The 144179-nt window shown below is 39.1% G+C and overlaps 1 protein-coding gene across 1 annotated transcript; it reads left to right on the forward strand.

Annotated features, from left to right (window-relative positions):
• Nucleotides 1-19355: 19355 nt before the first annotated feature.
• Nucleotides 19356-103756, forward strand: LOC136750842 (neuroligin-4, X-linked). The gene is made up of 6 exons (XM_066705958.1): nt 19356-19673; nt 32462-33187; nt 50422-50574; nt 85614-85799; nt 88341-89130; nt 101313-103756. Exons 2-6 carry the CDS (start codon nt 32716-32718, stop codon nt 102148-102150), a joined length of 2439 nt encoding a protein of 812 aa, XP_066562055.1. The 5' UTR covers nt 19356-19673; nt 32462-32715; the 3' UTR covers nt 102151-103756.
• The last annotated feature ends 40423 nt before the right edge of the window (nt 103757-144179 follow it).

Consider the following 144179-nt stretch of genomic DNA (forward strand, 5'->3'; position numbering starts at 1 on the left):
GTTTATTTAAACTTTTTAAGATTGCGGTTATTTGAAAGTCGCCTCGAGGTCCAGGTTGGAATTGCCTCCACAGATGGACCGATGATTAAGCAAGCAAGACTAATGCTGCGTCCTGAGGCGTACTTTACTGCAGATACGTCTGTCCTGGGTGAAGCATTAGTAACTTGGCTTCGGCACTTAATTAATATTTCCTTTTTTTACCAATGGAAAATTAATTATAAAAGCGTTATTAAAAAATAAATGTTGTCCGAGTTAGATAGGGCTTCATTGGTGGGGGGGGAACTTGGCATGAGGATGATATAACTTGAAATTTAAATGTCACTATACATAAGATATACATAACAAAGCATCCAATCGAGAGGAGGTCATTCGCCCCATCGTGCTCGTTTGGTGTCCATTAATAACTAAGTGATCCAAGGATCCTATCCGGTCTGTTTTTGAATGTTCCCAAATTGTCTCTTCAGCCACATCGCTGGGGAGTTTGTTCAGATTGTGACGCCTCTCTGTGTGAAGAAGTGTCTCCTGTTTTCTGTCTTGAATGCCTTGAAGCCCAATTTCCATTTGTGTCCCTGGGTGCGTGTGTCCCTGCTGATCTGGAAAAGCTCCTCTGGTTTGATGTGGTCGATGCCTTTCATGATTTTGAAGACTTGGATCAAGTCCCCACGTAGTCTCCTCTGTTCCAGGGTGAAAAGGTTCAGGTCCTCAGTCTCTCAGTAGGACATTCCCTTCAGACCTGGAAAATTAAAGATATATCTAAATTATAATTTGGCTTGCCATAATCGTTGCAATATCATGTTACCAGCAATAATTACAAACTATGCCAACTGTTAATCTTTTCCCATTCAGATCTAATGGAAAAAAAAACTATTTTATTCTTTCTATTACATCAAAAAATGATAAGAATATGAAAGATTTATACTCACGAACCTTTCAAATTGTTGCCATGATCCCAATTTCCATAGCTGTTTACTTGTTTGTTTGTTTGTTTTTTTCCTGAAGGGAGAGAAAAGCAAACTAATGTATGGTAATAATATTTATCAGTCGTGCAGCTGTTATAATATTCGAAAACTGAAAGAAATGTAACCAATGATTGTTAATGTATTCATTTCTGAAGATGTGGTTTGGGGGGTGGGATTTTATAGCAGGGAATATTATTTTTTTCTTGCCAGCACAGAAACCTATTCCATTATTGTGAGGTTCCTTGGATGTTCTTTGCTGCTGTTAAGAATTTAGGCGTCTGCTGTGCAGGAGCAATTTTCACTTTCATTTGATTGAAACCCAGGTAGTATTTCTCATTGTTTACAGCGCGGAAAGCCTCCCCTGGAAGCTGCCCCCTGGTTACATTCTCTGTGCAGAAATGTTTCATAGTTTTATTAATTAGTATTTCTTCAGCAGATTAAGATTCTCATTAAATCGGTTCAAATGCATTTGCCAGCTAAGGCGAACTATTCCCTTGCCGTAACAGTCAGCAGGATTCAGGAATAAATTCTTCTCACTTTTTTTGGCGTGAATTTCCCAGAGTCCCTCAGTGGGTCTCGGTGGGGTTTAAACAGTTAGGATTCACCCCTGGGAAGGGAAACGTTTGGATTTCTCAACAAATTGGTTAGATTTTGTTCTAGGGGCGATAGAACAAATCTATGTTGCTTAGAGACAAAGGTTTCCTAATGAATACAGGCCGGATACATCCACCGAAATAGACACACAAGACCTATTTTATTGCCTTTCACTGTTTCACTCAGGTAGCATCAAAGAGATTGGGCAGCATCACATGCACAGATCATTTGTGATGTTGCAGGAGAACCGCATGGGGAATAAACTAAATAAATTCATAAAATACTTTCCCTGGCTGACCTCTTTATTCTGCTCTGCGGAAAGGTTGGCATCCTATATATTTCATGCATTGTATGACCACAAATAATTAAAACATAATTGGGCAAACCAGCTAAGACATAGCACTTATTCAAACATCTAATTATTATTGTACATAGGTTATAAATACTGAATATGTAATGCTCCCTCTCTGTTCATATTTACTACATCACTCCAGTTTAATTTATTTTATTTAACTACAATTCAGTTGCATTATAATGTGTGCTGGTTTGGAGGAACTGCACATTTCCTATCTCAGCTTTTATGAAATCCAGTTTAGAACATGATTGATCACACAAGAAGTATTTATAATAAAGTGATTAATTAAAATGTCCTTTCAGTCATTTCCCAAAGTATCTGCTCCTCACATTTGGGACTGAACTAATTAACTTTTATATTTATAATTTATCTATTAAAACATAAAATCAGCTGTCTTCAGTTCTTGTTCCTGAATTTAACTCGCATCCATGGCAGACGCATTTTTAATAATCCTATATCAATGATGTCTTGGCTGAAAACCCACTTATTTTCCTATCATCGTTTCCAGCAGGGAAAAACCAAAACCACCTAAAACTAAATGCTAGAAACATTGTTAGCACTAGGGTTTTCCAGCAGTAAGAGGTTACATACTAATACAGTAATTGGAAGTGGGCTTCCACTGCCAAATTGGTCCCTGCTGTTCTTTGATTGGATTATTTGATATCACATATGTCTACTGCTTTGATCGACATTAGATCTGACCAGCAATCAGCTCCAGTCTGGGGACAGATGGGCAGTGTGTGGAGAAGACCATGATATATATATATATATATATATATATATATATATATATATATATATAGCATCATGGCTCTGTTAAAAAACAATAGATTATAGTAGAGGCTTCCTGCGAACAGGCTGACAAAAAACTGTCACCCAACAAGACCTTGTCTGCATCATTTGGGTTCTGTGCTGCTGTGCTTTGCTTCATATCTGGACATCAGCGCAGTGAGACAGCTGGACAGGACAGGTATATCTGCAGCGTGTTCCCTGTGCGGTGGGGCTCTCAGTGACCTGAAACGCTTTGGTTTGTTACAGCATACATTCACCGATAAGAAAGAGTAATATTATAGGCGCACATATTTAGAAATGTTTTACCTGTGATTGGAGAAAAGAGTGTACTGAACAGAGATACGAGTTACACTGTGAAACCACTGTATTAATACTTGCTATTACATTTCTTGCTGACAACATTTTTGGTATTGATAGATATTACCTTTACATTCTATTGAACTTTAATGATCAAGTAGATGAATGTTAATAGATTATCAATTGAATATCTATTTAATAACACATTGTGCCACGTGATCTAAAGCGTTACCCATGTATCTATAGCCTATATAATTGCTTGAAGGTTTTACGATATGGTCGAAGGTTTTGGCAGGGCAAGGGCAGTAATGTTCAGACTGTACAATGCACTAGTTAGAGCTCATCTGGATACTGTGGACAGTTCTGAGCTCCACACTTCAAGAAAGATATCGCTGCTCTAGAGGCAGTTCAGAGGAGAGCAACCAGACTTATTCCAGGTCTGAAGGGAAAGTCCTACTGAGAGACTGAGGAACTGAACCTTTTCACCCTGGAACAGAGGAGACTACGTGGAGACTTGATCCAAGTCTTCAAAATCATGAAAGACATCGACCACATCAAACCAGAGGAGCTTTTCCAGATCAGCAGGGACACACACGCACCCAGGGACACAAATGGAAATTGGGCTTCAAGGCATTCAAGACAGAAAACAGGAGACACGTCTTCACACAGAGAGGCATCACAATCTGAACAAACTCCCCAGCGATGTGGCTGAAGAGACAATTTGGGAACATTCAAAAACAGACTGGATAGGATCCTTGGATCACTTAGTTATTAATGGACACCAAACGAGCACGATGGGGCAAATGGCCTCCTCTCAACTGGACACTTTCTTATGTTCTTATGTTCTTATATTCAAATATTTCAAGATATCTCGACATCATTTAAAGATATCTGTCTTTGACTTCCTGTATGTAGCCCAAGATTATCACGTCCTGTTCATTTCTAAGTGATAATCTCAGCCAACATAGAGGAAATCATTTAAAGGTATCTTTAAAAAGCACCTTGATTAGATATCTGGAAATGGATTAAAGATATCTGAAATTCAATTCAATATATCCTGAAATGCATTTCGAGATATCTGTAAATGACAATCTGGCTTGCCATACACCAGTATATTTTATATTGTGTAGATTTATTGATATATATTTTGCAGGTGAGGAAGTATACATTTAAATCAGAAAGCCAAAATGGATGACCTGTCACATGCCTCCTTGCCATGAGCGACGCGCACGCTGATATACAACTGTTTCAGCAGTGCGTATTTCATGTAGTGTCTCAGGGTTGTTTTATTCTCTCATTTCTTTGTCATGGGTAATAATACAAAGCACTGCATTTGTAATGAAAGATCAATGCGCTGTTCAAGCCGGACTCACGGGAGAGGACGTGAAATGCACAGTCCTGGATCCATCCGCAGATGTCACATATCCCTGCGAGGAACACCAGGACCTATTTATTTCTAAAGCCATCTGATGTAATATTGAATTACACCTCCTACGCCACATTTTCGAGATTAGGGAGGTGTTGAGGAGCACAATAATGGTGATGAATGTGTGATGGCCAGTTGGGCTACCCTGCTGGTCTGTTTGTTTTGTATAGCAGGCGCACTGTAGTGGAGAAGAAGAGGAACACAGTCCTCTGTGACACATTTCAATGGCTTGTCATGGCATTGTGGTGCTCACGACAAACTAAAGCTCACTGCACAATCTGCACGTGTGCTAATTGAAGTGAATTGCTTAATTGATTAATAACTTGAATGTGGTCCCAGTCTGTTGAAATTTTGCAATTTAGGGTGGCTGCCAAAACCTACTGGATAAGGGCTTGGGCACCACTGTAGTACATCAACACCCGTATGGCTTAGAATGAAGGGCTGTCTTCTGTATTGAAGTATATGTTTTATTACATTAAAATACTGATATATTTTACTTAACTGCATTACATTTTTAAGGTTCATCCATCCCTGAATGTACTAAATACAACTGTGATCACTAATTAGTAAATCGGGAAACTTGGGTCCATCACATTCCTGTTAAGCCTATAATACAGAGATCAAGGAAATGCTACAATCTAAAAATATATTTAATGAGACGTGGTCAGGATTCCTGTGTGTAATATATGTAAAAAGTATGTATTTCGAAAGAGTAAATGATACAGAAGGTCACCGTTGCTGGGGTTTAAGTCTTCCATTTCTAATTTGGATAAACGCAAGGAGCAATTTAATGTGCTCACAAATACGGTTGCTAAGAGACAATGAAAACACCACATGTCTGGCTAAACACACTGAAAAATGCAGTTATGTCACCTTATGTACAATTTGGCATTGTTGTGTGTGTTTATTGCAATGCCTAGGTACATATAGGTATCCCAAACTGATCTTGTATATCTGGAGTCGAATACTTCTGTTGTAACCCGGATAAGGGCATCTGCCAGTAAATTAATAATTAATAAATCTAGCATAGAGACGAAAATATTGCAAAAGAACCACTGAGAGGCTAAGGGACTTCATTTGAGCTGCTTTATTCCATACAAAGAGCTCTGGAGCCGCAGCAGAAAGCAGCCTGACTCCAAAGGGGAAAGCTTCATCTTATATACTTTACAGTTCTTATGTAACGCACCGTATGCTGATGGTTTCCCCTCAGTGGTATTCCCCAAACACGGTCCTCCCTCAATCCATCCCCGGGTCACAAATGTTCGTATCCTCCGTAAGGTCATGTGCATCTCTTGTGCTTGTATATGTGAATGCCTACAAAATACAAGAGGGGTGATATATTCTGTTTGTGATGTCCCTGTTTCACGAGGTCAGCGTCACGTATTGATCCTGTCCTCCATTTATCCAATTTGTGAGGATTTTTCCTTCTGCTGCTTGAGAGAGAATTTATAAAACACGTTCATTGCAATCTTAATAATCTTTCCAAACCATTCACTAGAAAGATTAGAACACAGGACATCACTGAAAATTGTATTCATTCTAGAATCAAAAACATTGAATTGCTTATGCTGTGAAGAATTTTACTGAAAAATCATTCAGTATATTGATTTATTTTGGCTTGAACATTAACTAGTTGCTTGTTGCTCAATAGTGTATGTTATTGTCTAGGCAGCTACACTATTTAGTGCTATTTATACTGTCTATAACACATGTTAATGCACTAATGAAGGCAATAGCTGTCAGCAGTAAGTATTGCCATTAGATAAAGTTTTTCCTATTTTTACCTGAGTTTTGCTGAGTTTTTGTCTGCGATTGAAACTCAATGTTCTTTTGCTTCCTGCACCTCAGAGAGCTCTCAAAGCAGAACTATTTTAATATAATTTTAAGGGGGACAGAATATTTTAAGGGGGTTTCGGGGATTATTGAGGATTCAGTTTTAAGGACTTCTTTAAATTCAGCTGTTAAATCTCAGTGTGAACCAGACAGTACATTTGGTGATTTTTTCTTTGGACAGATTTATAGAAACTCAACCTTCAATGCAGTTTTATACCACGATTACAATTGGTCCATTCTACAATCCCCTTGATGTTGTAAGGAAGGTACATACGGACTGTTTTATTTAAATCACTTTCAATATTTCATGATGATCATCAGTCACATATCTGAGAACACATCCACATACATGTGTTTGAATAGCTCGGCTGTACGGAAATCAGAAGAACATCAAGTCTTGTTTGTAAGATAAAGCTTAATTTGATGTTTTAAACCCAAGTAAGCCAAATCAAGATGACAGGGTGTAAAATAAAGACTCAAGAGATTATGTGGATGATTTGCCGGTTATTTGGAAAAACAGTGGCTACAAATAATAAAATGAAACAAACTCTACAGAGACAAAAGCCGGTGCTTCTGATTTTTTTTTTTTCATTTTTAATACCCTATAATCTAAGCTTCCACTACAGAATGCTTTGTCTAGAAATAATACAAATAAGAGTGCTGTACCTCAGAAGACAGATTGAAAATGGTACACATTAATTTAATTAATACTCTATTACAGTAAAGTAACAAAGGGAAAGCATTACGGACTAAAAAATCCACGTTCCACGTCAAATAATCAGTAACCGGATAACCTTTTACCGCAGTTAAGCGTTTGAAAAAGACAACTGCGATGACAGAATTCTAGGCATGACTTTTTATTCTGTTTCCCTGCTCAATAAAATTCATTTATTTAACATTTAACCTTTCTAACAACCATTTTAGTTGCATAGAAACATCTTAAAATCCCTGAATTCCTGTATGGAACCGGAGCTGTTATCGCCGCGGGATCCGACCTCTGACACCGTCTACAGAAACATGGTAAGAAGCTTAAAGTGACTCTTGTAGGGACGGGATGTACAGAATAAACATCTTAAACTCCTTCACAATGTTTTCTGAGGAGAAAAAAAAGACTCCAACTCTAGAAAACCGAAGTTCCCTTTCAAATATCAAACCCTGGAAATTGCCGGCACTCTGCTCTCTCGTTGTGGCTTGAAACATATTCTTTTAACACACAAGATCAATACAATTTGCCCTTTCCAAACCTTTTATGTAATTTAATTAAAACTGTCTTCTGACATAGCAACATACATAATGATATTACTTTTGCGTATGTCTGCTGACCTTTGCTAAGGATGCCATGGTTATTTATAATGGATATTTCTCTCCCTGATTTCACCTATTTTAGCTTTTAGCTGGTTATTACAGGAGCAGTGTCTCCTGCTTTAGGTATATTGTCATATTGCACATCAAAAATGTATGTTCCCATTTTGTTTTTCACGTTCACCGTCCTGTGTGTGTGTGTTAACTTGATACAAGCCACAGATGCAGTATTTTCATTTGTTTGTATGTTTCTCGGTGGGATGTGTTTTGATTGTATGAGAAAAATATTCTTCTCATTGTACCAGTTGAAGAAAGGGATAATTAATTCGTGTTACATTCAATCGGATGCTTTCTTTTGTGTGTTGTTCCATTGATGAAGCTGGCATTAACTCTGTGAAATATGTCCTCCCCCCCCACTAGGTCAGCTGCAACTGTCACAGACAACACAAGGTCACCCACATCGCAGTAAACATGAGTGCAGAAAATTGATGTCAATGTTTGTTTGCTGCAAATTCCCAATGTATGAATCTCTCTCTCTCTCTCTCTCTCTCTCTCTCTCTCTCTCTCTCTCTCTCTCTCTCTCTCTGTGTCTATGAATATATATAATGTTTTAGTAATTGTTATTATAGAATGCAATAATATTATTGAATTAGCATGAAAGCCAGCATTGAGATTTGCTTGCAGTGAATCTTAAGCATCCAGAACGTGACTTTTTATATATACATTGGGGGAAAAAAGTATTTGATCCCCTGCTGATTTTGTGCATTTGCCCACTGACAAAGAAATGATCAGTCTATAATTTTAATGGTAGGTGTATTTTAACAGTGAGAGACAGAATAACAACAACAAAATCCATAAAAACGCATTTCAAAAAAGTTATAAATTGATTTGCATGTTAATGAGGGAAATAAGTATTTGATCCCCTATCAATCAGCAAGATTTCTGGCTCCCAGGTGTCTTTTATACAGGTAACGAGCTGAGATTAGGAGCACTCTCTTAAAGGGAGTACTCCTAATCTCAGCTCGTTACCTGTATAAAAGACACCTGTCCACAGAAGCAATCAATCAATCAGATTCCAAACTCTCCACCATGGCCAAGACCAAAGAGCTGTCCAAGGATGTCAGGGACAAGATTGTACACCTACACAAGGCTGGAATGGGCTACAAGACCATCGCCAAGCAGCTTGGTGAGAAGATGACAACAGTTGGTGCGATTATTCGCAAATGGAAGAAACACAAAATAACTGTCAGTCTCCCTCGGTCTGGGGCTCCATGCAAGATCTCACCTCGTGGAGTTTCAATGATCATGAGAATGGTGAGGAATCAGCCCAGAACTACACGGGAGGATCTTGTTAATGATCTCAAGGCAGCTGGGACCATAGTCACCAAGAAAACAATTGGTAACACACTACGCCGTGAAGGACTGAAATCCTGCAGCGCCCGCAAGGTCCCCCTGCTCAAGAAAGCACATGTACAGGCCCATCTGAAGTTTGCCAGTGAACATCTGAATGATTCAGAGGAGAACTGGGTGAAAGTGTTGTGGTCAGATGAGACCAAAATCAAGCCCTTTGGCAGCAACTCAACTCACCGTGTTTGGAGGAGGAGGAATGACCCCAAGAGCACCATCCCCACCATCAAACATGGAGGTGGAAACATTTTGCTTTGGGGGTGTTTTTCTGCTAAGGGGACAGGACAACTGCACCGCATCAAAGGGACGATGGACGGGGCCATGTACCGTCAAATCTTGGGTGAGAACCTCCTTCCCTCAGCCAGGGCATTGAAAATGGGTCGTGGATGGGTATTTCAGCATGACAATGACCCAAAACACACAGTCAAGGCAACAAAGGAGTGGCTCAAGAAGAAGCACATTAAGGTCCTGGAGTGGCCTAGCCAGTCTCCAGACTTTAATCCCATAGAAAATCTGTGGAGGGAGCTGAAGGTTCGAGTTGCCAAACGTCAGCCTCGAAACCTTAATGACTTGGAGAGGATCTGCAAAGAGGAGTGGGACAGAATCCCTCCTGAGATGTGTGCAAACCTGGTGGCCAACTACAAGAAACTGATCATTTCTTTGTCAGTGGGCAAACGTACAAAATCAGCAGGGGATCAAATACTTTTTCAATTTCTCATTAATGCAATTATCTAACCAACCAATCACATGGCAGTTGCTTCAATGCATTTAGGGGTGTGGTCCTGGTCAAGACAATCTCCTGAACTCCAAACTGAATGTCTGAATGGGAAAGAAAGGTGATTTAAGCAATTTTGAGCGTGGCATGGTTGTTGGTGCCAGACGGGCCGGTCTGAGTATTTCACAATCTGCTCAGTTACTGGGATTTTCACGCACAAGCATTTCTAGGGTTTACAAAGAATGGTGTGAAAAGGGAAAAACATCCAGCATGCGGCAGTCCTGTGGGCGAAAATGCCTTGTTGATGCTAGAGTTCAGAGGAGAATGGGCCGACTGATTCAAGCTGATAGAAGAGCAACTTTGACTGAAATAACCACTCGTTACAACCGAGGTATGCAGCAAAGCATTTGTGAAGCCACAACACGTACAACCTTGAGGCGGATGGGCTACAACAGCAGAAGACCCCACCGGGTACCACTCATCTCCACTACAAATAGGAAAAAGAGGCTACAATTTGCACAAGCTCACCAAAATTGGACAGTTGAAGACTGGAAAAATGTTGCCTGGTCTGATGAGTCTCGATTTCTGTTGAGACATTCAGATGGTAGAGTCAGAATTTGGCGTAAACAGAATGAGAACATGGATCCATCATGCCTTGTTACCACTGTGCAGGCTGCTGGTGGTGGTGTAATGGTGTGGGGGATGTTTTCTTGGCACACTTTAGGCCCCTCAGTGCCAATTGGGCATCGTTTAAATGCCACGGCCTACCTGAGCATTGTTTCTGACCATGTCCATCCCTTTATGACCACCATGTACCCATCCTCTGATGGCTACTTCCAGCAGGATAATGCACCATGTCACAAAGGTCGAATCATTTCAAATTGGTTTCTTGAACATGACAATGAGTTCACTGTACTAAACTGGCCCCCACAGTCACCAGATCTCAACCCAATAGAGCATCTTTGGGATGTGGTGGAACGGGAGCTTCGTGCCCTGGATGTGCATCCCACAAATCTCCATCAACTGCAAGATGCTATCCAATCAATATGGGCCAACATTTCTAAAGAATGCTTTCAGCACCTTGTTGAATCAATGCCACGTAGAATTAAGGCAGTTCTGAAGGCAAAAAGGGGGTCAAACACAGTATTAGTATGGTGTTCCTAATAATCCTTTAGGTGAGTGTATATATATATATATATATATCAGAGAGAAAACAATGAATCATAATAATGTGAGATCAAATGATACACTATTGATCTATAGTCTAGTTTTGTGCTGGCTTAGTTTTTATACATTTACACTATTGGTACAATTAAAACAATACAATTTTAAAGTAATTTCTACATATTTTCTACAACTGTTTCATTTTTCTTTCCATTATTAACATTTTTTTTGCTTTTTTTTATTACAGTAGATAGTATGAAAATGACGTTTGTTTGGAAGTTGTTATGTGTCTCTTTTGAGCTGGTATTAACTTGTATTCACTCTACATTGACTGTCGTATAACAATTGACACAGAGTGGCAGAATATATCCATCAGGTGTTGGTAGAAATGTTTCAGGAAATTAAAAACCTGAATTTGGGCTGAAAGCTGATTTTAGCCGGTGAATTGCCTGATCGTGGGCGTTGACTTGGCAGAGTGTGGTTATTACAGCTATAAACAAAGTCACATATGGACATGTTCAAGCCATATCAAATTCCGTTGGCTCTGACTAAAACGCTTTAATCTGTAAAACCATCTCGGTTCCTGAGCTTCCCATTCATTTGCTAACTAGCCTTCATTGACAAATGTGTATTCATTTACAAACAAACATCTATTCAAAATCCAGCATTCATTCATAAACAGCAAGTCATTCACACAATATCAGCTTAATTGCTTCAGTAATCAGCTACAGAATGGAAGCGTTTTGCACATCCCCCCTCAATGTCAAAGTCCAGGGAATCTAGATAATCATATTGAAAACTATGCTGGTCCAGGGAGTGAGTCTTTTCACCAGATAAAAGCATTGAATGTGTTTGTCCCTCATAGTTACAGTTCTGTCAAAAAAGCAGAAAGAACTCATTCATAGATTCATATGGGTCTCATCAGTGGCTAAACCAAATTAAAACTCGTGAGAAGCAAAGCACAAACCTGCATCCTACTGTATACTACTTAAAAATGTAAACACAATAAGATACAACTTTATGATTTGTAGTAGGTAGGCTACAGTTTTGATGTAGAGCTGACACAAAGCACAAAAATGTTCACGGTGCGAATTGCGTACAGAAGCGTATCAAATCTGAAAAGATGTGCCACGTCAAACGAGCTTCTCACACATCTTGTTTCGCACAACAATCCCACATTCTGTTGGTATTAAATAAAAAAAATACCTGTGAGAAAACAAATACCCTGGCAGCTCCTCTTGTTTTAGCTTCTCGCGGTTGTGCCAAACATGTAAACAAAGCACGTTTGGCAAATGTTAAAGATATAGAAGTGTTACATAGCCTCATATCTATCAATCTAATAAGACTTTTCCACGAGTTTCTGAGGTGACAGGTCATTTCCCAACAGCTTGTGGGGAACCATTTTGAACCTGAATGATAACGTCTTTCATGTTCGGGTCTGTAGTTTGATGTTATTGAACTGGTAAATGGCTGTGTTGTCTCTCACAGAGACCTCTTGCGCTCCCACCCTCTGTAGTAACTTGAATAACAACCGATGTGATTGGCTCTCAGTGGCTTTCTTGCTGCCCGTCCCTTTCGGAAGTCACACCGCCAGAGCACGTCTCCTTCCTATTCACAGCTCCTGATATATTTAATTTAATACAGAAGACTCTCCCGCAACTTTTCTTCACTTTAGTAGCATGTGAACATTTCTTATTTAATCGGGCCATTTGTCTAGGCCTGGTTTTCATGCATTCTGGTTTGTTGGTCTTTGATGGAATGTTAATTACATTCTCAGTGGTAATTGCTTGAGTAGGGTTTGTTGTTTTAATTAGCAGCGTATTGTTTTCTACATTCTTTCAGAACACGGTTTAAGACACTGGAATCCTGGGATTTCCCACTGAGGTTAGATCACATTTTCCACGACAGAAAATGCAAAGTACCCCTCAAAGATCTATTATCCCTTCTAGCCCCATAAAAGGCACAGCTTACACGTGTACTTCAGACACACTGTAGCTCTCATGTCTGTGCTATGTGCTGAGGTCATAGTAGGTCTGTTCATGCCCAAGCTTTGTGAAGTGAAGTGAAGACAGAGAGCTCTCTGTTTGTGTGTCTGATTGTTCTTCACCACGATCCGCAACAAGACGGGTGACGGGTCTCCAGAGGGCCTGTGTTTCAGACTGAAGTTTAAACACAAATTTAAATCCAGGGAAATAATATATACCTGTAAATGCATGTTTATATATACACACACGCACACACACCACTTTTTAATTATATGGGTTTCATGGCGCTGGGGTTTTAATAATCTAAATTGCATTTCTCTTTGTTTATTCCATCCAAGCATTGACTGATGACTGAGGCAACATTTGAATATTTAATGAGAATCTCAACGGTTTCACATTCGATTTGGTTCCATGTTAAGCAGTTTGAAATGCTCCAATGCCACCTGTAATAAACAAGGCTGTGTGAGAAACAGATAGTCACCATTTAATGATGTTAGTCAATAAAGCGGGAGATTCTAACTGACAGCAGAAAACATTTAATTTCACTACGATAGCATCAGCATTCAGAGTAGAAATATTTTATACACTTTTTGGTGGGTGGGGGATGGTACACTCAAGTTGTAACTTCTCGGGATGGTGGTCCTTTCTTTGGCTTGCTTTAAAGGCACCAGGTTTGAGGCACAAAGTTTGTCACGCACAGAGAGCAGAGAATGGCAGCTGTCAGGGACCATTTAATCAAACGCCAATTATTCATCAAGGATTAAACTCAGGGAGAGTAGAAGCTACCTGTGACCAACACAACCACATCCATAGGTGTATCCCTGCAGTATTAGTTTTTTTACATTTGTATACTTTTAAGATTTAAAAATGGAAATTGAACAATAGAAGTTCAGTAGAAAGTGAAAAGAAAGAACAGCACTTACAGCTGCCATGAAAAGGGGAAAAGCTTAATGTAAAACTCAAGGTACAAAACTTTACCAGTAGGGACTTTTTATTTTACCTGTGAACAAAATGAAAGGGTATTATATTTGTTATGTTAGTCTTGTATCTGATATTGAGGTCTGTCCTAACATTGTCGTAATGGGAACTTAGTGGAAACAGTTTTCACAGCACGTATTCAATTCAGGAATCTGTATATGTGTTAATTCTGCACAGACACACTGCAGTGCTTGGCTCCGGTCCAATGTAACATGTTTTGGTTTAATAGGCAGCATGAAACTAGAAAAGTATTTAACGAGGAAACCCTTCACATCAAGCTAAACCGTATTGTCAGCAGATCCTTTTATACGGCCACCTCCCCATTGTGCCACAGACACGGGACGCTCTGTACAATCCCCATCCAATGTGTAGTATTGTCTTTATGCAAATGATGCTGAGTAAATTAAATGACTATGCATTCAGACCCTGTGTTTTCTGTAAATGTGTTCACTTACAAGGTTTAATCTCTGCATTGAAAAGATTTGCCCCCCAAAAAAGATCTAAATCTGTTGTCGATGGTAATAGGAATCATCCAGGAATGGTTGGAGTCGGAGGAATCTGGACTGGATTGTCATATTTGTATTAATATTTAACTAACTCACTATTTAGTGTAACTACTTTAATTGATTAATTAAGTAAAGCAGATTTATTAGACCACTGTAAGTTTTGTTTTACAGGGTATTTCTTTCATCTGTGTACAGATGTGGGAATACAATAGGTCTTTGTTATTATTTCAGTTTCATTGAAAACAATTACTGGCACATATAATTGCTTATTAGAGCACAGCAAGAGCACCAAGAGAGAAAACTAGGCATTTGTTAAATGTTTAACTATCTATCCATAACCAGCTTTGTGTTCTATTCATCACATGCAGAGTAATAATGAAATTATTGCTTTTTATACAACATAAATAATTTAGAAAAAAGCGGAAAAGTCTACTAAATAAATAAAACATTTTCTGAATCAATTCCTTAATTAAATATCTACATGCAAATTCTCCAATAGTCGACTATAACAACTTCACAGATATTGAATTCCGACATCTTACTCCATGGCAGGTGAAACCAATGTGTTAAATGGATTAAGGGCTTTCAAAATTAATGAATCTCTGCAATGAAATTCTATTTGCCCCACAATGGCTAAGAAAATGAGGGACATTATACACCAAGGCTTGATTAATTTTAAACTTGGAAATGCAACCGCCAACAGCATTCACTGTGTCTAGGCAGATTCAAAAGGAGGGGACACCATCTTCTTTGCATATGTAAAGAAACATGCAAATATATAAAAATTAAATTACATTTATCGGTCAAATAAAAAATATTTGATTGGTTATCTGTTTTCAGAGTATATGTCTGATTTCTGTTTTTGTTTCAGGTCCCTCATCGATATCCAGTTTTATAAATGTACCTGTATTTTTCTTTATTTACTGTACATATAGCACAAACATGTACGACAAATACCATGTAACAATTCAGCAGACGGATACCGCGCCTCTCTGGGAAGTAAGTCTAAGTTCTCAGCTGGGACATTCAATTTAGAGTTCAGTTTGAGTTGAAATCCTGCTGGGAATTTCCAGATATCCAGGCTGCATCCAAACTTGTCAGCTCAGATTTCAGTTTTATTAGATAAGCAGGTTCAAGATTTTGTGTTTCTCAGAGACTATTAAGGAGATTTCCCACGTCGAATGGAGGAGCGCTGATCCTGGGAATCGGAAGTCTACAAAACAGGAGAGCGAGTGATTGAGAGGGAGAAAGACATTCGCAGCCCAGGAGAGAAGTTAAAAGTGAAGTCGGATATCTTTTAAATGAAATTAAGCTCAGAAAACAGTCATTTTCTTGCAGACCAAAGGACAGGAGTTACATAACAGATTTAGTTCTTCTTTTCTTATTATATGATGGCCTAGATATGTGAAAGTAATTATTTGTATAGCTCTTTTTGCCACAATGCTGGCCATTAGTAAACCACTGGGATATAATGAAAAATAAATTAAACTCTATACAATACTGAAATTATATATCGACAGCCATGAAAATGAAATATTTCTAAATAGTATTCAGAATGATGCCTCAATTAATGTTGACCCACCAGTCATAATTAATGGTGGTCAGGTGATATTTGAAAGTAAAGTGTTAACAGATGTATAGCTATGATTTGTCAAGGTCTTGGGGTTGGTTGTATAATTCGTGTTACACATGAAATAAAGGAGTATATCATATTGAATGAAAGATGAAGAATTAATGTAAGGGATTAAAACCGCTGCCTTGGCTGTCAGTCTTTATTTCGATGTGGTTTTGGCAAAGCATTCAGAATGAATTAAGATTTCAAGGAAACGAAGCCGGATGATCTTTTTTAATTTATTTTCATCACAGATTAGGTTGGTTTGCTAAAAAAAATCAATGGGGTTATTCTTTGCCACCTGCGGTTGTCAATTCTAGCACAATTATTTGTCCATAAACCCCCATCAGCCACAGTCACTCACCTGCTGTGAACACCCTTTCAAGATTGTGGCCGGAACTGACTGGGGTGATGTGATTCCTGTGCTCCTCTGATCAGGTCAGTCGGACACGTGGGCTGCTTCACGGGGTTTAAAGGCAGACCACTTCTGTGTAGGTATCTGTAAGCAATCCTGAGGGACGAACTGAAACTCCAGCTTTCACAATTCAACACATTTAAGCATCACAGTGCGCTGCTTGAAAAATTGCCTTTTCATGACTGACTTTTTCATTCTCACTTGACATTCTCCTACAGCTGATTCTCTTGCTTTCATCTTGCAGCCCTGACCCCGACCACCATGTCAGAAAGTCCTTAGGCCATGAGGCACTTCCAGTCAGGGGCGAGACCCAGAGCTGCAGGAGGTCTAGGTGCCACAGCCTGCCCTATGCTTGAGACAGGAGACCTGACTGCAGGGGAGGCTGCCAACGACTGCCGCACAACAGGGCAACGATGTCTGAGAACCAAGGCCTGCGCGACCTACAACACCGTCACTCCCCTGAACAAGCAGGAACTAAAGACAGCTGCAGTGTAGGCCTTGCAGAGCATCACCAGGGAAGAATCCCAGCATCTACTGATGTCTATGGGTTCCAGACTTCAGGCAGTCATTGACTGCAAAGGATTTGCAATCAAGTATTGAAACTCACAATTTAATTCATTATTATGTTAGTTTGTCCAAATACTTTTGAGCCCCTAAAATTGGGGGGAACACATATACAAATGGGTTTAATTCCTACACTGTTCACCCAGTTTGGATGTAACTACCCTCAAATTAAAGACGAAAGTCTACACTTAAAGCACATCTTGAATGTTTCCTTTCAAATTCATTGTGGTGGCGTACAGAGCCAAAATGATGACTGTCCAAATATTTATGGACCTAACTGTACGTATAAATGACAAGCTATTGACAGTCACAGGGCTTAAAACAAAGCTGCGTCCCCCTGCCCTCATAATTCGGTTGGTGAAAATCTCACGACTGGTCCCTCTGTCAATGACAACATAGTGCCCCGTTTGACTCGGGGGAGCAGCACAAATACACAACACACAACTTGGAAGGCACTGCGTGTAGTAAGTGAATGTATTGCTACTGTACCTGCATCCAACGAAATATTATTTGAGCTTGTTGAACATGCCAGGACAGGTGCATGACCAAGCTGTCTAGCTAGAAATGAGGTTTAAAAAATGTACTTATGCTTTTTTATATATAATTTTGAGCTTGAATTCATAACATTTTCTAATACACCGATCAGCCATAACATTATGACCACCTGCCTAATATTGTGTAGGTCCGCCTTTTGCCGCCAAAACAGCCCTGACCCATCATGTCATGGACTCCAATAGACCTCTGAAGGTGTGATGTGGTATCTGGCACCAAGACGTTAGCAGCAGATCCTTTAAGTTCTGTAAGTTGTGAGGTGGGGCCTCCATGGATCGGACTTGTTTGTCCAGCACATCCCACAGATGCTCGATTGGATTGAGATCTGGGGAATTTGGAGGCCAAGTCAACACCTTGAACTCGTGATTCATCAGACCAGGCCACCTTCTTCCATTGCTCCGTGGTCCAGTTCTGATGCTCACGTGCCCATTGTAGGCGCTTTCGGCAGTGGACAGGGGTCAACATGGGCACCCTGACTGGTCTGCGGCTATGCAGCCCCATACGCAACAAACTGCGATGCACTGTGTGTTCTGGCACCTTTCTATTAGAACCAGCATTCACTTTTTCAGCAATTTGAGCTACAGTAGCTCGTCTGTTGGATCGGACCACATGGGCCAGCCTTCGCTCCCCACGTGCATCAGTGAGCCTTGGCCGCCCATGACCCTGTCGCCGGTTCACCGCTTTTCCTTCCTTGGACCACTTTTGATAGGTACTGACCACTGCAGACCGGGAACACCCCATAAGAGCTGCAGTTTTGGAGATGCTCTGACCCAGTCGTCTAGCCATCACAATGTGGCCCTTGTCAAAGTCGCTCAGATCCTTACGCTGCCCATTTTTCCTGCTTCTAACACATCAACTTTGAGGACAAAATGTTCACTTGCTGCCTAATATATCCCACCCACTGAAACTTATTCACTTCACCTGTAAGTGGTCATAATGTTATGGCTGATTGGTGTATGTGTTCAATTAATTTACTTTTTTGAGTTTTGCCATGGATTTTGCTGGTTCAGGACTGATATTGATATTGACCGTAAACATTAATATGGTTTGAGGTTACGGTCACTGTATGTACTGTAATGCAATAATGAGATGAATGTTTGAACGTTGTATTCATTCGCCACAACCCGAAGTACTTGTTGCCCAGCAAAAGCAACTATTTGACCATCACTGGAGGACTTTTGAGTTGCTGTGCAGTGAAGGGAATTAAAATGGGGGCGGGGTTGTGAGGAATAATAGATTAAGAAAATGCATAATTACCATATTGGTCAGGGGGTAAATGCTGCTTTTCTTTTGTCAAATGAAAGTACCCACCTCTTCACTCACCACTACAGCACTGCCTAACAGTATTACCAGGTATATTAAATGTCTTTCAAAATAAGTATTTTTGTTTGCGCTGGTGAATTTTAAATCAAAAGCAGCATACAATTAATAATAACAAATGAAAAAAATAAACGCATACTGTTGTCAGTTGCCTTGGTGGAGAAAACGAATGGTTAACCTTAACGGATGAAGGAAATAAGTCATCTTTCGCTATGAACATACATCCCTCTCTGGAGCGCTTGGAGCACAAGCAGTCTGTGACCCGTGAACCCGCGTCGCGCACACCAATTAACACGCAAATCCAATTAACGCGCAGCATCCCGGCGTTTTGAAGTGGACGCACGCAAGCGGCGCCGGTAAACAGGTCTCTGTCCGTGCATACCTCTGCGAAGATGCATCTGGAGAGGTGTCCATGCCTCTGGTAAACAGTGATGGAGAGCATGCAGCAATCTATTGGCTGTGTGCTTTGTACATTTCATTCAGCTCAGTCCAATAGCAACTGCAGAGCGACTGGCACAGCCTTGGTCTCTCTCCCTCCTTAATCTCTCTGTGCAGACCAGTCTCTCTCTCTCCCCCCCCTCTCCCTCTCTCTCTCTCTCTCTCTCTCTCTCTCTCTCTATGAAGGCAATCAGAGTCCCTACAACTTGCAATTCCTCTGCAGTGAATCTGATGCATTTCCTTCACGAATGTAGGTCATTTAACACCGAAAAGCAGCTTTTCTTCTCCAAAGCAGAGTCTGGGGTCTAACTGCATGCACTGGGAATGGGAGATTGCGTTGGATTTTAGAGACCAGGACCCGGAGTTGTAGATTTCCCTGTGATATTCTTGTTTTTTGATCCCGTGAAGAAGTCCCGGGCTACGGAAAACGACTTTAGATGTTGCAGATCTAGCGCAGAGGTAAGTAGCCAGATCTGATTTTGGCTGGATTTCAATCCTTTGCCTGAATCTGCCTTTGGCTTGGCCACGGTGTCTTTCACTTGCTTGTGTTATATTATAGCGATCTAATCTTTAATTGTCGCTGGGATCAGACGTGCTTCTGCTGCAGACATTTTGCTGAGATCTTTTCTCAGATGAGGTTCAATTCGAGATGAAATGGAAAGTATGAACTGTTGTGCTACATGAGATGATAAGCAGGCGTGATGGAGTAAGACAATTCATATAAGGTTACTTAAAAAAAGACGGAATAAAAGGTATAGGCTATGATTATTGATGTATGCCTCCAGTACTTCTTCCCTGGACTGTGTGCGACTATAAGATGAACATCTGCAAATGCTTTAGTCAAATCCCATCTTGATCTCAACCAAAAGTGATCTTGTAGTATATTCCTGACCTACTTCATAGATCTGTGATTTTTTAAAATATGCATTTCAGACAGCTTAGATAGCTTTTGTGGAAAATGACGCTCCTGATCTTCGTATTGTCGGTCCCTGGGTAGTGAAACAGTGTAGCTCAAAGCTGTGCATTATAATAATATTGCGACATCATGTTTTCAACTTAGTCTTACTGTGCTGTTCACTGTCTGACAGATTCATTGACTTCTAACTTTATTTTAAACCACAAACACCATAGCTCGGCTTCAATTCCTCCCCAATACGACGGGACTAGTGCATATATATATCTGGCTCAATCCTGATATTAACGCACCCTGCATTTCACTGCCATTCCGGTGTCTTCTGCTGTGTACCGTTATCGATACCAGGCTATCAATACTACTGAAAAGACCAGTGTTGCATGTGCTTACCATGCAGATACCGTGATGACCTGTGCGGAACATGTGAAGGAAAATAAAGGACACCCGGACCTTGAGATACACGCATGTTGTACATCTATGACAAGGTCATAACTCATCTCCCCCCGACCCCCCCCCCCACCCCTTAAGTAAATACAAAATGAATACATGCAAGTTTAAATACAAAAACAAATACACAGAGAAAATGAGAAAATAACATCTATAATGAAAACAACTTCGTGTGTTTGAAAACGACTTAATACATTTTAATTTTATTCCCGATTGGATGAAGAACATTTGAGAAATTATTATCCCGGTATCCTGACATTATATTGAATAGTTAATTATGTACAGTGACACACCAGCATAACGCTGCATGTGTATCCTTCAAAAATCTTTCTTAATTCATATTTTCTTAATTCTGATCATGTATGTTTGCATTCACTGCGTGCTTAAAATGCACCTGTCCATTTGAGCACTGTTCAGTTAGCTGCATGTCAAGATCAGTGCATGTCCTTTAAACACACACACTGGGCACCAGTCCCAGCTGCATTGTGGATCATCGCATAACCCCACAAAAACCTTAATCATACCATCCACAAGTAAGGTGCAACACAACCTAACAAGTCGGGCACTGTGTATTCAACACTAGCCAGTTCAACGGGGAACCACAAGGTGGTAGTATGAACAACTATTACATACAAGAGCTTTACAAAGTGGTTAAATTGTTTGGTGGATCACTGGAAAATTCCTTCATTAAAGAGGTGGAGTGTCCTCGGTCAGTCCCACTTTTTAATGCGACATAAAGTAAAGTAAAGTAAAGTAAAGTAAATGCAACGATTCAGACCTTGAATATATACACAGGCAGTAAAGGTTGTAGTACAGGGTTAATTCTGGGGGAAACTAAAATCACGGGGGAGACACTAGAAATGCATGCACTTTTAAAAGTACCTTTTATTGTTATCTTATGCAGATTCGGTCATCCATGTTTAACAAAAGCTCTCATGCTATTTAAGGATAAAACTGCCCCTGATACCCTTATACACATCAGCGTGTTATGCATGATGTCCTTTGCAATTGTAATGGCAGCTGCTCACAGTATGGCTCTGTCCTTTACATACTACATATGCTGCTGCAGATACACATACGAGATCACACACAGATTATCTGTTAATTTAATGTGTTGTATGCGATTTGTAAAAGCGGAAAGTATGCATTGAGCAGATTGTGTATTATGTGTTATTGAGGATACCCTTATATGACGTCTTGAAACAGTTTTTGCAAAGACTGGTTTATGCAATAGTAAGGCACTTATGCTTCCTTGGCCTGTCCTTCTCTCCATATCAGGAATGTTATTTGATTGTTTTATCTATCTGTGAGATAGATATTTGTGAGACATCACAGGAACACAGCTTTGCATGTTACAGATCCACAGTGGGCTAAAGCATGTCATTCAGATGTTACACTGGACACAATACGCCTCTGTGGATTAAACCCATACATCCATAATGCCCTGTGACATAATGCACTGCCGTGGACACCCATTTAATTTGAGTTTTTTTAATTTAATATTAATTTTAAATGTTTTATACTGCATGATTTGCATGCTTAAGTTCCAACAAATGTAGTTTAAAACAGACCGTTGTTTAAAGTGTGCATCAGTCGGTTGCTATTTATGATAAAGCCACGCACTGCTTAGCGGCACACCTGGCAGAAATGCATTAAAGTTCCATTACAAAAATAAAAAAGCCCGTTTTTCAAAGTCAAGAGTCATTAGCTTCTTTTTAAATGGAACTGCTGATGGAAGACTAAATTGCACACTGAAGCTATAACAGACTGAATTAAAATGCTGCTGTTTTTCTGTTACCGTGGGTCCCTCAGATTGCTAACCATTACAAATGTTGCTCTTGATCAAAACAGAAAAGCAGGCTGAGGGAGGTTATTGTGACGTAGGAAGTTCACGTGGGTTTTCAGTGACTGCAAGATGATTTGTCTTCACTATAGAATTGATACAACAACCCCATAATAATAATAATTATAATTATAATTAAAAGGAAGATCCAGTTAGTTGCTCCCTGTACTAATGGTACATGAAAAGAGAGAAAAATGTTAATTGTTGCTATTATGATGGATGTATCTTTTGAGCAATGCTTATTCTGCTAGTAAAGAACATTAGATTATCTGGGATGTTTTGGTTTTGGCCATTAGGGATCTGAAATGAATGGCGCCTGCATTGCAGTAATGCTATCAGTGGAAAGGCTACTTGTAGGACAGACAAACATTTTCCAAACCACACAGGCTGCTAAAAAACAGCAGAGAGCAAAGTAAAGACAAACTGGCTATTGGCCACATGGATCAATATTATCCCCTCAATTCAAATTGCACCTTCTCCTGTGTCACAGTTCAGCTCAGGTGCACTCGAGCACTGTTTGTAAAGCATTTATGCTCTGAGCCATTTCAATCCCCACATCTGACAGGGTTATGTACTCAATCTTGTCACCTTTTAATAGATCCCCGAATGTTTGCTTTAAGTGCCCCAGACCACAACCAGCAATCCTCGCAGGGAATGAAAAATAATATTCACGCGGATCAAATACAAAAAAGGTGCATTTGCACAGCTTTGAGGCGAAGCATCCAAAGTTAAAAACAAATATTGTAAATACCCACAAACATACTACTCTTACTACTACTTCTAATAAGACAAAATGATACAGATTGTGCAAGAATGAGTTGTTTCATTAGCCTTCACCTGTATAGTCTGATGTGTGGTATAGAGTAATAAGAACGCTATGAACCAAATCTTATATTAATTAAAATGCAAATTATAAATCTTACCTTCATAAAAATGCACATGAATTATCAATTGCAATCACATATAACTGCTTAATATGTACTGGGTAGAATTTAACCCCTACCCACCAGTAGGCAGATTCTTAATTAGTGATTAAAGGTGTCCCAGATTGTGCAGAAGCAATGTTTCAGGTGGATTAAAAAGCCAGTCATGTAATGCAGAGGCCTTTATTATGGGACCCTCTTCTTTTATAGAGCAATTTGTGGTCTGGCTGTGCACAGTACAACTTAATATATCATTTGTTAAAACCCTGACATTTGGGTACTGAGATATAGTAAATAATATTTTAATACTAATTATATTTTAGATTAATTACACTGAAAACCACAAATCTTGGACTTGTTTTTCATCAGCCTCTCACGTGATCAGTGAAGCATTTCATACTGGCATCATAGTGGCCCTGTCCTGAGAGATTGTGTCACTTTTGTATTGCTTTCTAATGTTAGTCTGTGTCCCCTCCACCCAAAACAAATGTCTCTCTGAACATGTGGATATCGGATTCTCATCTCTGACACTGCCTGGCCCGTCTCTCAGTCACCTACATTGTTCATTTCCTGCTTTTTCACGTGAAAATAGATATGAGATTTCATACATGCTAAAAAACTAGATGCGAGTTACATAAGAGTTGTGTGTTTGCCATTGTTCAGCTCAGCTGGGATTGAGGGATTGTTTGAGCTTTATCTGCATGCTACAACATTTATGTATTTTCTAATACTTTACAGATGGGTTTACTGCACTGATTTGAGTGAATGTTAAAGTTAATATAGTGAAAACAACAGCAGGAGGTATATTGGCTTGGTGAAGCACTTTGAACTGGTGGCTGCTTTTGTGGGGTAGGCATGACACAGGGGGTATGATCAGATTAATATTAAAATGAATGTGAGAAGCCCAAAACTGTGACTGCACCTGTGCTGCCAAGGGGATAGAATAATATAGTCTTACATGAGTTCATTTTATCATCAGCTTTTTCACATCGGAGACATGCATGCAATCATCTTTTAAAATATGTTTGTTTTGTGTGTGTGTTTTGATTTTGTTTCCGGTAACTGATAGTTGAATCGGAAGTCATGTCTGATAAGCTGAAAAGAAAAACTTCTAACTGACATTCTTAGAGTCCTTGTGTTCGGATGAAATCCCAATTTTCATACGGTGGCCTGAACGCAACATTTTATATGAAACAAGACACGCGAAGCCAGTGGATGTAGGTGGTTTAATGTCCAACATGGTAATCTGGTGAGAGGTAGGAAGGTCAAACAACCACCACAAACCACAAGTATGACGTCGCAATTACGTTTTTTTCAAGATGGGCATCAAACAATCTGTGCCAGCTCTCAAATATCTACAGAAGGCGTTACTTCTTTATTAAAAATTAGGCCTGGTATGAACTGTCAACGTTTCTACTCGTCCCTGTAGACTCCAGTCAATAACACTGTTGTAAACCCAGTGGGCCACTGTTGTAGGTAATTACACACAGGGCTGGAATTTTGCTCAGGGCATCTGATGGGCCGACTAGCAACATAGAGTCACCGGATTCCTTTCTGTGTGGGATTCTCTGAGCTTTACCTTTTCATTGGCATATTCGATAAATGAACTGTGTCGTGGAAATAGATATAAATACTACTTCTGCTGCCTTCTGCATTGTGATAATTGTATGGACACATAATACAACATCTGCTGACCACTCAACCCTCAGCGTGAGAAAGCTTTTCATTTGGAAATTGAAGGGCCAACAGGCCTTGCGTTAGATATCAGCTATTGCAAAGCTGGTTTTCCACATCTCTGTGTAGAAAAACCTGCTCTGTGTCGTTGCCAAACATTGTATTCATATATTGTTTTGTGTAGAAGAATGAGATGCACTCTGTGCAGCGCTCAACGGAAAATCTACTGTCTTATCAAATGCGTATTTCAATAAACAACTCTTGAAAAGCAGCACAGAATGTGTTAATCTCTTATTGCAATTGATGCTGATTATAATTACACATAGTGAATACACAAAAATCCTTCTGTTGATTGAGTTTTTAAGCATCTCAGTCTCCAAAACAGCTATTTTAGGGAATCCAAGAGCCGTGGCATAGCTCGGTTGCCTTGAGATATGAGTCTTGCCGTGCTTCATTGGCAGTCCTGCCTCATGTGTATTTGTTGTGCGACCGGGGGCACTGCGAGGCGAGGCCGTATCGCAGCAATCAGAAGATCAGGACCTCACTGCGCTCGACAGGGGCTTCCATACTGTACCCTCCCTGCACACATCTACTTATTTATGTATGTGTTATTACAGACTACATGCAGAAGAGCTGCTCGGAGCTGTAACACCTCTGGAGACGACAATTCGAGTAAGGATTAATATCGCAAATGGAACCACAGAGTATACATGACACAAGCAATATCCACAAACAATAAATAAATAAATACATTAGCAAATAAACAATTTCTCAGATGGAATATACCTAGTAATCTTTACAATGCTCCGTACGATTTAGTAAAATATAATCCATCTTCTGTTTTTTCCCCTCTCTTTGGTGATAATGGGTTCATGTTTCTTCCAGACGTATCTTTTGTTTTTTCTCATTTTTGATTTGTGTGAGCATCCCAGGTCCCGGTGTTTGCCTTGTATCTTATCCCTCAGAGGGCATTCTTCGGTTGTTTGCTGTGTAGAAAGACAGAAGTAAAATACAAAGTTGACCATTTTATTGAGCCGTTCAGGCTATAACACAAGACAGATGTGTTATATTTCAGCTTTGAATAAACAGTATCAACCCTCAGATTTATATTAAACTAAAAACTTGATTTGAAAAAAAAACATTTTATTTGATCTTTTACTTGTGACTTTCTGTAGCAGACATACACCTACATTTTGGAGCAAGAACTGTGCATATTGTGGTTTTATTTGCTGTCACTGTATGTATTAACAGCAACCTTGCATTAATACGAAGATAAAACATTTCCATCCTCGTATAATCCCCAGTCAAGAAAATCCACCCGTGACTTAAGCGTAATTTCCCGTGTTCAGTTCTGTACATATCTGCTTAGTGGAGTGATTGATATGTTTTTGTTTGCTTTACAGTTATATTTCTGAGACTCACTCCACATGCCTCGAGGGAGCATGTGTGCAGAGCCAGAGAGACGAGTGCTGAATAGGGTAACTTCCACACAGGCTTGGATGAATTCAAAAGGTCCTCCAGCTGGCGGACAAGGCTTCTGTTTGTGATGTCAGGTCTTTTAAAATCCACCCCTGCCTTCGACGGTTGTGAATTTCTGTGAGGGTGGTTTGTTCTCTGTGAACACGTTGATGACATGAAAACAAACCTCAGACCGGCAGGATAGGCTGTGAATGTGTCGCATTGTGATCAAGTCGTTAATGCAGCTTCGTTAACACATTTCCGAGTGAAAAAGTCCTTGCGATCCGGGAGGAGACATTTTGCATTCAGCAGGGTGCTTCTGAAAATGACACTGTTCAGAGCTGACGTCTCTGCTGCTCCTTGAGGCATTTGAAGTGACTCATTGGCATAGTTTAAAACTATTAAAACAAATAAATAAATAAAGATATGTATGCATTGCTTTAAAATGCTGATAAATGTGAGATTTCTATGTAAACAAACTGGAATGGCATAAAATAAGTTTCAGTTAATTTATTTTAGTGTCAGAGCCAGTACATTGTGATTAATTTGCTTGTATTCATATTCAAATATATTATTACTGGGGGGGGGGGGCAGTGATGCATGCACATAGAAGAAAGTATGGTAGTGTCTGTATAGAGACACAGAGGGCCTATCTACTGAAAACTTGTCAGACGTTTCTCAGTTGCACGTAAAGTTCCCTCAACAGTGATGAAGATATAATACTGAGGAGTAGATGCATAAAAGCACAAAACAAGGAGATACAGGCTCATTCAAACTCTGACCTACTCACAAAGTACAAACCTGTATCCTATCACATTTAAACGTATTGAGAGAAACCACTTATAACTACTACTTAAACTACTACCACTACTAAACAATAGTAAACAATATGTATTGCATTTTTTATGTGTGAGGTAACACAGTGTCCATTATATATATATATTATTATTATTTTTTATTTATTTTTTGTCATTTAGCTGACGCTCTTATCCAGGGTGACTTACATTTGTACCCATTTATACAGCTGGGCATTTTACTGGAACAATCTAAGTGAAGTACCTTGCTCAAGGGTACAACAGCACTGCCCCACCCAGGATTTAAACCCACAACCTTCCAGTCACGAGTCCAGAGCCCTAACCACTACTCAAAAATGCTATTAATCTGAAACTTAATTTTAATCACAATGCACAAAACTTGCATGACATATTGTGACACTGACCTCATTTCAGGTGAGATGGTGATGTTTTAAAACGCTGATGCATGTGAAAGTCAACAAACTGAAATTGCACACAATCAATTATATATATATATATATATATATATATATATATATATATGACTCATCATCTATAGCCGCTCTCCATGCAGGGCTGGATGAAGGTCTGACACAGACTCTTCTCAAGTGGTCATTATTCACAACGATGGCCAGGTTGTGCTTCAGTGTGTTATTGTATATTAGACGTGGGAATTGTGTGTCATAGGAAGGCAACTGGCATGTGATTATGGAGCCCTGTTTGAATTTCGGAGTTATGGGCTATTGACAGCCCTTTCATTGGAGGCTGATGCAATGTTATAAATCTCCCAGATCACCTCAGACACTCCAGTTATGAGTAGATGAGTCTTTTCTTACCTCTTTAACAGTCCATAGAGCTGAGAACTTCAAAACATTGATGTAAAGGTTTAAAAATGCTGTAACTAATGATACTATAACTTTAAGTTACTATTGTAGCTATAACTATAATCCTTACAAAATAAGACATTACAGCCAAAGAGAGTAATATATATTGAGAGTAATATATTGCATATACTGGATATTAGATTAGGGGCTTGTTTACATTGTGGGACTGGTATTCCCTCCCAAGGAATAAATCTGGTCGGATCTTGTCAAGTCATTGAACTTTCTCACTTTAAACCTGTTTACTCTGGATGCACGATCATCTGAAAGGACTTAGACGGGATGTATTTATTTCATCCACAAAGCCGACGCATACACTCCCCAGAGAAGGTGTGCCTTTAAAGACAGCTGCCACGAAAATGCATGCTGAATCATACAGGACGAAACCGCATGTGCATTTGACTCTCACATGTAATTAGTCAGCACAAAAACTGCAATTTGTTTGCTATTGCCTGGCATGGATTATTTTCCCAGTATATATATATATATATATATATATATATATATATATATATATAATTACTTTGTTCTCTTTTCATTGTGTGCCAAGCTACTTTGTATCAAACCAATATGATCAACCTATTTGAACTTAACTGAGCTTATATGATAACTGAGCTGCCCCTAACTTCTGCACAGGACACAGCTACTGTGGTCACATGATAAAGACTGGCTTCACTGGACACTGGTGCCTAATTAAATCATACCATATGTTTTTTTTTTTTTTTCCTGAAGTTATACTCAACTGTAACGTTAATAGATGAGCAACTCTTGGGCAACACAACCTCTGCTTGCTATATTGTTCCCTTTATTCCCAAGCGGTATCTTTACACATCATCCAATTGAACAGCTAATCAAGATAAAAATAAGAGGGAGAAAAACCCAACAGCAACAATCTCTCTTCCAGAATATAATAGGACGCTGCTCAATGCAACACAAGCCTCCTATACCAGTGTAAACAACTCTGTTCCTGTCACATATTTTTCTGTAGCCTGAAGGCTTTTCTTTCGCCCAATATATTCTACAAAATCATATCATTCTGCATGTGAAATGCTGACCCAAACCGATACCAAAGTCAGCCATGCTGCAACTAGTTTCACAGACACACACACATACACACACCGAGTGATTTGATCAGATTTAGTATCCCTCCTGTTCGAGACAGCGCCGTGTTTGTGTCTCCCTTGCGTATTACGGACTATTGTACCACAGAGATGCGGTACAAAGGCTGCTGTTATATAAATCAATAGCAGAAGATGAGATCCAGTTAACAGCCCTCCTCTCCAGAACCGTTGTGACAGCTCTGTTAATGGAAGAGAGCATTAATAAATGACTACTGAACGATTCCTGTGATTTATACGGACCTCTTGTCTTTACGAGAGCCGTGCACACTGTAAGCAGATGCGGTTGTTTTAGAATTCATTATGTTAACGGCTGGAAAACAAAGGGCTCTTGCCACGGACAATGATACCCCTGACTACTTCCTTCTTCTTGCCATTAGACGTTAAATCTATAGCTTCAAACCATACAATACATTCCCATTGTTGGCTGTCGAAGGGCTCCTGCCCACCCCAGTTCATCTTAGAAAGAGAAAAAGATCAACCATCACACCATGGAAATGAAATAATAAAGCAGGCACAGTTTCCATGATGATTTCTTTAAACCAGAATAAATATATTTGACTCAATCTTGTCTGTGCTTGAATGTAATATAACACATATAATGTCTCTTACTCTAATATTACATTTATAATCATTCAGGCTAGTGCAGTGTTTTAAATGCATTTCATTACAGTATCTGCATTACACCAGCCATAAATCAGAAACTGAATGTTTACAGTGAAGAATAAGAAGAAAATTAACAAAAACTATTTATCACAGGTCATCTTAGTGAACATTTTATTCCAAGTTTTTCATATATACACAATCATGTATGCTCCTACTTCTTCCTCGCGAATAATATAACCGCCAGCTGCTTCTGACCTTAAAGGGTTAAAAAGTAAATTATTCCTTTAGGAAAACACAGTAATTAGGTTTCAGCTTGAGCAATACCGAGCTCCTTCTGAGAAACTACAATTGATCAGGTTAAATGAGCAAATGGTCCCCAGCCTCCCATGCCGGAGAGATATTAGTGTTCAGAAGTAATGCGTTTCATTAGACTCTGAAACATAAACAACTTCAATAACAAACTATGTTAATCACGGGCTTCAGTCTCTTGTTTTGGATACTGCCAGTTTCACCCAGCCAGGCCTGTTAGGATAAGAACATAAGAAAGTGTCCAATTGAGAGGAGGCCATTCGCCCCATCGTGCTCGTTTGGTGTCCATTAATAACTGAGTGATCAAGGATCCTATCCAATCTGTTTTTGAATGTTCCCAAATTGTCTCTTCAGCCACATCGCTGGGGAGTTTGTTCAGATTGTGACGCCTCTCTGTGTGAAGAAGCGTCTCCTGTTTTCTGTCTTGAATGCCTTGAAGCCCAATTTCCATTTGTGTCCCCGGGTGCGTGTGTCCCTGCTGATCTGGAAAAGCTCCTCTGGTTTGATGTGGTCGATGCCTTTCATGATTTTGAAGACTTGGATCAAGTCCCCACGTAGTCTCCTCTGTTCCAGGGTGAAAAGGTTCAGTTCCTCAGTCTCTCAGTAGGACATTCCCTTCAGACCTGGAATAAGTCTGGTTGCTCTCCTCTGAACTGCCTCTAGAGCAGCGATATCTTTCTTGAAGTGTGGAGCCCAGAACTGTCCACAGTATCCAGATGAGCTCTAACTAGTGCATTGTACAGTCTGAACATCACTGCCCTTGTTCTCAATTCTACACTTTTGACAATATACTCTAACATTGTGTTTGCCTTTTTTCATGCTTATAACAACAAAACATGTCTTTTTACCAAATCTGAAAATATCCAGTGAAGATATATTGTCAAACACTGGATAAAACCATGTGAATGTATGGAGTAGCATTTGTAAGTATGAAAAGACACATGACTTTAATTCATGGAAATGTCATGATTGTGATTTGGAAGTATTGTAATACATGTCATTCTCCAGTATGTGATTCCTGGGAATATCAGACACTATTTTATGTTGCTGATTTCTGCAAAACTATTAGATAATTAAACAGTTGTGCTAATGTGATGTCTTTTAAACCATATAATTTCATAGCAGAGCTTGTTCTGCAACAATATTTATTGATGGCTTTCTAGCTCAGTGATGTACTACTTATAAATAATAATATATAATAATTTCTACTACTTGTAAAAATGCAATAGGGAACACGTTTGTAAAGTTCTTGATGTGGTCCAGCCTGCAGTCTCTTCACTATGGGTTGAACACGTTGACTTGTGATTGTCTTTTGTCGTTGCGCATAATTACTGTTGAATTAAAAACGGCTGCACATAAAAACAATCCTACAGATGTCTAGTTTTTAAAACAAGTACCTTAAATGAACAATGGAAAATAAATGGCCCATGTATGATGACAAGAAAATGAATTAAAAGCTCGGTGCTGTCTGTTCAATCCAATTGCTGAGATGCAACAATCTGACAGGCTGAAGACATCATTAACTCTCTTCTGTACAGCTCTGAGTGCCTTCCACCCACTGTTCCAATCCCCGCTTGTGCATTTTTAAGTGTCCTCTACTTCCTGCAGAAAGTGAATTGCTCGGCTAATAGTCTGCCGAAACAGAAATAAGCATTTTTATCACGTTTTATTCTTGCGTTTTGGAGCACACTAATGGATGATTTTTATAACTTCTATTTGTGCCCTGTGAGGAAAGGTAGGCAGTTGAAAAATGTACATTAAAACTATGACAAAGTGATGTTTTCAGATTTTATTAATATGAGGGGGGTTGGAGGGATATTTCAGTCAATAAACATTTATATATGTATTTACTAATGTATACATTAATTCACTCATTTTGTGTCAGTGTTCATCCCATCACTTCTTTTTCTCAATTTAGTTTACATATTTTGATTTGTTTTAATAGGTAGTATTTAAAGAAACTAGGACAGAAATCAAAAGGCATTTCTGTGTACTAATAGACTCAAAACAGTTAGAGCATCTGGAAGTGAAAATGAAATTAAGACATGGCACACATGCTTATGAAGGTTAAAAATGCTCTGTAGAAATCAATAATAAAGGAGCTGTGGAAATCCAGTGACATGACACGTCCCCTAGTCCGACTGCTGATCACCCAGATGACTGGTTTTGTGTGACGTATGTAAAAAAAGCAAAATGAAGATGCAAAGAAGAGTTAATATTCCCGACTACATCCCTTGTTGTAAATCGTTAATTTAAATTGTCTGCTTTCTCTCACCCGCAGGCCAATCGATCCGACTCTAATCAATTCTGGGGAGTAATTGCACCGCCGCGACAGAGCCACTTCTCTCTTCTCCTCCACTGGAAGCCGGAGTGGTTTGCAAGATGAAATCCGTGCTCTGGGATGGGGGCCACTGAAGGGGTTGGTTCCACTGGTGGGCGCTCTCTATGGCAGTTGGTAAACACTGCTAAATTATAGCCCGAGTGAGAGGCAACTTGGCTGCGGAAGACCGTCACCTGCGAATGTTACAGTAGACCATGTCGAGGCCAAAGGGAATTGTATGGCTGCCTTGTGTTTGCACCCCCATCTGTGCGATGCTGAATGTAAACCTGATTTTCTGGATCGCCACCCTGGCTGTGAGATTTACCCTCGTCAACTGCCAAGCACAATATTCCATCGTCACCACAAACTACGGGAAATTACGGGGATTAAAAACGCCGCTGCCCAACGAGATCCTGGGCCCCGTGGAGCAGTACCTCGGAGTTCCCTACGCCTCCCCCCCCACCGGAGACCGCCGCTTCCAGCCCCCCGAGCCGCCCGCCCCTTGGCAGGGAGTCAGGAATGCCACACAGTTTGCCGCCGTTTGCCCCCAGTACCTCGAAGACAGGGCTTTGCTCAACGACATGTTGCCGGTGTGGTTCACCGCCAATTTGGATACAGTGGTAACCTATGTGCAGGATCAGAATGAAGACTGTCTGTACCTTAACATCTATGTGCCCACTGAGGATGGTAAGTCTCACATGATTAACCTTTGATCTGTCCTTTGGGGGCTGTTTGTGGGGGTGTTTAGGTGACATTTTGGAGGGTTTGGTCTCATGCCGTCCATTGAACACCGTTTCAAAATGCACACGTACATATTTTTCATTATATCATGTTATCGTTTGAATATATATAAATATTGGTACCAAATGTATTAATTTCTGAGACTTTTAAATGATATCCTTACAATACCTGGAAAGATACCCAGGGTGTAATTGAGCTATAAAATGTGCTGTTGTGTAACAATATCTGCCGGTTACTGTATATCAATTGCGTTTCAGATTAAATACGAATGTTCTAGAATCATCTCTCTGCTAACATTGTTTAATATAGGAAGTGTATTTCCTGGATCACTTAAATGATCTCTGTGAACTCGATCACTGGCTTCTCTTGTGCTACGGGGGTTCAATGGCCTCTTCGTTAAAAAAACTAGACATAAGCTGCAACGGTGACAACTGGTCACAGACGCCTCTCACCACAAGACAGAGGAGAGAGCTGGCGTTTTAGTGAAGGATTTGTAATATTGGAGGGCCTGTAACTGCACACGTGTTATGGTCATGCATATTCTGAAACACAAAACCCTTTTTATGGCCAATGAACTGCAGAAACCATGAACAACACCACTATCATAAGTCATATCATAACTTACAGTGACGGAAGCTGGAAGCGGGATACATTGTTTTAAAATATTTTGCCACCTCATAATTACAATCAATCAACATTCATTAGGAACAGAAATAAATATTAATGTTACTCTTCAGTTTACAATTCCCAGATTGTTTTATTGTACTTTACATTTGTGCCACAACTATGTCACAATACTAAAGCAAAATAAACAATGAAGTGGAATAAATATATAGTAGTATTTTAATGTCAATAAATAAATCTGTGGTCAGTGATAATATATATATATATATATATATTCCATTCTTCCACACTGTATTAAAAGTGTATTCTTCTTATTATTAGTAGTAGTAGTAGTAGCTTAGTGGGCTCAGCAATGACTAGATTACTATTATTTTAACCTTTTTTATTGTATTTATTATATTGATTTATTTAACATTAAAACCGTGAGGAGTATAGTCCTGAACGCTTATCTAAAGGGGCATCTGGGGGATGTGAGAGGGGGTGGCGTTGAGAAGCTGACACATTTAGTCAGTATTTTAAGGTCAGGAGGATGATAATGGAGTCGTTTGAACATTGCAGCTTCACTGTAAATATGGGTTTAACTGCAGAATGAATACTAGATTAAAAAGGAGACTGGAAAGATAATCTGATGAGCTAAATCCTGAAGTAACGAGTTTGCCAAATTCCGATGAAGTGCACTCTTGTCTAAGATTAACAACTCTGTTTTACACGTTTATTTATCTTTTTGCATGATTAAATAACGCTTGCATCAATTTAATTTCAGAATATCTTTGACTGTAAATGTCTCGCATACAGATATCAATAGTTTAGAAAGCTGCAGGTGCTGTAGGCCTTGTAACACAATGTACCACAATGTATTTTGTTTTCACCTATACAAATGTATCTTGGCTGCACATTCCTTTTCACCTCTATCAAACTCATCCCATTATATATTGGTGGAATTAAGGTCGGGGGGCTGAGGCAGACAGAGGATGATTCCTTACATCATTCTTTCTAATTGAAGTAATTTGAATATAGTCTTTGGGTGGTTACATAGTTTTAATGTATTAATCAAACCCTTTGCCTACAAGTCAAGTCTGAGTAATGGACATGTTTCTTTACAGATGTGCATTTTATTTGTGTCTGATATCCCATTAGTGCAACACAACACTAACCCCAAACCGTTGTGTATTGTGCTGTAGACGCTGCACTACATTTGAACAACCTCTCACCTGTTTTCTTCTGACTTTGGGAGGTGAAACCATCAAACACGTTTGTGCATCGACGAAAGTAGTACAACTCCGGCATTGTGTATCAGCAGTTTCCTGTATGTTTGTATTTATGTGTTGTGTATTTTGAGCATCTCAAGGAGTGCTTGTTAGGGAAATCACAGCCATGAACATTTCAAATCAGTCATTTGCCATGTTTTTTGGCATAGCTCCTTTTTATTTATGTTAATTTTGGTTTCAACTGTATAATATCAGACATTTTCTTTCCCTGCACATTCACTCCTATCTACACAATCACCATATGTTATCTCCGTCTTTGAAGCCAAGGCCTCTCACTCCCTGTACATCCCTCCTCTAATCTCTCATCAACCGGCGTCCGAGAATCAGCCGCTGATTAGCCGACCAATCAGCTCTGACTCGTCCCTGATTCTCGAGTGTCTCTTAACAGTGTTGAACGGTCTTCAGTAGCAGCTCAGAGGGAAATATAAGGTCCATTATGAAGGATAGTAACTTTATGGGAGTAATTGAGGACAAGTGTGTGTAAAACTTTTGCCTTATTAGTATTTCAATCTCTCTCTCTCTCTCTCTCTCTCTCTCTCTCTCTCTCATGTAGTTATATAGAAATGCCGCTGTGGTTGTGGCTGTTTTTCTCTACACTGATCTATTGAGAGCTACATTGTCAGATACCGGAGACACACTGAGACCTTTTCACATCTAATGTCACCTTCGGATTCAAAATAGAATATGAATTTAAGAGGTTGAAGTCGGAACTTTTATACATTTAGGGTTTTCTTAAATTGTAGCAAGACATACAACTCTGTTTGAGAACATAGACAATACAGTAACACACACACACACACAGATACACAGGTGATACAAAAACACACACACACACAGGCTATACAGTAACACACACACAGATACAGTGTGTATTGTTTTTAATTATTTTTTAAATGCCTGTAGGGCTATAATATTAATTCATTACAATTATCAATCTAATTTACATATAGGTTTAGTCTGGATTTTTTTCTTGTATAAAAGGGAAAAGGACATATTTGTTAAGCTTTTATTAGTTTTTGTCTCATCTGCCTGTGATGGGCACAACATTGGATTTCAAATGCATCAAGTGCTGAATAGTTATAGATTTTTTTACATTTCAATTTAATAAAATGAATTTTATCAATATTAACAAAGAAAGGTTTGTGCCGACAGAATTCAGTGCATTAAAAGAAATAAACATTTAACAACATGTATGGACAATAGAGTTAATTAGTTGCTTTCACCATAGTTGCGTTGTTTTACATTGAAGATGTTTTCTTTATTAATATTTTGAAAAACCTAAACAATACAAATAATTATATTTTATCTGGAATTTGAAAATAATGTGTAATCTAGGATATCATTAATTTAAAAGAAACAAACAATTAACTTATACAGTACAAATATCCAGTATAGTGGTAGTCTCCTTAATTACATGACCAATCTTTATGACGGCTATACATACATCTCCAAGGGCTTTGCAATTCAGTGGTACAGCATATAGTAAAAAACAGGTTTACTGTCAGAATATGTGCATATTTAATGGATTCCTATGAACAGTTTGCATTGGTGATGAATGTAGGAAGTTATTTGTATGATATAAATTGTGCAGATTAACAGTACAGGTATCAACTTGGATGTAGTTCACTGTAAACAGGTATAGCTATGTCCAGTAGGTGGGGCTAGTTATATTTATCACATTTCGTGCCCTAACCGGTCCATACCCTGTCATGGAAGATTGTTTCTCTCGTATTGTTTAAGTTGACAAGAAAACAAGATAAACAACAAGATTATAATAACAATAATGATATGAAATAGTTATTAATCATGCATACAAACGTAGATGTTAGTAGCATTCTCTATACATTATTTATTCTCAGCGTATTAACTTATTCTGTTATGCAGCTGTTATTATGTTGCTTATCATATTTAAATATTTGTACAGTTTGTATTTATGTGCGAAATATGTAGGTAGCCATTTTTCAAATGCAAAGAGCTTCAGGGCTTATTTGTAATTTCAGACGAATATGCAATACTTTCTTCTGTTCCCTTGAAATGGTCTATGCTATGGTATCAGTATATTTGGATCTGGTTTATTAATCAGTAATAATGTATTTTCCCCCTGTTCATTGTGTTTGTTTACAACACAATCAATGCAAATTAATCCAGGCGTTTAGTAATTTAACACACGTTTCTGTTGTCATTTTTCTCCCCCCAAGCACTAACTTAATGCTTGCTTGATAAGTAATTAATACATATTATGGTCAAGTACAGCATATACCATAAATATGCATTTGTTTATTGGTCAGATCATCACAGTTTACATCCCCAACTCTTCTTAAAGTCTATATACCATTGTCGAGCTGCTGAAGTATATAAATAAAGCAATCAAAAACACCGGGTGCAATGCATCGTTTCTCATCTGTCATCCAAAAAGTAATCTGTACTTTGGATCCGTTAAAACTGCGACAGAAGGAAAAACAGCAATGGAATCTTCTACCAGCTGCCAGTGTAAACATAATAACAAAGAAGATAACAAAACTAAGATATAAAGACGGGTGACAAATTCAAGGAAAAACCAACATTAAGTGTCTCAGTAAAGTGTTGGGCACCACAAGCCCCAGAACAGCTTCAGTGCTCTTGGCACAGCTTCTAGAATCTCTGGACTCTACTGGAGGGATGAACACCATTCTTCCAAAAGATTTTCCCTCATTTGGGGTTTTGCACGAGCATCACGGTCATCACGGTCATCAAATGTGAGCTTTCAACCCCAGTTTCCAACACTGTTTACTGATGTCTTTCACATAGATCTAAATGCAGATGTAACTTTAGTCACTGTTCCTAGAAATACGAGCCAGTTAAGCGTCTGTGTGACTGAAGCTCCTGCCATTCGTGCCCCAATAATGACCCCTCTTTCAAAGTCACTTAGATCCTTTTCCTCTTGCCATCTTGATCCAAAATCGAGGTCAACTGGGCTGCTCAGCATTTGTATACATGCCACAGAGACTTTTTAAATTTCTCTTAGTGCAGGCATGTTTGAACCCGTATGTCGTGTACTTTTAGTCGTCGGCGCACCCCTAAACTCACTCACCAGTACACTGGAAAATACCTCACTGATGTGCGATGGTCAATTGTGTATAGTTACATTGTACCATTCGTGCCCAATCCCACAGCAAAGTCTTGACCTTTATTTGTCTCCAGAGACATGCTGAACAGGAAAACAAGAGTCCACTTGTCTTCTGGTTTGACTGTCCCTAGTCAGTGTAACTGTGAAGGCCAATCAGATCAAAGAAAGATAATTTCACCTCCGAACTCAGAGTGCAACCTGCAGTAGGGGCCGCACTCTTCATGTTTGTGTTTCTCGTGTCTCTAAGGCATGTTTATATCTGCTGCACGATCAGATCCAGAGTGCAATGGCCTCAATAGTTGTTTTTTATCACTGGGTGGAATGTTGCTTTCTAGAATAAAGTTGAATTATTCATCACGCCCTGTTGTGCTTCTCAGTGTGGTTCTTTGCAAGTGAGTTTCCCTTTCACTTTCTGCAGCTTTAAAGTGCTACAGCCTGGTGAACTCCATAGCAAACCCCAAGGGACGTGGAAGTCCGTAACGTTATGATCTAAGTAACCGTTATACTCATGAAAAGGCTGCAGACATAATTACTTAAATATAATAAAAGCAGGAAGCGTAACTGCCAAACAATATATGTGTTTATTATCATGGCCCACATGCTGCCCTAGCGCTATATTCATTAGGAACAGTGTGAGTTCAACATCATCGACATCAGAGTAAAGCTTTAAATAATACTGTACGATCTGGGGGTTTAGTGTCAGATCGTGTTTGAGTGTTTGAGTGGGAATGGTGGCTTCCGGGGTCAAAGGTTGGGTCACAGGGACGAGGGGGTAAATAGGGGTACACAAAGCCATGATTGATAACGTTTTTAAGAATACTTCACTGCCGATTAGTTGTGTTGCCGACGTCCAACCTTTAAAGAAATGACCGTTTAAAATTGCACAAGGGTTTTATAGACTAAATTAAAATAAATAATAATAATAATAATTGAATATCCTTTCCTGTCTTTAAATTGAGACAGGCTTTACCCCTCGAGGTGCACACTATCATCGCTCTCTTCCATAAAATGAAAATGCATCATCGGGTTTATGTCTCACTATTATCAGAGTTGGTATGACATTGTTATATATTTGTACTGCCTGATGGCTAATTACCTGTGAAGGGTATATTCTTGCACGTTGTGTTTGGAATATGTCTTGCCTGTTCTAGGCTTATAAGCAGAGGCTCTGGTGTTCAGTACGTGCAGAATCCAATTTAGTATATCAGATAATTTATTTTATAAATATATAAAATATAATATGAAAAATACAGTTGGCAGACATTAAATTACTGATCTCACAGCTTGGTTCTAAAGAGCTCCATGCTTTCAGTTTCTGGCGTCTGTAATGAGTTTCCAAAGATCACATTCATTTGGATTAATTAACACAATAATTGCCCCAATTACATAACTTAGGACCTGTTTGGAATACAAAAAATGGTGGCTCGGGATTTTGTTTTTCACACTTGTGCTTTAATTATTGCTCTGTGCTTATTTATCGAGTTTATGCTCTTGAGAGAGTGTGGATTATTTTCCTGCTCTAAAAATGTGATTATGAGTCTCTCAAGAAAGGACAGCTACTTTTATAATATTGGTCTCAAAGACAATAAGTGCAAATAACGTTCACTGAAAGAACCATTTCTATGGAATTCAAATAGTCTCTTTCAAAAGTGAATGAATTCCATTGAATGAATGAATGAATGTATGGATGCATAACATAATTATGGAAATAAAGCCGCGGAAGAGGCTATAATCAGCATGCAGACTTCCTTGGACAACATCTTCACAACTATCAGCGAGACCATATACGGGGACACTTAGACAAAATGGATGCATGAGAGTGTGTGTGTCTGTGTTAGTGCCACATGGCGATGGACTGGTTCTGCTTAACCCTGTATTGGATGAGGTGTCTATGGAAAATGCACGATGTTTAGATATATATGATCCAAAATAAACATTTTCAATCAACAATTCTGTCAACAGCTCCTCTCGCTGAACAGTCTATAGTGACTGCTGGGGCAGGGAAACATATGGTGGGAGAAAAGTGCTCACTAAGTTAAACACAGCCTCAAAGGATGTGGAGCTGCTTGAAAAGATCTCCTGCAGTCTGGCTAAGACTCGCTTCTCCACAGCAGCCTTCTCCGATCAGCACCACACTCTTTCAGATGAGTGGCTCATGTGCAGAAACAATGGCATGTCTTTTCTCTAAGGAAAACACTGAAAAGGAAGCTGGAATCGTAATAAACAAATATTTAACACAAATGTCCATTTACAGAACAAAGACAACCTTAGTTATACAAAGGACCACAGTCAGGTACGGATATAAGAGTTTTATAGGGACAAAGCATGCTTTAAACAAACAACAAGGCTGATGGTATTTTCCCAATTTAATTAAAAGAAATGAGGGACGTTATACATAGACTATGACCTCAGATCTTTCATCAGACACTTACGACAGCAAACTGGAAAATCACTAATGTAATATCTGGCCGGCAGCCATTTCACCTTCAAGCCTGGCCGGTTGCATAAACATAGACTAAGTCTTTGTCTTAGTATGATAATAATGATAGACACTCTGTTAAGACCGTTGCATAAAACAGTCTTTCCTTAGACTGGTCTTAGACTGGTCTTACTTAGTCAATTACGCACTGCATTCTGGGAATTTTAAGACACCTGAAGAAAATAAAAACATGGCGGACGTTTCTCTAAAGCAGCGATGATCACAGTTAACTGATAATTTATGCTAGGTGTTGAAATATAATGTAGAGAAATGTATCAATTGGGTGCCATTTTCTAAAACTTTCATTAACACATTCAAACACAAGGTGTGGGATAAAATGAAGAAAAAGTTAACATCGTCAAACCGTTGTGTGTGCGCTGTGAGGTCTGTAAAAGATGAGAAACAATGAAATAATATGCTAATTTAAGAGGAAATCTCTGCGTACTAAACGCAAAGCAGCACAGAGTTTATTATTATTATTATTATTATGTATTCCTTTGCCATGCGCCCTTATCCAGGGCGAATTAGGATAGCAAATAGCAAAACAAAAGTGCTAAATACAGCACACAATTACTTATCAGTCATAATACAAATTAATGTTTCGAAATTACAGAAGTGCAGGTAAAATATACAGTTGGTTATTGCAGTGTGTCGGGAGGGGTCTCTGTTTCTGCAGATTGCAGGGGGCCGGACAGGGTGTGAGGGCCGGCGGGAGGCTCCGCCTGTCAGCCTCAGTGTCGCAGTGACTCGGGCAGCACTTTCAATGGAAAGACAGACTTCAGTTCCAAGTTAGCCTGGGAGAGAGGAGGCTGACTTTTCTTAGTCTTAGTCAGTCTTAATTTTTATGCAACTGACTAACTTGCATAGACTAGTCTAACTGTCAAATTAAGACCAGTCTAATGGTCTAGACCAGTCTAATATAGTTTTATGCAACCGGCTCTCACCAGACCTCAGGATTTGAGCTGGGGCTGGGCTTTGTCACTTCTTCAGTATGACACCGCCATGGAAAATCAGGTTTGCTGATGTGGTGCGGGGGGGACCAGTAGGGGGCACTATTTCTCAGGACCAGAAATTGTCCGAAAAGCAATGCCTCGGAACAAACTAAATGGCACATTGTTTAGTAGGAGGAGGCATAAACCTGACTCCCTGTGGTTGTTAAAAGATCCCATAAATTCCTAATCAGGCTCTCTCAGTTTGGAAATATTCCAGAAAAGAAATAAACTGTAGTTTAATTGTCTAAATAACTCCCTTCTCCTCCAACTAACCTGCATTGTTACCAGTGCAACCTGACTTTAGTGGAAGGAGCTACATTTCAGTGTCAGATTAAACTCCTACCCATAAAGTGCGTTGTTATCCTTGGGGATGAAAGGCGCTATATAAATGAAATATATTATTATATAGCTAAATATATAGACCTTTTCTTGTTGTTGTTGTTGGAGAAACACCCGGCAAAATATATTTCAGGCTGGCACTTAGAAAAAACGACACATCTACATAAATATGTCTGCAAAATAATAATAATAATACTGTACAGAAAGCAACATGCACTTGAAAAAAGCAATGCATGAATATTAAGAATGTTTAATTCAATATTTAGACCTCATTTATAGGATTGTTATCCGTTTTGTCTCATTACAATAAGTCTCTGCCCTGAAAAGAGTTCAAGGAAGAGTGACAAGAATAAGTATCATCTAAAAGAAATGTCATCTACAGATACGCTTAGTCGTTTTAGTCGGGAACAGAAGATATTTGATTACTGTATTCCTCAAAGGTACGGACACAAGGCAACCTAGAGTAAAACTCGACAAGGTACCAAGGACACGAGTGAAAATTAACAACAGGTGAGCTTGGTCGTAAAAGGGGGAAAACGTCTGAATCGTACTGCCTGGGTTCCTTCAAAAAAGGGCTTCATAAAATTCAGGACCTTGTTATTGGGATATTGAAGAAGGTCCTCAAATGTTGATGGCTGCTAAAAACAAATTGCAGTCGAAGAAAAATAAAAAGCGAACTTTTTGTGCGTAAGAGACCCTGAGGCGAAGATCTGATCTGTTTTTGCTTCGCCACGTTTTTTAGAGAGATTACATTTTTACTTTTCTCCAGAAGAAGCAACACTGTGACATACTGTTGCTGTCCTGGCCACAACGGCCCGTTAAAATTGTCAGATGCTGCTTATGATTTTATTTTATTCATGAACTTCAGGTTTCCTCAGCACGTGTCCTTGTGTTAATGGCAAAACTATACTGTCAGGTGATCAAACATGTGTTCTTGGTATGTGAATGGAGTTGGGGTGATATATTATTGTCGTGAAAGTATGATCCATATTTGGTAAACTACCTCAAAGGCCACTTCATCTTGTTCCTTTTTTCCCCATGTAACTTTCCTTGTTTTCTAGATTTGTCTTTTTTTAAAGCTGTAATGAATTTTTGATGCAACTCAATTTTCAAATACTTCCTTTCAGTCAAGGTCAAGGCATGAGATGTTTATGTTTTGCACACAGTTCTCTCTCTCTCACTCTTTTTTTTGTTCCAAATACAGATTTTTCTTTTTCTTTTTGATAGGACAACTTTTGAATGCAATTTTTACCAAAATGTTTTTGAGAAACCTGCTGTTTTTTGAAATCTCTTTTTTCCCCTTTACTCTTCTCCTGTTGACCTTAGGAGCCAACTCAAAGAAACAAGCAGATGATATAACCAATAATGATGGTGAAGATGAAGGTATTTTTTCTTTTTAAAAAAGAAAAAAGCTTGATACTGGTGCATGAGAATCAACCTTTTGATTTTTTGTGAATTAATTTGTTTTTCCCTTGAAGTGCATACTTATGCGCACCTCTTGATTTCTTTTTTATTTTTCCAACCACTTTCTTTCAAGAAATTAGCATATAGATGACTACCGTTCCCCTGTGAGATACGTAAAAGGTTATCTCTAAATGTGTGTGAAGTGAGCAACATAATAAATGTTATTTACAATTGAATTCATTCCCTTTCCGGTGCTAGAAAGCGAGGGATGGGAATTGAAACTATGCATGTGTTTTAATTGTTATTTTCCCTTCTGAAACCCTTTTGAGAGCAATAAAAAAGTCATGTTGCCCTTTTTTCCTTTTACATTTGCCCGATGAAGCATGAAAACTAACCCTTGTTTTGACAGTAGGATTCTGTTAATTTGTATCTGTGTCAAATCTCTCTCTCTCTCTATATATATATATATATAAAAATGTATTCCTGTCATATGAATAGCTTGCCCTTTGCATGAACAACATAGCTGTTCCCCTGGAATATCGTATGTACATTGCAGTGTCACTGTAGCAGGGTAACGCAACCTTGATGGGACCCAAGAGTGGTGCTGTTTGGATGACTTGACCTTCCTATGGGGGACCTGTTTTACCTCCAGATTAAAAACATTTCAGTCTTTTATTCCAGATGTCCGGTCCATGGCAGGCTGTTATTGACTGTTAACACACACAATGCAGAATTAAAGCTGCACTTTTGGACAGACCATTTCATTTGGAATGTCAATCCACTCAATGTGATTAATAATAATAATATTAATAACAAGAACTGTTGCTTTAATATCTCAGCAGTTTCAAAGGTTTGCTACTTGCACAGAACATCAAGATATTAATAACAATAATACTAGTAATAATGATAAACCTCATCATAAACATACTTTACAGCTGGTTTCTCAGACCTCGATTAGAACTAGTTTTGAACTCTTCTATCTAAAGTAACTAGTAAGACTTTTAAAGTACATAATAACAAAGGGATTGAGGTCGTGGTCGATAAACAGCCATCCACTTCTTTTTGGATGGAGGTTAGACTGAAGGCCATTGCACACTGGATCCAACGCGTTGTTTGTAGTCCATCATCTGAAACACTGTCGATCAAGGACAAAGCACATTGGATCCATTAAAACTGTTTATTTCAAAGTGCAAACCTTTGTAAATAATGAATGTCACACCTTTATGGTTTACCTGCACTTACCCAGAATTTCTAGGAGCATTCTAGCTACATTAGTAGGTACCATTCATGTCCAGCTCCCCCACAATAGATTGCTATATATTGTCTGTATACAGTGGCTCTCAAAAGTATTCACCCCCCTTGGACTTTTCCACATTTAATTGTGTTACAACATGACATCAGAATGGATTTAATCAGGAGTTTCTGCCACTGATCAACACAGAAAATGTCCATAATGTCCAAGTGAAAAATATAATCTGCAAATTGTTCTAAATTAATTACAAAACAGAAAATACTTGAATGCGTAAGTAATCATCCCTTTGCTGTGACACACCTGATTGAGCTGTGGCGAAACCAATTGTCTTTAGAAGTCATGTAATTAGTTGAATGGAGTCCACCTCTGTGCAATTAAGGTGAGTGACATGATTTCAGGTTAAATACACCCATCTCTGGGAGGTCCTAAAGCTGGTTAGTACAATTCCTAACAAAAACTACATCATGAAGACGAAGGAACATTCAATGCAAATCAGGAATAAGGTTCTTCAAAAGCACCAAACTGGGGTAGGATATAAGAACATGTCCAAGGCATTGAATATCCCCGGAGCATAGTAAAGTCCATTATAAAGAAATTGAGAGAATATGGCACAACTGTGAATCTGCCTAGATCAGCCTGTCCTCAAAAACTGAGTATCTGGGTGCGAAGGGCACTAGTCAGGGAGGCCACCAAGAAGCCTATGGCAACTCTAAAGGAGTTCCACAGCTGAGCTGGGAGACACTGTGCTACTGCAACAATGGCCTGGTGCTTCACAAAAGGTAACTTTATGGGAGAGTGACAAAACAAAATCAAATCTGGGCTACAGAAGGCATGTGGAGACCCTGATACCAAGTGGAGGAAGATTCTATGGTAATAGAGCTTTTTGGCCTCAATGCTAAGCACTATGTTTGTCGCAAGCCTAACACCACACATCATCCTGAGAACACCATCCCTACCGTGAAGCATGGTGGTGGCAGCATCATGCTAATACTATGGGGATGCTTCTCTGCGTCAGGGCCTGGAAACCTTGTAAAGATAGAGGGCAAAATGGATGCAGCAAAGTACGGAGAAATCCTGGAAGAAAACCTGCTGAAGTCTGCAAGAGACCTGGGACTTGGGAGAAGATTCATCTTCCAGCAGGACAATGACCCCAAACGTATAGCCAAAGCCACACTGGAGTGGCTTAAAAATAATAAGGTCAATGTCCTGGAGTGGCCCAGTCAAAGGTCCCCATCCAACTTGATGGAGCTTGAGCAATTGTGCAAAGACGAATTGGCAAACATTGCTGTGTCCAGATGTGCAAAGACTTATCCATATAGACTCATGGCTGGAATTGTTGCCAAAGGTGCCTCTACCACATATTGACTGAAGGGGTGATTACTTAAGCAGTCAATTATTTTCTGTTTTGTATTTATAATTAATTTAGAACAATTTACAGATTATAGTTTTCACTTTGACATTATGGACATTTTCTGTGTTGATCAGTGGCAAAAACTCCTGATTAAATCCATTCTGATGTAATTTTATCACACAATGAAATGAGGAAAAGTCCAAGGGGGGTTTGTTGTATACTTCTTCATGGTTAGACACACAATCCATAAGCTTTTCCAGAGCCATGATAGATGCAAATGAAGTACACCAATCCACGTGTCTTCCTGTTCTTTTTCATGAGTCAGCATAATTTTTAAAGCACATGAAATTGGACTTATTTCAAACTCATTTAGGTTCCAAAACTGACGCATCACCGCCGTACAACAATTACAGACTTGCAAGCTAAGCTAAGGATGCACTCTCTAGTTTTTTTCCCTTTTCACTCACGTATATATCAGACGCATCCACGGATCCAGTGTGTGAAAGCCTCAAGACTTTACTTTAAATTCATTTTACTTAGAAAAATGTAAAATGATATATGCTGACTACAATACAAATCTGCACTGTCAATACTGTTGCTTTGGAGAAAATTCAACTACAGTTTAAAATTTTAATGACAAGCTATAGCAATGGGCTTTATCCAGGCATTTTCTACTATTGAGCAATAGTGGAAACTTTTCAATTGCCTCAAGAGAGCCAACAGGAAGTGCTGATATGTCGGCTAACAAGTTGGGTCCCAGGTCCCAAGTTGGGTTTTCAATACATTCTCAAGTGATGGTGCTATTGTAGACGAGATCTTCAATCAATCAATCTTTAATTATATAGCACCCTTCACATGGAAGCCACAGAGTGCTTCAAACTACTCATGACAGTTGTTGTGTAAATATTCATTCCAGGTCATTATATATTTTACAATACCATAACTTTTTAAAAGCATACATTTCCTGAAGGCGACACATTTTCTAGGTTTTCAGTATAAGGTTTCTTGAATGAAAACGTCGGCAAATACTTTATAAAGCAGATTCTCTGAAATAGAATCACAGAATGTTTAGTGATAGAACAATTACGTTTTATGAGTCTATTGTAGACTATACTTATATTAGTCACTATACCCTGGTGTAGGATAAGATAAAATAAGATTTAACCTATTTTACAAAGTGGGGCAAAGCAAAATATGATTTTCTACAAATAATTAAACTAAGTGAATGTGCATTAATTGTCCTTCTGGTGATGTGGTGCCTGCGCAATACATTTCCCCACCTTTATTATATTCTACACGTCTTTAAGTATTTAAATATTCCTGGATGAAGCCCTACTTTTATCAATAATCAAATTAGCATGATTGCCATTAGGAAAGACTGGCATAATACCTGGAGGAAGTTCTATACACAAGTTTAAAACCTATAGTGGATCACATGCACTGCAATGTAAATATTTACTGATATCCGAGAGTTGTGCCAACACTTTTATCTGTAAACTACCTTCTATTCAAATTCCCGCATTTTAAATGTAACCCTTAACAACATATATTAACTGTTGCTACCTGACTATATGAAGCTGTCATGTCAGCTGCACAGGTTTGTTTTAGAAAGGTAAAGATCAAGAAGCTGTATATTTTTCCAGGTTTATGTTGAGCAGAACAACATTTAACCATGAGCTATCATTCTATGCATGCACATCAAAGTTCATCTACTCATTTATATATTATATTTATATATTATATATCACTATATAAGATATATAGATATAGCTATATAGATAGATAGATAGATAGATACAAAGCATGCAGATATGGAAAATTCAGGGAATCCATCACAATGCAGACACTTTCTTCCTGGAGTGGATGAGCCAGTTATGAGTCCCTAAAGTGTATTTCTGTATCATTATGCAATATTTATTGTGGTCTGAAGCTAAAACACAAGGTCACCACAGACTGTCCAATCACAGAACTGCTGCAGACTCCCTACAGCACGGCACAATTACACTGCTTGTGTGTTTTCCAGTTTTCCAAAGTGCAGCTCGGTGGCAGGATTATGACACAGTGGTGTATTGTTAATCGTTGTTTCGCCATCTGAGCAGTCGTGCTAATTTTAGTGAAGGGATTCAGTTCAGACCTCTAAAACACGGTGGCATGATCTGAGGTTCTGAGGAGGAAATCCATAGTTGCCACCACAGTCTCTCGAGGTTGCGGCTTTAGCGTCCTCTCTCACTAATCAAGGACACGCATGGATAAATGTGCCCCTAGACTTACCTGTGGATCCGATGACAGATGCCACCGTGCTGTCGTGAAGCTCTGGTGTCTTTGACTGCCTCACGAGAACTTTCATGAATGATCAATTAAAACTAAAAACTGAAAAATGGTGCTGGTTCAGTGGAACAGACAACACAACTAAAACGCAATGTGCTGGAGTCCCAATACAGAGCTACTGCTTTAGTAAACATAATTGCTGGAGATAAAATGGAAAACACACTTTCATATATATTTAAAACACGATGATATATTTCCTGAATTTTCTGTGCCTTTCGGTCATTGACGCTACATTAACAGATGCTGCCCTAGCTCGGAATGGCAGCAAATGCAATGCAATATGGTTGTGCAGCTTGCAATATATATATATATATATATATATATATATATATATATATATATATATATAAAATACTTTTAATCGAGCCACACTCCCCAGGCATCATAAGCAGTATAAATGTGTGTAGGAGCCGTTAGCTAATCACTCGAAAGGCCGCCTGCTGAATGTGAAGAAATCTGTTTCCCTTATATTAGGACACAACTGGGGAAAGAGGCGTATAAACCTCATCACAACCTGAACTTCCATTACAGGTGAAGAGCCGTAATGGCTGATGTGAAATTGCTAAAAAAGAAAAAGTAATACCGTAGACATCGGAAAGATTAATAACCTGTCACCGTGCTTTCTGCGGGACACATTAATGGCCGAGGCCAATGCCGAAAGTGTTGCCCATAGGGTTGTCCGTCCACTGCCAAGACCGCGGTGTGACTAGAATGACATTGGCCCTGCTCTCCCATCGGATCAACCCTTCAGCAGCTGCATCCAAAGCAAACGTGCGATTTACAGAGCTGCATCAGAGACCAGTAATAACTCCGCAGCGTGGCTCCTGCAGAGCAGCGCAATTACAGGACAACCCGATGGAGCCTGGAGGCGTATCGACTGTTTGAGAACAGCAACACGTCCTGGCCCGTGTCAATCCGAGCCCTGAGCAGTGGATGACAGAAAGGCCTATAAATCACTGTTTTCTTCATGGGCTGCTGCTAAAGCTGAAAATGCACCGGCTTTGATGCACAGAATTCGTCTTCCATTGAACCAGTTGAGCACCGAGCCACGGCGATGTTTCCAGATCAGTTTGTCTGTTTTAACGGACAAATATATCTGTTTGAGTTGCTCTACCAAAATGTACTGGTGCCTTTTCTTCACACAGACGGATTTCTATAACAAGCACCTGTCCAAGGCCAACGTCAACACAAGTCATAGGCGGGAACCTTTCAGAAATCTCTGCGGCCTCACAGCAAAAGCTTGGTGTGACTTAACGTACGCCATCGCAGAATGTGTGATTTTAGAAACACCGAACAAAAAACGTTTTTGTGCACTGATAAATGCAATTAATCTGAATTAATTTGTTGTGTAGTATGCTGTGATGTATGTATCCTGCAAGTTGAACGCTTCAATGATATGTAACTTTGCTGCTCTTCCTTGCTAATGCTGCCAGCTTCATTTATAATTGCCATGTGCATTTTTAAGTGCATCTAGAGTGTTTATTACACACACACACATACCCACACACCCACACAAAAGCAAATATTTTACCATTCACTCCATTAATGATAATTATCTTACATTACATGTTCTTAAAATAGTCTTTCTTGGCATACCACTCTAGATTTAAAACATTTAATTCTGTTCCACCTTGGTAATTAACACCGCAACATACTTTGATTGCAGCTAGTAAACACGTGCAGAATGAAATGCCTGGACAACTTAATTACTAACATCTTTTTGCCTTTTTATGTAATTCATTGTCATAGCTAACCCTCCCCTGGCCCCAACCCCCCCACCCCTCAACAAGAGACAGGGTTCATGCAAAATGCTCAGTTAGTTCTTAGAGTATCTAAAGAACGTCTTTATCCTGGGGAGTTACATTCATCAGACACAACATTGATAATAACAATAATGGATACAGTATAGATAGCAGTGGACTGCACAGCTCTGGCTCTTGTTGTAAGCGTGGTCAGTAGTATTTTTGTTTTCATGTTTTCTGCATGTATGAAGCGTGTCTTACAGCCGTGGAGTTGACAAGATGCTCTTCTTTGCAGATATCCACGATGAGAATGGCTTGAAGCCAGTGATGGTGTACATTCATGGTGGCTCCTACATGGAGGGAACAGGAAACATGATCGACGGGAGCATCCTGGCCAGCTATGGCAACGTCATCGTCATCACTCTCAACTACAGACTTGGGGTTTTAGGTGAGTCTGCGTTCTTCTTTCAAATTAAAATGAACCCGCTGTGTTGAAATATTAAGTGTTATTTGCTGCCCCAGGACACCAACTCTTAATGTGGAATGAGAAATAATTTGTATAAAAAGTAGCTAACTTTCCAATATTAACCTCCAGACTGATTGGTTCCCTGTTTTATATGAGAATGAATAATTATGTCAGCTGTGTGCTTGAGATGCTTCACAAAAGCTTGTTGAGAATTGCAAGACCGTAACCAATTAAAATATTGTTTGGGTCTCACAAAAAAGGTTTACTTTGATTATTTGGTTTATGTTTTTTTTTTTTATGGAGGTCAGTTACAAATTTAAAGCTGAAAAAAGTGAATAGTAGTATCCGATTAATCATGTGCATTAGATTGAATATCTCACAGAGTAATGCAATGAAGGTAGTACTGATTCTATATACCTATTAACATGGACAACAGGATTACAGGGGGAAATGGATTTGTAATTGGCAATAAATAACTACTTTAATTAATGACTGACAGAATCCTATTCATTCAAATACGTTTGTGTTTATAAATGGGCAGCAGAGGAAAAAAAATAGCAAACAGACATTCTGCTCTTCTGGAATTTATGTTTTTCAAACTGTTATAAAATACATCTCTTTAAAAACCCAGCAGCAACAGTGGAAGTAACCCCTGTGGGTTCAAGAATGATGCCCTCATGAATCTGACATGGCTGAACTTCTCCTTGGATGCGTCGGATGTGAACGCGAACGTCACACGCGGTGAACGGGTTGCTTCACCGAATGGCTGCTCTCTTCTCTGTCGATATTCAGTCGCTCGTGTTGCGACCCTTCTGTCTTTATTAGTCATGCCGTTTGTACAAAGTGTGAGACAGAGAGGGAGAGAGAGAGAGGCCTCACATTGGTATTCAGATGCTGCCAGCCTGCTATTTCTATTCTATTCATTTGTTGTAGCTCTGTGATGTCGGCACCATTGTCTATATTTAGGCACCGGAGCCGAGGGGAAAGGTGTTCTGGGGGGAAGCGTGTGCAACAAAGGGAAGTAGGGCTCTTATTGAGTGTGCCATATTTCATGTTTTTGACAGCACCTTGGCTGTTGCCAGAGAGGGAATGACACGTGAGAGACAAGCCGTGTAATCCGCCTGAGGTGTGCCGCATGATCTCGCACTACAGCATGGGGGGGGGGACCCTCGGCATGTTTCTGGTGGAGTCTCGGGGGAAAATCTCCAACGGTGGTGTCTAGTAAAAATCACCTGCTCTTCTCAGGATGTTTTGTTTTGTAGTCGTAACGTTTTCCTCAAGTGTTCATTCATATTCATGGCGAATGGCTGCGATTTCAGGGCGTCTGATAGTATTCTCTTATTTTTTTATACAAGTGAAGCTGGAAGAATAAATTCAAACCCATCAATTGATTTATACATCATCACACACAAGTTCAAGTGGCCACCAGTGAGTCCAGCTTCAAATGTGTGGGTTATTATCCATTTACACACATACAGAAGCTATTATTATTATCAGACTAGTTATACTAATCTTATAAGACATTTTACTAAATGCAATTTATGAAATGCAAGCTTCTATAGTCAGGTCAATAGAATGCAGCCAGAAGTGTCTCTTAATATATAATTGTAAATCATGTTAACATAATAATCATAATAAATAATAATAACGTTTTACTGTAAAAGCAGTTATACTGGTATAAGCAGCATGGTTTACAATCTATTATTAGGGTGAAACTCATCCTGTTTCTTCCAGCTGTTCTTCACCGAATGGAAGAACAGAGGCTGCAGTTTTACTAGCATCAAAATTATACTTCCTCGCCGATTCCTTTCATCGAGCCTTGAGAAGTATATTTACAGAAGCCCTTCTTGCAGGAGCAGATAGATAGAAGGACAAGTGTTTGCCTTGGGTCATTTCTCAGCACACACAAGAGGATATGAACAGGCTAAAAATAAGAACAGGGAGAGCATATTATATAAAATAAACCTTTACCCTTTCGATGGCTGTAGTCCTTTGGTAAAAAGTAATATTTTATTCATGTTTTAATCATGGATGTGCTGCTGCTGTATATTAAAGATTAACATTTTATAGTGGACAGCTGAACTATAAGAGCCTGCACATAAATCCAGATAACGCTTTTGTTTTTAATATTATGTTTATTCCCATCCTGACTTTAGCTGTTCCAGTAGTGTTGAGGAAACATGCGCAGCATCTTCATCACCCTGTTTATCGTGGCATCTTGTTTGCGATTGCTTTTATTTCCTTGTTTGTTCTCATTGTTCACTCCGGGAAATTTCATTTCACCCGTATGAAACATTAATTTACTTTTTTGAATTATTGATCAATGTCATCTTGATATAGTACTTGCCCTCAAGGCAACACGGAGTTCCTGAATTTATTAAATTGATGCGACAGCTATGCCTTGACCAAAATAAACAGTGAAACACATCTTAAAGAACTGCAAAATGGCTGCTAAATTTTTAATGTGTGTGCGCGTTTCCCGTATAATTTTGAAACATGGTCTTGAGCTTCAGGATTTCCTCTCATTGTGGCAGCAGCATATTGTGCTCGAATCATTTCTGTCTCAGCCAATGACAAGAAATAATGTAGCAATAGGAGTTAGTGCCTTTAAAACACACATTTCCAATCTATTGTTTTTACTTTAATCCTTCCATGCTGCTGCTGCTGCTGCTGTTGTGTTTGTGTTGTTGACTGGGTACTGAAAAGACTTGCTTTAAAAGTGTTGCTTCACTGTGTGTGCATCTTTATCAGTGCGTATTTCTTTCCTCCTTTGGCGATACTTCTTAATATCATGATTACGCAGCGGAACAATGATAAGAAAGTTTACAAACGAGAGGATGCCATTCGACCCATCGGCCCAAACGGGATGCTTTAGAGTAGGTTTGATTATCAACATTTGAGTCTCTAAACAGGACAAGATTATCCAAAGACTAAAGGTGTCCTGTCGATGTGCCGAGATTGTTTAGTCCCCCGATGGCCTAATTGGGAACAGCGAGACGCAGATCACATTAAAGCCGGGTTTATTACGACACGTCACTAAACGAGCGAAGAAGCCGACCGGAATCTCCTCTTTAGGGACATTCGCTTTACCTTTTCCTCATTTATTTTTGCACATATCCGACAAAAATCGAACCCTTTAATATCCCTTAAGAAACAAATGAGCCATTTTTCAGTGCTAATGTGCTTTTCATCACTCTGAGAATAATAGAGCCAGGCGCTAATGTTCTCTCGCTCTCTCTTTCTCTCTCCCCCGTGATAATTTTATTCCTTCAGCTGAATGTTGTCAAGACGTGGTGATAATCAAGCAAATTTGACCTCTAGTGGTGGTAATGGAGCTGAAGTTTGGATTTACGAGGCTCCAGGGCGGGATTTTATAGCTTAGTTTTCTGCCTTTATAGTGTTTTCCTTCTATTTTTAGTCAGATGAAGAATCGGGTTCTGGTTCCTGTGCAAAACACCTACAGAAACAGATTACAAATCTGACTTGTTAGTCACAGAGTGCTTTCATTGAGTCCAGATCTGTGTGGGGGCCTATGAACTCTGTAAGAGAGGCCAAAGACTGAAGAGGAATATAAGGCGTCATATGATAAATACATCTCTGAAATTCTTGCAGGTCATAAAACATGTCACGCAAACCAGGGAAGGGTTAAGTAACCTCTTCAGAAAATACTTTTTCATTCACTTTCCACACTTATTGCTAATTGTTGAGTGTTTTTCATCAGCCATGACATTTGGAAAACTTAATACAAACTGTGCCCATATGAGATATTTTGAAAGCTTGCAGCAGCAGTTGGTTTGATCTCAGGATGTTGTGAGGAGACGTCTGTGCTTTTATGCAGGGATTTCAAATGAAAACCTGTGGTGTGATTTCTAAGAATTGTTGGTCAATTCACCCAAATTATGATAATTGTACTTTTCGTTGAGTAAGTCTGGCTCAAACAATGGTAATTGGGAAATTAATCAGAATTAATCAATCTCTCCTTATACCAATTTGTGTTTAATCCTTCTTTTTCACTGACTAACAGTTTTTATTAGGTATTAGAGTTACGAACTGGCTTGAGAATATGCAGATATATTTCTCTTATGATTATGTAAGTAGGCATGCTTTATGAACAGGCAGTGCGAGTCTAAATTAGGTTTCCACATACATGTTCCCAGTACAGTTTTCCATATAACAGCTCATACTCTATGCCAGTACTTTATCTTTAGATGTGAAATTTACAAATAGTCTACAGTCGTCTCATATTGTTTAGTTTCAATGACACGTACGCAACAAGCATACAATGTCAATGTGAGCCGTGACTGTCTTTTAATATAAAATGTGATTCACACATAAAACACATCTCATCTCATCTATTCTATAATAAATAAAACTCATCCATCGCCTGTCTGTAAGTGTCACAGCCAAAGGGGCGTCAAGACCAACTTTTAATCCTTTCCGGCCACCTACTGTCATTAAAGTCTCAAAAGCTGTCTTTGGCTAAAAATGTGGATTTAGAATTATTTTAATTATATTACACATCAAGCCCTATATGATTTATGATGTTAATTATCATTACATCATACCTTCATTCCTGACACCAGGAATACATTGATACGCCATGTTGTGCGAGTGGTACCTTTACACGTTTTGGGATTCAGTTAAGTTCTTGTTCAGTTCGGTTGGGATAAGATCCACTCCTGGGATTTCTAGTGCAATAAGTGGTTTAGCATGCCTGTGGTTTTAGTGATTTGAACATCATGTATCACAAGTTTGAACAAGTTGCTGACGATATCCAAATTACAGTGTTTTCGATGGATTGTGGTGTCTGAGTTAATGATATCACGATGGAAAGTGTGGTTTTGCGGTGCAACCTTTTCAGCACTGAAACAATCCCAATTGGTTTTGCCTTCAGCGGGTATAGAAAGTGACATGTCTGGGAGGGTAAGAATGCAAGGAAGGTTCTCCATTAGCAATTAATGTGTGTTTTGTAGCAATGCTAATGGTTTGGGCAGGATTTCCACAAAACATAAGGAATATTGTGTTTGTGTAAGACCTCGGGCTGTCAAAAATGTGTTAAAGACATCGCAGCTACATTTAACAGACTCTTACATATTTATATTGTACAATGGGAAGCCATATTTGTTTGTTTTTTTGACTGTCCTGTTCTATCTATTAATTTAAATCTTGCCATCTATACATTGATTACAATATCTGCCAAATCTGAACTAGGTCCCGCTCTTTGATTGTATGGTGTTGAGTTGCCAGAATCTGGTATGTATTTACATAAATTGAGACATGGTATACAAGGCAGGGCTATACACATTACAGGCAGAAATATCGTCCATATGCATATCTATATGGGTTTCTCTGCCAGTGTTGCTCTGAAACTTTTTGAGAGGCAAAGAGAACATTTATCAAGTGTCCCTCAAGAATGCAATTGCAGCATAAACATCCTGGACTGTATAGGCCATGCATTGTCCTTAATCTGTTGGATTGTCGTGCCACAGATTTAGATCACATCCAAAGGTTTTTGAAAAGACGAAGAAAAGAAGTGACACGGCCAAAAGCCAGACATCTCACTCGTGTCAATATCAGATATCAATGGCGCTGGGATTTTATTAATTGATGTGGGGTTTCTTTCTTGATGGGACACATTTGAAGTCAGCCACCAACCACATCTAGTTTCTTGCACCAGAACAGTAGAAGCTTTAATTAATATCTCTATTCTCCTGCTGGGGTGTAACAAACTCAACAGAAAGATTCAACAGAAGATGCATATTGTAGATCTGGTGTTTTGGGAATAGAAAGGAATTGTGCTCAATCACCAAACAGGTTGGATATGACACTAAACGAGCCTAAAAGCTTCTCACCTCACCTCAGGAATCTCTATAGGTCTCAGATGGAAGCACCCACATTTAATTCCTCATGTTTAATACATTCATTTTAAATGTTACACTTACTGGATGTGGCTTCATAAAATGTGCAGAACATTTGGATTAAAAAGACAACATAATACCCAGATGGCATGTGTGACTAAATGTTTCTTGCTTGAATTAATCTTTGCCTAAAAATGAACTTGTGTGAAAGCAATTGTTCCTCCATCTTTTGTCTAATATGGCAAATGTGTCCTTTTCCAATGTCTTCCTTCTTTGTGTGTTACTTCTAAGACCTCTGTCTATGTGATTATTATTAAATTCCTTTTTGTTTTGTTTTATATTATATTAACGCAGGGAAATATGTACATTAAATCAGTAGAAAACCACTGACGGTAAGCAAATTCTTGAAGAGCAGGCTTGTTTTTAAGACCTTTAAGTGAAGCCAAGAATGAACTTTTCACTTTTTGCACTCAAGCTCAGCAAAAACATTTGAAGGAAACCGATAACGGGCAACTTGTCTCTGTTAAAGGTCATTCTTCGGGGCTATGGTTTGAAAAGCGAGCGTTTTATTTTCCTTCACCTTATCTTCAACATGATACTTTCTCTCGGATTTAATTATTGTTTATTGTATTTTTCCCCTTCATGCATTAGTTAAAGTTGAATAACAACAACAACAACAACAACAACAACTGTGAGAGTTCAGGGCTGGGAAACCTAACGTTTAAGGACTGTATGAATGTTAATTCAATACGATCACTTGTAATTTACCAAAGCTGCGGGGGTTGTGCTGATTTATGGAGCCGTGCTTTATTGCACTTGGACCTAATCAACAATTTCTTTTCATGGCAACTGTAAATTGACTTTTATCTGTACAATATGCCTACATTCATTCATTCATTCATTCATTCTCTCTCTCTCTCTCTCTCTCTCTCTCTCTCTCTCTCTCTCTCTCATACACTTATTTATATGTATAGTGTTGGACAATTTAATTGGGAGGCAGGCCTAATCAGAAATCTCTTTAAAGATAGTACATTTAATAGATATGTAGCACCTTTGTTGGGTAGAGAGTACAGGAACAGTCAACAGTTATTTCCAGTGCTTTAGCATTAGATGTGATAACAGTGTCCTGGGTTTGGGTGTGAAAAGCCCTGTGGAGGAATGCCTGTGGGTCTGAGAGGGAAAAGGCTGTTTTCCACGAGGCGAGATTTCAGTTCAGCTCATGTCTGTAGGTAATGGCGATAAGTCATGACTAGTCATCGCTTTTCATCTTGCCATTTCTGCCTCTTAATCTCACACGACAGCTTTCATCAAGGGATCAAACAGAGACGTCCTGAAAGCCTGAATTCCGGCCTCCATCTTGAATCGTTTCCCAGTAGATTTACATTTTATTTTTGTTTATTTAAAAAGCTCAATGCACACGTCGATCTGTCATTATTCGCTCTAAGTGTTATTTTAAAAGGGTTTTATCACTGAATAATTGCATCGTGATGGAAAATGAAAGGTGAGAGTTTTGGATACAAACAAGCTATAAAACAGCAAAAGGTGAATCTCTCATGGCTGCTCTACAATAACTGTACCGGCCTTATTTTAATAATTGTGTTCATCAGGTCTGCTCTGGGAAGTCAGCGGTCATCTCATTAAAAAAACTATTCACTGCTCTTTAAATTGACTATACTGATGCACACTTAATGAAAACAATATTCACATTTAAATGGAAATACACAGCATCATTGTGGATTTAATATATAAACAAGTAAAGATAACACATACAATGGTCACTATATTGAATCCAAACAACATGTAAACACAGTTAAGTAGAATCTAATAGGACTTTTTAATACATTGATGCTTGAAAACTCTAGTATGTTCTGTTTTTTTAATCATGTAGCCAACTTCAGCTTATGAAGCAATAGCAAGAACATGCAATGTTTTATTCTGTTTGTACATGGGGAAACCCTTTAAACTTAAATGAAGAGTTTATCAAAACATTGTAATCCGATATATGATGAGGCACAGAAGAACCATGACTAAATACACCATTAACAGAACAGTCACACGGCAGTTTATGTGAAAAAGTCTTCACAGCAGAATTCGTCACATGAATAAATTAATAATAATAATAACAATAACAAAAAAATGATGATTTGAAATGCAGCTTTCTACTCTGGAAGGTCACCACAGATGAGCTTCTATAAGCCAGAAGATGGATGTTGCTCTTCCACTTGATAGTTTATTCCCAGTAAAACCAGTAATGCCACAATGTGTAAATCCCTACTTTGCGTTCTGTAGTATTTTCCAATGTTTTGTTGGTAATCAAATCACTTAGAATAATTCCATTAGAAAATGTTGAAAATTGAAAATAAAGTGGTATAAAATGTAAACCTTTTACTTGTGGTGACTCACTGGGATGTGACAGTTTTAGTATTGTTTCTTATTTGTGTAGCGCTATAGTAATATGAATGCATTTGTATTGTCTCCGGGTGATAAATCAGACACGGTATTCTAACGCCTACATTTAATGATGGGTGTATATGCAAAACCATATTTCCATTAATATCTGACTCATCGACACATTCAGCATCATGTTGACAATGTATTAAGGCAGTTGTTTGTGTGTTTACTATTGATACAAAGTCTTCAGCAATATATATCATTAAATAATCAACAACACTAAGATTAAATACACAATGGGGCTTTGTGTAGTTCAGACATCGAAGGACATGTTTGGTTTGTTGGGAAAAAGTCTTCCATTGTATCTATACCAGGTATGGCCAAATTTCTGTTGGTTTTAGATGTCATTCCCAGTTGCTGATTGAAAGGTACAAGTGATTTGACATACCATGCAAAAACTTAGTTTAATTCAGTAACTATCTGGGGTGGAATACAATAATAGAACCCCCTGGTCCCACAGATTGGAGTTGCCCATCACTTTATAACCACGGATTAACTCTTTCTTGCTTGACATTCAATATCCCTTTATTAGCTCTATCAGTAGAATATTATATTTAGATTTCGGACGATGGATAAGCACTTTCTATGTAAGCACAAGCCCGGATATGGGAGAGCACAACATAAAGAAAATGGAGTATAGAGAGGACGTAGTGGGGGGAAAAAAGTGACAGACGACAAATTGTGAGCAGCTGTTTTGATTTCTGCTCTACTCAGGTGCTCTCTGCGAAAGACATCAATATTACGCCTCGGATTACCAACCTGACGCGCACTGAATCTGAAAATGATTGTCTAAATGAAACAGATGCACGTGGGGGATTAGGAGCAGATCTCCAGGTCCAGATGGTATCTGGCCTCAAGTCGCTGGAGAAACAGGGGAAATTACAAGCAAGCCACTAACCAGTATCCATCCTGAGATCGCTGGAGGCGTGGGGGCAGGGGGTATCCAGGCTGACTGGAAACTTGTGGAACCTATAGGTTTAAAATTCTTAGAAAAATTAAATTAGGGTTAAAAGAGGCGGACAACAAGAATTCAATGGGATTCTACATTGCCATAATTGAAAGGGGCTTTGATTAATTGTTCGTCTACATTAGATTTAATGTATCTCTGTTACAGATAAACTACACATTCCAAAGATTGTCTGGAATCTGTTCAGGCCTCTCAACGTTTCTTTTAACTCATCAATTCTTTCAATTACCATTTATAATAATCGCAATTGGTTTTTATTTTTCTAATTAGACAAAAGCGCAATTTTGTTGATCTCTTAATTGTGAATTCAATTACTATAACTGTAGAGGCAGCAGGGACATCAAGGACACGGCAGTTGAATTACAATCAAGAAACACAGACAGAGAGGTATATGCTGAATTCTGCCTTATCAGCCAACATATTCCATCGCTCTACCAATCTCCAGTTTAAGCTTTTAATAACCAAATAATTCCTGGTCTTTACATAGTCTTTACATTACTCCTAAGTAAAAAAAAGACAACGTTTAATTAAAATGCACACAGCAGTACTCGAGGGCAAAAGCAGTGACTCCCTGTCAGTTTAACGCAAACACCTTATGTAGTGTCATTTGTTCGCACTGGGAACTTCAACACAACATTGTAAATTTGTAAAGAGATTTGTAGTGGAGACACAGTGGACATCCAACAGCTGTTCTGAATTGAGTCTCAACCATCAGATGTTTTCCCAGTTAAATGACTTAGCGTTAAGTTGTGTTTCCAGTTTCTACCCATAATTCAATTACGTTAACTGCTGGGTGTCTGGCTGAGAACTCTGGTCTCCCGTTGAATTTTAAACCTTCATCTGCACAAATATGTAATCTTCTTACTTTCAAAAATACTGCGGTAATATTGTCTGTAATCTCGCCCCTAACAATTCCCCACATTGAATGTCTGCCTTTATCCCTAGGGCTCTGGCTTAGCTGCACAATATGGTATTTCACTTCCAACTATTGGTCCTGAATAGTCAAACAAAAAATCAAAGCCTAGACCAGGGCTATTGTGTTAATGCAATTGCGAATTAAATGACTATGTTGCCTCATTGACCAGACCTCAATCATTGAAAAAAATGTGTGTCTGTGTATGTGTGTAACCGAATATGATTTTTTATCCGTGGTTGTTTCACCTGGTAACTGTAAATATCTTTATTAAGCAAATTGCAATTGGTTTGCATCATTTCTTGAATATTTTGGGACATGTAAAGGTAATGATTTCTAATTTGAAAAAATGCGAACTAGTACTGTATATAGAGAGCAGGTTTATGCATTTAGATTTTCATAGTATAGGATCAAAACAATGCAGACGAAAAAAAAAACTTAACGCTGACAGGAGCGGAAATACAAATGGGAACAATTGATACTTACATCTACAAAGGTGCTTACTGTAGGTAGTACAATACCCTGGTGAGAGCCCCCCCTCCCACTAATGTTTTCAGTTTTGATCTGTGCAATGAAATAAGAACTGAACTGTTTGCAAACAGGAATATAACACTGCTATTCTCAGCTGTGGGGACTGAGCAACGCGAGTAACTCACGTCTTAGACAATAACATTGAGTGGAGGGAGAGAAACCTAATTATTTATTTTTAAAACAAGTTCAGTATCTCTGTAGCGGCACAGCTGGCACAATCGCCAATGCAATCCAATGTCCTGTGCGTTTGTGTTGAATCTGCACCCTCAATTCACTGAAACCTAAATTTAACTAATAATTGGCTTCAATTGATGTTTTAAATGTTTTAAAATACAAAAATATGGAGAATCTGGGTGCCTTCTATACTTTTCTATTCAACCTGATGTCTCCAGTAGTTTACCATTATGAATAAACTCAGATTAGGCCAATTCATAGACAATTAAGTAATTGAGAGAACAATAATGAACAGGATGGATTGGGAACCACTGCGATTGCCCGAAGACTGGCATTACAAACTCAGGCTCTTGCAGACAGCAGATTGTGGGACAGTTTTCCCAGTCTGGGTTAGACAACATTCAGCTTAACTATTCCAGCTGCTTTAAAATGTTTTTAAACCTTTACTAGCCAAGCAACCACAAATAGGATCAAAGTCTGGCAATAAGGGATGGGGGCTTCACTCTCCACTATTCAGAATTGACGCAGTGGTGTGGACAGTGAACTGGGACGACTGGTAGCTTTCATTTCCACGTCGAGTGGGATAAAAGGGGAATCACACGCAGTATAAACATACTAGTGGCGGAAGACAGGCCTGCAGCTGCCCTGTAGTCAGCAGGTTGAGTGTGAACTGATGTGACCCCTTTGTTGGTGGTGTAACCTGTGTAATGTGTAGTGCCTCTACTCTGCATTAGAACAAATTACTATACATCAAGGACCAAGGCTCTGAGCAGTTAGAGAAGATCAACTCACTACTTAGCCCTGGTGTAGAAAATAGAACAACTGGCTGCTTTATTGTGTAATTTATCAAGATTATGACTATTCACAAGTGCACAGGTTTTACAGCATTGTATTCCCGAAACAAAGTAAACATATAAAGTACATATCAATTATTATTATTATTTATTTCTTAGCAGACACCCTTATCCAGGGCGACTTACATAATATAAGAGCAATACAAAGTACAATAATACAGTGCAGTTCAGGGCATAACGCATTACAAATTCCAATTTACATAATACAGTGCAATTCAAAGCATAATACATTTTATAAATTCCAATTTACACAAGTGTATGCAATATATGGGGTCTTGCATCATGGATTGTAAAAGCTGATCAGTGCAGACAAGATGTGAGGTCACAGTCAAGGGCCACGGGTAAAATAATATGAGTACTAGTAACGCAAGGCAAGTAGTATGATAAAACATTGTAATGTGCAATATTACAGGAGAGTAAATGACTAAATTACAAGTAGAGTCTGAAAAGATGTGTCTTGAGTAAGCGCTGGAAGGAGGTCAAGGACTCTGCTGTTTTGACTTCAGTGGGAAGGTCGTTCCACCATTTAGGGTCCAGGGATGAGAAGGAGTGGCTCTGGAGGAAGGGGAGTGGAGACGAGGCAGAGTTAGTCTTCTGGCACTGGAGGAGCGCAGTGGTCTGGAGGGGATGTATGGAGAGACAAGTGACTGAAGGTAGCTTGGTGCAGTGTGGTCGAGACAGCGGTAGTTGAGGGTCAGTGTCTTGAACTGAATGAGTGCCGGTATCGGGAGCCAGTGGAGGGAGTGGAGCTGTGGAGTAGCGTGTGAATCAGAGCAGAGAGACACCAGACGAGCCGCAGAGTTCTGAATGAGCTGGAGCGGTGGGTAGTAGATGCAGGCAGGCCGGCCAGGAGGGAGTTGCAGTAGTCCAGGCGGGAAAGGACCAGTGACTGGACGAGCAGCTGAGTTGAGTAGTTGGTGAGGAATTATAATTAATTATTGTGTAATTTCTACTTTTCTGAGTAGATTTTCTTAATGGAATAGAGAGCAATTAGAGAGCAACTCAGTGACCTCTAAAAAACTGCAAAATTACAAACTACATCCAGCATCTCAATAGATTAAGCACTTCCTTAGTTACCACATTGTTTTTGTGGGTTACACTCGCATTGTGGAGATCCATTATTCATCTACTGGGTTGGAAGGGTGGAGAGGTGTGCTTGTGGCTAGAGATTCGGTCTAGAGATTCGCCGCTATCCCTTTACACAATCAACCACAGGCTGGTGTGCTCCAGAGTTCACTCTCGCACGCACACACTCATGCATGAACCATAAATCATGGCTGAACTACACGCTGTGCAGTTATTTAATGCCCTCCTGTTCACTGGAGGACACAGGACGACAGTAAATTCAACCAAAAACACTTACACTGGGATGGCCATCGAGATAAATCAAATGGCTGTTTATTTGTGTTGCTTTCAGTTCCGCTTATGATGTCATGTCCAGTGAATGCATACACAGTATTGAGGCAGCTTTAGCAGGCGGTAGATCCATGTGTTTGGTTATTGCAACTGGATTGAACAGATTCCAATCCATGCAAGTGTTTCTCAATCAGGTGGGGTTTATTACCATGTGCACAACGCTACAGGGAGACATATTCTCACTCAGGGTGCTACTACGGAGTTAAAATCCCTGCGCCTTCGTATAAACCATGTATTATACATGACTACCGAGCAGGTCCAACCCAGGCATCAGCCACATCAAACCAGAGGAGCTTTTCCAGATCTGCAGGGACACCCGCATGCAGGGACACAAATGGAAATTGGGCGTTTTCTAAACTTCTAATGCCTCTCTAGGTTTTTGATCCAAGTTCAAATGTGGGTCTGCTGAGTCACTGTCACAGTTTCTTTTCAATTCTCTTTGAACGGCACAGTAATGACATCAGGGACCGCGGCCCACTAATCTGTTTCCAGCGAAGCTGATACTTGGAGTTTTTTCAAGAATCAATAGTGAACCAACAGCATGTGCAATATCAGATTGATAGATGGCTTTGAGAAGCAGCCAAATTTGGAAATAAATAAAGTATGGGTACCTTAAGCCATATTTTCCATTTCTGAATCAAGACTGGAATGGATTAAACCCCTTTAGAAGGATGTGTCTGCTTGAAATGGTTTATTTTCTGTCTTCTTCTTCTTCTTCTTCAAAGCTAATACTTTAAACAATGTAGACGTTAGAGCTTTTATTGAAAGATATTCCTAAATACTCTTATCTCAAATTCTAGCACTCAGACTTAAGTGCTATAGACATCACAAAGGAAAGAGAGCTACATTGCTCTCCATTGCTGTTGCTAAAGGATTATTTAATCGTGTTAAGGACTGCACTTGTTTCTTGAGAGGATGGTGGCTCCACACTAAAAATAAATACAATTGTGCTTAGAAAGTACTGTCCCTGTCAGGCCATAACAATCATGGGATAGTGTTAGAAATAATGAGGTTGTTTATTTAAAAAGAAGCAGCCAGGAGCTCAATTTACAGTGTTAAGACGGAGGATAAGTGTCCTTCACAATCCAAAGATTGGAAAAAGTGCCAATTCAGCTGCTCATTTGGTCGTTGCTGCCAAAATATTCCCCCCGACGCTTAAACAATCGGCAACATCAGGTCCACTCGAACACGAGTAGGATTATAACACAAGAGGAAGTCTTAGTCTTTACTAAAGGAAGTAAAGTTTAATATCTTAGACATAATTAATGCATGAGCCCATCTAGAAATCTGGTAACTTTCCTTTTCTTCCCCTGTGCTGTTTATTTCTGAACCTTGGATTGAGAAATAATGAATGAGACATTTATAACAATACCTCTTGATCTCCCTAAAGATCCTGAGGAAAGTCTTCACTGTTCACTGTTGGCTCAATACCCTTCAAAAGAGGATTCCTGAGAGAAACAAATTCATCCACTGCCTGAGAATTGGCAGAGCTATGTGTGCTAGAGATGACAGATCATGTTGTTTTCAAGGCTGTCCTGGGGGAGAATAACCAAACATGTGACGTCACGGCACCTTTGAGCTTGATAAAAGTATATTTAGCCTCAGTTCCGACTGTTATGCAATAACACATGGCTGCTCTCGAAGTCCTATGGGAGAATTCAAGTACAGACAAAGTGTAACACCATGTATCCCAACATCTCTGTGCTGATGCTTTATTTAAGCCCAGATTCTTGGAGACTGTGCTTAACCGAGTCTCTGTAGAGAGGAGGTTGTGAACAATAGGGATTTGTCTTGCTGGGAATTGTCGTAGGATACCGGAGTCAGCCATGCGGAAGGGGGCAAGAGGATATAACACCGCAAGATAATTGTGTGACTGAAGCCTCCTCTTACAAATTTCTGGTCATAAACATTAAGATATTCAACATTGTGTGAATAGACTATTGCTCCTACTGCTCAATGTATGATAATGCTGCAATAATAATATTTGGCGAGTTTAGTTATACCAGCAGTAGATGTGTAAAGCATATTAGTAGGAGTTTGGGGATTTGAGGAAGATATAACAGTGGTATTTGCAATGGTGGATATTTTCGCAGCCTAATGGCATTCGCGTTAGGCTGTGAAAAGTATAAACCGTACACCGTATCTTCGGGGGGAGAATTCATCCCAGGTGCAAAGCTGATTAAAATATAATACCGAGCACCAACTTGAGGGGGAATAGTATAATAATAATATCAAAGTGTCTAAATATAGAAATTATGCAGATACATTGTTCGAGTTGTCTGAAATGTTGGAAGCAGTACGCGAGGGCGATGCTCGGATTTCATTAAGAGGCAACAAACTGAGATGTGCTGTTCACAGCAGTTCACAATGAATTTAAGTACTGTAGGTCCACAATTGGTTTTAATGTCTGCTGTGCTGGATTGCTACCACCTTCGGATGTGACCTTCCTTTCTCAAAAAACAAAGAAGCGATCCGCAAAAGCAAGGGAACCTGGGATTTAATAGTCCAATTCTGATCCCAGAAGACTGACAGAGTTAAAACAAGGGGGTGTGTAAAATTCTGACTGCAGTTGCATCAACCTCTTTCATAGGAAATGTATTTTTTCGTGAAAGAGACGGACGTAATTGCAGTATGCATATGGACTCGATGTAAGTTTTGGAGATTGTTCAAAAATATATGGATAGATGTATACACTTGACATTTAATTCCCTCAGAATGTGTTTGCCAATGAACTCTTTAAATAGAAGAGAGAGACGGCCAGAGAGAACAGAATATCTAGTCGTCAACCAGAGAAAGGTTAAAAGTAGCTCATACCTTTTTTTCCCTCCACACTACGTCAACCAGTGTATTCGCTGTTGCCAGATACGACAAAGATGCATTACAAGAAACGTGTTTGGCCTCGGAATACTTGATACTGTCTCCAGCGTTCCTGTATCATGTGTAAATAAGATCCATATCACGTAAAAACAAAGATGAAATCATTTGTATCTTGTAAAAGTGTATCTTAAAAATCCAAACCAACATTTAAAGCTACAGCGCTGTGTGGAACTTGCAGAACACAAAGCAGTACTGCAGGAATACAAGCAATATTTGCCTACTTATATTCAACTTATTAAGTACATGCAAAACAAATACTGTTGCAAATATTTCAAAACAAATAAATCTGCTCATTTTTCTTAGCCATGTCCCGTCACAATCATTTATATTTCCCATGGTTGCTGGCGCACTACATGAGCCATTTGATGTGGATGTCAAAGATAATGGCATCGCTGACACCATATTGAGCATTTCAGCTATTCCAGGCCTTACAGAACAATAATCTTGACTCCCTAATCCCCTGTCAATAGATGGGATCGGGCTTTTTGCACAGAGAAGTTCGACCTCCGGCTGGGAAGCGACTTACACATCATTATGGAGCATTTACCTTGCCTTCTTATGATGCTTTTTCATAGTGTGGGGTTAACAAGTAGAGTGTCAATGCAGCTGGGGTGGGAGGGCAGGGAAATGATTCGCCCAGCTGTGTCACATTGGGGTACACAACGCTGAGGTGTAAATGACTAGGCTGGCATAGTCACCGATAATGATGAGGAGGGAGAGATAGACCAGTAAATTGACAAGGTGTCCAGAGGGATTATACTGTAGCTGGACAGACATCAACAGTGGGCAAAGGAAGTCTATAAGACTAAGTATGGATATACTCATTTATTCCTTATTGTTAAAGTTGAAATTGTTGCCACCTGGCTTTCTGCAAACTACCTGTACAGCGATACAGACATTTCCCACAACCAGGAATTCATACCAGCATCTTGGACTATATGATTTTGTCTGTGAATCTGTTAAGGTGTATTAAATATCCTTAATCTGAAGCAAAGATTCATTTGAAAAAGCAAACACACTCTTGGAGCAGAGATTGTTATCATTCGGTTTTCAATGCATCATACGGTGATCGCGGAAATGTCAAGCCATCAAATGAAAAGCTGTTGTGCGGCCATTGGACCATTGTTCACATGTTGTTTTTCTTTTGAAAGCTCCTGGAAAGCGATGGTCTTGAAACTCAGAAGTGCTAATAAGTCTGACCTTTTTACTTTTAATTATTCATTAACAGTGATTATTCTTAAGATAATTGTAGGGGGAAAGCATGTCCAAGGACAACATCATTGGGTGTCAATGGACAAAGCCTGGCATTAATGTCCATGCATATCTCTCTGATAATCTCTAATTAACACAAATTAGATTGTGCATTGTGGTAACAGTGCAAGCAATATTCATGTCCTGGCCCTTAGGAATAAAATGCTTTCAGGTTAATTATTACATTATACATCTGCTCCACATTTAATTTATTGGGAGATATTTCCATTTGTAGGTATGGTGCATAATCATAGACCACCCTCTATCAGCTGTTATCAACACGCTATTGTTTAATTGGTTGGATACTGTGATAGTCTCGGCAACAACAACACATAGAAGACCTATTGGACAGGAAGACCGACACAAATCCATGTTGTGTTTAATTGACAGTTAACGCAATGGTTCAATCAGTTATTTGGCGAACATAAAGCAGTATTTTATCAACAGCTTGACAATCAACATTAGGTTAGTTTTGACTGTTTTACATTAACAGAAGAATGACACCATTAATAATAATAGTAATATAAATATGAACCTATGGATCTATACATCATCATCATCAGCCTATATCGATCAACTGGAACAGAGGAGACTACGTGGGGGCTTGATTCAAGTCTTCAAAATCATGAAATGCATCGACCACATCAAACCAGAGGAGCTTTTCCAGATCAGCAGGGACACATGCACCCGGGGACACAAATGGAAATTGGGCTTCAAGGTATTCAAGACAGAAAACAGGAGACACTTCTTCACACAGAGAGGCGTCACAATCTGAACAAACTCCCCAGCGATGTGGCTGAAGAGACAATTTGGGAACATTCAAAAACAGACTGGATAGGATCCTTGATCACTTAGTTATTAATGGACACCAAACGAGCACGATGGGGCGAATGGCCTCCTCTCGATTGGACACTTTCTTATGTTTTTACTGCTGTGTGTGTTTAGTGAAAGAGAGGGTGTATCTGGTCAACAATTTTCAGTTGATAAATCGACTTCAATACACTCTGCCTTGGTGTGTTGAATGTAACACAACACAATCCCTGTACACAATGCCCCATTATTTTTGGATCATCGGCGATCCAATAAATACATAGTATTTTTATCAAAACTATAAAATATACAGACATGGTTCATGGCAAATCAATACACAGAAATAAATCAACAGGGGGGAAAATTGATTAATAAGCCAGAGTGTAAAGGGTTGATTAACAAATCTATTTAAAGACAGACTCACCAACCCGTCTGGCCAACGTGCTGAGTTATGGCAAACAAACCCCCTCGATGCTGAAACTAAATAAACGGCCCTCAGTCCCCGGCGGCTGGACGGCCACTGACCAAGGCAGCGGTCAGCAGCGTGCAAGCAGAACAATCACTGCGTATCGACAGGCTGCCACCGTCTTCTGACCCTAACAGCAGCCCTCTCTCTAGTGAAGCAAGACATCAAGAATGTGGTCAAATTGGGACATTATAGGACATTATGGAATTTGAAGAAAAGTAAGTGAACTATATGTATGATTAGTCTTTGTAAAGTACAGTCTAATAAAACAATCAAAACTGTAACATCATCAAATCCCAACTTGATGCAATTTAAATGCTAGATCAGAGTCTCATATTGATTTAGCTTCCAGCATCCGAACGAGCAGGATATGCTTGTTTGAGACCCGTCTTATGTATTTATGTTCACGGAAAAAACATATTAAAAAGAGAGATGAAACTGGAGGATGTCAGATATTGGAGTATGAATAATGAAACGCGAGTATCCAGGAGGCGAAAGGTGAGGACTAACACACTGGGGGAGGATTTTAAAGACGTCCTGTGAAAACCATACCCTTTAATTCAGCAGTTGCCTTGCTGGATGGAGCCAGAAATAAACTGGAGGCTCTATCTGATTAACGTTACATATCCTCCAATAATTAATAAGCCACGGCGAAGTCAGTCTAAACAATTTTGCGTCTTTCAGAAATGCATTTCATCTGCCACATTGTGACCCTCTCTGCTGCCTCCGACACCCCCTTAACGCCTTGTCTGACCTGTGTGTTTACATCTGTGTTTTTCCCGATAATTTGCAACGCTCCTTGCATTTACATTTAATGGGTCTATTATTCAGCCGGCTCCGCCTGTCATCTCATGGTCACTTTCTGACACAGAGCGGCTATCTTTCGGCCATTTCTGCGGCGTCCCGGAAAGTTCAGGAACATCGCAAGGTTACGGCTGCTCCGTCGCATGGGGATGCAATCATTTGTCTCTGATTATTTTGCATCCTCGCTAGACAGCTTTAATTATCTTTATATTGGCCTTCTTGACTTTACAAGATCCATCAAGCATATCTGACCGGCGCTAAGCCTCTAACACCAGATTCGAGCTGCACTGAATCGGAAAACAACTTTAAATTGCATTCATTAAATCCTCTTCTTTCCACCTTTTTTATTTCCATTTTATAAGACTTTAAATTATTCTTTGCACGGGCATATGTAGGGCTGCGTTTGTCTTGAATGCTGTGTTTCCAACATGTCTACATTTTGTTTAATTACATTCCTGTGTGTTTAGAAACCAGTGTAGGATTATATTTGCACATCAGATCCAAAGCATTTGTTTACCTGTGTAACATGCAAACTATAAAGGATGAGTATGTTTATTTCATGCAAACTTTAACCTGTCTCTGTCTGAAATCCAAGAACAGTTCTTCCTGTTTATATAAAAAAAAAAAACAGTTCAATAAAACACACACAGTCTCACAGGGAGAAAGTAAACATCTTTATTTCATATTCTTCACGGTTCTTCATAATATCACAGGCCAGACTTCTTGCTGTAGCCGATATGAAGGTTGTCTTTTACAGTTTGAGGGGAGATGAATTTTATTCCAGACATCTAGAAGAAACTAAATCTTTTCCACAGGGCTAACTTTGTTACAGAAGTTTTCTGTCTGGCATTAAATCAGATTACGGCTTTATTTGTACTTAATACAGCCGGCACACAGACAAGGGGAAGGGGATTGCTTCCTGTGAGGATTCGGTTCAGCTCTATGTAGGTTGATAACTTGTTTTGTGATTTTTATGACTGTGGTTTCTGTGAAGAGTGAAGGTACATTATATATGTACTACAGAAAAATAAACACATCCTAAAAAGAGTAAAATATAAAACAGTGGGAGGATATAGCTGTCCTAGAGGATAACAACAAGAGATTCTCATATAATAAAAGCCTGTGTTCTAGGTTTGCAGGAGCAATTTGACAATAAATGATAGTTAGACAATCCAGATTTAGTGTTTATATTCATTTATCTGCATTCAAACCTCAGACATTTCCTATTGAATGGATTTGATACGTTTACTACCACTTACACAAAATAAAACATTAGGACTAAAACAGTGACAACCTGCTGTTGAATAAATTATAATAAATAACAACAACAATAACAACAGTAATAATAATAAGTTGAGTTGGTTCAGCCCAATAACCCTTCTTTCTTTTTTTGGTCACAACAATATTAAGAAAACAAACTAATGTGTTGATACTATCGAATGGTTGGCAAGAACTCTTTTTGCATTATAAGCGTGCTTTGTTTTCTTTAGGGAGTCAACCCAGATGGGTCATTTCCTCAACTTAGAGAAAAAAAGACAAGCGTTGATGATGGTTTGAAATTAATTGCTCAGCCCATCCCTGATATCTTGGGAGCTGATTTCCATTAACCTTTATAGAAACTTTGTTATTAAGCTTTGATTCACATGCCCTGTATGAAGGTCATAATGACCTATTTTTACCATTCAATGTAATATTGTAATGTTTAATTTATAAATGTGTGTGGGGGGGGGGGGGTACTGAGGTACCTCGATACAGAAGATAATATCACTCAAACATTTGTTCAATTCAGTGACACCTGCCTAGCAAGTCTGTATCAGACAGAATTTAGATGCACATATAACCAGACTACATAATGAAGAATAATATGTATTTGTTTATTTGTAGTAGTTGTTATTTGTTGACATTTATTTCAGATTCAACTAAAATGGATTTTGTTTTCTTCCTACTCATAGCTACGGTCAAACCCATCCTGTAATACTCAACTGTTTTAGAAAAAAGCATTTGTGTGTGTGCATTTCAGGATTATGTCATATGTTTTGCAAGATGTTCCTACACATTGTGTGTGTGTGTGTGTGTGTGTGTGTGTTTTCTTCAGGAATGGAGTGCCTGAAAAAATAAAAAGAGAGGAAAGAAAGAGAATTTCAGAAACCAGTATCTGGCAACCAATAGAAACCAGTGTCCTTATGCGAATGTGGAAAGAAAACCGGAATAATTCGCTTTGCCTTTAGTAAACAAGCCCAGGTCGGGAACTAAGTACCTGCTGATTAAGTGAGTTATGTGGGAAACAGAAAGACCTTGAGAATTGATTTGGACCAAATGTGTTCTTGTTGGCTATACAGGCATTCACTAACAACAGCAAAATGAGTACAACTCAAAAAGAAACAGCTGCGTTACAAATATTAACCTATTTCATCATTGGTTGAGTTGTTTTGATGGGAGAGAGAAGGTGTCTGCCTCATTTTAATATAGCAAATGTGCTTCTTAAGATGGGGAAAGTTAAAATGCATATATTGAAATGCAGAATTCCTGGATTAATAGTAGTCTGTCATAGACTTTGCTGTAGCCATTTTGTACAGAAACGTGTTCAATGTTACTGTTAATATACACATGCGAATAGTTCAAGAGTCTCTACACCTAGAATCTTGTTACTGTGTGTTTATACTAAATCGGTTGTATAATAAAGCACTTCATTTTTAAAATCATAGTCTTGGTAAGCCAAGCAAAAGTTATATGTTCTGAAGGTGATGTTTCAGCATCTATTTGTACCACTATCAGTCGCACATGATGGCCGAAGACCAGAAGAGCTTTCTTATCTTCTATGCTTCCGATGTAGAGGCAAACACTGGGCAGAACAGTGTACAATACATATTTACAATCCAGTGCACTCTGTTATTGTTAATAAAGCTCGTCCGTGCTACTCGGAGCCGGTCTAGTGTGCTGTGATTATCGGCTCTGTGGGGGTGAACTTCATTGCTGTAGTCAGACAGGCAGGCACACGACTGTTCTGTAGCAAAGGTAGCAGAAGTTTATTTGAGCAAAAACTCAAAACAAGGAACAAACCTTCAAAACAAGGTATCACTGTGCAAACAAACATGCAGGAGGAATCTCTCCTAACCTCTCTCACTCTCCCAGAGGTCTCCTACTGAGGTCTCCTATAGCCTAGCCTCAATAGAGCCTCCTCCTGGCTAAACCATAAGGCATAATAAAACCAAGGTTAATAAATACAATATTGATCACAGTAAAATATTCACTGTACATTTTTATTTGATACCCTCGCCCTCACCTCAGTTAAAACAAAGACCTGCTGCTGAGAAGCTGCCTCCCAGTTCAGTAAGTATTCCCCAAACACTTATACTTTTATTTTCCCAGGCGCATACTTTTAAATGAAGGATAAACTATCAGGAAGGTAGTCTTATTACACATTCCCCAACCCGATCATTTCCACCTTCATTAAAGTTTCGGAATATGTGCACAATCAATGTGTACGGTGCTTATTTTCTGGACGTGCATTCGTAAATCCCCAATACAACACACCCGCTAAAGTGCATATTTAATAATTGATTTCAACTTTTAAAAGTCTGTGATCGCCTTCCGCTCATGCACCAGTCATTACAAATGCATATCGCATTCTACACAGGTGAGGGAGAACATATACATAATGGCATGGAGATCGCAATGCTGTTCCCTCACAGGCACATTCATATTTTATCATTGTTGTTTGTCATGTTGAAGCCGGGCAGCAGTTCTCGAAGATGCAGGGCAAATAAGAGTGGGCACACTGGTGGTCCTGGGGGAGTTCATGGTGAGTGGGCAGGTCAGCTACAGCAGTACATTTGTGCTCCACTTCATCTGAGAGGATAGTGGGTTTTCTGTCTTGTGTATATACAAAAATAAACAGCTGCTGATTTTAAAATAAGAAGCCAATCTGAATCCTTGGTGATTCCCAGTATTCACGGCCAGACTGCCATCAGCTGTTATTAGATTATTATATAGATTATATATACTTTATATAAATCTTTTTATAAATAATGTAAGATTATGACAGTTCAGTAAATGGTGCACTGAAAAAAGAGCCCGACATACATACATACATCCATCCATCAATAAGTAATCACACTAAACTGTAATAAATTAATGCAGTAACGTGCAATGCCCACCCATTTTGCCCTTTGAGCAGTGAGAGGAGGCGGCTCTGTGTGGTTGCTGTGGCAGCCGAGCTGAGCGGTCCCTGGCTCCAGCATCACATGCCAGCTGTTGGTGTCAGTGTCGCTTGAGCTGGCCCAGACAGCGCGTCTCCGTCTTTGTCACGGTGCTGTCTCCACCTGGACACCCTGTCACCTCTGTGAACTTCCCAACCTCACTGTGGACAACCGCCACACGAGTCTTGTGATGTGTTGATTCTGTTGTGTGTCAGTCACACGTTGACAGCCCCTCTGTTTATTTATATATGGTTGTCGGTGTAGGTATGTACAGTTCTGTGCAAGAGTTTTGCTGTAAAGTAAGAATGCTTTCAAAAATAGACATGTTAATAGATTATATTTATCAATTAACTAAATGCAAAGTGATTGAACAGAAGAAAAATCTACATCAAATCCAAATTTTGTGTGACCACCATTTGCCTTCAAAACAGCATCAATTCTTCTAGGTTCACTTGCACACAGTTTTTGAAGGAACTCGGCAGGTAGGTTGGTCCAAACATCTTGGAGAACTAACCACAGTTCTTCTGTGGATGTAGGCAGCCTCAGTTGCTTCTCTCTCTTCATGTAATCCCAGACAGACTCGATGATGTTGAGATCAGGGCTCTGTGGGGGCCACACCATAACTTCCAGGACTCCTTGTTCTTCTTTACGCTGAAGATGGTTCTTAATGACTTTCGCTGATGTGTTTGGGGTCGTTGTCATGCGGCAGAATAAATTTGGGGCCAATCAGATGCCTCCCTGCTGGTATTGCATGATGGATAAGTATCTGCCTGTACTTCTCAGTATTGAGGAGACCATTCATTCTGACCAAATCCCCAACTCCATTTGCAGAAATGCAGCCCCAAACTTGCAAGGAACCTCCACCATGCTTCACTGTTGCCTGCAGATACTCATTCGTGTTCTGCTCTCCAGCTCTTCAGCGAACAAACTGCCTTCTGCTAGAGCCAGATATTTCAGATTTTGACTCATCAGTCCAGAGCACCTGCTGCCATTGTTCTGCACCCCAGCTCCTGTGTTTTCGTGCACAGTTGAGTCGCTTGGCCTTGTTGCCATGTCAGAGGTATGGCTTTTTGGCCGCAAGTCTTCCATAAAGGCCACTTCTGACCAGACTTCTCCAAACAGTAGATGGGTGTACCAGGGTCCCACTGTCTTCTGCCAATTCTGAGCTGATGGCACTGCTGGACATCTTCCGATTGTGAAGGGAAGTAAGCATGATGTGTCTTTCATCTGCTGCAGTAAGTTTCCTTGGTCCTCAATGTTGCCCATTTCTTTGTGCTTTTTCAAAAGAGCTTGGACAGCACATCTGGAAGACCCTGTCTGCATTGAAATGTCTGCCTGGGAGAGACCTTGCTGATGCAGTATAACTACCTTGTGTCTTGTTGCTGTGCTCAGTCTTGCCATGGTGTATGACTTCAGCAACCTCACCTTGTTAGTTGGCTGTTCCTCACCCAGTTGTGTTCCTCCTACACAGCTGTTTCCGGTTCAGTTAATGATTGTTTCAACCTACATATTGAATTGATGATCATTAGCACCTGTTTGGTATAATTGTTTAATCATACACCTGACTATATGCCTACAAAATCCCTGACTGTGTGCAAGTGAACCTAGAAGAATTGATGCTGTTTTGAAGGCAAAGGGTGGTCACACCAAATATGGATTTGATGTAGATTTTTCTTCTGTTCACTCACTTTGCATTTAGTTAATTGATGAATATAATCTATTAACATGTCTATTTTTAAAAACATTCTTTACAGCTTTTTTTCACACCTGCCTAAAACTTTTGCACAGTATTGTATGTGATGCATCACTGTAAGTGTACATCTTCATGTCTAATTGCGATTGTAAATATATAAAAGACAGTAAACCATCTGAAAATAAAATGTATGTAACAGGACGTCTTGTAGAGAGTTCACAGCATGTCCACCCCCTGTGTTGAGTTAAATAACCACAGTGATTGGCTGATTGGATTTTATAGCGCCTGCCCACTTTGTAAGCCACGTCAGCAGACCGTATCTGTGTCTGGTTTTCAGGCAAGATATTTTAGATCTGACACAGTATTCAGAGTTACAAAATACTTACACTCTCTCCTATTTTTAATTAATTTAGATTATCTTTTTAATTGAATCCCGCCCCCGGTTTCATTGTGGTTGCTTGATATGAACTCACTGTTAGGCAACATGAAGAATGGTGCTGATAAAGATAAGACAATATATTTAAATGAATAGATAGATGTTTAGGTATTTTCACAGGTAGTTTGCAAAGCTTATTTTTTGTTGTGAAGTCCTGCTGTGGAAATAATTTACAAGGACTTCTGACATTTTTAAAACTTTTCACAATCTTTTAAAATTACTTTATTGGATATCTTGAAAATGTGTTTGCCAAGCTTTAAAACGAGGGCAAAAACTCACCTTAGAAAAATGTGTGTGCATCACAATAGGAAGGCACCGCATATATATATATATATATATATATATACACAGTGCATATAGTGTGTGTATATATATATATATATATATATATATATATATATATATATATATATATATATATATATGTTTGTGTTTGTGTAAAGCTATATTCTCTCCGTCTGTAAAGTCGTCATTTGAAAAGAAAATGGTTTTCCAGAAACGTCTCTGTGATACGAGGCCGTCGCAGGACACGGCAGGAGATCTGGGCATCAGCAGTTCTCCTCCCACTGGCTCATATAATAGAGGCTTTATTTGAGAGGCCACATGAAAAGATCTTCTATCCAGTGCGGCTACAGAGCACAAGCACCATCTGGTCAAAGGGAAATGTCAGGTGCAATTGATCGTATACATGTGCCTTTAGGACCTCTGCCATCGCGAGACCCAGAGGATCTTTGTCCAAAAAAGGACATCATCCATCAAAAGATTCCCCTGCTGGGTCACAAGAAAGCAAGAAATACAAACCTTCCTTCTGTGAGCAGCCAGGGGAGAGTTAGAGGAGTCACTCCATGTAGATATTCAGCTCTCTGGTAACATTTCGCCTTGTAATGCGTCTCTGGTTATTAACGGAGGATATGATTTACAGGGACGCATCTGAAAGTGTTCCCAATCAATGTTACATTTTCTTAAGTGCTGCTCTTTCATTAAGGCCCAGGCTCTGGGTTTCCTGCTTCTCCTGACGAAGCGGTGATGAAAACCCTCTGTCATTTACATTCGAGTGTAAGTCCAGGGTACATGTTATCAGTGGGTGAAAAGAAAATCTGGAGCTACAGTTGTAATAACACAAGGTTAGCATGATATTCCTTCAGTGTCAGCATGTCTCTGATGTAATGAAATTCATGAAGTGAAACTTTAAAATACACGATTTCCTTAACATGATTGCTCAAGTTTATATACTGATTTAAGGAAGAAAGCCAAGATTATGTGTTGTTTTTTTATGAAATATTAGTACATTAATTGATCATATACAATGTTCCACCATCTATAGACAACAGAAGAGTTGATAATTGTTTTGAAGAGCCAATAAGGATTTGGTTAATCAGACAGAGAAACTGAATACCTGAATACCTCTCAAAACAATCAGTAGAGGGCACATCCTAGTTAACATTTTGATCCTGGGACTACATTGTCAAAGCTTTGTGCTTTGGTGAAATTATGGGCTAAACCAAGTCAAAACATTGACCCACCCATGAATCACTAAAGACAAAGTTTAACCTATCATGTTTGGATTGATCAATAGTATAAACTGGCTTCTATACGAGATACACATCCCTCAATGCGGATGGATCTGTGAGGCCGACAGGTTTACTGCTGCTTCTCTCTTGCCTCTAGCAAACTGTAAGGATCAAACCAGGATCAAAAAGGATCAATAGGTGGCAAATACAGCCAGCAGTTTATTTGTATTATATATACAGGTACACTGCCTGTCAAAAGTTTTAGAACACCCCCATTGTTCCAGTTTGTATTGAAATGTAAGCAGTTCAAGTCCAGTGAATAACCTGAAATGGTACAAAGGTAAGCAGTAAACTGCCAGAGCTTAAAAAAAAAAGTTTAGGTCACCAAAAACTGAAACATAATGTACATTTCAGAGTTATACACTGTGTTACTACACCCTCTTAAGCATTATTTGGCAGTGTTATGCAGCTCCTGTGCATAGAAGTGACACTGTATTCCTACAATGCGCACATCCTTTGAAAACGTATTCTCTTGGCCACCAGCGCGTTTCATTCTCAATCATCCGATTCACAGTGTCCGTGTCACCCGCCATCATTCAGAGCCCGGGGGGGAAACACACAGTCTAATGATTAATCTAGTATATACTATATCTATCAAACACAGAGAGTTGTGTATTAGTACTCTGTAAACTGTTTTCCATCTTGACATGTTGAGCTCTATGGGTGTGTGTTGCTTTTACCAAAACGTGGATGGTCTTGTTTTGATCTGTAGACTGTCTGGTTCCAGAATATGTCATGATTGTCTTTATTTTCTGAGATTTTGTATTCCTACTCAGACCATGTATCCCCCCCACCCCCACATTTTTCACATCAGAGAGTGCTTCACAACGGTAGAAAGGTGAGAGTCTCGGCTTTCATGGGATACCAAACACTTGGCAAACAACACAACAGTGAAGAGCACACATGGGATTAAAGACAGAGAGACGTCCTGCCTTTGAAGGGGTTTGTCAATTTAAGGGGTTACATTTTGTTAAACAAAACGATTCCCTGATTTATGTTTTATCTCCAATTGTTTATTTGTTCTATACTTTCATTTCAGAGCACATTGAGACATATATTCCAATAAAAACTGGAAAAATGTAGTTGTTCTAAAACGTTTGACCGGTAGTGTATATACAGTATATAATAAAGCAGTCCTGGGAGAAACAATATTCTTATACCATATTAGGTTTTGATTAGAAATCGCTATTGATCAAGATTGTACTAATTTAATAATGATATTAAGACAGAAAATGTATCTTTTAGCTCACAAGACCAGGAGGATTATCCACAACGGAACGACACAGAAGAGGCCGAGTCACTGTGTTCATCACTGTATATACTGAGCAAAGAAGGGTTGCATGAGTGACAGAGTACAGTGGCCAATAGGACGCTTTTGTAGATACATTTTATTTACTTCTTATGGTAAAATGACAGGCCCCTCCCCCTTTGGGTAGTATTCTCGACTCAAAAGAAAACGTGTATTTGTCGACATTATGGTCAACATTTTGGGAACAAATACAGATAGCACAATATCTCTTTAGCCATTGGATTGACCATACTTTAAACTATGTAGTTTAGACAACATGCGTTTTCAACATTTTCGTATTTAATACAGTCATAAATGTTGTTAAATAATCAATACTTATTGATTTTATAATGATAATTACATGTGGGTATTGCTTATAGATGTTTGCATGAAATATATAAACAACCAAATACATAAATACACAATTGAGTAAATTATAAACATTTGTATCGAATGTCCTCTACCAATAACATATGAACAACTAAAGTAGCCAGCACTGTATGAGTATTGCAACAAAGTTATGTCTACTACAACCTCACAATAACTTTAATGGCAATGATGTGTGTAAGCTGGCATAACCCTGTGAAGATACAATTATATTTGGCTACATTTCTAGCGGTATTTGATGATGGGTCCAAGTTGGTTTTATTTATTATAACATTTGTGAGACCTGTACATTTACTGAGAGTTTTTAAGCTACAACTACACACAATGTCTTGCATCGGCTCCTAATTGGCTGAATGCTTGAAGTAAACTGTTTTGTAACCCACATGTCAGTTCCCGTTTTCTTCAACGCTAATGATTAAACATGCAAACATCACTGACATGCGGCTCATTTTGAATTATGAGTAATCATTTCACTGTCAGTTTAAATGTTAATCTTCAGTCTAATAAAATGTAACTTGTCAAAATATATTCAATATACTTTGGCAGGTATGCATTATTTGTTTGTTTCTTTTACCATGGTACCTGCCGTCACAAAATAGTCAAAATAAGCAACAAATACCTCCATCCGTGATGTTGAATCTTTTTGCTCCAATAAAACATACAATTAGACACATATGATTAGAAGAAGCAATAACAGACATACAGAACTGATACCAATGTCAAATTTAGTCACAAAAACTGGAAAAACACATTTGAAACATACAATTTTTTTAGTAATTGCAAAGTTGAATGTTTGCATTGTATTGGTTCTCTGAAAACTGTAACAGGCAGGGAAGCCAAGGTGACAGGTTCACTTGGAAGTCTATTGTTAATTTGTTGTTACTTCTGTTTTGTAAGCCAGGCTTTAGCAAAGAGATTTAGTCATCTGACAAATCCTTAAAATGCACTTTCCTCATTTCCCTGGTGACTTTGACCTCAACCTTGCTGGCACTAATTCATACTGTTCTGCTTACATGCGTTTGTTTGGTAATTAACATTTGATCTGTGAAAAATCTAGATGATGTTATTAACAGTGTACAAAAGTAGGTGTTATTTCAATTAGTGCATTCAGGGCCATATGTGTTTCTATAATAGTGATTTGTTAATAATAATAACAATGTTTCTTATTGTTTATAACTGCAAGTACTATTATTATTATTAATATAACAACATCAACTTTAAATCATGCATCAATTTTGCAAACAGATTCAGCTCTTTGAAGTGAAGTATATGAGGACTATCGCTAGTATATTTATTTTGCTGCAGTCTTGTTATTGTAATAACCTGGATCTCACTTTCAGGAGAACAACTTGACTTTATTTTTAATTTTTTAACCAGGATTCTTTCCTGGAGTTGATCTCATACCCGATGCATGTCTATTACAATCGGCACAAGCTGAATGGAGGTGTAATCAGACAAGATGTTTCAAGTAGTTCTGCTCACATACAGCAAGATCATCAAACATATATGATCGAGAGTGAAAATGGATATCCTTCAATTGGCTTCCCGTCTTGATGTCTGGTTGTGGCCCATCAGTGATTTAAAAAAAGACCCAAGGTGTAGGTCAAAGGTATCATAAATATTAGTTTTCTAACTTAGAAATTTGTCATGTGAGCATTTTGTGAAACCTCAAATGACTGTATTCATATCATACCCTCTGTCATCTTCTCCCAACTCTGGTATCAATTATAAAGTTTCTTTAACTTTCACCTTGAAAAATTCAAGCTTCACTTTAATATTCCCAATTGAAATGACACATATGAACAGCCAACCAGAGTTGTAATGACTCGAGTCAGACTAGAGGCACGCTTTTTGATGCCTCGACTTGAGTCATTGATATCAAAGATTCGACTCGAGTCCCTGCAAGAAAAGACTCGACTCGAGTCAAACCACAAAAGTCTCCATCTGACTCAAGTCATTGTCTTTATGATAAAAATAAATTAAAAGCAAAAACGCCCCTTCTCTACACGCTGTCATCTTGTCGCATAAACAGTACGGTTTCTGCAGGGACTGGCAAGACCGCTGCTGAGGAAATGCTTTTCCAGCCTATAGCACAACTCTGTGACCACAATGTCAGCAAATGCAAGGGTATTACGCAGAATCTGCACAGATACTGTGAATTCACTGGTTAAATAGTCAGATTCTGTGCAGATCTGCAGAAATCAGCGGTACCAGAAAGTGACCTAATATGCAGGCGTGGAGAAGACGGTCGGTGAAAGGTAGGGTGTTAAACTGTGCATTCAACAAAATGGAGAGCTGCACGCTACAAAATAATATGAACATTGAACAGTGTGTGTGTGTGTGTGTCTGCATAATGCATCTCCCTAGTCTCGTTTTTACCATTTTTCTGTGTTTTAATATTCATTCAGAAGCCACAACAGTTCAGTACCGCATCGATTTATCCAGTGTCATACAGTCAATTACATTGGAACTGAGCCCGAAACGTCAGAAAATGACTGTTGATGTTAGCTCGTTTTGTATGTGTATGTGTGTGTGTGTTTTCAGTTTAGATTAGCAAACACACACACACTGATATGCACAGTAACACACACACACACACGTTTTATTTCATGTTAAATTTTGCCCCCAATGGTTGCTCCATAATTGGATTATGTTTTGATTTGTACTGTATTAATTGCACTTTTGTAATGTTCTTATATATAAGTCAACTTGGACGTCTGTTAAGCAATAAATAATAATAATAATAATAATAATAATAATAATAATAATAATAATAATAATAATAATAATAGTGGTAATAATAGTAGGATGTAGCAACTTGTATTTTATATTAACTGTATATTTACCTGCACTTCTGTAAAAAATATGTTTTTTAATTTGTCATAGTTTACTGTATTATAGCACTTTTGTATTGCTCTTGTATCCTGTAACTCACCCTGGATCGGGGTCTCTACCAAGGAATAAATAATAATATTAATATTAATAATATGAAAAATAATAATAATAACAGACACACACATACTGATACACACACACACTAAAAGACACACATGCACACACTTGTGAAAAAGTGAGAACATTTAATGTTATCCATTACTGTACAACCAACACAATGGGACGCATATATTTGTACATATAGTTAGATGATTCCCTGTAATAAAATAATCAGATTAAATCAAGATGTCTTGAACAGTCGGAACTAATGACTCGAAGAGACTCGAGCCAGATAGGTGACTCGACTCGACTCGACAAATTCAGTGACTCGACTCGAGTCTTTACTCCTAAATAACTTTTCGTTTTAGTGACTCTGCAGCAAAGGGTATAGCAGAGAAGGAGCTATTTTATTTAATTAACACATGCTTGGCAAGGCAGATATGTCCTTGAGCAGAAACACTCTGTTCAGTCTCATCTCTCTCCCTCATAATATAAGATACATCTTCTAAACAAGATTATATTTGACCAAGAACTGTATTTTGTCTTCACATTTGCTTTGAAATGTTGAGGATATGATGTTTGTATGTGTCTGAATTCTTCTCTCATGATGAAAAGGCAGATATTAATTAAAAGTCTTTTTTCTACATATGTGTTTGTCAAGAAGCTGCTGTAGTGTAGGTTTCTCATCTGTACAGAGCTCAGCTGATTTTTAAATACATGAAAACACTTTTCATAAACGAACAAAAGATGTCCTTACTGTTATTATTATAATTATTTATTTCTAAGCAGAGACCACAACCCAAGGGCGACTGTAGAAGATACACATTTGAAGAATAATGCACAGCACAACATAACCATTGAATCACAACTCTGTCCTGAATGTTGGAACTAGTTTGTATTGTAATTTGTATTCATTTTTGGCGCCCCTCTCTGGCAAATTATTGATGATTATGTTCTTGACCTTTCCGCAGTTCTTCAGCACATTGCGGTTAGATTATCCTACTTTTCAGTCAGTGTGAAACACAAAACACCATGTAGGTGTGAGTAATTGAAAAGGAATGGAAGGCGACAGGGATTGTATGGGAACACATGTTTTCGTGTCAGCCTCACCTAGGGAACAGAAAGCAATACATCTATTACATTTTATCTGTTAATATATCATTAATGCAGTCATTTCGCAATAAGCGTTTATTTCAGTACAGTATTTGACCAATAATAGTTCATTTCCGTTACCCAGAAGCACAACACAGTGTTTGATCTATTATTCCCTAATCATTCATTGAATTGGCAGAATCTTACACTTGTGCAACTGCAATTACAAGGAGGATCAATTGAAATACAACAGCCCCTACGGATTGTATAGTTTGTGTAGACATTGGTAGTTTTGATTTCATCATGGAAAAAAAGATACATCCTTTATTATTTTAATTGTATTTAGGCCCTACGGAGGCTTATCCATTTCCTGGGAGCTGATTAGATCCCAGAACGAGGCGCGACACATTGAGCAGATCTCAAGCTATCAAATCACTTCCCCAGCCCACATGATTGATTAAAATAGGTTGGGCTTAAAAGTCTTATGTCCCCAAAACTCGGGCTTAGCAAGCGATACTGGATTTTAAAAGCCACAGTTTTAAATAAAAACAGTACAGTGTGTGTAGCCAAGTTAAAGGATGCCTACCAAAGGTGTACTATTATACAAATACAAACTAGTATCAATGTGTAAATAGTAATACAGTTTACCTGCATGTGCCTCCTAAACCCAAATGATGATATGCAGACAGATATTCATTGTTCCTGCTCTTCTGTCACGCTTTCTGGAGACTCTGCCATCTCCACGAGAGAAGTTTGAGTCTCCCTTCCCTGCCAGTGTAAGCCGGGAGAGAGTTGGCTGGTAATCTCCTGACCAGCTGTCTGTCTTTCTCTTCTATCCCTCCATGACAAACCAGATCTGTTGCCTACAAGAGCCCGGGGACTTTTCTTTTTATCCGCTTTGTCTTCAGCACCTCGGCCAGTTCACTCAGATGACAGTCCTGGTACCCATCCTAACCCAACCACACCCCTAGTCTTGGATGTGGTCCTGCTGCCACATTAAAATGTCCAATAAACATGCAAATCTATTAATTTGATTGTGATTCATATATTCACATGATTCCCCAAGAGTTTGACTTGAACCCAAGCTTATGAAAGTCTTTGTGCGGAGCTTTAATCAGCATTTCACAAGATGAAACCGTCCAGCTGAGCTTTTAAGAAGAACAGAGAGCTTTAGAAGCACATTATGGGAAGTTTTCTCAGATGCATTTTATTGTTTTCTCAATAACCAGGAAGAAGTCATGTCTGGCTGCCGTTTCATGTCTTTGTTATAAAAGTGTACTGATCCATTTTAAAGATCAATGGCACTTAAAAAAACACACTTTAATTTGAGTATGTAAATATAATACAATTGTTTTGGATTCCATTAGTGAATGTTAAGCAGAATGCTAGAATAAAATCCCTTTCAAGTATTTTTGTTCTGTTCCGTACGATAGTCGATATTATAACTATTTTCTTTCTCTTCCACTGATAACTAACATCAAAACCGATTAAAGATAAATCCCTAGTTCATGTGGTTGATTGAAGGTCTTCCCTCCATTTCAAAATATCTCCTCACTTTGTCCTTCTGTGTCAAACAGAAGCCATTTTCTTCCAGTACAGAAAGGATCATTTATTTCAAATCCCTTGGATCCAGACTGCATGGGTTTATATATTTAATATGTAATAACATTTACCAGTAATTTGTCAGAGATTCAATAAGCTTAGAAATCTTCATCTCATTTGGGTTCAAGTGTTTGCCGTGAGTAACACGGCTAATTTCAAAGGTCAGAGGCTGAATTTTCCAAGCAGTGCACTTCTATTTCTTCCTGAAAAAAATATACTTTCATAACTGCATTTTGCTTTTCCTTTTAGACTTGCACAGTCAAACAATTCATTCTTTTGATGCTTTGCAATTTTAGTGAGAGTTGTTCAACAGTTTCTGAATGCCTGGGCTTTTAACTGTAGTATAAATCTTTCACAGAGATGAAAACTAGGTATGGGTGATCAAACACAAAGAAAATAAGTTTCTGCCTGCCAGTAATTCATAGATTTGTGCTTTTTTCCCTCCAGGTTTTCTCAGTACAGGAGACCAGGCAGCTAAAGGGAACTATGGGCTTCTTGACCAAATCCAAGCCTTAAGGTGGATCAAGGAAAACATACAAGCTTTCAAAGGGGATCCCAAGAGAGTTACGATCTTTGGATCTGGAGCCGGGGCGTCGTGTGTGAGTCTGCTGACTTTGTCTCACTACTCAGAAGGTAAATACATTATTTTGTTGGTGATGGGGAGGTAATTTTGATCAAACTGTATTCTTCGTTCTCATTGTTCGCATGCTGTGATTTGAAATATACGCCAGTGTGTCAATCTGCGGATTTGTGTGACCTCGTGTCTCTCGATTCCCGTTCGCATTTTGAATTTGACAGTTTCCTTCTGTTAAGAGACGGGTATTTTTTCCCACCGTCACAGAGTATCTTTTTAGAGATCGCCGGCAGTGTCACAATTCATTGAAACATACATTAAAACACATTTCGCACAAAGAGATAAAACCTGAAAATGTGTATGAAGGTTTGCTGAACCATGTAATAACGTTACAGTCATTGGATTTTGATATTACTGGCGGGGAAAGTAGTGCAGCAGATAACAGCAGGTATTTGACATGTCCTTACACCATTTTAGCTTTCTTGCTGTTTTTCTCCATGTTGAGAATAGCATTCAGGAATCTAAAGGTCAGGCCATTTCATTACTGACAGACGGTTCAATATCATCCAGACCGCAACAAAATACACAAAACAGCTGAGGACATGTATTACATGGGTGGGGTATTTTGAGTTGTGTCACTTAAATGTCACATACGTAGTGTGTGTTATGCATGCTTTCCTCAGTAAGTTGTGAGACCATTCTGCCATGACTTATCATGCTTGTGTGGATAGGTTTGAAGAAGGATGTGGCAAACGATCCACCAAGGTTTGGGCCACAATAAATAGCACAATAACACATCAGGATATATTACACATGTGTCATGAATTGCAGGTCCATCAGGAAGCATCAGAGACACTCAATGTTCTATAGGTTGCTATTAAATACATATTTTGGTTATACAGTTTTGTTTTGCCATTGTACCACTGTGTTGGAGACATGGTAGGATAGAGGCAATGTCTTCTCTGGGACAACTTTACGTTGAGTAGTATTCCGGGACATTTTTAATTCTCTCACGTCTTTGGTTATAAAACGGCAATTGGACTTCAAATCAAACCTTTTTAGTTAGATTTTTAAAAGTAAAGTACAATAGATTCTGATATCAGCACAGAGTTCCAGATGATTTTTCTCAGCTAATGCATTTGCCTTCACCAACGGGCCATGCAGGATACTGGGTATAGTCCCAAAAACAATGCAGACAAAGTCGGTGGACAAGTGCAGGGTCGACCAGTGTAGGTATATATAGTGAAAAGGAAGAAAATAGAAAAGAATCATGCAAGTGTCACTTTTCTTTTAGTGATGCTAACAACAACAAAATACTCTCGTGGGAGTTGGAGTGTGTTATATTAGAGTCTGGAGTACATCAGAGATTAACACACACATTCGGAAATGTCAGCAACCAATCAAAGCTTTCAGCAGACTGTTTTTGCAGTCCCTAATACTTGAGTCTTAGTGACAAGGTTTCTGCAGAGGTATTAGTCTATTCTGCAATCAGGCCCTTACTTTTTATACATTAAACATTAAAAAAGCATTTTAATACCATGTACAGTCTATGTTATCTGTTTAAATATATTGAAAAGCACTTTAAGTTCCAGGGCTTTTATATGTGTCGTTAAACATACATGTTCTGAGACCCTTGAGCCGCTGATTCTCAGATCTGTTTATAAGTCATGATCTTTTTTGTAAAACCACAGGCATACTTCAATACGTGTGTGAGGATTAGCGTTCACGTGGGGCACAAACACAGAGGTATGGAGAATATTTAAAATAGCATCTTAGTCAGGGTGTACTGATATTTTTGTTAAAATAAAAAGCTACTAACTAGGCCTTGAGGGAACGAGTCTGCCGTGGTAGAAAAACACTTGTTGAATCACCGCCACTGAGTCACCATTGGCGGTTTATATAACAAAAAAAAAATCCCCATTACATTGTATAGATGTATAAATAGTTCTGAATACTTTCAAGATATCTGTATTTATACCATTAAACCAGCACTTCCACCATCTGTCTCTTTCATGGATATATTTAGTTGGTTTATTTTGCTCCAGGAGCTTCATGTAACATAATGTTCACATCGTACAGGACATGAATAACGAGGCAGGATGAAAAGACCATGCTTAGCAAATGCAGTGCTTTTAAAGGGCTGTTTTCTGTTTATGTATACTGACAAATATGTCTTCAAAATATAATATAACCACGTATGTTGTTCGGACTCGCATCCTTTGACATTTCCTTCCATAAGCAATAACAAAGTCAGCATCATCTGTTTCAGCTCCGAAGCTCCATTCATTGTCATCCAGTCTGTCCAAAGCTCTTATACAGCAAACAATTAGGATAATCAGTTTTCTGGGATGTGGAGAGATCACCACTGTGATTGAATTTGTTAATGTATACATCAACAAATAGGTGCCCGTTGTTAATCTCGTGAAAAAGCTTACAGCACAGGTTACACTGAGGTACGACTGAGCGTGTTCTCCTGAAATAAAAACAATCCGCTCTTTAGATTAATGTGATTATTATATCAGTTGAGCTGTCCACATCCTTTTTGACCACGAGATGCCCGGTTTAATGTCTTAACGTCCACTGTCCGTTTCTCCCGCCAGATCTTTTCCAGAAAGCAATAATCCAGAGCGGGACAGCGCTGTCCAGCTGGGCAGTGAACTACCAGCCAGCCAAGTACACCCGTCTCCTGGCAGAGAATGTGGGCTGCAACCGGCTGGACACCATCGACCTGGTCGAGTGCCTCCAGAACAAGAACTACAAGGAGCTCATCCAGCAGAACATCACTCCGGCAAAGTACCACATCGCCTTCGGGCCCGTCATCGATGGGGATGTAATACCGGACGACCCGCAGATCTTGATGGAGCAGGGCGAGTTCCTCAACTACGACATCATGCTCGGGGTCAACCAAGGGGAGGGATTTAAATTCGTGGACGGCATTGTGGACAGCGAGGACGGGGTCTCGGCGAATGATTTCGACTTCGCTGTGTCAGATTTCGTGGATCATTTGTACGGCTATCCGGAGGGGAAAGATACTCTCCGGGAAACCATCAAGTTCATGTACACCGACTGGGCAGACAAGGAGAACCCGGAGACGCGCCGCAAGACGCTGGTGGCTCTGTTCACCGATCACCAATGGGTGGCTCCGGCGGTGGCGACGGCCGACCTCCACGCACAGTACGGCTCGCCCACCTATTTCTACGCTTTCTACCATCACTGCCAGAGCGATATGAAGCCCAGTTGGGCCGACTCGGCACACGGAGACGAAGTTCCCTATGTGTTCGGCATTCCGATGATTGGACCTACGGACCTGTTCAACTGCAACTTCTCCAAAAACGACGTCATGCTGAGTGCCGTAGTCATGACCTACTGGACCAACTTCGCAAAAACAGGGTAGGTTGATAGATTTACAGAATAGAATTCATTATTTACAGTGTAGACTGAGGTGCATCTAAATATCACGTAAATATGAGATGGTGTTCATTGTATTGCTCTTGATATTTATTTTTCACAAGCCCTGGCATACAAATATATAAATCGATAATAAGGCCATCTACAGTGAGGGAAATAAGTATTTGATCCCCTGCTGATTTTGTACGTTTGCCCACTGACAAAGAAATGATCAGTCTATAATTTTAATGGTAGGTGTATTTTAACAGTGAGAGACAGAATAACAACAAAAAAATCCAGAAAAATGCATTTCAAAAAAGTTATACATTGATTTGCATGTTAATGAGGGAAATAAGTATTTGACCCCTTCGACTTAGTACTTGGTGGCAAAACCCTTGTTGGCAATCACAGAGGTCAGACGTTTCTTGTAGTTGGCCACCAGGTTTGCACACATCTCAGGAGGGATTTTGTCCCACTCCTCTTTGCAGATCCTCTCCAAGTCATTAAGGTTTCGAGGCTGGCGTTTGGCAACTCGAACCTTCAGCTCCCTCCACAGATTTTCTATGGGATTAAGGTCTGGAGACTGGCTAGGCCACTCCAGGACCTTAATGTGCTTCTTCTTGAGCCACTCCTTTGTTGCCTTGGCTGTGTGTTTTGGGTCATTGTCATGCTGGAATACCCATCCACGACCCATTTTCAATGCCCTGGCTGAGGGAAGGAGGTTCTCACCCAAGATTTGACGGTACATGGCCCCGTCCATCGTCCCTTTGATGCGGTGCAGTTGTCCTATCCCCTTAGCAGAAAAACACCCCAAAGCATAATGTTTCCACCTCCATGTTTGACGGTGGGAATGGTGTTCTTGGGGTCATTCCTCCTCCTCCAAACACGGCGATTTGAGTTGATGCCAAAGAGCTTGATTTTGGTCTCATCTGACCACAACACTTTCACCCAGTTCTCCTCTGAATCACTCAGATGTTCATTGGCAAATTTCAGACGGGCCTGTACATGTGCTTTCTTGAGCAGGGGGACCTTGCGGGCGCTGCAGGATTTCAGTCCTTCACGGCGTAGTGTGTTACCAATTGTTTTCTTGGTGACTATGGTCCCAGCTGCCTCCCGTGTAGTTCTGGGCTGATTCCTCACCGTTCTCATGATCATTGAAACTCCATGAGGTGAGATCTTGCATGAAGCCACAGACCGAGGGAGACTGACAGTTATTTTGTGTTCCTTCAATTTGCGAATAATCGCACCAACTGTTGTCACCTTCTCACCAAGCTGCTTGGCGATGGTCTTGTAGCCCATTCCAGCCTTGTGTAGGTCTACAATCTTGTCCCTGACATCCTTGGACAGCTCTTTGGTCTTGGCCATGGTGGAGAGTTTGGAATCTGATTGATTGATTGCTTCTGTGGACAGGTGTCTTTTATACAGGTAACGAGCTGAGATTAGGAGCACTCCCTTTAAGAGAGTGCTCCTAATCTCAGCTCGTTACCTGTATAAAAGACACCTGGGAGCCAGAAATCTTGGTGATTGATAGGGGATCAAATACTTATTTCCCTCATTAACATGCAAATCAATTTATAACTTTTTTGAAATGTGTTTTTCTGGATTTTTTTGTTGTTATTCTGTCTCTCACTGTTAAAATACACCTACCATTGAAATTATAGACTGATCATTTCTTTGTCAGTGGGCAAACATACATAATCAGCAGGGGATCAAATACTTTTTTCCCTCACTGTATCAGGAGAATATTTGGTTTGCTAGACAATGCATATGTTACAATTTGTCTGCTTCTCACCTGGGCAGTGGTTTGAAACTGAAAAATGCAAGTGCTTAGTAAATACATGCAACAATATTAATATACATTTTGAAGACCTGTTGAAGCCTAGAAAAACTTCCTGTTTTCTTTCATATTGTCATCTCTGAATCAGGTATGACCTCACAAGGGTATTTTAACATAATCAAAGGCATTTCAGTCATACAGAACAGTTCATAACATGAGTGGCTGGTGTGGCAATCGAACTAAAGGTAATATCTGGAGTTCATAACAGCACAATGGGACACTCACGGAAGTAGCTGTTCGGCATAAAATATTAATATACTTTTTGGTTTTATATGGTAATTTGGCTCAACTGGAAGCATAGATACGTAGAAAAGCAGACACATCCTTTCCACTGTGTCGTGCCAAGTGATGTGATTCACCTGATCAGTCCTTTCTGTTAGTTTGTGTGCGTTTTGACCCTAGTTCAGACAGTGAATGATACTTCAGGGTGGTTTCATTCTCCTCAGCCAAAGATGGGTTTTATATAATTCTGTCCTTTTTGGTAACAAAGTGATTCATAATTGAGTAATCCTCTGTTAAATACAACATTATTCCTTCCTTTCCCCAGGGTTATTAATTGCAGCCTTTTATTTATGTAATTCCTCAAAGTTAATCAAGGATTTAAATCTACCTGATGATTATGTAAAATTGTGTCGTACATTTTTGGTACGATTGACCTTTCATGAAGTATGGCAACTATTATAACCTGCTCTGTATTGACATGGTTTTGTTTTTGGGAGGAAGCTGTTGTTTTTGTTTGCTATATATTGCTAGCAATCATTAACGGAAAGTGGGGAGATATGAACTTAATGGGAAAAGATAAACATTAGAAAAAGCCCATTGTGTAGCAGATAAACAACCATAGCATATTATTTTCAATGCAGAAAAACCTGCTTTGTGAGCTATGGAACAGATTCTGTAGAGAGACTCACTGCAATTATATTTTAATTACAATCTTACCTGAAGGGTGTCATTAAAGAAGATGAGGAATATAATTACATCTGAGACACTCAATTTATGTTTTTATCTTTCATATATATATATATATATATATATATATATATATGTTATATGTAACTGACAATATAACAGGATGACAGAATAATCAGCAGTAAAACGTCAATTTTGGCAAGTGTAGCACAACACAAATGGCTAAATAGGACAATAACCATGAGACAAACATATGCTTCAATTACATCCTGATTCAGAAATATCATAAGTGGATGAGTTTTGCCAAAATATGTATGTTTTCTTCATTAAATATCTCTTACCATTGATTCATAATTTGTATATATATATATATATATATATATATATATATATATATATATATATATATGTGTGTGTGTGTGTGTGTGTATTGCATTTTGGGGTATTTCTCCTAATTACCTATTTTTCATGTATTTCTGACAGGATCAGTTTTACCTATTTTATTATAGAAACAGTATTGATCTATCTATCTATTCATATATTGAGAGAAAGAGACCAAACAGTCTAAAGCTGATTACTTTTAAACCTAGTTTATGTGGCTTGTCTCTTTGCAACATGTACATTGAATACTGGTAAACAAATCTGGCACAGCAAATTTAACAAACAAGAGTTGCATTGTTGCAAAGAAAAACAGCTGAAACCGGATTAGTTTGCAAACGGAGGGGGCTGAGTGAAGTCTGAAATAGGCTGCAAGAAATCGGTTGTCTGTTTAAATTAGGGACACAGTCATACAAATTAAAAAACAAATAACAAAACAAAATGTAAGAAATGTAAGAGCGAGATTGTAAATAGACAGCCTGGGGAGCAATTTTAGCTCTGAATGCAGTTTTGTATTATCCTGTCTTGTTGTAACTTGTGTTCCTTAAATCAGTAAAATTCAGATCAGATCAATTCTAATGCATCGCCCTAAAGAACAGCTGGACCCACAGAGAGATGACGCTGGCAGTGAGGAAACAAAAGTCAGAGAAGCTCCCATCTCTCACATGACCGGGTGTCAGAGACGGTTTGCGTGTTCTATTCACCACGTAGTAATCATTTAAAAACCCTACAGACATATGAAGAAACTCGTATGTAATAGCAGAACGATATAGATTTGTTTTTCATCTCCTCAAATGAAATATCGGATTTCCAAATGCCCCAACAGTAATACTACATTGGAAGAAGAGAGAGAGAGAGAGAGAGAGAGAGAGAAACATTTCACAGCCTACTTAAGACACAGCATTATAACACCTCTCCCATATGGTGGCCTCTCTGCGGTTTATAAGACACAGCAGGATGTAGATTGACTGCTTCATTGCCCTGCAGATTTGGAGCGTTTCTCTTTTGAAAATGCCTGTTTAAATGCTTAAAATGTGACGAAAATGAGGAAAAACATCCATCACTTCAAAGTTGGTGCTTTTCTGAAGTAATTCCAAAGCCCAGCAAACACCTCCAAAGAGATCACATCGCCAGCTGTTTAAGGAAAATAGTAATAAAGAGCAGAAGATGTGAACACACCATTAACTTCACTGATCAGACCTATGTTTGTGCTCTGAAGTGGTGGAAGTCAAATTGAAGCTTATGAGATTGACTAAATGAGGGTTTCGGGGGGGGGATGCCATGGAGCAATTCCAGCGATGGGACTGTGACATTGGAGGGTTTGGGAACAATTTAACACATTCCTTGTTCTAGAGGACCACCATTCAGATTGTATACGAACTATTGCTGAAGAATAGTATTTCGGGAACATGGTCAGCTCTTCCTAACAAATGATTGGCCATATTATGAAGCTCTCTATGAGCTGAAAATTATACTTTTCTTCCTGTGCAAACCCAGTGGGATTCATATCTCAGGCGGCCAGACAATAGCAGAGTTGTCATTCTACTCGGCTTCTTCTTGCTGTTATATGTGGTATTATAACACGTTTCTCAGTTAAGGATCAGGATATTCAGCGGAACGTACTTCCTGATTTGTCCAACAAACGTGTTTATGTATTCTTACTTTTGTATAATTGTACAGCACATACATGATGTATGTCGTTGACTGATGTACGTCAACGCCAGTCTTTGATTGGATTGTGTAACAGCAAGTGGGCACCGTTGTACTCAACAACAAGGACAATAACTGTAGGCGAAGAGTTTAACAATGCACCTACATCACATGCTGAATGTCGATAAATAAATAAACCTCAACATAAAGAGAGGATTGAACCACCACCCATTTTATAGTGAAAACAAAAAGCCTTTAACAAGAATAATATCAGTTATACAAATAAAAAGTATTTATACAATATAGATACTTTAGATATGCCTGTAAATTACTGTATAACATTTTCAGCGGTACAACAGATTCATAGTGGATAATTTGTGATGAAAATGTGTGACCATTGATTTGCATATCAGTTGTTACATTCACATGCATTGTACACACATTTAATCTGTGATTTTTACTTTAATTATCAACAAATTATTGAAAAGCCATTTAACCAGAATAGCACAACAGCAAGTCAGGAGCAGTAAGGAGCAACACAGATTGGAGTTTGTGTGTGTAGAAGTCCTTCTTGATATATTTACTATATTTACTATATTACCAAAAGCAATGGAACAAATCTCTGGGCCAGCAACAGACTGCAGTGCATCACACTTTGAGAAGAGGGTGTTTAGGGTTATCACTGAGGGCTGATCTGTCTACCCGTGTAATTATGCACAGGATCTCAAAGCCGTGAGATTAATACCGTGGATAAAGTGATGGGTGTCGGAAACACGTTACTGTCTGCTCAGTCCTGACCTCGATTTCACAGAGCGTGTCTGGGATTGACTGGAGAGACACATTTCAATACCGACTGGGAGACGTGATACAGCCATCATCCAACCTACCAAATAATGGCTGCTGAAACCTATAACACAAATTAAAGAACCAGCTACTGTTGAGGAGAACCACCTGTGTCTTTGATTTGAAACTTGAGATGTGCGGTTTGATTGGTAACCTTCAACAAGGCTTTTCAATAACACAAATGGAAAGGGGTTTTGATACAGTGTCTAATTCTGTGCCTGTGGGCATTAATATATTCAACGTGCAACTAGTATCGATATACTATTGAAGAACGTACCGCGGTGCCCGGTATTACCGCCACGGATGAAGTTCTTAAAAAGTAGGAGGACTCTTGTGTTTTATTGGCAAATAGCAGAACTACACAAACACAAAATAAAGGTAACAATATTAAAAAATACACAACACAAAACAGAATAAAATGAAGATTAAAAAAAACATGTGCAATTGCAATTTGTTTTTTTTATAGCCATAAAGTAAACATGGCGACTTTTAAAGGAGCATTTGAAATATACTTTAAAGATTCAAATAAATATTTAAGAACGATATGTAAATTAATCTGTTTCAGTGTTGTTGTTTTAAAGTGTTACATACGTGTGCTTTGAGTGGAGGTTCTGTGCCAAAAATACCAACGTACACTCACCTAAAGGATTATTAGGAACACCTGTTCAATTTCTCATTAATGCAATTATCTAACCAACCAATCACATGGCAGTTGCTTCAATGCATTTAGGGGTGTGGTCCTGGTCAAGACAATCTCCTGAACTCCAAACTGAATGTCTGAATGGGAAAGAAAGGTGATTTAAGCAATTTTGAGCGTGGCATGGTTGTTGGTGCCAGACGGGCCGGTCTGAGTATTTCACAATCTGCTCAGTTACTGGGATTTTCACGCACAACCATTTCTAGGGTTTACAAAGAATGGTGTGAAAAGGGAAAAACATCCAGTATGCGGCAGTCCTGTGGGCGAAAATGCCTTGTTGATGCTAGAGGTCAGAGGAGAATGGGCCGACTGATTCAAGCTGATAGAAGAGCAACTTTGACTGAAATAACCACTCGTTACAACCGAGGTATGCAGCAAAGCATTTGTGAAGCCACAGCACGTACAACCTTGAGGCGGATGGGCTACAACAGCAGAAGACCCCACCGGGTACCACTCATCTCCACTACAAATAGGAAAAAGAGGCTACGATTTGCACAAGCTCACCAAAATTGGACAGTTGAAGACTGGAAAAATGTTGCCTGGTCTGATGAGTCTCGATTTCTGTTGAGACATTCAGATGGTAGAGTCAGAATTTGGCGTAAACAGAATGAGAACATGGATCCATCATGCCTTGTTACCACTGTGCAGGCTGCTGGTGGTGGTGTAATGGTGTGGGGGATGTTTTCTTGGCACACTTTAGGCCCCTTAGTGCCAATTGGGCATCGTTTAAATGCCATGGCCTACCTGAGCATTGTTTCTGACCATGTCCATCCCTTTATGACCACCATGTACCCATCCTCTGATGGCTACTTCCAGCAGGATAATGCACCATGTCACAAAGGTCGAATCATTTCAAATTGGTTTCTTGAACATGACAATGAGTTCACTGTACTAAACTGGCCCCCACAGTCACCAGATCTCAACCCAATAGAGCATCTTTGGGATGTGGTGGAACGGGAGCTTCGTGCCCTGGATGTGCATCCCACAAATCTCCATCAACTGCAAGATGCTATCCTATCAATATGGGCCAACATTTCTAAAGAATGCTTTCAGCACCTTGTTGAATCAATGCCACGTAGAATTAAGGCAGTTCTGAAGGCGAAAGGGGGTCAAACACAGTATTAGTATGGTGTTCCTAATAATCCTTTAGGTGAGTGTATTGCCTTGGCTTTAAAGATGATCGCATTGGAGTTACAATGTCTCCCTATTAATTTTAAAAACAATTCTTAAACGGAGTCTAAAGTAACCTGTCAATTTGTCACCCACTTTTCATAAATAACAGATACAGTACGTATTCACTTAAAATTGCATAAATAAACCCCCAATAGTGCTATAATAAATCATAAATAACAGATACAGTACGTATTCAATTCAGTAGCTACATAAATAAAACCCAGTCACTTACTGTCTCGTTTGATTTAGGTTGAATACTAAAAGGCCTTAGCGAGGCTTCAGAATTGCTGCTATACTGTATATATATATTAAAAAAACGCTAGTATTGGTGATACATTATTTTTTACCGTGGTGAGGCGCTGTACTGTACTGTACTGCAGCCTATCCAATGCGTTATGAACTGCTGTGTTTTATTTTTATTTGTTTCGTAAATATTTTATCTGTTGTACCAATACTGTTAGTTATAAAGACTATGTATGACTTAGGGCTAGACCATCTGCTTAGATTTGACTTGATGCATTGTGTAATAAAAGAGTTGGTCCTTTAATAAGTTATTTATACCATTCTAAAGCCCCTTAAAAGGCTCTGATTGAGGTTCAGTTAAGGGTTCAATTACGTAATTGAGAGCTCGGTTGGAACATAAATCAGCAGGGTTGGGGCTCCCAAAGGACCAGGGATGCAAACCACTGCACTAGACCAAATCCACGTTGTGACTGTACCCTGTAGTGTTTAGATTTATAAATAGTATAAAGTGGTTTCCAGCGATATATAATACAGATTTGTAGTTTGCAATTTACAGGTAGGACACAGTTGTGAACATTGTTGCCTATGAATAATTAGCTCACATTGATCTGGTAGACACAAAAGGAAAATACATGGGAGATCTTTGCCTCATAAGGTCATGTTAGGTAAAAAAAAATCACAGGCTCAAATCCCTCCCCAATTTAGGGAAGCTGTCATTTTAGCTTTAGTAACTCACAGCCCCTTCTGTGTGCCAGGTAATTACTATTTGTACATAATATTATAAAGTACACAGGTTCAGAAGGCATCCAGAAGGCAAACGCATGACTGCCCGATCTTTCAAAGTTTGAAAATAACTTGGCAGGATGTAATTCCAGATATAGCCATCTCTCCCACTTCCCTGCAACAGCATGCTCCCGAAACCCTGTTTACTTGCATTTCCCTCGCGGCTGGGAATTGCCCCTTCACCCCCACAAGCCCACCGGTCTGTTCTATCTCCCCCTGTGACTCGTGCGGCTGCTGGGGAGCCGTCTCTGGTCACTCGTATATCCCATGTGAGGCTGTACCATCTAATCTCACACAATCAGCGGCCCACACTTTCTCCATTACCACAAAAACAATGTTTCCCGCAATCCTCTTGATGGCTAATAAGGCTTCAGACAAGAGCTGCATCTGCCCAGCGTATCTGGCAAACTATTTTCGGAGTCTCTTTGTGACCCTCAGTCATCACTCATGTCTTCCAAGGTTGGATCTTGTCATCTCTCCTTGAAAGGCAGCTCGTTCCCAGCCACAATGTCAAACCAATAAGTTATTTGTCAAACCATAAACTTGTCAAGTCTGTTGTTTGTCAAACATTGCTAAAGTGTAAATAATTAATTGTGATCATCTGCTCTACCGATTCGCAATTATATTTTCCCTTGAATGATAATAATCTGAATACCAAATAAGGCATCTTCTAAACAGAGAATCCCTTTTATATTTGAGTCAATTTGTGATCGACTATTTGAGGGTTCATTAATTTTAACCAGGAGGCCCAACAATGAAGTCATTCTCTCTAACAATATCAAACCGCAATCTGTTAGAACAGATGATGAACAATTTTTAAGTGTATATTACGCTTCTATAACTTATAATTAGTTTCTTAGCTAAAGGGTTTGGATCTCTCTCAAGGGTAACAGCCAAGGTGTCATAGTCTGTGCAGATCACAATAAAGTGTGAAATTATAATACTTTTGTTTCAAAATGAAAAATAAAATAAGATAATAACTCTGTCCAGGTCAATACAGTGATCTCTGAAGCTGGAGAAATAAAAATAAGTGCCCTTCTCTGACTGCTTTGTTTTATGTTACATGCATAGTTATATTACTGAATATCGATACAAATTCCAGGCAATATTATGTATTTCAAATTTCTGTAACTCTGAACAAGTTTTATACCCAAGTAGCTGAACAGTTGTTCTTTTACAGTGGATGTTATATCTTTTGTGCTTATTGCTTTATTTGTTTAATTCTATTGAATTTACAGTTGGGCATTTCACCTGACAGCCAATCAGCTTCCAGATCTAGCAGGCACTATCAAACAATAATGCCCACTCAATCTGAAAGCTGATTTGCTGTTGGCACACAATCGTTAATCGTTAATATTAGCATATTTCTCGGGGTGTTCTGCTTAAAATGTATTTTAACTTGTTTTACTCTTGATATATTAACTATTGATGAATGTAACGCAAATGTCACAAACTGCTACACCAAGACTATCTTATCAGATCATAACCTCCCTAGAAGATGTAACGAGGTGCTTCAACCCCCCACTTACACCAGCTCCTGATTTTTTATTGTGTGAAAATAACACACAATCTGACACAATGTTAGGTCATCCAATGCAGATTCAGAGCTTTGAATACATCCCTTCAAAACAACAACATCAGCATGGTGTTAATATAGTTAAAATACCTGTTACCGTCAGTGTAATGACAGGGAAGCATACCTTGCAAAGACTTAATGAATATGTAGACGGTGTAACAGGGACACTGAGGAACTGCATTAGGAACAAGTACAGACGTGAGGCAGGTCTCGAGCTGATGCCTGGGTTTGAGTGCATTTGAAACAATAGCGCCTACTTACAAAATACCAGTGCATATCAATCTCTTCTCTGAATTTAATGATTTCATATAAGTCAGGATTCCCACATGACTGAATATGATTATATTATTTTCCCAAAATGTGCATTGTGTGGGGCATTTGTGAAACAATTAATGATTGTAATTGTGCCGCTGTTATATTGAAGGATATCAAAATGTGCTCTTCCTGAACGTACTGCGGGTGTCATAGGAACTACGGATAGGATAGGGCTACGATTCGTAACAGACCGAATTGCCTAACCCCAGGTCAAATGTTTAATTATTGAAGATGCCAATTAAGAAGCACAACAAAAGACAAAAAAGCATAATATTCATGTTGTTGTTGTTCTTCTTCTTCTGATATACCATCAATTCACTTGGACTTACAGCGTAGGTGCACAGGCGTATTAAACAAAAAACAGGAAAACGGGAAGCACAACTGGAATTCCCTGAAAATTGTGTTGAAATTGTGTTTGACACTAGATTTGAATCCAGGGATTCATGTTGGACTGTCACTCAAGTGGTCGAGAGATCAAAGATGTATCTGTTCTGTATCGCTGGGAATAATTCCTCAGAATTTTCACTACAAATTAGTTATTAATGAGAAGTAGGGTAGAAAATGCATAACATGTATAATATATATATATATATATATATATATATATATTGAAATAAGTATTTAATTTAAAGATCATGGCAGATCGATGTTGAATCATAAGTCCCTCATGTTGAGTCAACAGATTTCGTGATCAGTTTTAAACACCAAAAACCTTAGAAACTTAAGACTTTTCTTAGGCATGATTACTTTTTATTATTTCTTCGCCATCTCTAAGAGAGCTATTCATCTCTTGCCGTCATAGTTTTTTAGTTTGCTATTCTAATAAAACATTCTTCAGAGATGCAGCTAAAGTTTACATATATAATTAAATCTGACCTCTATAAGATATGAATTGGTGTCAATATCTTACTACCATTGTACAAACAACATGTGTTTTGGGATTATGGTAGGACAGAACTGAAACACAATTACAAAATGACAATATTTTCTTCTTTGTCTTGTTTTGTTATTATTATTATTATTATTATTATTATTATTATTATTATTATTATTATTATAAAGTGTGTTGTTTATTATAGTAACTAATTACAGTGAACAATGCTGTCTTCTTATATTACAGTCACTCCTATTGACTGTGACCCAAATGATGTGTGTAATAAAGTCCCCTCTAACTGTACCATACCTGTCACATATATCTCCCTGCTTTATCTCCCCAATCAATCTGCTAATCCACCTTTGAGTTAATGTCATCAGATACCATACATTGAAATTCTAATGTATTTTAACGAAGTTCAAAGGCGCATATTAAATCTGTTTAATGATAATTCGGTAACCCTTTCTGTAAAATCAGCACAAACAAAAACACACGAATGAAGCATTGCGTGACATATAAGATAGTTTGCAGAGTTATTGTTCTTCAGTAGGGGATTCATTTGATGCAATTCGTCCACACTTGCTCCTGTGCTGATATTTACCAAAGTACTATGCCGATATGAAGAGATTTCCAAACGTAAACTGGATTACGACCATTTTGGACACTATCATTGATAATATGTGTCTCTTTGTCTCTTATTAACATTCATGAATGCCTTGTCTGTTCATACTTTGTGAATATAGCAGTTTTAGCAAGCTTCAGAAAAGGGATTATAGTCTTTCACTGAACTTAAAGCTTTCAAGTGTGTTCTCTTTTAACCAACGATTAAGCAATTGTATTTGAATGCTTACTCTCTGTTCACAAGCACATTATTTCTTAAGCTAATGTGTTTGTTTGTTCGTTCTAGGGATCCAAACCAGCCGGTCCCACAGGACACCAAATTCATCCACACGAAGCCCAACCGTTTCGAAGAAGTTGCCTGGTCGAAGTACAACCCCAAGGATCAGCTGTACCTCCACATCGGTCTCAAACCCAGGGTCAGAGATCACTACAGAGCCACAAAGGTTGCCTTCTGGCTGGAACTCGTGCCACATCTCCACAACATAAACGAACTGTTTCAATACGTGTCCACGACCACAAAAGTACCCCCGCAAGACACCACTCCCTTCCCCATCACCAAGCGCTTTCCCGGCAGGCCCTCGACAACGCGGCACCCCGGCATGACCTCCACCATCACCAAGGGCATCGACTCGCGCAAGTCCGACCCGGAGGAGACCACAGTGCTCATCGAGAACCGCCGGGACTACTCGACCGAGCTGAGCGTCACGATCGCGGTGGGGGCCTCCCTGCTTTTCCTGAACATCCTGGCCTTCGCCGCGCTGTACTACAAGAAGGACAAGCGGCGCCACGAGACCCACCGGCGGCCCAGTCCCCAGCGCAACACCACCAATGACATCGCGCACATCCAGAACGAGGAGATCATGTCGCTGCAGATGAAGCAGCTGGAGCACGATCACGAGTGCGAGTCGCTGCAGGCCCACGACACCCTGAGACTCACCTGCCCCCCAGACTACACCCTGACACTGAGGAGATCCCCGGACGACATCCCCCTCATGACACCCAACACCATATCCATGATCCCAAACACTTTAGCTGGGATGCAGCAAATGCATACGTTCAACACCTTTAGTGGGGGACAAAACAGTACCAACTTACCCCACGGACACTCCACCACGCGGGTATAGCTCCTGCAAACCACCTGCTGGCTCGTAACCAGCACTGCAGAACTATATATATATCTATATATATCTACCTATATATATATATATATATATATATAACCCCAGCTGAGACTCATCACAGAAGTTAAGATATTATTTTGTTACTGCGCCTTCTACAAACGTAAATAATAATATTAGAGATAAACTTTACATACCTGTGAAATGTGAAAAGTGAATGTCACAACTGAAGTACTGCGTTCGGATCTCAGCTTTCTAACGCAACGAACTGGATGGGGAAAAACGTCACGGAAAATAAATAATTCACTTCAGAACATTGCTATATAAAACAGGACAACACAAAAAGTATATTTCTGTATGTAGCAAGTGATGACAAGGTAATTGAAAGCTTTGTATGTGCCAAGAACAGCCAACGTGGGATTTCTCCTTTCGACACGCGGGGAAAATGACTCGAACTGGAAAGTCGGAGGATTTTAATTTATATACAAGGGACTATGCAGTACCATGGTATAGTTCTGTGCAAAGTGGAAATTTGCCAGCCTGAATTGTATTTAAGAAACTTTGTAAAAAACAAAAACAGACAAAAAAACATGTACATAGTTATGAGTAAAAAAAAAGAGGAAAAAAAAGCTTTTATCGTTGTTTTCAGTTTAAATATGGCTTTTAAGGATTGTGCTTTCAGTTGTGATGTGTGTAAATATATTGCTCAGATCATGTTTTCAATCGAGAATACAGAGAAAAAAAATTGTTTTAAACCAAGAGGAGGAAAAAAATCAAACGTCGCTCATTTTGTTTGAAAACATATATCCTACAGATCATCTCTATTTTTTCAGTATTACATGACCTCTGTTCCTTTCTGACGACACTTGTTGCATGTTTAAGTATTGCTTACAACCTGCATTTCAGGGGAAAGGTTTTGTAACGTCTTAATAAGAGTTTTATCTTGTGAGGGGGGAAGAAAAAAAGTATACGCTATATAAGGACTCTCTTTTATCAAAGACCAGGTACAATGCAAACATAAACATTTGATTTTAAAGATCCTGGGTTGGCAGTATACCTTATTCCTTATGTTTTCACACGACCCATCCTGTGCTGTTTAGTCTAGTTTCATTATACGCCTTTGTTTAGCAACCTAAACACTGCCTCAGCTCCAGAAGTGACCAGCATCTGAAATGGGTTTAGAAATGGGCAGTGGACTTCGGTATCAATATTAGTTGGATATGTTTGTAAAGAGATATATGTTAGATATTTCAAATCGTCATATGCTAGCAATATGTAAAGTATTGTGCCGGGCTTGTGATCTTTTGGGTTAAAAAGCAAGTGAATGATTTAAAAAAGTAATAATACTCATGAAACCCAGATTATGTTCATTATGCATCCAAATGAAAAACACCAATCTTAACGGAGGATAGTAGAACATTTGTACATCCAAGCAAAGGTACCCGTCAGCTGAAAAGGCACGCAGGGTTTTAATGTAGGATATTAAACTATATTGTTTGTCTCTATATTGTTTGCATTTTTTGCCTTAAGTGATGATAGATGATATTTATGGCTGGACACGTGTATAAAATTTTCAGCAGCATTTTTAATAAAATATCACAATATTTTCTAAGACGGTGTACATTTATTGATCATCCTACTTGTGTGATTTTAAAACAATGGACATATCGTCGTGGATTGTGTCCGGGAATAGGTTTCAGACTCATCACTCTTCATTCCCTTGGTTTAATCTTGTTCTAAGTCTTTATTAATGTAGATCTGGAAAATGCCTACTTTTGCAAAATGATTAAATTATAGGACTGTGGTGTGTTCTGCCGATACAGGCACATTCGCCGCGTGGTTGGAAATAGTCCAAGAGTAATCACTGTGTGAAGATCTTGTTCAGATTTTAATGTGTTTAATCTCTTTTTGTCTGATTACCAACCAGCAGATGATTTCCTTAAAAGAAAACATATTCTGTTCAGTTTAGTGACCTACAAGATGTCGCCTTGGTTTTATATAATTCCACTGATCTTGTGTGTAATTAATAAACCATACATGATAAATGAGTTACTAACAGTGTTATGCAATGTAGATGTATGAATTTGCCAGTTCACATGTATAAATCATTTCATGTGGAAGTATATAGTAAACACAGATACACAGATACAAATAATATGATGCCTTTTGCCTCCATATTCCTCCTTTGGCTGTTAGTAATTTGATGATTTAAGATGCATTTTGTGAAAAATATCAAATAACTGATTTGCACAAGGAAGTCAGTTAGTAAAAGGCAGGTCCTCCACACTTTATATGTTTACACTTCTGTTTCTTGATCCAATTCTCTTTCGGATCTGAACACCGAAATCACATCTGCACAAAGTCTTCATCTGTTCCAGGAGGAGAGAATTGCTGTACAATCTTAATGCTGGACTTAATCAGATTCATGGTCACCTAAAATTAACATGGTGCATTTCACTGGATTTGAATTCACCCCTTTTCACAATAGACCCACAGATTTTGTCATCGCCTCCCCCCCCCCCCCCTGGAAAAGTCGTAGGATCTTATATTTGAATGTGCTTTCCTGTTGCCTTGTCAGCTGCCTGGATCTGCTGATTTTGTATTGTTTTGTGTAACATCTAGCCTTTTGCCATCTACAAATGTAACAGACTGTGGCAGAGTTGGTAACGATAAGTCACTCAGCTAATGTAGAAAGACGACTGGACCTAGTACTGATCCTTGTAACCTCAATCCTGTCAGACAGAATGACATATGCACTGCATTCGCAAAATACAAGAAAGTATTAAAAAGGATAAAGCATCTTATTTAGAAACTTTTTACTGTAAAAACACTGACACATGTGCTCTTTATTTTTTGGTCTACTTCATGTTGAGTGACACGCAAGGTTGTATAAAATTTTTAACCATGAACTACAATCTAAAATGCCACAAGAGTGCAAAACACACACACACACACACACACTGGCGCTCACTAAAAAGAGAAATCAATACTTAAATGATTAGCATATTCAGAAGTTTAATATTAAATTTCAAATTCAAATGAGTGAATAGAGTGTCTTCACGGTGCTAACATAACAAATGTGCTTGTTGTTCCTTTTTCAATCAAATTACACTGAACATTTACTTGTATTAATCTTTTTCCCCTGCATTCTTCATTATTTTCAGACCGTTGAACACTTTCCCGTCTATCCTTAACATTCTGAATCCCTAGAGTTTGAAAACATCTGAAATAATCTCACCACTGTAATGTACATCAACCACTTTTCTTTCTTTTATCTAGTAGGATGTATTTTAATGCCAATGAGCCACTGTATTTGCTTCTGCTGTGCCCAATCTCTGATCGTATCATTTGTTTCTGGCTGTATCAACTGTTAATGCAATCTTCAGCTTTCAATAAAGCGAATACATTGTTTCCAGTAACAAATAAACAAGATCTTTGTAAAAACAAAAACTAGACAGGGCCCTGAACCTTAATGCAAGCGACCACAGCAAGACTATAAAAAGGCAACAATGGTAGTTAGACGATACACAGAGAGAGAATATGACTAGAAGGAAAACAGCACGAGGCAGAGGAGTGCATGATGAGGGTGGTCTACTGCAGATCAAAGGAGGGAGAGTAAACGGGCTCAGAGAAGCCGAGGGAGTCACAATGAAGATTGCTCTTAGCGGTGATGAGAGAAAAAAGATAAAATGAAGGATCGAATGGAAAGTGGACTTCGTTAGGACTTGTGCGAGACTTGAAAGGCAGGCTGGGTTTCTGTGTCGTATCGATGCATTTAGTTTTGTGTTGCCTCTATGAGAACTGTTGAGACAGACTGGAACTGAATCCATTGGAGAGAATGGATATCTGAAGAGAAAGTTGAAGAGTGATCTGAGAATAATATTATAATTCCTCATCTGTTGCCTAAGCTGTTGAAGTGATTTATTTTGCATAGTGGTTGAAGTGGATCTCACTTTTCTTTTAAGGTCTTTATGATGGGATACCAGAGCTCAATATGCAAATGATAAGTTTTTTTTTTTCTTCTAAAAGTCTCATGCTACCATTTAAATATATATGTTTAATTATATACAGTATCCAATACGTGCAAAAAGGATTTCACTGTTTGCTGAATTGTTTGATGTTTGATGAGAGCAGCAGTTTATACATCTCAGGTGAAGTGCACCACACTGCTGTTAGGATCTAACTGGTTTGCTCTGTGCAGTTGTCCATGAATGCTCATTTGGCTTCTTATTATCATCATATATTTAAATACAATGTGAACTGGCAGATGCATTTCCACACCGAGCTTGGAGTCCACAGCTGACATCCCCGTCAGCTCTATGCTGGCCCTGGGGACTGGGATGCCCAGGCAATCGATCTTGCAAGATGTGCTTTCCAAACTCATCGCTCACGTCCAAGCGGCGATGCAAAACAGAAACGGCGGTGTTCAAAAGACACACGCAGCACCCAGTGAATACTGCACACGCTTGCAGGTGGCCGCTTGGTCTCTAGAGACACGGCCGTGAAGCAAGAGGAGGACCAGGCGTCAGCCCTGCCAAGTCAAATCCTATTAGTGGTCGGCCAGTTTGCTGTCACCCTGAGGCACCGCCGCCAAGCACAGGGAATGCGAGACGCAGCCAGGAAGGCAGCCAGTGATCTCCAGGACTTTGCCGCCATCCATCACGGTGGAGAGAGATTTTAATGGATAAACCCTTCAGGAGTCCCGTGTTTTTCTAGGCTTAAATTGTCCTTCGACCTCATTAAAATTTGGTTGCACTGTTCATGAGGGGGCACAGCTTTCGCCAGTCCTTGAGTTTTTGTTAGTGCTCTGCCGGCATAACTGGGTCAATTAAAATTATTTCATGGACTGCATTTTGAACAGGGTTTTGTCACTTGGCACTAAAACTAAAAGGGAAATACTTATTTAAGGGTCAGCAGAAAATAGAAAGCTCCAAGATCAGACGAGCAGAACGAACCTCAGGAAAATGAGCACAGAGTTTTCATCTGGAGGAATTCAGAAGTTAATATAATTGTTCCTGGCTAATGTTTCTGCAGATGGACATTGTTTTTAAATTTACAACTGTGTTAACTTATGTCTGGCCCACACTGAATGGTACTGAGTCCAGGACGTGTAGGACTCCAGCTAATTAGCTCATGTCAGAGGGATTCAGATCTCTTCCTACAGAGCTTTCGATGCTAATTAAGAATGACCCAGAAATACATGCCTTCCTGTTGTAGGGTTTTGCTAATACGGTTTCAACCACACATACAATGAACGCTAAACATCTGACTCGGGCAAGGGCAGGCACACACAGATACATGGTGCCTCGTACGTCTCCACAGCGCGATCACATCAGGTGTTAAATGATGCATGAGTTGGGCACCAGTCGAAAAAATATTTAATTCAGGCCCAGATTAGCTCATACCGTACATTTCAATTATGCAATGGCGCGCTTCCACTGACTAGAAAGACGGTAACAAAAAGCTGCCGTCGAGCAGAGGATTTATCTTTTGTCGAATGTGCTTGGTTCAAAGATTTAATCCTGGAATTTAATTACTCAGACTATTTTGTCAGCCAAGCCAGGGCTCAAACTGCTGACTGAACTGGAAATGGAGACATACATTTCTGTTAAAGGGGAAACCCTTCTTAACAGCGTTTTCATAGAGATACATTTACTTTGTGTTTAAATTGTGCCACGCTGTGGGGGGGACACAGCGGGGTCTCTTGGGGACGCAGCGACACAGCGGCAGGGGAGTACAGGTGGTGATTTATTATACAGTGAAGTGAGCAAAACAAAGCACATACAAAAAACAAACAATACTCTAGCTCCTTGTTTGAGCCAAACCTAAACAATTAAACAGATCCCTAACCGATACATAGAATTAATTAAGCAAATGCAAACAAAACAGCAATCAAGCCCAAGTCCATAATTCAGGTGAACAGTCAAATGTCCAAAAGCAAAAGCAAAGTTATTTTCCAGTGTCCTTCCTTCCTGTCCTCCTCCAGTTCTCTTCCTGTCCTCTTCCTGTCCTCTTCCTCCACCCAGGCTGTCCTCCTGCCTCCCCTATCAACAAAGGATGCTGTCTTCCTGCTTTTATCCAGTGGCTGGCCAATCAGGGGTGCCTAAGGGTCAGATGCTTCCCTTGCATGACTCATCTCTGGGGGCACCTGGGGGAGTAGTACTGGGCAGGGCTGCTGTCTCTCCTGTGCCTCAATATACAGAAAGGTGACAAATTAAAGGAAAAACCTGATTAAATGAGTGGAGGAACATAACAAATGCAGATGCCTCCAAACAGGTGTACTGTGGCATGTATACAAATGCTGAGCAGGCCCAGTTGACCTCGATTTTGGATCAAGATGGCAAGAGGAAAGGATCTAAGTGACTTTGAAAGAGGGGTCATTATTGGGGCACGAATGGCAGGAGCTTCAGTCACACAGACACTCAACTGGCTCGTGTTCTGGACAAGTGGGTGAGTGCATGTGTGGGACACCAAGAGAACGGGACAGGCCTGACTGCTGGACCCCTACAGTGAGGGGGTCCGGAGGCTCTGTTATGTTGTGGGGGGCATTTTCCTGGCATGGTTTCGGTCCACTTGTCCCCTTAGAGGGAAGGGTCACTACAAATCATGACAGAGTTATTCTGAGTGATCACCTTTATCCTATGGTGACACATTTCTATCCTGATGGGAGTGGTCTCTTCCAGGATGACAATGCACATCCACAGGGCACGAGGGTCACTGAATGGTGTGATGAGTATGAAAATGATGTGAATCATATGCTATGGCCTTCGCAGTCACCAGATCTCAACCCAGTTGAACACCTATGGGAGATTTTGGACCGATGTGTTAGACAGCACTCTCCACCACCATCATCAAAACCCCAAATGAGGGAATATCTTTTGGAAGAATGGTGTTCATCCCTCCAGTAGAGTCCAGAGACTTGTTGAATCTGTGCCAAGAGCATTGAAGCTGTTCTGGGGCTCGTGGTGCCCAACACCTTACTGACACACTTTATATTGTTTTTTCCTTTAATTTGTCACCCGTCTGTATGTAGCCCTGACTATCTGTAATTACCATGCAGGTCCAACCCCCTACCAGGAGTCACCCGTCCCCACCTGTTCAACCTCCAGGACAGATAACATAAACCAATAAAACTGACAGATAAACATATGATAGGGAATTAATTTAGCATAGACCCTCCCACAAATACAATATATATATTGCATGGCACCAGCTGGGGAGAGAAGACATTTCCATTTTGTAACCTATGCTGTCAAAGACATAACCTACGCGCTTACTTAACCTATAACAAAGCTTTAGAGGAACTGAGAGCTGGAAAAAGACTTGTAATCCTTCCCACATCTCTCCCTATAGCCCTTCTTTCACTGTACGTCTCTGCACATTTCCTTTCTGCACTTCCCCCAACCGATGCACCACAGGCGATCTTCTGGGAACATCTTCACCAGTCAGACTTACAAGCTTGCCCCCCATTAAACTTCACCTCTCTGGGGGGTTTATTGCTGAGACTAAATTCCTAAACCTGTAATCCCACAATGCTCTGACTAACCTTTCATAGAAACACACTGAATGTATTTTCTCAATATCCATTTTTCTTCAGTGTATTGGCATCCGCTGTTGTCATCTGCACTGTGCAGAGACTATTCATATACTGAAATCTGATTATATATAACTGGGTCCTCAATCAAAACGGGTTAAAGGCCAGATAGCACAAAAGACAAACAAGTCACATGCTGATAGCTACATAGCTCGTCATCACCGCTCCCATTATCCCCTCCCATGATCCCTAGATTACCGGCAAGTGTCCTTTTTGAGCTGAAACCAAAGATCCCAGAAATGTTCCATTCACACAAAAAGCTTATTCCTCTCAAATGTGTTGACATCCCTGTTAGTGAGCATCTCTCCTTTGCCAAGATAATCCATCCACCTGACATTTGTGGCACATCAAGAAGCTCATTAAACAGCACGATCATTACACAGGTGCACCTTGTGCTGGGGACAATAAAAGGCCACTCTAAAATGTGTAGTTTTGTCACACAATGCCACAGATGTCTCAGGTTTGTATGGAGTGTGTGGTTGGCTGCTGAGTGCAGGAATGTCCATCTGAGCTGCTGCCAGGGAACTGAATGTTCATTCCTCTACCATAAGCCGCCTCCAATTCTGTTTTAGAGAATTTTGCAGCATTTCCAACCGGCCTAACAACCTCCAGCTCCTTCACCTGTGGGATCGTCTGACACCAGCCTCCCGGACAGCTGATGACACTGTGGGTTTGCACAACCACAGAACGACTGCATAAATGGTCAGAAAGCATCTCAGGGGAGCTCATCTGCGGCTCATTGTCCTCACCAGGGGTCTGGACCCAATTGCAGCTCTGATGGACATTCCTGGGGTCAGCAGCCAATCACGCGCTCCCTCAAAACCTGAGACTGGAAGTCCATAGATTAGGGTCAAATGGATTCATTCGAACTGACTGATGTCCTTATGTTAACTGTAACTCAGTAAAATCTTTGAAATTGGTGCATGTTGCATTTTTATTTTTGTTCAGCATACAAATAGTCCAATTTGTATCTTATCTCAGTTTTAAACTAAATAAAATTGATTTTGTTAATGCAGGACGAATATTAAATATGTCAGAGTCCTTAAGCCACATTATGGCAGCTTGTCATTTACACTTGAGCCCAGAGCCGCAGCGTAGCTTGACATCTATAGTTTACAGCATCAATTACACGGATGGGATGACAGGCAGGTTACACTGTATCTACCAAAGATCAACTGCTGGGGAAAGTCTTAATTTCACCAAACTGTGTATTCACTGGCTGGGCTTTTTCATTTCTACATAGACGGGCATTACACTGAATAATTCATTCAATTTGTACTAAATATTGCTAGAATGTTATGTTCCTTTGAAGTTCTTTCCAGAACATTGGCAATTTTATAAAAATGTGCACAAATGGAAGAATTTTCACCATTTGGAATTTATCACTCAATTATTTAGCTTAAAGGTAGTCATTGTGAATGCTGGGGATTTTTTATGACATAACCCTAGGATACTAGGTGGCAAAAAGGTGTTTAATACTCTATACATTGTATCCTGAACTGAATTTCCATACATACATGAGTAAAACACAATTGTAAGTATATACAAACACAAACTAATTAGTAAAATATGGTCATCTGACAGTTTCAAGGTGTTTCCATATGGTTGTTATTATTATTAAACATTATAATTGTGTATGAATCAAGATATTATTTGCTATTATCTATACATCTTTTATAGTTGGTTTCAAACTGTTTGGAATATCTAATCAATAAATCTAAATATGTTGTGAATAATTAATCAAATATTTTTCACACAATAACACTTTTTTTATATATATATGTTTTGATACTTTTCTGTTTAGACCTGCAGTTTTGAGGTGAGAAACGTTGGCTTTAATATACTTTTGATTAAACTGTTTCAATATTTAATGCTCTGGTGGCAAGAATTTACGGTTTTGATAACGGAAACGTCCCAAGCCTCAAGCTCTTTTTTTTCTACCTGCCTTTTTCTCATTTCACAATTGCATCTTCTGAGAACAATTACATTTCATTTTATAACTTCCTATTGACCAAGGCTGTGCTATTGATTTCCCACAAATTAAACATTTAGCTATAGAAAATGTATATAATTGCTTAATTGTACAGGAAACCCGTTTCATTAGTATTCAAGCTCAATAGTTTGGTAGGTATTATTTTTTCTGTATATCCTCATCCATACAGATTGCTTCTCAGTAAATATTTTTACAGGACGGTGAAGAGGAAACATATACAATGTTTATAGTGTTTTATATGACCCACACTATACATTTGTCCCATAGTAGATGTAGGATAGAAACTGAAAATAAATAAATAAATCTTGATATTGATAAGGATAACTGTGATATTGATAAGGATAATTTTAATGACCCAAACCTTTGTGATGAACAGCCAGTCACAGAATGAATGATTATAATGTATTCACCATAAATAGAAAATACATTTGAAATAAATAAATAAAAAATGATAAGCGATGGCCTGCTTTTAGTGCTTGAAATACGAATAAATACAAGAATTTCAGAGAGCAGGGGCAGGCTGCACACGTCAGCAGGTAAACCCCAGGTGCGCCAGCGTCTCATCCCATTCCAACACAGCGTCCCTCGTTTCAGGGCTTTCTAGATGAGATCTGAACACCTGCTCTTCTTTGATCAATCCCTAAAGGCTGGCGCTTCATCCCTCTTTTGCTGATTTTCACAATGTGTTCACTTGTCTGAAAACCTGCGTCGGTCCGTTACCACAGACATCATCTATTCCTGTTAGTGGTGAGAGGGATCCATCTGTCCTCTCTTCTGCACGGTGAGAAGATACACAATGTAATCAATGATAACGAGCTTTCAACTACCTTGAACATGCAATCTTATAACAGAGGAGACTACATGGGGACTTGATTCAAGTCTTCAAAATCATGAAAGGCATCGACCACATCAAACCAGAGGAGCTTTTCCAGATCAGCAGGGACACACGCACCCGGGGACACAAATGGAAATTGGGCTTCAAGGCATTCAAGACAGAAAACAGGAGACACTTCTTCACACAGAGAGGCGTCACAATCTGAACAAACTCCCCAGCGATGTGGCTGAAGAGACAATTTGGGAACATTCAAAAACAGACTGGATAGGATCCTTGGATCACTTAGTTATTAATGGACACCAAACAAGCACGATGGGGCGAATGGCCTCCTCTCGATTGGACACTTTCTTATGTTCTTATGTTGTGTCCAGCCTGGTTTGTTTCCTGATCCTCTGCTTTTTAACACACGTTCAACTCACAGGAATGTGATTCAGTAGTGTAGCTACTTAAGACATTCCTACAGATATCATTTTCTGTGTGCTAAGAAAGTGTCATAGTGTGCATATCCAGAAAGTGTCTCCAGACCAAAGCCACTACAGCTGAAACTAAAATCCAGCTCTGATTGACTGTCAGGAACACGTTTTCTGCCACTGTTGTTTTTGGAAAATGTCTGTGGCTGTAATCTTGTACAGGCAGAAATATCTGGGCTTCAACTTCAAGAGCGCCATTAGCTGTGAAAGACGTATCTCATACACAATCACATTTCCTCCTACAAACTCTGAACATTTGCTAATTTCAAAGAAAAGAAGAAAACTTTTTAAATATTTTTAATTATTTCCTACATGCATCTTGTATAAATCAGCAGGTAAAAAACAGGCTATTACAGAGCTGATTTGTGATAAAACGTTAAATGAATTACTCTCTTACACACACACACAATGCAATAACTACAGAGTTCAATGCTAGAATGGTATTGAATGGATGTCCAGTGATCGAGTGCTATTTGCATATAGTTTTGCATCGCGCATTGTTTTGCAACTGTATCCACTTCAGTCGTCTCCATATTGATTTTACTTCAAACAACAAAAGCAAATTAGCTTTTGACTTAAAACTGAAGTGACAGCAGAAATCGAAACCCTTAATAAGTATTTGCAGTTACTGAGGTGTATTAGATCTTAACCCTTTGCTTTTCAAAGCTTTACATTTTACATTCCGTTTTTTTAAAAATTATGTATTTTTACTAGTTTATTCTTTGTTTGTTTAATGATCTAAATGCCAAATGTCTCATGTCCCTGTCCTGGTTGCCGACTGATACCCAACCTTTATTGTTGTCTGTACAGCAATAGATCAACCAGAGAAAGGACATTTAACAAGAAATTGAATATTTATAAAGGTCAATGGCGATAACATAGATCTCTCTCTGGACAGGCTGATAATTAACCATAACAAACCAAAACTACACACCAGAAGTTGTCCCAATTAATATTTTTTTATAAATCCAAAATAATGGCATAAGTTAAGGCTTAGCATGTTGTAAACGAGAAGGGGAATGCGCTTTGAATACTAAAGATTTGTCTGGATGTTAACTTTCCCAGCAAGTTAATGTTGATTGGCAAGAACCAGCCAGCAATACCAAAGAAACGAAATAGGAAGCTGAAAAAAGAGTCAAACCAAACCAACAAACATCACAAAGACAGGCCTTCATCATCTGCTTAAAGAAATGAACAAAACAGAGCATTAATCCTTAAAAAAAACGTTATATATACCGAATTAAGATGCACGTAAACACCACAGCAATCCAGCCAGTTGATTACATTCCCGTTCGGCAACGGAGCTTTAATATATGAATATGAAATCTTCTAAACCAATATATATGCTGAACAGTTAACTCGAGAGGAGCTATTTGGACCAGCACTCACCGGCACAGACACGTCTCAGTAATAAGAATAGTCTGGGGAATATCAATCAGGATATCCTTCTTTTTATTTTTCCTTTGGGGGGCGGGAGCTGTAAAATGATTTTTCACTCTTGTCAGTTAAATACTACAGTCTTTATGGCAAGCCAAATTATCATTTAGAGATATCTGCAAACGATTTAGAGATATCTAAATAAGGTGCTTTTTAAAGATATCTCTAAATGATTTGAAGATATCTCTAAATCATTTAAAGATATCTGCAAATCATTTAGAGATATCTTCAAATGACTTCCTGTTCATTTAGAGATATCTGCAAATCATTTAGAGATTACTTCCTGTATTTTGGCTGAGATTATCACTTCCTGTTTCCTTATTCAGTTACATAGAAATGAATGAACAAGTTAACAGGAAGTGATAATCTTGGGTTACAGACAGGAAGTCATTTGAAGATATCTCTAAATGATTTGCAGATATCGCTAAATCATTTGCAGATATGTTTAAATGATTTAGAGATATCTGCAAATCATTTAGATATCTTCAAATCATTTACAGATATCTCTAAATGTACTTTCAAATGAGATGTATTTAAATGATTTGCACATATCTTTAAATGATTTAGAGATATCTTTAAATATTTGAAGATATATTTAAATTAATTACAGATATCTCTAAATGGTAATTTGGCTTGCCATACAGTCTTGTGGGTGGGTGTGATAAAACCTGCAGTTTGTGCGTCGTTTTGTGTTCAATAATATTGTAGTCGATTCAAGAGGCAAAAAAGAAGCTGTGCATGCAAATAAATGTCTGAGTAAGTCTTTGTTATAGTATGATCATTAAACAATACCCCCCTTAAAAGGAATGAATACAGATTATAGACCTGTAGGCGTCAATTATCATTCTAAATAAAAGGTTTTCCTAAAATTACAAATCAATGAAGAGAGAAAATGTATATAATACTCATGGTTTAGTCGTATTGTTGAAACTTTAAAGATTTAAATGCCTTCAATGCAAATTAGTCCTTCCTTCTTTGCAAGGATTAGTTATTTATATTTCCCCCTTTCTCCCATTATTCATAAATATGTCACCCACTCCTGGTGATGCAGTCTTGGGCCAGATAAACGCAATTAAGGATTAGGTTTTGTGATATTTCTGGAAACCCAGACATGAGTCAGAAAAAGTCAAAGCCGTTTTATTCTAAAGAAACAGTCAGAGCTGCAGGTGACAATATTTTACTAAGACTTGGGTGCAAATTTTGATTCAGTTTTTAATTGCGGTTGGTGCAATTACGAATCCAAGGTGCACGTGGCGGACACTGTGGGAGTCGTCTTCGAACAGTGGACAAGGGACCTAAAAAATGATCACAGCTTCCATGATAGCTTGGTGTTCAATTGAGATGATTAACGAACTCCATGGGGATAATGTGCAATATTCAAACAGCATCTACTGTATACGACAGGGTCACAAAGACACATTAATTTTCATGTGTCTTGGTTGAAGCGACAATTTGGGAACATAAAAAATAGACTGGATAGGATCCTTGGTTAACTTAGTTATTAATGGACACCAAACGAGCACGATGGGGCGAATGGACTCCTCTCGATTGGACACTTTCTTGTGTTCTTCTTATGTTCTTAATATTCTAGAGAGATACTAACACCTAATACCCCAGGTTCCCTCATATATTCACATCTTTCAAAGTGTGCCCTTCAGGATTCAGGCAAATAGGCAAATTGGGGTCTGTAACTAACAAGGATGCTTTTAGCTATAAAACCCTGCCTTTTTATTTTCTACAATCCCAAACTATTCTGAAATAGCACCTGAACCAGCTCCTGTTATTGTGATCACCGGTGAGGGGCACAACAATAGTGCACAACAACAACAACAACAACAAATGCTTATTTTCTGCAAATTACCTGTGGTCAGACAGCAACATAGCAGTTGCCTGCTGTTTCCCAAGCTGTCGGGGAATTAGATTCTCTGCCTCTTTCCTCACATCCCTAGAAACACTAACACACAGCTCTCCACCATTGTCATTCTGTGTCTTAGCCTAAAACATTGGTGTTTATTTATTTGTTAATCTTAGTTAGAAAACTAGGGATTTGATGTAGGTTAGAGGTGTCTGTCTGAATGCAGGAGCCTCTTTCACACAATTTGCCTCAAAGGAATTCTGGAAAAATACAAAAACAAATATAAAACGATTAGACTTTAATCATCTGGCAAGCAATAGCCACAGCCATATTCACTCAAAAGGTGCCAATATAGAACAAGTAGTTTGTCAAAGTGATCTGAGATATTAAAGTAAGTTCAAGGGGAAAGGTTGACATTTCCAATGCTGTGCATGCAGTGCCACCGAGGCTCATGGGAATGCAAAGGAAGTTCACTGCAGAAGTGTTTTAAGCAGAAAGGTTATCATGATAAACATGAATGATACATTAATTGTGCCTTTGGATTCTCACACAAGTTGCTCTTTTATATGCTTTCATTATGCAGAGGAATATCAATATTTATACGTGTGTTATATAATTCTGTTTAAAAGCATGTGCATTATGTTTTTTTAAGCCCTCTTTGTATTCCATGGGGAAGTGCACAGGCAAAGGTGTGATCCATGCCATGTAAGTGCAACTACAACCCAGATACAATCCCCCAACTCAGAGCGGGCCCTGATGTATAACGTTGTAAAGGATGGGATCAAGGGAGCTTCTCAAATTACCCCTTAGCAATCCATCCATCCACCATGTTGCTGCTGTCCGTGGGGAGCCGAGTGATGGATGCTTGTGATTTACAGTTTTCCCTACTTAGATGTGTACGTGCACAGCATGCTTGATGGTGTTTAAGCGTGTGCGTGATCAGTGGCTCCGTGTCTGCACGGACGGAAATGTATCTTCCGTTGCACTGAACAGAACATCCTGAACACAACAGGGCTCTGGAGCCGCTGAGCTGCTGATGGTGGGGAGGGACACGGCAGCCCAGAGAGAAGAACAGATGGGGGGCAGAATGAGATGTTAAAGCGGGCATCCTGGGGCTGGTGGCATAAAAATAGATTAGACTAGTCTAGTGCAAATTAGACTGACTAAGACTGGTCCTGAAAAGTTAGCCTCCTCACCCCCAGGATAGCTTATGATTTAAGTCTCTCTTTCCACTGAAACTGTCATTGTCATCGATGCTGATGGGCGGAGCCTCCTATTGGCTCACACGTGACACTGATGCTGACTCCTCCCACTGCCTCACCCCCGCCCCGCCCCGCCCACTGGCAATCCCACAAAACATCGAGACTTCTCCCCAAAATGTTCAATATCACCTGTATATTTTACTGTAATTTGTATTATGCCTCATTTGTAATTTTGCACACACTGCAGGTTGACGATGTTAACTTTTGTTATTATATATTATATATTCCTCTGCATGATATTTCAATAACGAGCAGATTTTCAGTTACTGGGATGGTCGCTGTTTTAGAGCAGTGTCCGCCATGTTTTTTTTTTCTTCCATGTGTCTTAAAAATCCCAGAATGCCTTGCGTGATTGACTGCGTAAGACCAGTCTAAAGAAAGACTGTTTTATGCAACTGTTTTACCTGTCTATGACTTATAATCATACTAAGACAAAGGCTTCATCTAGGTTTATGCAACCGGCCCCTGGTTCTGTTATTATTATTTATTTATCCAGGGCGACTTACAAAATATAAGAGCAATACAAAATGCAATAATACAGTTCAGTTCAAAGCATAATGCAAGTTACACATTCCAATTTACACACTTGTATAGGAAATATACAGTAAACAATATATAAGGTCTTACATCCTAGATTGTAAAAGCTGATAAATTCAGACAAGATGTGAAGTCATCGTTAAGAGTTAAGTGATAGGGGGGCATAGGGCTAACCAAAATAACAGTACGAGTACTGGTAATGCAAAGCAAGAAATATGACAAAACATTGTATAAGTGCAATTTTGCAGGAGAATAAACTACTAAATGAAAGTACAGTCTGAAAAGTCTTGAGTAATCGCCGGAAGGAGGTCAGGGACTCTAATAGCTAATTACATCCTCCAAAGCCCCTATCTTGGCCAGCACCAAAATATGATGTTGTACCCATACTTCCACGCTATCCTGACTTTGATCATGCCAGTGCACTGCAAACACAACCCCAACACTGGTGTATAAACGAATACCAAATCTTAACCCAGAATAATTCAGCTGCAGGCTCAGGCGAGGGTAAGGATGGGATTCCTGGGGTTATGAGTCTATATATAAATTGTATTCACTGAGAATCGTCTGCCACTTGTAAATGATATGGTGCATATTTGTGAGATTATAAAGTGATGGTGCACAATTACACTCTTTGACATCTACAAAGATGGTTTATTCCATGTTTTATAAAAGCATACTGTATATAGATCACGCTCATAAATTACCTGGAACTGTGAATCTAGGAAACAAAAACTACCTACTAAATATGTGTTTGTTAAAAATCCTAAGCGAACTAAAGGAGATGTCTGCACCTTGTTGATAGCTCAGTGTGCACTGACTCAAATCGCTGGTTTCTCTGGAGCTGGAAACACACAGCAGGCATCAATAGCAGTTTAAAGTGTGGAAAATGAACTTTGAAGTTTCAGTAAACACACACACACACAATATTCACAATGCACAATACGTGTCCAGAGCCAGAGAGCGAGATGTAGGTAAATATAAATGTATTAAGAGACACTAACAGAAAGTCTGCACCACACAGAGCTTTGTGTTAATGCACTACATATGAGCAACACAAACTGGACTCACCACTGGCCAGACACCTGTGCAAAACAGAACCAGTACAACTTTGGAAACACGGCTTTATTGACTCTTTTGCATTAACATTCACGATGGTGCTATATTTATTGAGACTGCATCCCATATTTGATGAGATTGTGAATCAGTGCCATCATCTTAGTTTCCCCACCATGAAGTTGTGTGTTTCTTCCTTGACATGTCAGATAAATGGTGGACTGTGATGTGATCATGCCATCCCACGAGGCAGATCATGCATGAAAATGTTGAACCGTCTTATATTCCTGTTTAAAGAATGTCTGTATAGGTATTGCTCCAGCATTTAAATGTATTTTATGTGTTCATACTTTTCACACAATTTATGTTTTGTAAAATATTGTTCATAAATGGCATTTTCTTTTTCATTCAGCATCACTCTATAGATCTGAAAGTATTTCAACTGTAGGGTTTTGTTAATTTAAGCCCTGTTTTTGATAGATAAATCAAGTACCGTCATTTCATGTAACATCAATTGTGATGCAACAGAAAGCAGATACAAGTGTTTCTGTCCTCTCTTAAGTAATTTATTTTGAAACAAATTGCCAGATGACAATTATATTTTCCCATGATGCACCTTACCAAATATAGAGACATCTAAAACTTTTCTTCTGTTACTGAGGTTCCTAAGGACAGCCATTGACACTCGCAATATGTGTTTGTGTTGTTCTCATTCCCGCACAGACAATGTGTAACGTCCCCAGACTGATAGCTGGGCTTTTCTGTGAGCAATCTGTACTTCCTTAATCTTGGCTGCAGCTGGAAGTGCTGATTTGTTACCAATGTTTCACAGTCCATGAAGTGGAGAGGCCCTTAATACAGAGAACACACATCCCCTCTCACTAACCATCATCTAAAATATGAGTGCAAGACCAAACCTAGAACCTTTTTCAGACTAGTTAAAATGAATCCAAAAAAGAAACACATATTCAAATTATTTACAAAAGACAACACACACTTTAAGCTCTCCCAGCGCAAACGGGCCCGAGTGAGGACATGAAGATTAATGGATTATGGAGCGAGAGCTTGCAGAGGCTAGCTGTCATTGTGAAGTGGAGGAGTCATTTATTTTAAGCGTTCACAGTTTCCACCATTGTGTTTTGTTCTTGTACCAGTATGAAGTTATGCTTTGTATTCCTCCTATGAATCTGACATTACCATGGCTACAGATGTACTCCAGACTCTGAATAAAGATAACCAGACCAGGGGCCCAGCTTTGATAAATGTCTCGGACTGAAATGCAGGAATAACGTCCTATTGTGCCCCAACAATGAGGCGACAACCTACCGTACATAAGGGGTTCATACCGTATGTCTGTGTTTGTCTTTATTTATATATATAATAAAAACAATATGATGGAAATGTGTTTACCAAAACTAACAAACCAAAATTACATTAAAGATTTTGGATTGGATGATATTATATATATATATATATATATATATATATATATATATATATATATATATATATATATATATATATATAGTGACCATGTACATATCTCTCTCCTATTCACCCCCTCTCTCTCCCTCCTCTTCGCTCTCTCTCCCTCTCCCTCATCTTCGCTTGCTCTCTCTCTCTCTCTCTCTCCCTCCTCTTTGCTCTCTCTCTCTGTCCCCCCTCTCCGCTCTCTCCCTCTCTCTCTCCCCTCTTCGCTCTTCCTCCTCCTCTGCACCATGCAGCTCCATCCAGTAGAGGATAAACCCGCTACAACAAAATACCAGTTCCCCAATTGTTTTTTTTTTTACCAGCATTCTTGAGTTCGATTTACTGCAATGTGTGGATGCGTTTCAAGTAGTGATTTTGTAAAAAAAGATTCATACTATTTTCAACTCACTTTTAATGCATATTCCTCCTTGAGTCATGTGCAGTTCTGTATACATCACCATCACAAAATATAATCACCAAACCATCAGATAAAACAAACATTTGATAAAAAAGCATGAAAAGAATATCAACAAATTGAATAACACATAGATACTTATACACAAAACATTTCGACGGCTAAAGTACAGAACATGTAAAAGTTGTATGTTTCGCTGGAGAATAGTGGATTTAGAGCAAATGGTCTCTGTTTTGTGTGTGTAGAGAGCATGTGTTTCCCTTATTCAACACTGCCACACCATCTCTTTATGAAATTGCTGTTCATCTTGAGAGAGGTCACCCTGAAAGGTATAGGAATTGTGGCAGATTGATTGGATTATTATTACTGTCTTTGAACGTAATGCATTTCCAAGTTGTTGTTACTGTTTTGTGTTTTAGTTCAGGGTAACAGCAAATTGTTAAATTGTTGTTAAAGCGCTCCCTAGACATGTGACCAAAAACTGTTTATTTTTATAGACAAGTATGTTACAAGCAGTCGAGGGCAGAAGTATTTAAACTATGCAACACAAAGACAATACAGTAAACATACCAAATCAAATGACTAGATTTTTTAAAGGTAACCCTTTACAATAGGTCTCCCAAATTACAGTGTATTAACGTAGTAGGTACTCCATAACTACATGTTAACACATGCATAATTAAACTGTTCTTATGAGTAACTAACATGTAGTCATTGAGCTTTGTGCCTCATCTTTCAAAAGGAACATGTAAACAATAATAAGAACAACAGCAGATACTTCATTTATTTAGTTTAGTTTAATGCATGTCCTTCCCTAATTAATACCAGTAACGTCTTGGCTATGAAACAACCATTTGGTAGAAAAGTTGTGCAAATTAAAGGAAAATTAGGTCATTTGTGTTTTGTTTTTAAACTCAAGCTCACTGACATTTACAAACCTATATTGATTCCTCCTTCAGTAGAAGTCAATCATATGGAGTATAATTAACTGTAAAGCGTGCCGTTTTGTTTTCAGAAATACATCTCAGGCTACTCGGGAAATACTCTCTCATGAATATTAAGGCAAAGAACGATGAGTAGAGAGCAGATATTATTGCAGATGATGAATCCTAAGGAAGGTGGTCAACTCCTAAATCACTGTGATGGGATGTCATGATGTGCTTTTGTTCAGAACCCACTGTTAGGCACAGCGACGGATAAATCCTCTTTTAATTCCCACAGACTTATTGGAGATGCTCCTCTAGTCTTCGCTGACAATATGTGCGATATCATTTAGCTGGCACTGCTCTTTTAAATTCGATCTTCAGAGGAGCATTTCATAAAACACTTTGGATTGGCCCCCTTTCTTGCTTACACATCAGCGCCTGCTTCCACTGCGGCTGATGTTTATTAATCAGACCTAAAGCATATTTTACACAGAGTGAAATATCTGCATATTAAGAAACACCGGGCAGAGTCCAAATGGCAGCATCAGGAAACACAGTCGAAGATTGATTCTCAATCGCACACCGCATCGTTATGTAAGCTGTTTCGGTGTTTTACATACAGGACACACTCAGCCACACATATAGAATTATTAAATAGATTCACTGTCCTTATGGTGCTGCACAGATTGTGCAAAAATCATTAGGCGAGTGTTTGTTTCGGTGTTGTTTCATTAATACCGAATGGCAGTGATAAAAACGATGTCAGGAATGAATTATTCCCGTCAGACAGCTGGCAGCTCATATATCAGCCTGCTGCAGAACAAAGACCTGGCCTTCCTCTGAGCACCGAACCAATCCATTGATGTCTGCGGTTACAAATGAGACGGGGGAAGGAGATGAATACGGGACACGAGATACGTCAAAGGAGAAGGGCAAAATGTTTGGCCTCAATATGCCAGTTGGGCGCAGAATTTATCATTAAAACTAAGGCTGCGCTCGGTCTGTTTTCTTCAGGGTTATGTACACAGTGCAAACAGCATTATAGAAATGTTATTTCCAAAGTTGGTCCAAAAAGCAAAAACTGGTGTTCTGTGAAGTGTGTTTATATGAGGGTTACATACACACAAACATACACACACACACACATATATATATATATATATATATATATATATATCTGTATGTAAGTATATTTAATTATACAGTGCCCACATAAAAATAAATCACCTGAAGTACTGTTATAAATATTCATAATCATCATCATGAGCATGAAGTACATTTAATTCAAATAATACAGGCCTGATCAAACAAGGAACTTATTTATACAAGATTTAAAAAGTTAAATGGAGGAATTGTCTCTAATCTCCTGAGGAAGAGAGTCGCATAAAATGTGAGTGAAAGCGTTAACGAGCTCCAGGGAGAGGAGGTCAGCAGATCGTTAGCAATAATATTTTAAATTGTGTTTATTAATAAATAGGCAGCCAAAGAAAAGGGGCAAGACAGGGCTTACATGCCTATTGATCCTGGTATGCATTTTCAGACAATTATATATATATATATATATATATATATATATATACTGTATATACAGTATACAGTAATATAAAGTATAGACATTTTATATAAATCAAAATGAAAGAAATTGGGTAACACAGTAATTAGGGACACTAAATGTAAAGTGTTACCCTAGCACAGTAAAAACATTGTAATTTTGCACAATTACGGTGTAAATAGGTATAATTACACTGGTAGTTACCAAGTAATTACAGTGTAAATACATAGTAATTAGGGACACTAAATGTGAAGTGTTATGAAAAATGATCAACAAGTACTACGAGAAAAGCCAAACGTGTGAAAACAAATTTACAGTTTTGATTAATTAATGAATGCTTGCTTTGTACATCTTGTAGTGCCCATGCAGTTCCCCTAATTTGTTGTGTGTGTGAAATATTTGTGCTTTCTATTGAACTCGTCATGCAGATACCACCTGGCATCGTATGACAACAGGGAGGGACCCTTATTAATCCCTGTGACACGACACTGAAAGCACGGTTTAATAAGTTTCATAATCAGATCTGTTCCACAGCGCTATGCAGAGCAACAATTAGGAATCAAGCCTTTTATTTCTCTGTTGTGTATGAGCCCTTCCACTTAGAACACAAGGCCACGAGAAAAAAAGGCTCTGGGAAGGCGCTGGGTATTTTGTCTAAGTTATATAGGTCAGGGTGTTCTACAGCAGCATCACGCGGGCCGAATGAAGCACCGCACCAAGGGACCGCTGGGGAATACAGCGCTCTGGTGCAGTGGCTTCGAAAAGTACATTTTCTCTGTTTTCGAAGCTCAATCGGTGTCGTACGTGAAATGGAAATGTTTTTCTTTCCACACAATGCCAGTAATCAGAAAAACAAACTATTTCAATATTCATCTTCACCTCTAGGTATAGATATCACCCATGGAGAGATCAAAGACTTGTTTCTCTATTGGTTTCAGTGTTTGCAAAAGTCAACTACTAGTCGGATCGATTGAAGGTGAGGGTTTGAGATGGTTTAAACGGACTTAAACGCGAGATTTGAATAAGAATGTAGTAAAATGATGCATGAAAGAAAAACTCATAGGAGAACTGTATTCTCTGACCCTGAATTGAATGTTGCAGGACTGGAACATAAGAACATAAGAACATAAGAACATAAGAAAGTGTCCAATTGAGAGGAGGCCATTCGCCCCATCGTGCTCGTTTGGTGTCCATTAATAACTAAGTGATCCAAGGATCCTATCCAGTCTGTTTTTGAATGTTCCCAAATTGTCTCTTCAGCCACATCGCTGGGGAGTTTGTTCAGATTGTGATGCCTCTCTGTGTGAAGAAGTGTCTCCTGACTAAGATATGGCGACGATCTTAACTACAATTGATATATTTATCAGAAGGCGAGAGACAAAAGCAATTGCCTATTTTCATCAGTGAAGAAATACAGGTTTCAAAAGCAGAACCCCGTGTGCTCTGATGGACGCCCCTGGTTGCCGCACACAGTTCATGCTCGAATGAACTCTAACAGCTATATCAAAGGTCAGTAAAAAAGACATGCTCTGTATTTAACCTGTGGGAGTTTGCCACAAAAAACACACAAACTTAAATTTCAAAGGGACCTTTTTCACGACTTCCTGGGGCTAAGCTACTGGCCTTTTCCCTAATGAAGGCTTTTATTGTAGTTATATGGCACTCAGCCCCTGGGGGGGATTGCAGCCTTGTTTGCAAAGCAATCCTGAATCTGATCGATGCGTTCAGGAGCTTTAATGTGAATCGGACAACGTGCCATATGTCTCTGTGGAGGTTTAGCTGAAATTGTCAACCTTGTTTGTTAGGATGTAAAGGTACAAATATAGATCTGGGTATTTACAGGTGTTTTATTGGATGAAATCACCCTGTGTCTCATATCCTTACCACAGAAACCATGTCTGAACTTTAATCATGTGGTCAGTACTGTCCCATATGTTGTACACTTAAGATAATTCAAAACGCTAGCTGACACTGTAATGGAAATTGATTATTCATACAACAAACACTTCATTATCTACATTCACGTGATCCACACATCTAGTTGTGTGTCAGAAGGAGCTGTTACTCAAAGACCTGCTGCAACCTTTTACATACTTTTATTTTGAAGGTTTGGCCTTTTAATAAAATAATGAATGTAGATTAATTAAATTTGTATCTTTCTTTAATGTCACATGGAATCAATGTATACATCCTTGATTTTTGGAAGGGGTTTTACAACTAAAAAATACAATGATTAAAATGCATTTCTGAGATCTTAATTTTACCTATAGAAATGTATCTTTATAACATAAGTATGATATCCATTTTCAGTCAGTCAAACCAAAACATCTAATGTAAATATGTTTGCATAACATATTCATTACCTCACATCCTTTCCTTGTGATGTTGATTAATTAAACTATATTTCTTTAATGCTGGAACTCTACAACTCCAATGATTTAACAGTTTAACTTACATGCAATCAATTATATTAAACTTGAAGGAACACAGGTGTTACAGAAGCACCCCTGGGTGTAAGAGCTACTTATTTTGCTCTTACTCTTCATTGAACGAGAGGAGAGGACCTCTGACCCCCCACCCCCCTGATCCAGCCTCTGGGATCCCAGGTCACACAACCAGGCAAGTGAATCATATTTTATTTATCACTTAACATGTAAACTGGAGACCAGAACAGACTGAAATACAAAGTGTGTGGTACTTAGCCTGCACTGTGCAGCCAATTAAAATAAAATAAAAAAATAAAATGCTATAAAGTAAATGCTGCCTTCAATAAAACTGGGCAGTGAAAACAATTCTACACATTAAAAAGCAATATATTATGGAATGTCACCAGAGCTTTGCAGAAATCCATTCAAATATTTAAATATAAATACAGTAATACAGCTGCTCTCCCGTCGTCCCCGGGCTCTAGATGTTGAATCAGTTATCACATCAGAAACTGCATATCTTGCCTTTTCTAACATTTAATTTCCACAGAACTTGTTAATTTCATTAGGCGTTTTTTTGTTTTAGAACTCTTGTCCTTCAGCAATGCAATACAACACAGTCAACCCATCTCATTCATTTACTGTTTCTGTTTATACAAAAACTAAATAAAATAAGCTGCAGGTGAGTCCAATGTCCTCCAATGCTATATGCAAATAAGGATGTAAATAAAAAACACTTCCTATGAAGAGTGCCAAGCTGAATACAACTCAGAATAAAAGTGTTGATGAACAAGCAAGTTTAAACCTCCTGATTGGCTGATTGGCACACTATTGTGACCAGAGGACTGAATTCACCTGAAGACATGGAGGAAGTACACGGCCCAACACACGCTTTACACACCAGCAACAACAACAAAAGCCACACATCGTGCTTGTATTATTTGACACCAGCAATCAGTGATAACTCATTCCCATCCACTCTGACTGTTCGACTTACATCAGTGCGTTCACGGCAAAAGTGTGTTATTACTCAGTCCATTTGTGAATATGCTTTTGCTTTGAATTCAATAAGTGGCCCATTTATACCATTTTATTTTTAGTGTGAATTTTTTAAAGAGCCCTATAGAATTCTACTGGTAAAATACTCACTTTTTACATTCGAGCCCGGAACCTCCTGTCACATTTCTTTGAATTACTTGACTAGTTGGCACTGTTTCTTCTTGACCTGCGTGAGTTTTGAAGTGTTCAGAAGGAGAGCAGACAGGTTTTCCTTGCATGGTGACCCCTCCATCAGAGTAAGTAATATTTGCAAATCTGTATTATTGTTTTATTGACACTCTGAATCGTATTGATTATTGGTATACATTTATATGACTGAGTATTAAAATGTCCATTAATCAGAATGCAGTTTTAAAATAAAACACCTGTCCAAAGTAACACATCACATCAGTTTAAAATATGCATGAATTAATTTGCAAAAATAGGTTGGATTTCTCCTCTGTTACCAGACATCAAAGCCATTAAGTCTAATCCATTATATCTATGACAAGCATTTGCTAAAGCTGTGGAGAAGCACTCTTTTATTTATTTAAATGGCTCCTGAAGGACTCGGCTGCACAAATGCAATAATCCCATAATTCATTCCTCCCATTGGGACCGCTTATGCGATTCCATGCAGGAATACCAAGGAGAAGCAACAGATTATTTTGAATTGGGTGGATTGATATATAGCAGAGAAGATAATCTCATCCAGTATTAACAAAAGAAAAAATAGGGTAACACTTTACATTAAGTATCCCTAATTACTGTGTATGTACACTGTAATTACTTGGGTACTACCAGTGTAATGATGCCTATTTACACAGTATTAACAATCATGGATGGTTAGTTTTTTTGTAACCTAAAGTGTTTGTAGAAAGTTTAGTTTTTTGCTTCATGTCTTGGTAATTTGTGGTCTTTTAATACCACACACGTGGACAGGACACAAATGCATGATTTTTGGTTATTATAATTAATTAGCCAGTATCGGATGTGCTGAGTAGTCTATTATTTTCCATGTTGCTTTATTTGTGCAGCTCGATGGATATCTCGAGGTTCACAATTGTAAAAGCAAGCCGCTCCTTCAGCTTTGCCCATAAATTAGTCCGGGCTCGTGCTTTTCTAATATGGTTCAAAGACAAATTGCATGTTGTGCAAAATAAGAAATATCCATTAGTGCTCATCGCACACAAGGTGGATAAATGCTCTTTGATGTCGCAGATGCTTCAATTTTTCTTGTCTCTGTAAGCTGCACTTTAAACATATCAATTTATCAAATAGCCATACATCTTCCTGTAAATTGGGCAGCATTTCCAAATTAGCCTGAATGGTATGTGTTCAGCGCTCAAGGATGTACGTCAGTTTGACAAGACCGTCTCCTGGACGCGGGGAAAACCGGACGGTTGTGAAAAACGCAAGAGCTTGTGGGTCCCCTGTTTTCCAAATGTTACAGTTTAGAAAAAAACATTTTAACTTGGTTTAAAATGAATGGGTAGATATAAATATCCCCCCAGCCCTAATTTTTCAATACTGTAGGCATTATATTGCACTTCTATTTGAGTATAATAATCGAATGTAATCTTCTTCTGAAATAATTCACAGTACTCTTCATAATTGTAACTCTGCAGTCAGGCTTTATAGCACTTACAGGCATTCTGTATAATTTAAAGAAATGCACAGGCACAGTGGAAAATCACACACTGTGTAGCACTCACTTCCACTATTGTAACAAACTGCAAATTAGTCGAGCAGACACCAGGAGTGTTGCTTAAGTGAATTAAAGTTGATGATCAGATTTTTTCCTGCAAAAAAATCCATATTGCTCGACACAATTTTGCAGATTCCGATTACTAACAGTGTGGCCTTTTGGGATTGTGTGTGTGTGTTATAAGTCAACATATCTGTGGCTGTGAAACAGATTAAATATATGTTCGAGGAGATTGTCTCACAGAGGTGTTGATTAAAGTAACTCGAAGAACAATGCTTGCAATTAACACTTAATGAAATTTGTTAATTGGCTTCCTTGACTGTAGCTCTGGGTTTTCTCATAACTTCTCCAAGACGGATAATGTTGAGGCGCGAAGTGGAGGGAGGTGAGAATTGACTGCTCGGAGATCGGCGCTAACAAATCAATCTGCGGTGGAGCCAGTAGCACACACTGGATCGTTATAATGAGAGAAGGATATTGCATTTCTGGAAGTTATTAGCATGAAAGACTCACGGTTTCATTATGTATGTTGGCTAGAACAAAGTTGTGCACACAGACTTACTGGGTTACATTTACTTTTACTAACTCTCTCTCTTATGTATATTCACTTCCCCAATTAACTATGTTTACTCTTTACATATGTGTGTGTTTTTCTTTCCTTTCCTTTTCTGTTTGTATATACATATAGTTATTATTTATATTTATTTATCTTAACGTGAGAGCATCCACCCAAGGGAAGCTACCATTAAAGGAGCTTGCTTTGGGTCAGAGCAGTATTCTTCCATTTGTCTTCCTTAGTTTTGATCAAAAAGACCATGAAAAGCAAACCTATTATAGCAGGAATGTCTGCGTGAAGAGAGAGCAAGAGAAGAGCAATTTAAATAAAGGAGTCTACAGAATGCCACTGCTTTTAGGACGTTCGATTAATTCAGTAGACTGTGGATCAGAGTTGCTAACACCACGGAGCAGAAAATAACAACTCAAAGAAAAACCTTTGAATAAACTAGAAGAATGACATTATAATATGAAAATGTTAGTATAGCTTTCTAAACAAGATGTTATGCTGAGAAAAATGGCAAGCGTTTCTCCCCTGGACATTGTCATGACAACGTCCGGCATACCAGCATACTAATAGTATTAGAACATAAATAAATAACAATTAAAAGATACATTAGCATTTGCAAGAAGTAGAGTAACTTTATAACCACGAAACAAAGCTCAAATGTTTCTCAAAATGACTGGCCTTTAATTTCAAATATGGTTTGCATGCTGGCCACAGCATTTTTATGAATTTTATAGGATGTGAAAAACAGTGCCATTGGAGAGGTGATACAGTGGAAATGGTGCAGTTGCTTTGATTTAATGTCGAGCCTTTTGATACGAAACCCAATCACTCACTGCGGTGAGGGCTAAATTACAATTATTGCCTTTGCTTGATTTTGATTACTCTGTTGTTTGACTTTGTGATACTCTGTCATACTTCTGCATTGGATATGAACTGTACATTTCATTAGTACTAATCTTAGCTCCACGGGGCAGCGCACACACACACACACAATACTATTCCCTTAAAGCTTTGGGAACTGACTTGAATCTGTGCCATTCATGACAGGGAAAACACTTGAGATTGTACACTTTTAAAAACTCTTTCTGTTCGAGGAGGGTAGCCTTCAGGTAATAATATATATTGTGGGTCTTGGTGAGGGTCTTGATTTATAGGCAAGGTGTATAAAACAGACGCAGACAGGCAGGGACAGGGTGAGTGGGAAGTACATTTAGTACAGTGTGGGAGGTAATGAAAACAAACAGACAATCCCCCCCAAATAAACCCTATTTAAACAGCCTAACTACGTTTCAACACTCTCTAAACACATATTCTAATAAAAGACCCTTTTGTATCCTTCTCAGCAATGCACCACTATATACACCGATCAGCCATAACATTATGACCACCTGCCTAATATTGTGTAGGTCCCCCTTTTGCCACCAAAACCACCAAGTTTTGAGGTGGGGCCTCCATGGATCGGACTTGTTTGTCCAGCACATCCCACAGATGCTCGATTGGATTGAGATCTGGGGAATTTGGAGGCCAATTCAACACCTTGAACTCATGATTCATCAGACCAGGCCACCTTCTTCCATTGCTCCTTGGTCCAGTTCTGATGCTCACGTGCCCATTGTAGGCGCTTTCGGCAGTGGACAGGGGTCAGCATGGGCACCCTGACTGGTCTGCGGCTACGCAGCCCCATACGCAACAAACTGCGATGCACTGTGTGTTCTGACACCTTTCTATCAGAACCAGCATTCACTTTTTCAGCAATTTGAGCTACAGTAGCTCGTCTGTTGGATCGGACCACACAGGCCAGCCTTCGCTCCCCACGTGCATCAGTGAGCCTTGGCCACCCATGACCCTGTTGCTGGTTCACCGCTTTTCCTTCCTTGGACCACTTTTGATAGGTACTGACCACTGCAGACCGAGAACACCCCACAAGAGCTGCAGTTTTGGAGATGCTCTGACCCAGTCGTCTAGCCATCACAATGTGGCCCTTGTCAAAGTCGCTCAGATCCTTACGCTTGCCCTTTTTTCCTGCTTCTAACACATCAACTTTGAGGACAAAATGTTCACTTGCTGCCTAATATATCCCACCCACTGACAGGTGCCATGATAACGAGATTATCAGTGTTATTCACTTCACCTGTCAGTAGTCATAATGTTATGGCTGATCGGTGTATATATATATATATATATATATATATATATATATATATATATATATCACATGAATTGTTTTAAAACAGTCTTTGAGAAAGAATGAATGCCTGTTAAATATGTAAATCTCCCGTGTGAGAAGAGAAGACAGTGAGATTGTGAAAGGCAGGCCGTTCTCCTCTCCAGTGTGAGCAGATATAACGCCTGTAGGATGGACCCAAGACAGTTTGACGAGGTTGAGTCGCATTAGACACTCCATTGCGTTATCTTTCACAGGCAGCGAGTAATGACTATTTCGAAGTCAACAATTTGTCATTCAGCTGTGGAAATCATGTTTATTGCATTAGCACAGGCGGGAGAGAAGAAGGATAATAAAATGTATCCTTTTAGGAATTCTTATGTTGTTCATTAAAATAAAATTGTATTCTGTGATTTTTCATCACTTCCTACATAGACACCCTTAACATCAAATACAATCAGTGTGTGTTTCAGTGAGGCGGTGAAAGATGCAGTCACTAGATTAAACATTACTGTCCGACGCAGTGGGCTTTATGTGCCAAAAAGTGACACTGTCTAGAGTTTAGTGTGAAACAGCCGAAGAAACAAACTCCGCGGTATCATCTATTGATCTTAGAGGAAGTGTCTCAATTCGCAACAGCGCGATTACAGAAGTGTGAAGCAAGGCAGTCAAATTATTAATAGTGTTCCAGGATATCATTAAAGTTACTGAGTATCTGCAATTAAGTAGAAGGATTTCAAAACTTTAAATGTTTTCTGAATGATATACCTTTTAATTTACTGTTGAAATGTCTACTATACATGTCAATCAATAAGTCAATTTATATTTATATAGCGCCCTTTGCAGAATGATAAACACACTACAACAAAATACATTCATTAAAAAAACACATTTAGAAGTCCATTAAATTCCATTCCATTTCCCATTGCTAAACTGGACCTTCTTATGAAAACTGGTTTAATGTAACTCCACAGAGCATAATTGACAATATGTTGGAGCAGTTTATACCATATCATATGGAATATTGTCAGAGTGATAATCCTTTACACTACAACACTCTTTTAAACTTTGTTTCTGCAAGGCTTTGTATAAGAGAAGTATGGTCTCTACACACCGCCTGTCACTGCAGCGCTGAAGTGAAATCGTGAGTCTCAGGTGTTTTTTTCATCTAATGTACACTTTGCACAATCGGAGCATCGGCAGAACAGTCCATTGAAATGATTGAATGTGTGGTAAGCCTAATGCTGCCGTAATGGAACATTTTTTCTTTTCAATTAACACCGGATTCACAGCAGACTTCGCAGATGCACACTTTGCTCCGAGTCGCTTGAGTGAGAAGATCTGTCAGCTGTATAATAAAACACTATACAAAGTAAATGCATGTTTACATAGACAGTGATTAAGTGTTTACAGTTATGCACGTACAACTTGCTTGGAAGGAGAGTGAAAGGCAACAACATATGATTACAGAAAACATAAATAATATATATACTACTGCTAATAATAATAATAATAATAATAATAATAATAATAATAATAATAATAATAATAATAATAATACACAAGAAATATACATACATTAAGTTATACATGAATAAACAATACATATTCTGTTCCAGATTGAACAAATCCAAACTTACCATCAGCATTTTTGTCTGGAATTTGGTATGATATAAAGGGACTGTGTTTTTATGTTGCATACTTATGGAGTGATTGTATGGATACACAATCATGCATTCTGTATACAGATCACAGCGGAGGCAAATAAACATCTGTTGATTATTTCTCTTGCCATCATTCCCAGTTCACACTGTCTACTTTAATACAGCAACAGATGTGGCTCATTGATTATGACAGACTAGGCCACAGGGCAACATTATTTTGCTGACACTACTTTTGAAAATGTATTTGCATCAGGAGACATATCAGCATTAACTTTGAGGTAAGATCATTTTCATTACTGAGCAGGTGGTCATATTTAAGAAAAGAGGAAATCAAATCAGTCCATACATGTTTTCAGTAATTGAACGAGTGAGAAAAGCATCACTCACCTCGCGGTTTATTACACATTATTCGTGGTTTAGGTTATTTCCTTTCATTGTACTTCATGAGGTACAGACAGCATCCATTATTAACCTGCTACATTCATTCAAATCATGTTGTAAACTATATAGACAATATACAGTATGGCTTACTAGGTAAGATTGGCCCCCCACGCTGTTCAGAGGAAACTACATGGGGACTTGCTTAAAGTCTTCAAAATCATGAAAGGCATCGACCACATCAAACCAGAGGAGCTTTTCCAGATCAACAGGGACACACACACCCGGGGACACAAATGGAAATTGGGCTTCAAGGCATTTAAGACAGAAAACAGGAGACACTCCCCAACGATGTGGCTGAAGAGACAATTTGAAATTCAATAACAGACTGGATAGGATCCTTGGATCACTTAGTTATTAATGGACACCAAACGAGCATGATGGGGCGAATGGCCTCCTCTCGATTGGACACTTTCTTATGTTCTTTTGTTCAGTTGCATACATGTGTAGAGTTTTAATTGACAGTATTCACAACCTGATATTCTGAGATTAATTTACTTTAATGAATAATGAATCTACACGTATTTATCAATTGTTTAAATGTTAACAATGTATAAACACCAGTCATTTTAATTCAGAGAAGCCATATAATGTGAACACAAACTCCAGATAAGTTTGGTACAAAGTGCTGTATTGAACATATTACAATGTGTTGCATCATGTGAACTGGCCTTTAAGTCCCAGTTGACGATGTTGATACTCCGACTTGTCCATCATATTCTGGCGAAGGCAACGGGATCTCTGCCATCTGGTGCTGGACCTATCTGGGTATGTGCGGACGAAGCTAGCAGTTGTGGTCCACAGATTCATTATTAATCTGTGTTCAAACATCAGCATTTAACAGGCAACAAGCCCTAAAAATGGTTGCGATGGAGACTGCTTATACAAATAAGAGTAACGTTTGATGTCTTTCACAGCTCTAGTAATAAAAGAATCATAGCTGACATTACACATGCAAATCCTGGGCTAAGGCAGCTTGGCAGGTGTTTGCACAAGTTTGGTTATTGTAAGATTGGTGCAGATTTCCCAGAATGTGGATGAAACAACAGTGCTAAATCATAGCTCCTGGCTCCCGATACCGGCATGCATTCAGTTCAAGACACTGACCCTCACCTACTGCTGTCTCAACCACACTGCACCAAGCTACCTTCAGACACTCATCTCGCCATACATCCCCTCCAGACCACTGCGCTCCTCCAGTGCCAGAAGACTAACTCTGCCTCCTCTCCACTCTCCTTCCTAACGACCTTCCCACTGAAGTCAAGACAGCAGAGTCCTTGACCTCCTTCCGGTGCTTATTCAAGACACATATTTTCAGACTCGTAATTTAGTCATTTACTCTCCTGTAAGATAGCACTTTACAATGTTTTATCATACTACTTGCCTTGCATTACTAGTACTCTTATTATTTTGAGTTCTCCTATGCTCCCTTCCCCTTGGCCCTTGACTGTGACCTAACATCTTGTCTGCACTCGGCATTTTAAATCCAGGATGTAAGACATCATATATTGTATACACTTGTGTAAACTGGAATTTGTAAAATGTATTATGCTTTGAATTGCACTGTATTATGTGAATTGGAATTTGTAATGTTTTATGCCTTGAACTGCACTGTATTTGTGCACTTTGTATTGCTCTTATATTTTGTACATTGCCCTGGATAAGGGTGTCTGCTAATAAATAAATAAATATTATTATTATTATTATTATTAAGTAATTAATTGATATTGAAGATTTGGAAACTGTAATTTCTAGCACTTTCAACATCTCTTGTGCTCCCTTTCAGTAATAACTTTTATGCTGTCGACAGGGAAAAGTTTTCAAATGTTTTATTTAAGTTATAAAGTTAAAATATATAATATCACAAAAGCACAGATAATGGAAGTGTACATTTTTATTATATTTGTAACTTAAACGATAAGTTTCAAACTTGCTTTTCAGTTAATTGTATTATTTCCACTGTTCCTAAAGGACAGGAATTATGTTTGACAGTTCTCTCTGCCTACCAGCTTGTAAGTGTTTGAACTATTGCAGTTTCCCAGTTTAAATACCTCTGGCTCCTCAGGGAACAACTCAAGGGCATCAGATTGTGTTGGAGCCATTTATTTTTGCAACAAAGCATGTGGTCTTGTATCAAAAGGATGAATGATCCAACTTGAAAAATCCTCTTGATGTGCCTTATCAACTGCGTAGGGGACATCGGTGATACTGTTTAAAATGAATGGCATATGTTATTCTATTTTTATATCTGCCTGAAATGTCATCAGAGAGATTTCAGTAATGAGAATATGAAAAAGAAAAAGACTGGGAAGAAAAATGAATCTACTTCACAGCCATCTAATTCATATATGGTATTGTTATATTGTTTGCCTAGCCAGGAACAGAACCCGTAACAATTGCCCATCGGGAAATTTAACTTGTGCAACATTATGTACATTTGATCTACAGTGCTTGTGGCAATCGTTAACTTTTGCTAACTTTGTTCATCTCTGTTCAAGTAAAGCACAACACTTACACTTTTGTGTAAACAGAGTTTTGTACTGTAATCCCTCGTGATATGCAAATTCGATTCACAAGATTTTTGCGTTAACGCGATTTTTAAACAGACACCCAAGCAGGAAACTCAATTCTCGCCTATGCAAAGTTTTCCAGGAATGTAACCCTCGGACAACCCCGGGAATTACTATATTTAAATGGACCTCCCCACTTGTGTCCATGTATAGGACATCTCTTTCATCTCTTGGGATCCATTCTATAGATTATTTTGTCCATACTTTTCCTTCTATATATATATATATATATATATATATATACACTCACCTAAAGGATTATTAGGAACACCTGTTCAATTTCTCATTAATGCAATTATCTAACCAACCAATCACATGGCAGTTGCTTCAATGCATTTAGGGGTGTGGTCCTGGTCAAGACAATCTCCTGAACTCCAAACTGAATGTCTGAATGGGAAAGAAAGGTGATTAAAGCAATTTTGAGCGTGGCATGGTTGTTGGTGCCAGACGGGCCGGTCTGAGTATTTCACAATCTGCTCAGTTACTGGGATTTTCACGCACAACCATTTCTAGGGTTTACAAAGAATGGTGTGAAAAGGGAAAAACATCCAGTATGCGGCAGTCCTGTGGGCGAAAATGCCTTGTTGATGCTAGAGGTCAGAGGAGAATGGGCCGACTGATTCAAGCTGATAGAAGAGCAACTTTGACTGAAATAACCACTCGTTACAACCGAGGTATGCAGCAAAGCATTTGTGAAGCCACAACACGTACAACCTTGAGGCGGATGGGCTACAACAGCAGAAGACCCCACCGGGTACCACTCATCTCCACTACAAATAGGAAAAAGAGGCTACAATTTGTACAAGCTCACCAAAATTGGACAGTTGAAGACTGGAAAAATGTTGCCTGGTCTGATGAGTCTCGATTTCTGTTGAGACATTCAGATGGTAGAGTCAGAATTTGGCGTAAACAGAATGAGAACATGGATCCATCATGCCTTGTTACCACTGTGCAGGCTGCTGGTGGTGGTGTAATGGTGTGGGGGATGTTTTCTTGGCACACTTTCGGCCCCGTAGTGCCAATTGGGCATCGTTTAAATGCCACGGCCTACCTGAGCATTGTTTCTGACCATGTCCATCCCTTTATGACCACCATGTACCCATCCTCTGATGGCTACTTCCAGCAGGATAATGCACCATGTCACAAAGGTCGAATCATTTCAAATTGGTTTCTTGAACATGACAATGAGTTCACTGTACTAAACTGGCCCCCACAGTCACCAGATCTCAACCCAATAGAGCATCTTTGGGATGTGGTGGAACGGGAGCTTCGTGCCCTGGATGTGCATCCCACAAATCTCCATCAACTGCAAGATGCTATCCTATCAATATGGGCCAACATTTCTAAAGAATGCTTTCAGCACTTGTTGAATCAATGCCACGTAGAATTAAGGCAGTTCTGAAGGCTAAAGGGGGTCAAACACAGTATTAGTATGGTGTTCCTAATAATCCTTTAGGTGAGTGTATATACACTCACCTAAAGGATTATTAGGAACACCTGTTCAATTTCTCTTTAATGCAATTATCTAACCAACCAATTACATGGCAGTTGAGTCAATGCATTTAGGGGTGTGGTCCTGGTCAAGACAATCTCCTGAACTCCAAACTGAATGTCTGAATGGGAAAGAAAGGTGATTTAAGCAATTTTGAGCGTGGCATGGTTGTTGGTGCCAGACGGGCCGGCCTGAGTATTTCACAATCTGCTCAGTTACTGGGATTTTCACGCACAACCATTTCTAGGGTTTACAAAGAATGGTGTGAAAAGGGAAAAACATCCAGTATGCGGCAGTCCTGTGGGCGAAAATGCCTTGTTGATGCTAGAGGTCAGAGGAGAATGGGCCGACTGATTCAAGCTGATAGAAGAGCAACTTTGACTGAAATAACCACTCGTTACAACCGAGGTATGCAGCAAAGCATTTGTGAAGCCACAACACGTACAACCTTGAGGCGGATGGGCTACAACAGCAGAAGACCCCACTGGGTACCACTCATCTCCACTACAAATAGGAAAAAGAGGCTACAATTTGCACAAGCTCACCAAAATTGGACAGTTGAAGACTGGAAAAATGTTGCCTGGTCTGATGAGTCTCGATTTCTGTTGAGACATTCAGATGGTAGAGTCAGAATTTGGCGTCAACAGAATGAGAACATGGATCCATCATGCCTTGTTACCACTGTGCAGGCTGGTGGTGGTGGTGTAATGGTGTGGGGGATGTTTTCTTGGCACACTTTAGGCCCCTTAGTGCCAATTGGGCATCGTTTAAATGCCACGGCCTACCTGAGCATTGTTTCTGACCATGTCCATCCCTTTATGACCACCATGTACCCATCCTCTGATGGCTACTTCCAGCAGGATAATGCACCATGTCACAAAGGTCGAATCATTTCAAATTGGTTTCTTGAACATGACAATGAGTTCACCGTACTAAACTGGCCCCCACAGTCACCAGATCTCAACCCAATAGAGCATCTTTGGGATGTGGTGGAACGGGAGCTTCGTGCCCTGGATGTGCATCCCACAAATCTCCATCAACTGCAAGATGCTATCCTATCAATATGGGCCAACATTTCTAAAGAATGCTTTCAGCACCTTGTTGAATCAATGCCACGTAGAATTAAGGCAGTTCTGAAGGCAAAAGGGGGTCAAACACAGTATTAGTATGGTGTTCCTAATAATCCTTTAGGTGAGTGTATATATATATATATATATATATATATATATAAGATTAACACATTAGGTTATGTAAATTGAATTATTTTCTGTTCATTAATGCAGGACCACAACATATTCCACAAGGGAAGGAGGACAGTAATTAACAGTCCAATCCCATCGCCCGTTTTGAACGTCACTCTTGGCCTTGTCCTTCTGAAAGGACAGATAAAGCGAACAGTGGGTTGCTCTCACTGGAATACACACAAGACCTCCACACTTTTTACCGTGAGGATCTGTGGCACTGTTGCGTGGCAGGCGGTGACTCACAGAAATCACAGATCTTGGCTAATGGGGTGACTAAAGACCCTTTGTGGGAGCAGGGCGCTAATAGGCTGTTCTGCTGCTCCTGACAGCGAGGCGACTCATTTCACCATCAAGAGCCGACCCACGGGAGCAGAAACAGCAGACCCTCCCACAGACACCGATTTGACGCTTATGAGCAAATTACCATCTGTCAGGTGACTCATTGACACAGTGACACTGTGAACCCTGACTAACTTTAATGACTAAAACCAGATTAACGAAACTGTAAACCTAAGCAAGCTGCAGTCACCCATCACATGTTTTTCAATCCTACACTATTTTAAGGGCAGAGTAGTGAGCTATTTACTCCATAGATACTGTCATTTAACCCAACATGGTAATTAAATAATAGTAGGTATGATATCCAGATTTTATTTTTTTTAGAGCAAGAAAATAAACAAATGGTTAACCTATCCCAAGCAACAAGTGACTCATTAGCAACCTTTTCCTTGTGAGAAAGTGCTAGTTTGCTTTGCATATTTGTGCCTCGCTAACTCCCAGTACAACTCCCAGCTGCGTCAGCACTTGACTGCTGAGTGATGTTCTACATCCCATTGTTTGACACTTTATTTATGATGCATAATGCAGTGCCTCTGCTTACATTTAATGTATAATGCAAGTAGTGAACTAAAAATCAATACTTACACAGGCTGTCAGCACCTCTTTCCCCGATACCGGCGACATTAATTTAGTTGAGCAATTCTTTTGACAAGATTCCTCAGTGTACCAGAACAGCTACACTAATATCATGGGAATTAAATATTAGTGTCAGGTTTTTTGGGTTTGTTTGCTAGTTTTGATCAAATAAAACCAATGACATGCCAAACAGACTGGCATCAATTTCCCCATGTAGTCCCCACGTCCCCACGTAGTCTCCTCTGTTCTAGGGTGAAAAGGTTCAGGTCCCTCAGCCTCTCTGAGTAGGACATTCCCTTCAAACCTGAGTTATTCCAGACATTGACCACATCAAACCAGAGGAGCTTTTCCAGATCAGCAGGACACACGGACCCGGGGACACAGAGGAAGCACAGGGAAATCTCCTCACCTATTGGATAAGAAGCGTGTCTCTTTCTTGTTGGGCTAGAGATGTAGCTTAGGTTGAGAAATACAATATGCATTTGTTCCTTTGTGTGAATTTGGCAGTTTGCTCACTTGATTCTGTTTCTCTGTGCTAAACAAAACCATTAAATAATGAAGTAATGTTCAGACTGTACGATGCACTAGTTAGAGCTCATCTGGATACTGTGGACAGTTCTGGGCTCCACACTTCAAGAAAGATATCGCTGCTCTAGAGGCAGTTCAGAGGAGAGCAACCAGACTTATTCCAGGTCTGAAGGGAATGTCCTACTGAGAGACTGAGGAACTGAACCTTTTCACCCTGGATCAGAGGAGACTATGTGGGGACTTGATTCAAGTCTTCAAAATCATGAAAGGCATCGACCACATCAAACCAGAGGAGCTTTTCCAGATCAGCAGGGACACACGCACCCGGGGACACAAATGGAAATTGGGCTTCAAGGCATTCAAGACAGAAAACAGGAGACACTTCTTCACACAGAGAGGCGTCACAATCTGAACAAACTCCCCAGCGATGTGGCTGAAGAGACAGTTTGGGAACATTCAAAAACAGACTGGATAGGATCCTTGATCACTTAGTTATTAATGGACACCAAACGAGCACGATGGGGCAAATGGCCTCTGTTTGTAAATTTGATGTTCTTATGTTCTAATTAGCCCAGTTTGTTTTCTGTTGCCATCAGAGGTGTTGCTAGGATTACAATACATTTGGGGCTTAGCCCAGAGTCCAAACCAAAAGTTGGGGGGTTCGGGGGCATTCTCCCCTGGAAGAAAAAAAATGATTTTGAACAGCTAAATGTATTAATCTGGTGCACTTTTTGATGAGTATTGATAAAAAAGAGAAACTAAGATTTTGGGGTGAAAAAGATAAGAAAAACTGATCTGAAACAAATCTCCAGTCAGCAGTAAATGTTGGCTAGTTTGACTTATACATTGTCAATCAGACATCAACGCTTTAGCCGTACTTCTAGATGAGGCAGTGGCACTCTCACGTCCTGACTCATCTGCTGCTACAGCTACAGGAGATTACTTGTCCTCCACCTCCTCTAGCCTCGCCTGCGCCTCCTTGCCTTCATGATCCTTTTTCTTTTTGAAAAAGCTTCTTATATCCATAGCCGACCTTCAACTCAAGTCTTGCCTTAGTGAATTAGCTACCACCAGATGCCAACAATGACAAGCCCTGTAACCGGTGCTCTCTCTCTCTCTCTCTCTCTCTCTCTCTCTCTCTCTCTCTCTCTCGGCTCACACAAAATGCGCAGTACACACAGAGGACCCAAAACATACTTGCGTTTTTGATCAATGAAATCATATTAATTTCGAGGGCTTTAATGCATGATCGGAATGACAGATGAATAGATCCGTGGCTATTTATTTTATTATTATTATTTTGAGATCCGGGGCTATTTTTGAAACAGTTGGGTCTGTAGGCCCGGACATCCATGCCTAATGACGCCGCTGGCTGCCGTACAGACCAAACAGACTCAAGTTTGCCAAAATCCCACGCCTATATTCTGTTTCCCGAAGCCTGATTAGACTTTCTGAGCCATGTGATTTTTGGCAGTTTGAATTTGGGATTTTCTACTCTAGTGTCTAGGAATGAAATGCAACCAAAAAAAATCATTACATACACAATCCTAACCCATTTACAGAACCCAAATCAGCCTTTTCCAGACACCAGTAATTAAAAGCTTTTGAGTAATATCAGCACACTTATATCGGCATTTTCAATAAAAATTTACCGAAGCTATCATTAAAAATAAAAATCTTTGCCGAAGCAAAGGATGTCACTGTCATTTAATCAGCGGATGTATGACTCTTCCTGATTTCTTGCCTCAGTGCGTGTGCTGCCGGATCCTACATGTCTTTTCTCATGTGCTCTATTTAGTTCTCGCTCGGATACATGAATATTCAGATGTAATGCTATCCTAAGGCAGCTGCACTTGAAAGTAATTCGAAGAGCAATCAAGTGTTTTATCATTTGGCTTCAGTCTCCTCTGTATGGCTGATATCTAAGGCGTGTGACTTTTTTTTTTCCCCTCCTCAAGTAACTGGGGAAATATTTATCTATCTTTCTATGTCTGTATGTGTGTGCACTGTGCATAAGATATGCTATTTTAACAAAATATATATTTTTATTATCAATATGATCTATTCCTAACACTGCGTATAGTGCCTATCTACAATTATATTCCAGTACTGACAAAAAGGGATCAAATGTTAAAAGAATGGCCCGCCAAAGTCTTCAACTGCTCAGGGTATCTCTTAGAGGATAAATTAAGGTCTTTCTCAAGGTCACATCAAACTGGCAGCAGACATATTGGAAATCTAGGATGTAAATGCAGGTACTGCCTGAGTGGAGTATAAACTGTGATGCTTTATCTGGCTGCAGGGATGTATCCTGAAGTGACCTGTGTGGGTTAATTTACTGGTAGTAATTCCTGACATTGCAGTTATGATGTCAAGTTTGAGCACAATAACAGTCGTCAAATACAGTGATTTTCTGAAACCGAATACAAAGTAACAAAATCACACTTCAAAGATGGTGAAGGGGTGACATGTAAACAAATAAAACAACTTGCTTGGGATCTTGCAGCAGAAAGGCAATTAAACCTCGCAGGCTTGTGGTCTATGTTCTGTGGAAGATACATCATTCTCTTTCATTAAGTCTGGACGAGTTATGAAGCGAAAGAGTGAGGGAAGAGGCAAATCAAATGTTTCATCCATCACAGAGAGTTGGCGAAGTTTCTGCAAGAGTTCCACTTCAAACACCGTCAACCTGACACATTTATAAAGGGACTATTTTAAAAAAGAGGAATGCGTCAGTTTTTCCGTTTCTATTACATTCCTGAGATTAAACTGCAAACACAAACCTTTTCTTTTTAACTTTCTACTGGACTATTATTTGTCTGCTAGTGTTATAAAAGTGACTCTGTGGTTTGAAAGAGCAGTCTATTATGAATATATTTTCCCCACCATTCTTTGGCTTCTGTCAAGTTCGGTGAATTGCTGCGGAGGTTCTGAAAATAATTGCCCAGATTTGCGCGTCTTGGTGGCACTTCATTTAAAAACGCAGAGGGATCTCTTTTCTGAACAGCAGTGGAGAAGGTAAATGAATGCATTATTGCAAAGAGGAGACTCACACTGGACAAAGGTTGTGAGAATAAATCAATGAAATGGGTACAGCTAGAACAAACAAAAACACCTTTACAATAAACCTTAACTGGAGTGCGTTGCCTGACTGAAAACCGTATAACTGCTGAAATCCTGGAAAACAGTTATATTTGTATAACCTATGGACCACAGGGGGAAATATATTCATATAGATATCAATATATAGTATGATATATGTATACCAGATACTGAAGGCAGTATTCACCTTTGAGAAATCGTACATCATCAACATTGAGATTAAACCAAATCTTAACTGTTCATTTCCTGTTTTTAATAACCACGATGAAGTCTAAGGGAAAGTCTCGCTGGTCTGTGTTGATAATTGAAAGACCCAAAAGTGGCTGTTTATTACTAACTCAAGATATATTAAAAACTATATTGTGGTTTTGTAAATAATCCTGGACGAAACATCATATCCCAGTATGTTGTGTTTATTCCCAAACGGTTGAATGGTTGTCCATGCACATAAATAAAGACTCTCAAATGCATTTCACTTCTGAACTGAGGGACGAATTTCCTTTTTTTATACACAATGTGCTAAATTAAGCCTGGGAGCCTTTTTGTAGAGCTTCCAGTTTTCCACGACTGTTGGATTGTTATTTATGTGCCTTTAAACAACATAAAAGACAATACTGTTTGTTTATTGGACTCACAGGATATGTATTGTAATCCAATTCAGAGCTTAAAGATGCCTGATAAATGTGAATGTGTGTTACAAATACATAAGTCAAGCTCAATTTGAACAAGCTCTTTTATTGACAGAGGAACGGACCCAAATATGACCCTGAGTGTGAACAGTA

This window comes from Amia ocellicauda, chromosome 6 (assembly GCF_036373705.1).
Source record: "Amia ocellicauda isolate fAmiCal2 chromosome 6, fAmiCal2.hap1, whole genome shotgun sequence".
NCBI classification, from domain to species: domain Eukaryota; kingdom Metazoa; phylum Chordata; class Actinopteri; order Amiiformes; family Amiidae; genus Amia; species Amia ocellicauda.

Excerpts from the sequence above, each read along its gene's own strand:
- LOC136750842 (XM_066705958.1), top strand. The coding sequence starts at position 32,716 with ATGTCGAGGCCAAAGGGAATTGTATGGCTGCCTTGTGTTTGCACCCCC. Across the intron at positions 85,800-88,340 it reads TTTGTCTCACTACTCAGAAG|ATCTTTTCCAGAAAGCAATA; the intron begins GTAAATACATTA and ends TTCTCCCGCCAG. Across the intron at positions 89,131-101,312 it reads ACCAACTTCGCAAAAACAGG|GGATCCAAACCAGCCGGTCC; the intron begins GTAGGTTGATAG and ends TGTTCGTTCTAG.